The 144,179-nt window shown below is 33.8% G+C and overlaps 5 protein-coding genes and 2 long non-coding RNA genes across 12 annotated transcripts; 6 read left to right on the plus strand and 1 right to left on the minus strand.

The window, feature by feature from the left end:
* Positions 1 to 4,439: 4,439 nt before the first annotated feature.
* On the minus strand, positions 4,440 to 6,444 carry LOC101253350 (UDP-glycosyltransferase 92A1-like). The gene is made up of 2 exons (XM_004250822.5): positions 5,271 to 6,444; positions 4,440 to 5,053 (listed from the first exon to the last, which is right to left on the minus strand). Exons 1-2 carry the CDS (start codon positions 6,324 to 6,326, stop codon positions 4,625 to 4,627), a joined length of 1,485 nt encoding a protein of 494 aa, XP_004250870.2. The 5' UTR covers positions 6,327 to 6,444; the 3' UTR covers positions 4,440 to 4,624.
* Positions 6,445 to 10,784: 4,340 nt separating this feature from the next.
* Positions 10,785 to 14,023, plus strand: LOC112940114 (uncharacterized). Its single transcript, XM_069291448.1, has 2 exons — positions 10,785 to 12,222; positions 12,314 to 14,023. Exons 1-2 carry the CDS (start codon positions 11,389 to 11,391, stop codon positions 12,488 to 12,490), a joined length of 1,011 nt encoding a protein of 336 aa, XP_069147549.1. The 5' UTR covers positions 10,785 to 11,388; the 3' UTR covers positions 12,491 to 14,023.
* An 815-nt stretch (positions 14,024 to 14,838) lies between these two features.
* On the plus strand, positions 14,839 to 18,437 carry LOC138339614 (uncharacterized). The gene is made up of 4 exons (XM_069291449.1): positions 14,839 to 15,743; positions 15,823 to 15,867; positions 15,948 to 16,293; positions 16,463 to 18,437. Exons 1-4 carry the CDS (start codon positions 15,662 to 15,664, stop codon positions 16,545 to 16,547), a joined length of 558 nt encoding a protein of 185 aa, XP_069147550.1. The 5' UTR covers positions 14,839 to 15,661; the 3' UTR covers positions 16,548 to 18,437.
* Positions 18,438 to 27,326: 8,889 nt separating this feature from the next.
* LOC101253656 (uncharacterized) lies at positions 27,327 to 30,691 on the plus strand. Of its 2 annotated transcripts, none has more exons than XR_011212391.1 (3): positions 27,327 to 27,728; positions 28,558 to 29,278; positions 30,240 to 30,691. It is a non-coding gene; the product is annotated as an uncharacterized lncRNA (long non-coding RNA). The 2 variants fall into 2 exon arrangements; XR_011212392.1 differs by having other exon boundaries at positions 27,412 to 27,728; positions 28,542 to 29,278.
* An 18,248-nt stretch (positions 30,692 to 48,939) lies between these two features.
* On the plus strand, positions 48,940 to 80,376 carry LOC101247785 (chromatin structure-remodeling complex protein SYD). 5 transcript variants are annotated; one of them, XM_010314910.4, is made up of 38 exons: positions 48,940 to 49,223; positions 50,244 to 50,361; positions 50,444 to 50,505; positions 50,872 to 50,987; positions 51,100 to 51,222; positions 54,105 to 54,370; positions 55,936 to 56,102; positions 56,200 to 56,264; positions 56,355 to 57,071; positions 57,380 to 57,567; positions 58,445 to 58,542; positions 62,186 to 62,371; positions 62,493 to 62,673; positions 62,752 to 62,946; positions 63,063 to 63,106; positions 63,328 to 63,384; positions 63,523 to 63,619; positions 63,746 to 63,918; positions 64,023 to 64,236; positions 64,368 to 64,490; positions 64,590 to 64,679; positions 65,865 to 65,981; positions 66,535 to 66,615; positions 66,815 to 66,922; positions 67,245 to 67,414; positions 70,255 to 70,333; positions 70,422 to 70,496; positions 71,718 to 71,815; positions 71,908 to 72,015; positions 72,596 to 72,653; positions 72,742 to 72,966; positions 73,080 to 74,358; positions 74,467 to 75,134; positions 75,216 to 76,812; positions 76,936 to 77,073; positions 77,143 to 78,879; positions 78,982 to 79,145; positions 80,019 to 80,376. In XM_010314910.4, exons 2-37 carry the CDS (start codon positions 50,257 to 50,259, stop codon positions 79,089 to 79,091), a joined length of 9,915 nt encoding a protein of 3,304 aa, XP_010313212.2. In that variant the 5' UTR covers positions 48,940 to 49,223; positions 50,244 to 50,256; the 3' UTR covers positions 79,092 to 79,145; positions 80,019 to 80,376. The 5 variants fall into 5 exon arrangements, with proteins under 5 accessions (XP_010313212.2, XP_069147517.1, XP_010313211.2 ...); XM_069291416.1 differs by having other exon boundaries at positions 80,023 to 80,376; XM_010314909.4 differs by having other exon boundaries at positions 76,936 to 78,879.
* A 12,140-nt stretch (positions 80,377 to 92,516) lies between these two features.
* LOC101253965 (zinc transporter ZTP29) lies at positions 92,517 to 103,511 on the plus strand. Its single transcript, XM_004250824.4, has 12 exons — positions 92,517 to 92,901; positions 93,535 to 93,593; positions 93,895 to 93,987; positions 94,087 to 94,176; positions 94,257 to 94,338; positions 95,984 to 96,039; positions 100,862 to 100,918; positions 101,477 to 101,517; positions 102,065 to 102,132; positions 102,283 to 102,339; positions 102,440 to 102,557; positions 103,101 to 103,511. Exons 1-12 carry the CDS (start codon positions 92,838 to 92,840, stop codon positions 103,144 to 103,146), a joined length of 831 nt encoding a protein of 276 aa, XP_004250872.1. The 5' UTR covers positions 92,517 to 92,837; the 3' UTR covers positions 103,147 to 103,511.
* Positions 103,512 to 106,138: 2,627 nt separating this feature from the next.
* Positions 106,139 to 108,102, plus strand: LOC138339637 (uncharacterized). Its single transcript, XR_011212507.1, has 2 exons — positions 106,139 to 106,559; positions 107,331 to 108,102. It is a non-coding gene; the product is annotated as an uncharacterized lncRNA (long non-coding RNA).
* The last annotated feature ends 36,077 nt before the right edge of the window (positions 108,103 to 144,179 follow it).

Here is a 144,179-nt window from a genome sequence, read left to right on the forward strand (position 1 = left end):
ATAAAAAAATTTTAATGATTTTTTAAAATAAGTAGTAATCAATATTTTTAAAAAATTGATTTAAAAAAAAATTGGAGACAAATCGTTGCGCTTGCAGCGATTTGCTCTTAATTTATCTTTTTTTTTTTAATTTCAAAAAAAAGTTAAAGAAATCGCTTCTTAGGCAGCGATTTATTAAAAAATCATTTTAAAAATTATTTTGGAAATCGCTGCCAAGGCAGCGATTTCTTTAAAAAAAAATTAATCAAATTTTGTAACTTTTTCCGGCGAGCGATATCGCTGCTCTTCTAGCGATTTTGCTCTTTTGGTTAAAATAAGAATTAATATACCGTTTTGAAATTTTTGTTAACATTTTTATCCTCTAGGCTATGGACTCTTTTTGACGTGAGGTCCAAAGTTGGACCATAGGAATATTTCTTTCATAATTTATTTTCAAATTTAATGCAACATAGAAATTAAGCAACTAATGCTCTTATGAACTTCAATAATTATCCCACTAACAAGCAGAAATGAAATCTAAATTAGTAATACGGATGAATGCTAAATCAACTCTTTTTCCCCCAATATTTTTACTATTCCATTATAAAATAAAAAATCAAAATAATTAAGAACATGTAAGCTATAATTTACTCCGTGAATCAGATCCATTAGACAACATGATACTATACTAGACACAAGATGAGATAAATGAAACACATTCTAAGTAAAGAAAGTATGTGATGTTAAAGAAATACCTAATTTATATAATTTGTAGGGACGGATTGTTATGTTGTCGGGTTGTGCTACTCCGAAATTTTTTATTTATTTATTGTGGGCCGCTTCAGTTGTCGGATTGGGACCATCAATGTTAATCTTCAAAGTGTAAAAAAAGCTTAGAAGCCATGAAAGTGAAAGAGAGAAGGAGAAGGTGAAAAGATAAAGTGATTTTCTATAAAGTGGAAGATTTATAAAGTGGAAGAAAAAGTTTCACTTTATAAAAAAAAGTTTCACTTTATAAAATGGAAGAAAAAATTTCACTTTATAAAGTTTAGGAAAAAGTTTCGTTATACGTTAAAAATACACGTTATGACACTAACAAAAAACATTTAGAAAATTAGATTAAATGACACTTTTTCTTTCACTGTGCTTATTTTAGTTAGTAACTAAAATAGTGACTTATTTTGATATTTTTATATTTTTATAACTTATTTAGGTTTTCAACTCCTTGGGATTAGTGATGAACCATAATGGAGTAACCCAACTCTAAAAAAAAAAAACTGAAACTTCTCTTCTTTTTTTAATGTACTTTTGTGTATTTTTATTGCCTATTTGCTTAAAATATTCTCAATCCCTTTTCTTCAAAACTTTTTTCTGTATATTTTTTTCTCCAAATTTTCGAATAGATAATTTTCTTCTACTTATTTTTTCTCTCTGTTTTTGCTGTCAAGAAAAATTTCCAAAATCAATATCTCAAAAAAAAGATTCCCCGAAAATTTTCTTCTCCTGTTCTTCCCAAAAAAAATTCTCCCTTTTTTTTCTTCCTTTTCGACCGTCTTCTCCGCCTAACTAAAAGCCTTCAACAAATCAATCCCCAAAACTTTTTCACTAAAAAAATGTCCCCCTACAATGAAATGGAAAGAGGAGTTTTATGGTGGAAAACTAGGATTCAAAAACTGGGAAAATGGCTGATAAATGGATAAAAACCAAGGCCCAACCCATTCCCAATTCAAAATTCTCCAAGGATAACTTAAATTAGTACACCAATTTCCCACCAAAAATCGAGTGAAAGAAAGGGCAGGTAGACGTTCGGAGAGAGGAGAGAAGCGAGCGAGAAAGGGCAAAAAGTGGAAGAGGTGAATTGTATATGTATATAATTGTATATTATACATACACATTTGTATATAGGGCAAGCGAGAATGGGAGAGGGAGGAGAGAGGCAAGCGAGATAGGGAGAGGAAGGAGAGAGACTAGCGAGATTGGGAGAGGGAGGAGAGAGGAGAGAGAGGGGGACATAGTTGAATTGTATATGTATATAGGTTAAATAATTGTATATTATAATATATATTTGTATGTTTTGGCGAATTTTACACATACAAACGTGATAATTATACAAACTCGAAGTCAACCCACGTAATTAATGTTTAATGTTAATAGCGAATGGTAATTATAACAAACTATAACTATGATAAGTAATTAATTAAGTAGTATAAATTTGCTTTGTTACATAATTTTTCCTATTAAAAATAATCAAGATTAATAATTTTTTAAGTAATTGATAATAAAAAAATCTTAGAATAATTACGAATAAGAAAGAGATAATGAGGATGACGCTATATAGCTATAGCTAAGTTAAGCACAAAGTGAGATTCTTTTAAAAACCTTTTTTTTTCTTTTGACTTTGTTGTAATATATAGAATGATCAAGTTGATATAACGTCACACTATTTTAAATTAATTGTTAGTCATTTTCTAGAAGATTAAAGTGACTAATTCATTCTAGTCAATCTGAACTTCATTAATTAAATAAGATAGTGTGTTATGTGTATTATCTTTCTAGACACGCATGGTGCTAATTAATTGTAGATTAATTAATTTAAAGAAATGCACATGAAGGAGAAGAAGGGAACAATAATTTAATTGCTTATTTTGTGGCGATTGTTCAACATTCCCAAGTGATTCGAAGTCTATTGAATATTAGTAAACATTCTTATCTTGGTCCATTTTTAATTATGATGATAAATGAAAAATTAAAATTTATAGTATTTTTGTATAATTTTTAATATTTAAATTTTTTATTTAAAATATCAAGTTGATGTAATTTAATTTAATTATTAAAAATAATAAATTTAACTTTTAAAAAATATAACGTGATAAGTAAAAGTGAACAAAAAATGTACGCAGATTTCTTAGATCATAAAAAGTAAAAATTCACCTAATATTTAATCATAGTTTTTATGTATTTTATCATTATTATATATTGTCCGATTTATTGTTTTCTTAGAGTTACAATTATTAGATTTTGCATTATGTCTTGTTATTTCAATCCCAACACATTTATGAAATTTATCTTAGCATGAGTCATTTTTTAGTTAATTTCCTAAAATAGTTATAGTCACTCAAGTTGATGAATTTATCTAATAAAATTCTTTCATTTTATTTTGTAAAATAAGAAATCATCTAAGTAATTTATTTCTCTAAAGAAAAAGTCAACAGCTAGGATACACAGATATTTTCTTACGTACATAGCTAAGATAAGCAGATAGTGAGAGATATTAACCAGAAAAATAAATAATAAAAACTTCTACGAGCACACTTAATTTAGAAACCAATTTATTCTTTTTGACTTAGTTTTAGTGACCCTATAACAAAAATGATGATTAGCGGTATTTAATTTTTAACTATCGCTAAATATGTATTTTTAGCTGTTGACTTAGTTTTAGTGACCCTACAACAAAAATGATCATTAGCGGTATTTAATTCTTAACTATCTCTAAATATGTATTTTTAGCTGTAATTGTCATTTTTTGTATATGTCCTAAAACCTTTAGCGATATTGATTCTGATGACATTTAATTATGGGCAACTTTCACATATAGCAAACAAAAAAAATCATATTTTATAATATAGCAAACTTTGCATAATTGCGCTCCATAGCAAACATAAAAACTGTATAATTCGCTATACATATAAAAGTGTATAATTCGCTGGCCTAAATTGTATAATTCGCTGGCCTATTTCGCTGCAATTGTATAATTAGTTTTGCATACAGTTGAATCGAATTAAAATGTATGTATATTGCATAATTATAAGTGTATAGCAAGAAGATATATGTTTTTCTCGCTTTATACAAAAACAGAAACACAATATATACACTTCTGTTGTATAAAGCTAGAAAAAATTGTCTTTCACTGCAATTGTATAATTCGCAATTGTATAATTCTTTGGCCTTTTTCTCTGCAATATTTGAAGTAAAATGTTTGTAAATTATATAATTAAGTGTATAACACGAAGATATACATTTTTGCATGTGTATATACAATTTTCTCTCGCTTTATATAAAACAGAAACAGAAATTATACACTTCTGTGTATAAAGCGAGAGAGGCGAGAATGGGAGAGTGGCGAGCGAGACTTCTGGGAGAGAGACGCCTGGCAAATTTTTGTCAATGTTTGCTATGAAGCACAATTAAATCAAACCCTAGCTATTCAATTTAATTTAGGTTATTAGTTTGCTATTTCATACAATTTTCCCTTTAATTAATGCAGGTAATGACTTTAGCACCCTTTATTAGTGTCAATATTTAATACCACTAAAAATTATTTTAATCATAGTGTGATATACAATGTGATATAAACCGTCACACTATTTTAATTTAATTGTTAGCCTTTGTCAATAAAAAAAAAGTAATTCATATTATAGTCAATGTAACTTCATTGGTGATCGAAGGACAAGGGAGATCAATTTTGCAATGGAAAAAAAGCTCACATTAATATACACACAAACACATATTTATATATTTAAATACACAAAAAGTACATACATATGTTATTTTGTACAATAAACAAAGCACTTCATCATACATTCTCTCTTTTATTTTTTTGTTTGTTTATTTCTTATGATTAACATCAAGTAAAAGAATAATCTTTTTAACTATTAGACTTATTACCATTAATCTTAACATCATTTGATAATTTGTTCTTGGACAAAGCTGCATTAAGAAACTCATCCATTGCTCTAATAGATGACCCTTTGAAATCCTCAGCATCTATAATAGCATTACTTATCATTTCTTTAATTTCACAAGCTTTTCTTCTAATTTCATTCCCTCTATCATTAACCCCCATAACAACTTCAATTTTCTCTAATATATCCTCATGATTAACTTGAGAATTATTCCCCCTAGCTACCTCAACACAAACACCAACATCTCGTTCCAAGAACTTTGCATTGTAAAATTGCTCTGCTGCTATAGGCCAACCAAGAAGTGGCACTCCATTTTCAAGTGATTCCAATATTGAATTCCATCCACAATGTGTCAAGAAAGCTCCGACAGATTTGTGTGCCAAGATTTCAACCTATTGTCACAAAAATAATAATATGGTTATACGCTTATCTGATATTAGAATAGATAAGAGGTCTCGAGTTCAAATCTCATAGAAAATTGAAAAGCAAAAAATATGTTCACCATATGTTTGGCCCAAGAAAAAGAATCATATCCCCATGTGTGATATTAAATAATTGAAAATATGAAATTTATAACAATTTAGACTTTTAGATAAGATGGTCGCAAACCTGAGGAGCCCATTTTGGCACTATAAGTCCTCTATTTTGATCCTCGAAAACGCGTTGAACAAATCCCTCAGGAAGCCACTCCTCTGCTCTGAATTCCATGTTAATGTCAAAACCCAAAGGAGGTCTAACAGCCCATATGAAGTTAACTCTACTAGCATTATCCAAGGCTTTTGCCAATTCCATCATTTGTGATGTTGATATTCTGTTCTGAGAGCCAAAAGAGATGTAAAGTACTGATTTTTCTTCTTTTTCATCAAGAAATTTGATGAACTTCTCTGTTTCTTCCCCTGTTTCATTACCACCTCTTTGTTTGTTACTTGTTGGCCAAGGTATTGGTCCTATTGCCCAAACATGTATTCCTAATTTTCGACGAAAATATGTTAATCCAAGCTTGTCTAGGCCTTCAACTGTATTGAAAAGAATCCCATCAGAGTTAATCCAGCTAGGAAGATTTTTCCAATTGAAATTTGTGTATGGATCATTAGAATCAGCTTCTAACAGACTTGGATTCAATTGACTAACATCAAGATTGCCACCTTCTTGAAAATCAGGCATAGTAAAAACAAAGTTTTTTGTTTCTTTATGAGGCAAATTTAGCCACATAGAGTAATAACATGCCAGACCAAAACCACCAGCCCCACTGAAAATAACATGAAAAATTCCAAATTCATGAGCTACATTTGCTGACCATCCAAAAAACATGTCTGATATAACACAAAGTGGCTTTTCAATAAGACTAGATATAAGATTTCTAAATGAAGGTTCAAGTGAAGAGGAGATTGTTGTAAAATGTATAGAGAGTTTATAAGAAAGTGAATCAGTGTTTTCAGTGTTTGGAGGCAAGCCATGTTCTAAACTATTGAATGGAATTTCAAGAAGGGAAATAGAAGAATTTTGAGGGAGAGATGATTTGAGTTTCTTGATATTAAGAGGTGTGTTCACAAAAATTATGTTGTAACCTTTTTTTTCTAACTTAAAGGCTAAGGTTAAGAATGGTATGATGTGGCCTTGTGCCATAAAAGGGAAGAGAAGAATTGTTTCCTTTTTCTTCTCCATTTTTTTGTTTGGTTTTTTTCTAGTAGAGGAAAAAAATTATAAGCCAAGAGTTGATATATATAGAGGGGAAGGAAGAGAAGAATTGTTCCCTTTTTCTTCTCCATTGTTTAGTTATTTTTACTAGGAAAAAAAAGATTCAAGCCAAGAGTTAACATATATATAGAGTTTAAGAGGTAATAAAAGTAATTTATTTTTTCTTTTCATATTCTTTTTGGTTTCTCATTATTTAGATTGGAGCTCGATTATTTTACATTCACACCGCATAGGTTTTATAAAAAAAAATGTATGTAATTGCACAAGTAGAATATAGAAATAGTAGAATGTACACAGATCTTACTTCGATTTTGAAAGGTAAAAGAAATAGTTTTTTAATAGACCCTCGACCAGAGAAAAAAATATCATTCTTTTTTTTAACCTACTAAAAATGTAAATCATATAAATTGAAATAGAAGCCGCTGGTATCAAGATTCGAGAGGTTGACTATAAAAAGGATGATTAAATTTAAGCAAAGATGATAACTTTTGGCTCTTGGAAATACTTATTTTAAGAACATTTCCATGTTGTGTATTATTTTCATCTATTGAATTCAATTCCAAGATACAATAGTTTATTGCTATAATATATTGTGACAATTGCGGTGATGAGAACAGAACTTGATGATGTGATTTACATGTTTATTATTTTTAGCAGATTGAATAAATTGCTATAAAGTAAAACGAAGTAAATATTTTAATGTAGGAGACTTAATTTCAGTACGGTTATCTTCAATTTTTCTATATTTAAAATTAATCAAAGATTTTTCTTTTTTTGAAACCTCTTGAAGTATAATTTAAAGGGAAAATGCACAAATATTTCCTTAACCTATGCTCGAAATATCAGAGACACATTTATACTATACTAAAGTCATATTATCCTCCTAAACTAATTTTCTAAGTAATTTTTTATCTCTTTTCTACCTACGTGACACTAGTTTGAAAAAAAAAAGTCAACCGGTGCTAGGTTCACAAGATAGTATCATGTAGACCGAAAGGGGTAGAAAATTATTAATATAATAAGTTCAGGAGGATAATAGTACCTTAGTATAATATAAGCATGTCACTGAAATTTCGAGCATAGATTGAGGGACACTTGTGCATTATCCCTATTTTAAATAATGAGAAATTTGCACAAATATACAAATAGCACACAACACATTTTAAAGTTGCTTGGACAATTGTTGAAGTTGTCGAACGACTAAAGAAGTTGTTCAGACAACTACGACAGTTGTCGGACAATTAAAGAAGTTGTTCCGACAATTACAACAGTTATTGGACTAAAGAGTAAAAATTAAAAATTTGGGACTATTGTGAAAATATCTTTTAACCTAATATTTTTTTTTCGAAAAGGACCTAAAATATCCTCAAACTATTAGAAATGGTACAAAAATATCCTCCTTCCACTTATTAGCTCTCAAATACCCCTCACATCTACCTTTGGGCTCCATATTACCCTTACTTTTAACAAAACTCATTTAAAATTCAATTAATAAATTCATTAAATGATGTGGCAATCATCTATTGGTCACTTTATAATTAACTTAAACAAATTTTAAAAAATTACCCATTCCCAAATCAAATCATCCGCCCCAATCTTTTTGACCTATCAGCCCCATATTAACTGCGAACTTAAGTTTTTCTCATCTCTTTCTCCAAGTGCAGTTTGCTGTTTCCAACCAAAAATTCAACTATTGGTTCCATTTTTTTATTTCTCTTGTTTTTATCAGCCATCTCTTTATATTTTCTATTCTCCAAAGTCCTACAGTTTTGTTTTTTTTTTACTTGCTTAATAGTTGCATTGTGATTCTTGAAAAAAAAAATTGATTGATTTTTTTGCTTTCTAATTGCTTTTAGTTATAGCTCGAAATTTTGAGATTGTGCACTTATGTAGCTTTGAATGTGAAACAAAATATATAAATAAAGTCCACAAAGATGAGATTGTTGTCATGAAATTTTGTGAATTTTCGATGGTTGGAATCAAAGTTCTTAATTTTACAATATCAGTCGAATTATTTAAATAACTAATTTGTAATTTATTCCCAAGACAACATAGCTAGAATTCAATTTCTTATGAGAAAATTATGTGTTTTCCATCAATTTTTCGCCTATTTACGAATACTAATATAGTTAATAGGTCAAAATTTTTTACTCAAGATGCACGGTACATTTATTAGAGAAATGTGATGTTAATGATCCCAAATGGATCCATGATTCTTCATTTGAGCTGGTCGTCGTTTCAGCTATAGAAACAAAATTAATTTGGGGCGGGTTTTATTTAATTTGGGGCGAGTCAATTTGACTTGAATTGGCGGAATATTTTTATTTTTGTTTAAGTGAATTATAAAGTGATCAATCGATTATTGCCACGTCATTTAATGAATTTATTAATTAAATTTTAATTGAGGTCTGTTAGAAGTAAGGGTAATATGGAGCCCAAAGGTAGGTGTGAGGGGTATTTGAGGGCTAATAGGTGGAAGAAGGATATTTTTGTACCATTTCTAATAGTTTGAGGGTATTTTAGGCCCTTTTCCGTTTTTTTTTTATTGTCACTTCCACCTAATTTTTAAAACTTGAATAACTTTTACCTAATTGACAAACTACTTTGTTCCTTTTAATAGACCTTCCCCTCTATAATCTAGAGAGGAAAGTATAGATTCCCGTGAACCTTGAAAATTCTGGATACACCTTTGACAATTTGATGTCTTCTTTTAAGATTTTTAATTTGCTAAATATTAAATTGTTTTTTTTAAAAAAAAAAATCATGACCACCTGGGACGTTCCGGAAAAATTATAGAAAGACACATAAAAAAATAACTAGTAAACTTAGGCTAATTTTTTTTTATGTATTTTTCTAATTATATCGGATGTTCCTGATGAAACAAAATTATTGAAGTTACAAAAGAGGGGTTTTAGCCAACTGATCCACATAAAGTGTTTTTCATAAGTTAAAAATGGAGGAGTAATTTGTGTTTTTAAAAATATTTTTGAAATCTTGGCCTAGTGCAATTGTTACTCCAAATTCACAATTTCTTTTTTAAAAAAATTATAAGTCAAATACAAACTATTATCATTAAAAAATATTTTTCAAAAAAAAAAAAAGCTTCTAACAAAAGCAAATTTCAATGATAGTCTTTGGTTAATTTTTATACAAGCTGGAGATAAATTAAAATAGGTATAAATATACTAATATATAATATAAATAATACGACATGGCCACACAACATTTAAAAACATAGCTTGTAGCATAGTTATGGATAACCAGTGTACCATAGTTATTGCTTACAATTAATGCATTCCGTTAAATCCAATAAATACAGATCTAGCTAATGTCCATAGTAAAATAAATATAATTTTGTGGAGACTTTTTTTTTTAAGTTCTTTGACTATTTCGATGTAAAAGTAGTGGCGGCGTAAAATTTTCAATAAATTTTTTTAAAATGTGAAAAATAAAAATATGAAATAGTGGAAGAGGGTTCGAAATCTACTCTATACATTTTAAATTAATTAAATTATGTATATATTATATAATTTTTTGTCGAAAAAATTTGTCTGTAATTAGGTGACTCAATCTACCGGTGCTTAAAAGGAGATCTTCTAGAATGTTATCATTTCAGATATATAATTAATATAAATTCAAGTAAAAGTCTCCTAATTCAAGAATATATCTTACAAAATTATTAAGTACTCAGATTTAGCAAAATATTTTAGATTTGGCTCCACTTCATTATTTTCAATTTCTTATTTGGATATGAGACACGTAGCATGGACAAAAGTTAATGGTTAAGAGTTGACGGATTAAAATAAAATTTTAATTATCATTTATATATTTCATAAAAATAATATTATAGTAATGCCACAATTCAAGAAATATATTATCTTGTTCATAAATATATTACAAAAAGCTTTCTATTTTTTCTATTTTTTTCCTACTAGTAATTATGGTCTGTTTTTATACTAAATATATTACAAAATATTTTAATTTTAATTTTAATTTTTATTTTTATTTTTGTAAATATTTTTGCTATTAATTATATGTGATAACCAATTTTAAAGAGAGTTCAAAATTACAATGTGAGACTGACTCATTTTTTTTTTTAAAGAAAACGTTACATAAATACTCGCAGATATAAAAAATAGGAAAAATTACATAAACAAAGACCTTTTATTTTATAATTACCAATTTTAAGTACACTTTTTATTTATTACCATTTTTGTCAACTTTTAGCTATATTAACTTAAAACAATTTAAAACCCATTTATTCCTTTTTTATACAAATTTTAAACAAAGTAAAACATATTATCGTCATATCCTTTCTCGCTCTTTTTGTTTCTTTCTCCTTCTCCTCGTCAAAAATTAGGGTTTCTGTTTGTTTTTTTCTCCATTTTTTTGTACGAATTTTAATGGAAGAAGGTCTTAGAAGAAGTCCGCGTCTAGTGAGGACTTCGAATCCAAAAGTTTATCGAGAAATCGAAAGAAGCTTCAAGTTTCGTCTTCTAATTCTATGGATGAAATTCCAAATTTTAGTTTGGGTATATCACAAATTTCGGGGGAGAAGAACAATGAGGAGAAGAACAATGAGGAAGAAAACAAGAAGCAAAAGAAAGGTAAAAAACGAGTTAAAGAGGTTAAAACAATGAAGAAATCAAAAAAAATATGTGTTACTTTGGCATCTACATCGAAGAAAATCGTTGACAGTGATGATGATTTTGAGGATTTACCTCCTCAATTTCAGTCAAAAAGTTTGAAAAATAAAGATGGATTGGAGAAGAAAAGGCCGGTGAATGATGGAAAAACACGAAATCGTTTACCCAAAAGTGTCATTCTACCAGAGAGTAGATATCCGGTATGTGCTAGTACTTCTTAGTTATTTGTTGTTTAGCAATGGTTTGTATGTTGATTGCTGCTTGTTTTTTAGATGTAGTATGTGAAATTATCTTTAATTCAACTTATATTCAACTTTAATTCAACTTTAATTCATTTTTTATTCATCTTTAGTATGTAGTAACACATTTTTAATTCATGTTTAATGCATATGCAGGATCGTAAATTCTGGAAACATTCTGATGTTGTGTATATTTCGAGTAGGTGGTCATGTTACACTAATCATAGTGTCATTGAACAAATCAAACTATCTTTATCTGATAAACAACTTGAGATGTTTAGGAATACATGTTTTGGGTACTTTCTTGACCTTTCAAAATCGAGCACACAACTACAACTTATTCATTGTCTTATAAATAGAGAGTTAAAACATACACCGGATGATGTGTTTGCTATTGAAATAAATAACAAAAAGTTATTTTTTGGTCTTAAAGAATTTGGGATAGTTACAGGCTTAAATTGTGTTGGTGATGGCACATCTATCAATGTTCCCAATTCTAGATGTAGTTTGATGAGTAGTTATTTTCCGGAAAAAATCACAGTTCCAAAGAGTCATCTACGTGCACTGTTTTTAGCTAAAAAATTCATAGATGATGACTCGGTTGTTTCATTGGCTGTTCTATACTTCATTAATGATTTTTTATTTTCATATGAGGACAACGAATACCAAATTAGCAATAGAGATTTTTACCTTGTGGAAAGTGGAAAATTCAATTCATATCCGTGGGGTTTAGATGTGTACAAAAAGTTGTCTGATTCTGTGAGGCATGAGCTTAAGTCAACACATAAGTACTATAGAATTGGTGGCTTGCCTCTTGCTCTTCAAATTTGGATATTTGAGTGTTGTTCAAAGGTTGATGAAGATATAGCTATTCGTGTTGCTGATTCTATTCCAAGAATCTTGAATTGGAAGACAATTGCAGAAAGTCCATGGTTAAAATATATTGAGAAATGTCTCTTCATGCCTACAAAAAACAAGGTATTTGTACAAAGTTAATACATTTTATTACATTGTTTATTTGAACTCAAGTTACTATATCTAATGTTATTTTGTGTATTTGGTTTTTCAGTTTGAGAACATAGTGGCCAGTGAAGATGAAGTATCCAAATTCAGGCTTCCTGAAACTCGTGATTACCATGCTGAAATTTTGAAATTGGAGCCTAAAGGATCAAATCATGGTCTAGACATTTTGATCAATGAAGTCATAGAATTGAGAAAAGAGCTTGTAAAAGTATACACAAACTAAACTTTAGGCTTTTTATTTTAAAACTGTTATTTTTTTAATATTTTCGTTATGATTTAATATCTATTAGGTGAATGAAAATAACAAAGCGCTTGAAGAGAAGATTGATTTAGGATTCAATCAAATCAAAGAATCTGTGGTGAACTCAAACAAACAATTATTGGAGGATATTTCTTTGTTGTTTGCTAAGAGTGGTGGTAGCAACTCTGTTATTCGAGAAGTTAAGGAACCATCTAAAAAGCATGCTGGCGAGACATTTTCAGGTGGATTAGATTTTAATGGAGGTTCGTTTATATTTTCAGTAAATTTCTGTTATATTCATAATATAATTTTAATATATAGTTTAGTATTTTCTTCCAGTTAATCAATAAATGACACGAATTTGATATTTCATTTTTCAGTTAACTTAGATAGGTTTTTTTTATAATATGTTAATTACATATACAGCATTTTCTCCCCGTGTTAATGCATCTGTAAATGAATCGAGGGGGAACGATGCTCATGTTATGGGATCAAATCAAAATGAAGAATCTCAAGTGCTTAAAGCTACAGTTAGATTTGCTGATGTTGAAAATTTTGAAAGAGTATCAAGTAAAATAGGTAATGAAGGATTTTATACAAATATCATCCTCACCTTCCTCCGGCTTATCACCGGCAGTTTGTTCAGGGTTTCAAACTCAACGATGGCAACTAAACACGAGGGTTGCGCTCGTTGCGGGACTTAACCCAACACCTTACGGCACGAGCTGACGACAGCCATGCACCACCTGTGTCCGCGTTCCCGAAGGCACCCCTCTCTTTCAAGAGGATTCGCGGCATGTCAAGCCCTGGTAAGGTTCTTCGCTTTGCAATTTCTTATTTTACTATGTTCAACTCTATGTATTCCTCTATTCGTAGAGTACATTGAATGTACAGAAATGGCTATAACAGAGTTTCTCTTATTCGTATTAACAGCTACTCTAGGGGGAATGTTTTTATGCGGTACTAACGATTTAATAACTATCTTTGTAGCCCCAGAATGTTTCAGTTTATGCTCCTACCTATTATCTGGATATACCAAGAAAGATGTATTGTTAGTTATATTTGAAATGTAGTGCCTGTTCTGTAAGCTCTCTTATTGGATCTCCCTTTGTTATTTTTTATAAAAAATATATAAAAATAGGTTATTCCTATGAGTAATGTTCCGAAATCATTTAGAAAATGTTTATATCAAAACAAAACTCCCAGGATAAAGTAAATTAGAGTTTCCAAATGCTTTGAATCTATATTCATAGGAGGTTATCATGGTGTATACACTTGGTAGTGTCGTAAATAGTGTACAATCTGAGTTTCCTGCTGTTCGCCTATCTACTCTGGTTGAGCATCTTGATTCCCTCATTAGAACGCATGCTCCTTTGATGAAAGATCGCAGGTGTGGCTCCTTCCTATGGTCTCTACTGCCAACTCGTTTCACTCCAGTTTACCGTAGCAACTACAGCAAGCTGACTAGCTCCCTGGCTCGTATGACTAGCTCGCTTACTTTACTTTCACTCAACAGCCTAGCTCTAACAAGCCAACTCCGTTCCTAGTTTCGCTACCCTGCTTTAGCCTCCCCCCTTATAACGAGCAAGTAAGTATACTAGCTGAGCTAGCCGCATTCCTAGTTACTACTTAGTAGCCTTATTTCACTTACAGTTATCTAAGACATTCAGGGGCTGTGTAACTGCTGTTAGAACGCTTCGTTACAGATGTCGAAAAGTGAAGATTGGTTCTGTGCCAGGTCATGGTGATATGCTGGATTGGATAAAGGGTTGTTTCGTCGATAGCATTATCTGATGTGGGATGCGTAGTAGCTGTTGTCACAGTAGGGGTCCCTAAGGCGGGAATTGTCCTAAAGTAGCCATAGCGTTGATTGCTCTCCTTGTTCTATCGTATGGGCGAATTATCTTAACGAAAGCCTTCTTTTTGGCCCTCGTGTGAGGGTTGTCATAACTTGTGTCTATCCACTGTTAAATGACTTCACTTAATATAGTCCTAAGGGCAGTCTCTTTGAGAAGGGGCCGTATTAGTTTTTATTAGCTGTCCCAGGGAAAAGAGTAAGTATTGGCTGTTGGCATGTCCGAGCTAAGATCGTTGAGGCGGGTAAGGTTGCCTAGCTTACTTGGTAAAGGACTCCTTTCTTTAGTTTAGCGGCCATGGATCGATTCTAGGTGGTTCACTTGTATACCCCTATTCTCTGAGTTCACGTTCTGATCTAGCAAATCTACTTTTCAGATGAGTTCCTTAGTTTTTGGACAGGACAGGTGGGAACCAGGAGGTAACGCGTCTGTTAAAGCAATCGGGCAAATGCGTGTATACTAGCTTACTAGCTATAGCTGTTACTGTGCTTTCTGGATACCTTTCCATGTCTTATAGGTGCATGCAGGCAACTTGAGATCGAACTTCGACTTCGTAAACTCTGCTTCATCCGAAGCGAGGAATCAATCTATCTTTTCTGCTAGCCTTTTCCCTTTTTAGTATTAGAATCTAGCTCTTGCATCTTCATTCGATACGGGGAATCTCGCAATACTCAGAATGGCCTGTCAGCGAGAAACTCTCTATCAATAGTAAGTGAACGCGTAAAAACCAAGTAGTCGCTCCCTGACCCATACACCTATTGTAATGTTGGTCAACGAGGTAAAGAATCCGAATCGAAATCAAGAGTACTTTCCTAAGAAGCTAGATAGAAGAAAAAAAGAAAACCGTCCCTTGACCTAAAAAAGACACTGACCACCCTAATCTAATCTCGATTAGAACAGAAAAACTCAAGATGCATACTGAAAAAGTCAATCCCCTCTTTTTTTTTTGTTTTGGCACTAGTGTTGGTATGGTCTTCGGAGAATCGGTAAGACATAGCGGACGACCTTCCTCAGTCATTGGCAAAGTACCCTTTCTTGTTCCTGACGAATGATTGATAAGAACGGATTGCCCGGGCTTCCCTGCATCCGATCAACTCATACCTCCTAGCCCTGTAACTTCAACTTAGACTTAGGACTGGCCTTGCCTCATTCTTGAAGCTACATCTCTTCGATCCCTTTCCGGAACCAGCCCTAGACCTCTTCTTTTTAATGTTTTCCGGGGCTACTTTTTCAGTCGCAGGTGCTGCTACAACTAATTGGTTCTTCAGTTGATTGGTGTTCAATTCTGTTTTTTTAAATGTTCTTGTTATGTACAGATGAAGATGTTGCAGGAATTGCTATTGAAAAAGTTCTGTCAGAGGTTGTTGCTGATATAAATGGTATTCATTTTCTTAACTTCAAGTAAACTTCTTTCGATTTATTTTGATAACATTATTAAAATATTTATTTTGCTTACAGTCCAAGAGGCTGCTGATGTGAATACAGTTGGGGCGAAACCTGATGGTAATGTAGTAAAAAAAACCAACATAAATAAGTGTTGCATCTGTTGATTGTAAATTAATCAATATATCTATTATATGCAGATGCAACAGAGGATTGTCAAAAATCTTTGCATACTTTTGATGACTTTATTTTAGTTGATAAAGATCTTTCTCAGATCAATAGGACTGAAGAATCTTATCTAAAAAAAAGAGCCCAAGTTGATCAAAACAAAAAGAAAGTGTCACTGAAGAAACGTGGCAGAAAGAAAAATCCAGAAAAGTTAATAACATCTCCCTTCACACAACATTTTGAATCTGGAGGAACTTTATGTGTTACACGTCAGGTTTTTGAGACAAAACATCCTTTTTTATATGCAAGCGGAGGAGATGATGAATCTGATTTGATCGATTCATTCACTAAGTGGCTTTATACGGGTACAAAAAAGAGGTAATTTATTTTGATGTTTTTGGGATAATTTTCCTAATTCATAATATATACAAGCTTAATTCAACTTGTGGAACGCTCTGTACCTCTTTTTTAGTTTCGTATTTGCCTCTTTTTTAGTTGTTCCTGTCTCGGTTTTGAGTATTTTTTTATTTTTGTTCTGTTTTGATAGGGGAAAGAAACCTTATACAGATGCTCTTAATGTTATCAATCCAGCATTTGAATTGGGTGTCTGTACGGTAGATGAAAGACTCTGATTTTTCAAATTGGCACATTCCGGACAACAATGGTGTGATGAGGTTTGTTATATAAATTTTAGTTGGACGTTAATATTTCTTTGATTCGTTCTGTTTCTTAATCTTGAGTTTGCCTTTGTCTCAACTAAAATTCTTTCTGTTTAGTTGTGTAGATAGATTGTATTTTTCATCTATTAAAGCTCTTTAGTTGTGTGACATTGTAATTCTATAGCTTGCAAGTCATTTTTCTTTCTGTTCTTGTTCCCTTTGTCTCTGTCTTTCAAGAGGGACAAAAGCTCAGGATATTGCGAAAAGGATGAAACTTATAATCATGTTCTTGTCATTTTAGCTTCAATTCTTTTCTTTTGAGGTTCATTGTATCATTAAGAATCCACATATATGCATATACATGAGCTAGAATATTATATAAAATATGTCAGCTTCAGTAAGTTACTGTTGTCTCTAAGTTTTTTTCTGGTAGAAATTGAACATCTTCATAAGTTCTATCACTGTTCTGTTTCACCAATATGTGATGAATGAGCCACACTTGGGGCGAAAACAGAGTTTTTCCTTAACTTTGAGTTGAAATTTCTGCACTGTTCTATCACTGTTCTGTTTCATAAGTTTTTTTTTTGCAGCATATTGATGTCATTTTCTATTACCTAAGAAAGAAAGGAAAATATGAAACCAACAGTAATGTTCGTTTTACGACGACTGATTGTGTTTTCAAGACAAAGATTACCAATTCTTTCTTTAAACTTTGTGATGCTTATGAGGATAAGAAAAATTTTAAAGTTTTAGATTCTGATGATATTGCCCGGTATATCAGTGGACGTCGTTTGTTGGCAAGTACCTCGTGGGATAAAGTGGATTTTGTTCTTATTCCACTAAACATTAAAGAGAATCGTCACTGGATTTTTGTGGTGTTTGATATTGGGCAAAGGTCATTGGAGGTGTATGATTCATTTCCGGCTAGGGGTGGGGTGAATTTAGAGGTAAAAAATATTGTTGAGATGCTTTCGGTTGTTTTACCATATTATCTAAGTGTGGTTAAGTTCTATGATAAGCGTCCTGAATTGAAGTCAACACCAAAATACAGTGAGATAAATGAGTTCGAGAAAATTGAGTTTCATTTCATAACTAAAGATGTTCCCAGACAAAATGAGGATTCGTTGTAAGTATTATCAAATATGTGTTTTTTTTTAATTATTAAATTGATTTTTTGATAATAATTTTATATTGAATTTTGTAGGGATTGTGGAGTTTTTGTTGCTGCATTTGCGGAGTTTGTAAGTAATGGCCAACATATTCAAAATCAACAAGTACAGGCAGACATTGTCCGAAAGAAATTTGGAGCTATATTATGGGAATATGCAAGAAGGAAGCAAGCGAGTGACCTTCAAAGTGAAGACGAAAGACCAGTTAGATAAAGGAATATAGTTATATTAGTTAGTATGACTATGAAAACTATATAATGTAAAACAATTTGTAGTTACTATGGCTATGAAAAATTGTATTGGTCTATTTTGTAAGTCTTGATATTATATACCTAACTGTGTTGTTTATATGTAAGTCTTCTATCTGAAGTTGTTCCTTCTTTGTGTCCTTATTGATCCTTTCTGTTTGTACTTCCTCTAAGGAATTTTGTCTTTGCAGTTGGAATGCTACATATGTTAGTTTATTTGGGAGCAACAAGCTGTTGCCCATGTCTATCCAGCTTGCTGGAAGTATGCATGATTGAGTTTAAAGAAGTCAATGCTCCTCATACTTCTTTTTGAATGACACTATGAATGCTCATGTAAAACTGGCAGGAAATGGTAGTAAAAAATTGTAATTAGGTTGATTTAAAGTTATAGTTTTATTTGAATATGTAATTTGAGTAGTTAAAAATTGTAATTTTCGAGGTAAACATGAAACCTCAATAAGTTGTGAAAACTATAAAAAAAATCATGTATTTTTTTTTGGTTGCAAATATATGAACTTCTGTGTTACGAATCGATACTATTTATTTTTTTGAAATCCTATTTTTCTTTATAGAATTAGAACAAGACATTAATCTTAAAATTTCCACAAGTGAATTAAACCTGAATTAAACTTGAATTAAATCTATATTACACAAATGGTAACAATTGAATTAAACCTGAATTAAACTTGAATTAAATCTATATTACACAAATGGTAACAATTGAATTAAACCTGAATTAAACCTAAGCTAAAGTTGTATTACACAAATACTAACAAGTGAATTAAACTTTGAATTAAAGCCATATTACAAAAATACTAACAAACCAAAAACATACCAAGCATCACCCAAATTCCCCAACCTGACAAATATACTCAGCAAGACATTTCCAAGCCTCAAGCTCAACTGGGTTATTCCAGTAAACTATATCATTTCATCTATATATCATATAAAATGTAACTATACACATAGAAACATTCCAGTAAACTGAATAACATGAGATTGCACAACTAAGAAAGCATTCTATTAAACTGAATAACACGAGATTGCGGAACTAAAAATATAAACCATATAACCGAACATGATCCAAATTCGTAGAGTCAATGAGCTTCTAAAACAAACTACTAAACAAATTATTTTTTTATTCTTGATCATAAGGCCTGACATTTTTACAAGTCTTCCTGTTGTGATCATGTTGTCCACAATTGCTGCATGTAATTTTCGCCTTCTTGAATCCATCTTCTCTCAGTTGAGTATGTCTTTTATTTTTTGGCCTTCCCGGAGGTCTCTTTCCATGAGGTGGAAGTACAATATCTTCAAGAACATGTGTTGGTGTGTTCCATGTACTTTCATTTGGCTGGGGATCCATTTGAAATTGATATGTCAACAATAAATTTTTTCTTGTATAGTAAGCCGAACAATATTTCTCATAACCAGTGTATTTTATTGTTAAAACGGCCAAAGCATGTGAACATCGTAACTCATCCAATTGAAATCTCCCACATGTGCATGTACGTTGGTGAAGACATACTGTGAATTGTGTAATACCATCAAGTACAGTATACACATATTATTTGTCTCTACAACCTATGAAAAAAAATATATATTCAAGAGAGATGTTAGATATGAATCCGAAGAAAAAATACTAGCAAACAGATTAGGCATACCTTTAATTTCTCTGATGCAGTTTTATTGCGCCGCAATATATTTTCATACTTTTTTCCAAGGTGAAAACCTGAAAATGTTGCCTTTGATCTGTTATTGTTATTCCATTTCTGTACAAGTTGTCTCATGAATTCCAAGAGTTGCAAGACTGTAAGAACTTTGGCATGTCTTGTCGTGAATTGACTGATTCTGCTATATTTGATGTCATCATCCAAGTTCTGTTTACATCAGCATGCACACGCGACCATTTGTTGTATCCAATGTTCAACAAGTAATCTTTGATCCTCTTATCTATCTTCTCAACCATTGTCATACATTGATTAAATTCTGTCATGGTGTATGTTTTTGCCATAGAGTAGAACAACTCAGTGACCCTTTGTTGACTTCTTCTGAAATTTTTCATTATGTTTTGCAGTAAGTGCCACATACATGCAAAATGAGGTACTTCATCATAAACTGTTGAAACTGCCTTAATAATGCTTGCATGCCTATCGGAAACGATACACATCTCTGGTCTTTGACCAAATGCATCTCTGAATTGCTCAAAAAACCACCTCCAAGATGAATCATTCTCTGAATCGACAATAGCATAAGCAAGTGGCAATATACTCCCTGCACCATGTACACTTTTTTTAATACAAGTTTAATACATTTTTACTGCAATCATAATTCAATTTTAATACATAGTTCAAAAATTCAATATAAAAAACAGTATCATATTTGAAAGTCTAACCTGCTGCATCTAAGGTATTAGCGGTTAGCAGTGTCCCTTTGTATGCTCCTTTTAAGAAAGTTCCATCAACAACTACAATTGGTCTACAATATTCCCATCCTTTTATCGAGGTGAACAAAGCTACAAACGCATATAAAAAACGGTCATCCTCTGATTTGTGAAATCTTATATGAGAACCAGGGTAAGTCGCCTCTAGTATCTGAAAGTAGCTTGGCAACTTTGCATATGATTGAATTGGATCACCCCGGATTAATTCAAGAGCTGCTTCTTTAGCTCTCCAAGCTTGCATATATGTGAGTCGCACACCATATTCAGCTAACATGTCACGTTGTATGTCTTTTGGTGTGTAATTAGCATCTGGTTCAGCATATTTACCCACAATAATACTCCCAACAACACTCTTAGTTTTTAGCCTTTCCGATAATGAATTATGTAGCAACAAACAAGTGTGTTCGCTTTCAAATTCTCTAATCTTGAACATTTCAGATTTGTTCAAGCTTGAAGCTCGTAAACTCCAACTGCAGCTTTCTCCTAGGCACTGTATCGAATAGCTGTAGAAAAAATATTAATACACAATTAATAATTTAAAGTGACTTGAATTTAGGTCTTACCTTATTGCGCTTGATCTTGTTGTCTTGAATTGAAAATGATTAAGAATGGAATGTCTTTTTAGTGCACTAGTGAGGACATATTTATTCTTATACACCTGATCTTTTTCAAATAAAGAGTGATTGGGATTAATAATGATGCCTGGTGCTAATTATTCTAGCTCATCAACTTCCTCACATGATCCGAATCCAATTAACCCTATTGCTTCATCAATACCATTAAATGTATTAGAGAAGTATGAATTGTGTATAACCCTCATATCTCCTGAAGTGTCTGAACACAAAAGTGGAATGAGTGCAGCATTAGTCTCCAAGTTGACTGGTTCAGTTGTTGTGACACATAAAGGATATCTTGTCATATCTCGATGTTCCTTTTTAGTTTCAAGATATACCTTTACCCCCATATCATTATGAATTTGAATTGGAGGAGACCTTTCATCAATTTTATATCTGATTTCAACTTTACTTGTTGATGTGTCTATTGACAATTGAGTAGCAATTACAGAAACGAGGGTGGCAAACGTTGACTCTGTGTGTATCAACACACCATCTGCCAAGTAGTTAATATATTTGTTGCTAGGATCCCATCGTCCATTGAAGTAAAGCATCACCGCTATATTAGTCATATTTTTTCTGCACATCATTAAAGAGTGTATTACTATTATTAAAGGACTAGAGAGAGACATATAGATTAATCTGCTAAAAGAGCATCACTTTGCTAACAACTGAATTAAATCTTAATAAAATCTAAATTAAAAATTTATCACACAAATGCTAACAAGTGAATCAAACATGAAAAGAAGTTGTATTACACAGATGCTAACAAGTGAATTAAAACTGAATTGAAGTTGAATTACACATATGCTAACAAGTGAATTAAACCTAAATTAAAGTTGTATTACACAGATGCTAACAAGTGAACTAAAACTGAATTGAAGTATTACACAAATGCTAAAAAGTGAATTAAACCTGAATTAAAGTTGTATTACACAGATGCTAACAAGTAAAATAAAACTAAATTGAAGTTGTATTACACAAATGCTAAAAAGTGAATTAAACATGAATATACAGATGCTAACAAGAGATCATACTTATTAGAGAAGAGAACTGAATACCAGACACTCACAGGAACTTGAATCAAACGAAATCTCAATATAAATCATCAAACAAAAAGGCACACAAGTAACGTAAACATAAATCAAACGAAATCTAAACATAAATCCACACAAAAAGAAGAAAGGCGTAACGATCTGGGCACTGTCAAGACCACAATTGCAAGCTCACATTAAAGGATCAGTTAAGTGCAAAGGAGACCAACAAAAATCGCAGAATGCAGTGCAAGTAACCTAAACTAACAGATCTTACTCAACACTAACCTTTAAATTGCAATGGCGAGAGAAAATTGAAGTCGCCGGAAAAAAATTGCAATCACGAGAGAGAGAAAAAATTGCAGTCGCGAGAGAGAAGAAAAAATTGCAGTCGCGAGAGAGAAGAAAAAATTGCAATTGCGGGCGTGGGAAAATTTTGAGGCGAGAGAAAAAATATGAAGTTGAATATTCAATTAAATTTTCATTTATGGTTAAAAAAATAATAGTGACAAATATGGTAATTATTTTTTAAAAAATAGACACACAAGTTATTTTCCCAAAAAAAAATTAGAAAAGAGAAAATATTTTAATAATATATTTATGGAAAAGATAATATATTGCTATGATTGTGGACTTTTGGCATTACTATTTTTTTATAAAGTAGGTGTTTGGTCATGTGATATCATATCGCGATATGTTATCGTGAGATGGAATCAGCGTTTGGACATGCAAGTTTGCGCTGATTTCATCTCAAGATTCTGTATCATGAGATGTGATATCATATTCTCCAAAAACCTGATATGGAATCATATGGGAATACCATGTCAAGATTTGAGTTATTTTAATACAAAAATCGATCCACAAATTTATATTTTGTTAAAACAACCTTACATTTATATCTACTAACCATTTATTTCACATGAAAATAAAGTTTATAATCACATCATTATTTTTTAAAATTTATTATTCTCACTGGCTTAAAGTTTATTATTCTCACCAACATATAATCACTTTAACTCACACTTCACGATCGTTCAGTAATAAAATCTTGAAGAGTCCGTGAAAGGTGTTTCATTTTTAGTCAAATATATTGATGAAACAATTACTTAAGTGGAGAACAAATAACTTTGTAATGAGTTATCATATGATTTTTTGTTTTGTTTGATAATATTGAATAAATAATTTGGGTTATTTTAATAGTTTTAGAACTTATGAGATTTTTATGTTTATGAGAAAATATACAACACCAAAACTCCATATCACATGTCCAAATAAAACTTTAATTTCATCTCATGATCCCATATCATGATACCATGTCACGATTCCATATCATGATTCCATATCGCAAGACCAAAGGGCCCTAAATACTTTCTCCGTTCCATTTATGTGATATAGTTTGATTCTACACGGAGTTTAAGAAGAAAAGAAGATTTTTTAAACTTGTGGTCCAAAATGATGATAGAAATTTGTATGGTTGTAAATCATTTCATTAAGGGTAAAGTAGACATTTTAAGGTTAAACTGTTACTTGATATAGAAATGTGTCATTCTTTTTGGGACTGACTAAAAAGAAAAGTAAGTCACATAAATTGGGATAGTGAAGTATTAATTATCAAAATGTCACGACCCAGATCAACGTGACTAACACCCACACTAATCATCCGGTGGGAGAACGCTACTACACCCAACTAGACAACTAAACGAGAAGCTAGACATTTAAAGATACAGAAGTAGGTTTAAATATCTAAAAAAATATGGAGTTTCTATAAACTCCAAAATTTTAACAAAAACAACTATCATAACTATTGCTGAAATTAAACCCTTACAACCTGAAAGCCAATGCACCAAAACTCTAATAACGACAAGTCTAAAAATAAGGGGTGCAACCCCAACCAAACATCAAAAATATCTAAAGAACTAGTCAAAGCCTAAAAGATATGGCTCACACTTCACGATCCAAAACAAGTCGTGAGTGACACCCACACTTACTTCCTTAGGTGGGTGAACCAACACATCTAAACCCCAACATATACCAATAATTCAACTATAAATAATATAAATAATGCGAAAGCTCCAAAAGATACTAAGCAACCAATTTAAATAAGTTTCTAAAGTTTAATACTTATCATCCCAAAATCGGATAGTCATCACATCAAGGACATCTAATCTCCAATACTAAGTCTAAGAATATCGAATACACTAAAATAAAAGGATAAAATGGTATGTGTCCGAAAGTATAGGACATCATGTCATGACCGAGAGAATCCAACACGAGTTTGAATGGATAACTCACCCTGGAACTTGATATGCGGGAGGCTGGCTAGAGCTGAGGGAAATCAGAAGACATAGGTACACTCGCTGCATTTCATAAAAGGAAAACAAAGAAGAAAACAAGTAGGACTCAGTACGGGGGCAACATGTACTGAGTAGGTATCATCGGCCAACTCAAAATAGGAGCTAATATACAATAAATAATAGTATGAACTCAACTATAGCACTTAACAGGTGATAAACAACAAACAACATGAACAAGTATCAACAACATTAAAGTAAGCTCATAATAAGTCAATGATATCATCACACATGAGGTGCCTCCAAACCAAATCATTTTGGGAGTTGAGTTCTTTGAGATTGAGTACCTTCCATTAATTCAACATGTTTTTCCTTTAATATTATCGTGTCGGAACGTGACGCTCCGATTCAAGAATATCGTGTCGGAATGTGACACTCCGATCCAAGAATATTGTGTCGGAACGTGACACTCCGATCCAAAAATATCATGTCAGAATGTGACAGCCCGATCCAAGAATATCGTGTCGGAACGTGACACTCCGATCCAATAATATCATTAATTTATCATTTAATATCACCACTTTTTCTTTCGTTAATAATATTTCATCGAGCCTTCTTTATTCAAGGCATTACTTCAATAGAGATGATTTAAGATTATACATTCCACGGTCTCGGGATTTCAGACCAATCACAAAACACACGACCAAGCCACACAATCACACAATCAAGTACATAGAAAATTTCACAATATCATACAATGCATATCAATCACTATTAAGAATTTACTATCAAATAGCATAAACCATAACCTACCTCCATCGAAGTCAACATGCTACTTCTCCAATACTTTTCCTTTCCTCAATGTCTCCGAGCCTTTTCCATCTATCAAGTATATGTGCATAATTTTGTAAGTTAACGAGTATACAGACACCCCTATTACTATATGTCTAGCCGAAACTCAATAATTATCAAGCACAATTCTATGTTCAAGTTCTTAACATCTTAAGGTCAATTACTATGTCAAGTTTCCTATGTCTTAAATTAAAGCCTAGGGTTAAGTCTTAACCTCCAAATAACATAACCTTAATAGTATTCAAGTACCATAATATACCTAATATTTAATTACCTATTTCAATATAACAAAACTTAAATTATAATATGATAACTGTAAGAAAACTTAAGGGTTGAAATCATAGATTTAAATTTTACGGTAATCAACAATTGTCAAACCCGTATTCCATGCATCATGTAAAATTCTGTAAGGTATTCCCAGCAATCACTACCACCTCATTGGTCATAATCATTACGAACTAAGAATGGCATCAAGAATTTGTCATTAGTTCCTAATTATAGTTATTATTAGCTGTAGTAAAATTCCAACAATTATATACCTAGCTCCTCAATCCATCTTAGCATTTATCAATATTACTATACACATATTTGCAATCTCAATTTTTCTGCAGAAAACCAATTGAAAATTGAGGCCACACATATGGCTGTGTAACGACAAATATATATGAAACTAATTAAATAATCAAACCTTCCCACCATCACACAATTAATGCTTTCCCTATGTATACCTCTGCATTAACAAATTGCATCACGATGAACATTAAGATTTGAAGACGAGTTTTACCTTGATTAATTAAGACTTGCGGCTCCTCATGTCGTCTTCAGGTAAGTCTTATTCTCAACTTGATTTTTTTCTGAACATTAATGCCATAATTGTTATATGTAACTAATTATAAAAGTGTACCACTACTAATTATAATTTTATCTACTTTAACCATCAACTAATAAGTAATTAAAACTACTCCACTAATTTCCTATATATAGTTATAATTATTCTAAACTATTCATTTACAATCTATCGAAAATTACTTTGTGAAATAAAATGCTCTATTGCTCAAAGCGAACAAATGAATCGTTACATATATATATATATATATATATATATATATATATATATATATATCATTTTAGGAGCAATGTACAATTTACATTCAAAATAACAAGTAAATATGACAATTCAATGGTCCTCTCATGAAACCTGTTGACACCCAATTTTGGACCTCCATAACATGAATTAATAATCGAGATTCTTAATTTCCAAACAAGTTGAAATAATTGACTTTATGAAATTCAAGATGTTTTTTAATTTATTTTAAATAGTTTTGTCACTTTTGTAATTTTTTTATATTATATATGTTTTACATAATTATGCATATAATTAGTTTATTTTATGATTATTTGAAAATTTTCTTAAATTTTTTTTGTCATATTAAATATTTGGTTAATTAGTTTAGTTATATAATAGTTTATATTTTTAGTTTATTTAGTTTATAATTAAATTTATTATTTTATTTCATTAAGATTAAGAGACTCATTAATTAATTTATGTTAATTCATTTTCTTTAACTTTTAACCGAAGTTGGTCTTTGTTTTGTTAAAATTTTCCGCCAATCCTTTAATCCCCTTTAGAGACCAAGTGTTCGGCCTTTTCTTTAACGTTTCTAGTAAATGATCTTTTTCAATTCTAAAAGAAACTCATTACCCCGTGTAAGCAATCCATTACAATACCAAAAAACGACCAAACTCACAACCTTATATCCCCCGACCCGACCCAACTCTAACAAAACAAAGACATCCGCCCTCTCAATCGCGTACAACAGAAATTTGGAACGACTCTAACACGCGCTTCACGCAAAAACGAGCACGGAAAAGCAACAGAAGGTCAAGAGGTGATTTTTGTCGTCTTCTCTGATTTTCCTCTACAACAGTACGCATAGTGGGTTGATTTTGGCAGAGGCATGTCGTCCTTCGCAGCCAGGTGTCCAGATTGCCTTGTTTCTAGTTCGTCCTTGCCGAGAATCGAACGACTTTCGTCGTTTGTCCGTTGCGATTTGTTGAGAATTTTAATTTTTTTTTTGTGCGAAATTCCAGCTTTTCCTTCAATTTTGGGATAGCAAATTTTGGGTTTCTTTCTCCCCCCTAATAAAAAAATGGACCCTATTTAAGCTTTTTCTTCTTTGGTAAAAGGGGAGAAATTTTTTAGGTAGAGAAAAAATAGAGGAGTCAAAAGGGGGATATTTTTTTTGGGGAAATTCAAATTTGGAGGACGATTTTGAAATTTTTTTTTGGAAAAGACATCGAGAAAAAGAGAGGGTTACAGTTCTTGAGTCAAAATACACAAATACTTTCAGAAAAGAGTTTGTTCTTGAGATACCAGTACTCCTTCAAATTTTTATTCGGAACTCGGGATTCTCTTTGGGTCCTCTTTTCGTTGTTCGTGTTTCAGTGGTGAAGTTTACAGCTCCTTTCAGCTCGCCTAGTCCCGTTAGCTACACCGAAAGAGGTAACACATCTTTTGTTTTATTTAGTGTATTTCTCTTGCCGATGTTTTCATCTCTTTGTAATATATTTGACGCGGGGAAAGTTCTATTGTCATGCTTTTGGTGGCTAGTTGTTCACACCCAATTTTGATTCTTTCGATAATAATTAATTTTCGAGCTTCTTAAATTTCCAAACAATTTGAAATAATTAGTTTATAGAATAAAAGTATGTTTGTAAGAGCTTAGAGTGACTTAGTCACGTTTATAATTCTTTTTAGATAGCAAATGCGTTTTTATATTTTGCTTATGTATTTAATACTTTATAAAATATTTGGAAAAAAGAAACCCTTTTATAAAGATTTTACGTTTCAAGTTAGTTAATTTATTAATTTAGTTTAGTTTAAATTTCAATTTTAATTTTTTTTTAAAAAAATAGTTTTGTAAAGTTCAAAATATTTTTCAAGTTACTTTTAAATAATTTGATATTTTTATAATTTTGTATATAATTAGTATATTTTATGAATATTCAAAAATCGTCTAAAAAATATCTTGTTTTAATTGGATATATTATTAATTTGTTTGGCTTAATCATAGGCTATATTTTGAATCATTAGTCTATAATTTAGTTAATTTTTATTTTGTCAAGATTAAGAATTAAGTATATTAGTTGATCTTATTCGATTTGTAGCCATACTGTGTTACTTGAATTCAAAATTGGCTAATTTTTAAACACAATTTTGCCATTAACTTAAATATTAGGCCCTCCTCTACCTATTTTTCAGCAAAACAAATTGAACCAGGCCCAGTTTGCATTTTTCTCTTTTTCTAATTTGCAGCCCAATTTTTCTTCAGCAAGGAAACTAGAAAGGGATAGCAGCAACTTCCCAAAGCTATACGACTTCTTTCATGACAATTTGACGGAAAGCAGAAACACAGTGATCTCCTTCACGCGAGGGAGAAGCAACGAAAAAAAAAACGGCATCAACAATATCGATCCAAGGTCTCTTTCCTGAATCGAGTACTGCCTTTGCGCACAAAGCTTAGCGATGGCCGACTGGAATTGTAGCGTAAGATTGAGACACGTCAAGCAATGAGGACACGAAATTGATCAAGGGTGTCGATTTCCCTTCCTTTTCCGAAATGGAGTTGAACCACGAAAAAAGGTGGCTACTCCAAAATGGTGAAAGTCACAGAGTTTTTGAAATTGAAAGAGAGACCTTTTTCTCATCCGATTTTTGATGGTTTTCCCTCTTCTTTTTTTTTCAAACCCTAGTCTCCCTGCTATATATAATCGCTTGTGATTCGGGGGAAAAATTTTGAGTTGAAAAAAAGGTAGCTGGGATTTTTATAACATAGTAAAACAACTAGATAAATATACATTCTGGGAAAAAAAGAATTACTTGGTGTCAATCTGAGTGTCCCTATTAACCGCGTTTACCATCGTTTGTCCCCAAGTTTTGTGTGAATTCGAGATTCTTCCAGGATTTCGATCGGTAACTCGTGCTCGAGTTTTTTGGCGAAAGAAGTCGCGATCATTCCAGCTCGTTTGTCTCAGCTCGTTTCACACAAAAAGGTAAAAAAAAATTCAGTTTCCAACTCTTTACTTGATATGTTTTTTTTTAATGGGCTAAAGCTTGCTTGTTTACCTTTCCTTCTTGGCTGCCCTTTTGTTTCTTGATTCACTATTTATATAGTAGTCGATTGATTGAGTTGAGATTGGTGTCTTGGTAGTCTGAGACATAAGGTGTGCTCTTGAAAATGTTGCTATTTTCGTGAGTATTACAGGGCAGAACATTGAAGTTAGTTAATGCATAGACTCCATGTTTGTTTTCCAGTCCGTTAGTTGCGTGAGTTTGTTTTCCTCCTCTTCTTTTTTTTTTTTTTAAAATAAATTCATGGTTATGCGATGATTACCTTGTCATGTTGAATTAGTTCATTGTTAAGCTTGCATATTGGAAGTTTTACTATGTCAAGTGCCTCATGTTCCACTAATAAGTAACTTCATATGATTTGCGCTTAATTTTGAGTATGATGTTCGAAATATAGTATTGAGCTTTCATATTCGGTAAAGTTGTATGTGGGTAGTCAGTAATAGCATCTTGTTGCCAATAGTCTCTGTCTGTCTCATTTTGCTCAATGTTTTCACTATCTCGAGCTATAAGAAATTTATATGCATCGTTAAGTGCTTATCCTATCGATGTCACTGCCTCTTTTGTCGGAAAACTCCAAGCTCCATTGCTCTAATTATTTGGTTGTGGTATGCTCCTAGATGGCATAGCACATCACGAGATTTAGTTCGTTCCTGCATGCTTCTTTGTTATAGCTGAAGTTGAAAGAATAAATTTTAATGGTTGGAGCTTACTGTCTTGGAAATGGACATATGTGTGTATGCACTTAAGAGCCTTCTCTAATTAGATTTGTTATAAATTTTATAGATGGGCAAATTTTCTGTTAGCTTCCCTGTACAGAGGAACAATAATGTTATGAAGCCTAGTATTAAACAAAACTCATCGTCTTCTCATAATTTATTGCAGAACAAACATCTTATTCTTCTTCTTCATCCTTGAATGCAAGCAGATGTGTAAAGGAGAAAGAAGAAGAAACGCTTCAATTTTCAGATAAGAGAAAAGTTTCTTCAAAGAAAGAAAGAGACGCTTCAAGTTTCAGACATCCTCGACCAAATCAAAAACATAAACACAAAATTAATCTGGAAGAATCTGAGCCGTTGATCAAAGATAATAAGATGAAATCGTGGCCTTTGGATTCAAAGCCAGCTGTACAGGAAAAGGAGCCTTCCAAGAAATTCATCTCACGTGATGAACATGTGAGGGAATAAATTTGTTAGTTTTGTACAAATTAGAGAAAGACATGTGTATAGTTTGTTATTTTATTTTATTTTATTTTGTTTTTCATTTAATTTCAGTAGTAAAAGTGTTTGTATATATACAGAGTATTGAAGGAAATAAATCATCAGAAAATTTCTCAATTTCTCTTATTCAATCCTTTCATGGTATCAGAGCATTAGCTCGATCCGATTCATCTTTACAATCTTTTCCTAATCTATCAACAAGATGGGAGAAAACATTCCTCCATAGAACACCACTCCTCAAGTCAATGTCACCACCACACATAATAACAATCACCCTTATTTCCTTACTCATTCTGATTCACCTGGAATGACCATTGTGATTTCAGTCTTTGATGGAAGAGGTTTTCCAGGATGGAGAAGAGGAGTTCTGATAGCATTATCTGCGAAAAAGAAATTAGGTTTCATCAATGGAACATGTAAAGCACCAGATTTGAATGCAATAGATTATGAGCAATGGAGCTGCTGCAATGATATGGTGATATCATGGCTGCTTAATTCATTACCAAAGGACATTAGGGACAGTGTTATCTATTCCAAAACAGCAAAAGAATTGTGGGATAGCTTGGAGCATAGATTTGGTAGATCTAATGGTGCTAAGCTATATCATTTACAAAAGGAACTCTCAGGTCTTGTTCAAGCTAACAGCGACATAGCAGGGTATTTTACCCGACTCAAACGACTATGGGATGAAATGGATTCTCTCAATCACACTATATCTTGCACTTGTGTGTGTACATGCCAAGGGAAGGATAAATTAGTGAAGTCCTTGGAAGATCAAAAGTTGATCCAGTTTTTGATGGGGCTCAACGATGTGTATGCACAAGCAAGAGGAAACATCTTAATGATGAATCCTTTGCCAAATATTGATCATGCCTACTCTCTGCTACTTCAAGATGAGAATCAAAGAGAAGTATATGTTAATTCAACTTTGAATGTTGAATCTACAGCTTTCATGGCAACATCTCAAGGAAGGTTTAATCAGAAAACTGGAAATCAAGGAATGAGAAACACAAATACAACACAGAAGACTGCAATTAACAACAATCAAAGAAATGGAAAAGGAGCAGTAAAAGGAAAAATGAGAGGAACTAAGTATGATCCTAATGTCACTTGCTCTTACTGTGGAAAGATAGGTCATTTGGAATTGAATTGTTTTAGACTCATAGGTTTTCCTGATGATTTTGAATTTACCAAGTCTAAGTTCTATCCAAGCAAAGCAAATGGGGCAATTGCAGGTGTTGAAACTGAGACAGTTAACAATTCACATAAGGAAACACATGGAAGCAATTTTAATCCTGGAAATAGTTCAAATCATGAAAACAATTTTGGTCAGTATCTTAACAAGGATCAGTATGCTAATTTAGTTGAACAGGTTGCCAAAGATATCCAAGTAAGGCAGGGAAGTAACTCTGCAACTGGATTCAATGCAGGAGCAATTGCTGGTACAATTTTACAATATTCTGGTTCATGTTTCTCAGTTTTCAATTCAAGCACCTGGATCATTGATTCAGGTGCTTCAGAACACATGTGTTTTGATTCCAAATCTTTCACTTCTTTGATTCCTCTTCCTACACCTATGACTATCACTTTGCCTAACTCTTTCAGAATAGTTGTGACTCATACAGGAAGTGTCCCTATTTTGCCCAAGATAACTCTCCATAATGTGCTCCATGTTCCTATCTTTAAGTACAATTTATTGTCTGTTCATAAATTGTGTAATCAATATAATTGTCATGTGTTACTTACAGCTAGTGGGTGTATCTTACAGGACCCTTCAATGAGGACCACTCAAGCTTTTGGTGAGATGAAAGAAGGACTGTATCTCATGCAGCCCACTAGCACTAAGTCTGAAGTTAGTTTCAAGAACAATGTAGTTTCTTTTCAAAAAGGAAAAAATTCCATTCCTCAGTCAAATTCAGTTTCTTTACCAGTTTCAGCAAATGTAGTTCCTACTTTTAATCTTTGGCATGTAAGATTGGGACATGTCCCTTATTCAGTGATGAAAAATCTTACATTCATTCAATCTCCTTTCAATTCTGATCATGTTTGTGATGTGTGTCCTAAAGCAAGGCAAACCAGATTGTCTTTTCCAGTTAGTCAAATTCATTCTCAGCAAATGTTTGATTTAATTCATATTGATACATGGGGTCCCTATAAATCATGCACTTATGATGGATATAGGTACTTTCTCACTATAGTTGATGATTATAGTAGAGGTACTTGGGTGTTTTTGTTGAGTTCTAAAAGTAATGCTTTTCCTATTCTTAAAGAGTTTCTGACCATGATTGAAAGACAGTTTGGTAGAAAAGTTAAGTGTATAAGATCTGACAATGCTTTGGAATTAGGGAAAGGGACTCAAGAAGGTATGTACCTAAGATCACAAGGAATTCTACATCAAATATCATGTGTGGGAACTCCACAACAAAATGGAGTAGTAGAAAGAAAGCATAGACATTTGCTAGAACTTGCAAGGGCTCTTATGTTTCAATCTCATTTGCCTATTTCCTATTGGGGTGATAGTATCTTAACAGCAACATATCTCATCAATAGATTACCTTCCAGGGTACTCAAAGGAAAGACTCCTTATGAGGTTCTTTTTGGGAAAGAATCAACCTATCATAACTTGAGGTGTTTTGGATGTCTTTCTTATGCATCCACCCTTTCTCAAAACAGAGCTAAGTTTGAACCTAGGGCTACAGCTTGTGTGTTTTTGGGATACCCTCTAGGGAAGAAAGGTTACAAGTTGGCTGATCTAAAAACAAAAAGAGTTTTTGTCTCAAGAGATGTTCATTTTTTTGAAAGTCAATTCCCTTTTGCCTCTCAATCACCCACTTCTACACCATTCTTTCCAAATCCCCCTTCTGATTTATGTGATTTTCCATCTATGCCTACTGTTCCATCTACTCCAATAAACACAGGCTCTCATTTACAAGAACCTCCTGTCCCTCTATCTCCTATTTCTCCCAACCCTTCTATTCTTTCAAATGAACCAACCAGAAAGTCCACTAGAATTTCCCATCCACCAGGGTACCTTTCTGATTATGTTTGTAACAACATATATCTTACTGATCTTACAAATGCTTGTTTTGTTCATCCACCTACACCCACTGCCTATTCTTTTGGATCTTTATCACTTCAAAATCAGCATGTTTTTCTTTCTATTTCTATTATTACTGAGCCTAAAAGTTTTAGTCAAGCCTCTACTCACCCTGGCTAGATCTCTGCCATGAATGAAGAACTAGCTGCTCTTGAGTATAATCATACTTGGGATTTAGTAGAGTTACCCCCCGGCAAGAAACCATTACCTTGTAAGTGGGTTTACAAGGTTAAGCATAAATCTGATGGTACACTAGAGAGGCTGAAAGCTAGACTAGTGGTCAGAGGAGATGTTCAAAGAGAAGGAGTGGATTTTACTGAGACATTCTCACCGGTGGTCAAGATGACCACCATTAGATGTCTTCTTAGTGTTGCTATTAAAAAAGGGTGGTTTGTACATCAATTGGATGTAAGTAATGCTTTTCTACATGGGGATCTACAAGAAGAAGTATACATGAAGCTACCTACTGGTATGCCCACTACCAATCCTACTTTGGTTTGTCTTTTAAGGAAATCCCTCTATGGATTAAAGCAAGCATCTCGACAGTGGTATGCTAAGCTTGCTGGAGCTCTCACTTATAAAGGGTACACCAGTTCTTTAAATGACTATTCTCTATTCTATAAAAAGAATGGAGATTTGGTCTCTCTTATAGCAGTCTATGTCGATGACATTTTAATTACAGGTGATGATCAGTCAGAAATCAACCATATTATGCATTTTCTCAACACATATTCAAGGTTAAACATTTGGGGGAAATTCACTATTTTTTGGGTATGGAAGTATTCCGGGAAAAACATGGCTTTATTATTAATCAACGTAAATTTACCTTAGAGCTTCTTTAGGAATTTGATTGTTCGGGTACAACAGTGTCTTCTCCTCTTGATCCATATTCAAAATTGCTTGCTGATGAAGGCCCACTTCTCTCGAATCCCACCATCTACAGACATCTTGTGGGAAAACTTAATTATTTGACACATACTAGACCAGATCTGCCTTTTGCTGTTTTATCACTCAGCCAATACATGCAGCAACCGCGACAGCCTCATTTCAATGCAGCTCTTCGTGTCCTACCATATCTTAGCACAGATCCAGGACAAGAGATTCTCCTCTTATCAAATCCTTCTTTTGAATTGATGGCTTTCTGCGATGCCGATTGGGCTTCCTGCAGTGATAGCAGACGCTCGTTAGTGGTTATTTTATTACTCTTGGAGGTGCTCTTGTGTCCTGAAAATCGAAGAAACAAGTCTCCATTTCATTATCTTCTGCGGAGGCAGAATACAGATCTATGAGGAGGGTCACTGCTGAAATTACCTGGCTCGTTCGTCTTCTTGCCGATCTCTCCATACCTCCGTCTTTGCCCATAACTGTCCATTCAGATAGCCAGGCAGCTATTCACATCACCAAAAACCCAGTCTTCCATGAAAGAACGAAACATGTTGAGTTGGACTGTCACTTCGTTCGTCAGCAGTTCATTTCCGGCTTAATCACACTATCCTATGTTCCATCTGCTCAACAGCTTGCCGATATCTTTACCAAGCCTTTATCAGGAGACTCTCATCGTTTTGTCCTAAACAAATTGGGGGTTTCATCCACCTCCAATTTGAGGGGGGATATTGCAGAACAAACATCTTATTCTTCTTCTTCATCCTTGAATGCAAGCAGATGTGTAAAGGAGAAAGAAGAAGAAACGCTTCAATTTTCAGATAAGAGAAAAGTTTCTTCAAAGAAAGAAAGAGACGCTTCAAGTTTCAGACATCCTCGACCAAATCAAAAACATAAACACAAAATTAATTTGGAAGAATCTGAGCCGTTGATCAAAGATAATAAGATGAAATCGTGGCCTTTGGATTCAAAGCCAGCTGTACAGGAAAAGGAACCTTCCAAGAAATTCATCTCACGTGATGAACATGTGAGGGAATAAATTTGTCAGTTTTGTACAAATTAGAGAAAGACATGTGTATAGTTTGTTATTTTATTTTATTTTGTTTTTCATTTAATTTCAGTAGTAAAAGTATTTGTATATATACAGAGTATTGAAGGAAATAAATCATCAGAAAATTTCCCAATTTCTCTTATTCAATCCTTTCATAATTACTTCCCGTTAATTGATCACCTTGTTTATTTAATTTCAATATTGTTTATTTTGATTTAGTTGAAGTATGTTTGAGCATGCATCTTTGTTTTGTATCGGTGAAGCATGTCATCGTTTAGAGACGAGGTTTGAAATATCTTGTTGTTATTAGATACTAATTTTGTTCTCTTCTTTTGCATGTGAAAACTCCTTCGAGTCCTCGGTGGAATCTTCCTCCTTTCCCTTGCATTTTAAATTGAGCCATAAGCTCGATTTTTCCCTCGAGTCAGCCCCATTACTGGGTCAGCAAAATCTGATGTAAAGGTCGAAAGCAGTGGTGTGTTGCTGAAAATTCAATTTTTTAGCCCCTGAAAATTGGAAAAACAAGCTGATATACCGACTGAATACACTGGTATACATTTGGAATACATGGTATACAGTTGGAAATGTGCCAATACGGAAAAAATGCAAAAATACAAAGTTTTTATTGAAATTTCAGGTCTGGGAGCACAAAAATCGTCAATATACATAGCGTATACATCGAATATACACTCAAAGTGTATCATGACTTTGAAAAGAAAATAAGCTCAAAGGCCCTAAAAATTGCAGCAGCAGAATTTGGGCCTAGGGCCCAAATTTTGATATTTCCTTCCCTTCTTATTTATTTATCATGATATTTGACTAATTATTTTATGTGATTTTCGTTTGATTTAATTATTCTATTATGATAGTCATTTCTCTTATTTATACATATATTCAAAATTTATTTATATACATATAATTTTACTTAGTTTTTTTTATTCTACGTCTTGGTCTTTGTCAACCCTTAAGTTCAATCCCTTTAGGTCATCCTCTTAGCTATTTTCCCTTAAAAAGAGATAACTAATTTAAATGATAATGATAAATAAGTGAAAAAATAAAAAAAATAATATCTACATATATAAAAATTTATTTTTATACAAGTCACATAACCTTTATTTTAGTATTATCAACCACCTTTAGTCACTCTCTTTTAAAATAATCTCTTTCTTTTCACTAAATTAATTAATTAGAAAATAATAATAATCTTGAGTAAATAAATGATATAAAATGAACTTTATTTGGTAAAAGTTGGAAAATTTAAGTCAAGGTCATTTTAGTCAAATTGTCGGTGAATCGCGAGTTAGCGGGTATTCTGAGGGCCTAATACCTTCTCGGAATGCATATTTGAGCTTTTAACCCTTTTCAATCGGTTTTTATCTGTTTTTAAATCCTCGAAAATGATTTTAAGTTTTCTTGATTTTACTAAAAAATCAAGTGGCGATTCTGTTAATTCGGAAAGTCGATTTTTCTTAAATCATAAGATTAATTGATTTTCTCGAAACTTAATCATTTTTTACTTTACTTGTATATATTTTCGTAAAACACTAGTCACTACTGGCTATTTGATGATTCGATATGCACATGTTTGCTTAGTCGTTTTGATGATTTAGTCATATATCGAGTTAAAGTATCGTGAGTTGGAGTAGTTTAATGTTGTGTGTTGGCATATGTTTCTTGCTTGACCATAAACTCTTTATGGTCTAATATATTTCTGCCAACGGACCAATTTCGTAGCCCACTATTATAAAATTGGATCTGTTGACCTATTCTTTTTCGGTGTTCGAACTGTTGATATTGAGCTTGCATATTCGATATTTCCACTGTGTTAAGCTCTCCTTGTTTTATCAATCAATAGCCTTCATATAATATGGATATAGTTGCAAGCATGACGGCTAAATTAATATATTGGTCCATCTTCAGTGAAGTTTCATGTAATCTAGTTATTTTGAACATGGTTTTGTTTTACAAATTTGTCTATGTCCAGCTACTGCATTTTATATAGTATGAGCGAATTCAAAAAAATTTCTTTTTGATTTAAGTGTCCGCAACATGATTTTTCAGATCTCATGTGGCAAGGTCATTTTTGTTCTTTATAAGAGTTTAAAATTGGTAGTAAAAAGCTTCTAATAAACATCAATATTTAGGCTATGTTTTTGTTTGGAATTGTGTCTTATCTTCCTTTTTCTTTAATTGTATTTGTTTGGTTTTAGCATGAAGATCAGTATGTTGCTATCATGACTATTCGTTTGCCTTTATAGTCCAATTTTCCGTTTAATAGTACATTTCAACCAAAATTTGATTATGTAGCTTCACTATCTGCCATCTTTTAGTACTACTATTTGATAGTGTCATTTCCAAAGGTTTGTTTCCTTATGGGTCGCTTATGTTTTAATGTAGATTTTTATTTATCATTCATATGTAGTATATAGTTTTCATTTGTCAGTGAGTTTGTTTCTTACCTTCTTAATGGTTGCTCTTCTAAAATCAATTCATGTGATTAACTTAACTTCGTTAGTTTCACATTTTTATTTTTATTTTTATTATTTTATTTATTATTGCTACTTATTATTATTTTTCACATTCCAGTCCTGCCTAACTTCGAGTTGCAGTAGAGTAATGTTTGTCACTTATTTTAGGTTATCAGTTGTTGCTATGAATGGATTATAACCCGAATTAAAAGTTAGTTCTTGACTATTCCTTCTTTGCTTTGAGAATTGATAGCAATGTTTCTTTGTCTCGATATTATATTCCAAATGTTTAGAGTGTCATAACACAAGAGGATTTGGGAAACTTTTTGCTAGTAATCGTGAGCAGCACGTCACTTTTAAAAATTTGGTTCTTTGAATTTTAATGCTCTTTGATTTATATAGTTGCTGATTCCTAGCCTTCACTATTTCATTCTTGTTTCTTTTAGAATTAGAGCCTATTAATGGTAAGATCGCATCAACCTTCATAATCTTGAATATTGCATTACGCTATTGCTTGGATTTGTTTCATCTTAGTTTGCCATATATTGGAATTTATCTAAGGTCGGGTTTATATTAGTTAGAAAGTTCGTGTAACTACTTTATTACTTTCCTTACAATAAGTGTTAATGCTTTATTTATGTTCTTTGTTGCATGTGATACCGTTTACTCACTCTTAGACTTCATTTTCCCCTCATATTCCGGGTGGGCCGTAAAGTCCCAAATACATTTTCGTTTTATCCGAGTCAAGCTAGTAAAAAATTGACGAACATGTCCAGAAGTCGAGAAATTCAGAAAAAAAGGCCAGTTGAGGAGTTTGACGAAGTTGGGCCGATAGACCTCTTTCATTTTATACAAGTGTATTTCGTTAGTTTTGGAGCTAAGCCCACTTGTCATTTTGTATTTTTATTGTCTCTTTATCTTAGGATAGATACCACCAAAATGGGCCAAAGGCCCAAAAAATAAGTCCAAATATTAGTCCAGGCGGATAGAAAACCACATTAGTGGGTATTTTAGGTGCCGTAAAAACCTTCCTAAAACACTTGTAGGAACTCTTAAACCCCCTTAAACATTTTCAACCGATTTCCTTTTTTAATCAATTGAAAAAATATTTTTCTTGATTTTTCTTTAAAACTAGTGGCGACTCTAAAAAATTTAAAATATTAAAATATTTTCTTCAAATAAAATAGAATGGCAACTCCGCTGGGGATTTGAATAGTTCTAACCTTAAAATTAACTTGTTTGGCTACGTGTAAATAATTGTTTACTTGCTTTCTTTATCGTATTATTAAACTGTTGCATTTTTTATGGCATTAACTCCATCAAACGGCAAATAGTTTGCATTAGGACAAAGATAGTTACGTGGCTTACCATGACTTCCTTCAAAAAACACACAAGTCTAATCTTTAGAAGTAAAAAACAAATAGTTGGTTTGCAGTCATCCAACGTCGTTGTTAGCTTCACCCTGTTGTCTGTTTGACTCGAGTAACCGTCACTTCTAAACTAATTCTAGCCAACCTAGGATAGAGTGTAACCAAATCCAAATCTAATTATTAGACTAAGATGACCCATTACCCAAGTCATGTTGGGTCCATTAGAGAGACCATCTTAGTCCAAAACGGTCACTATCTAAATGGACGATATTATTTGTTTGAATTTTGAAGGATGTATACGTTATTTAAAAAATCATTGTCCCTTGGGACAAGAATTATAATTGAAGAAAGACTTTTACAAGCTACTACTCCATCCAGAGATGTTGGCACCTAGAGATGAGAAGAAATCAAGTTCGAAAAACCTTTCACGAAGGCATAGTTTAGGGTTATACCCCTGTGTGAGATTAATTATTTGTACCCCCATTTCTCTACTATGTATCCCCATTCGGTTTACTTATAAAGTTTGTATAAATTTTTGTTTAGGAGCAATAGATTGTTCCAAATGATGTGCACATCCTTCATATCAGTAGGTCTACCCTTGGCACAAAAGGGTCACATATCTGTTTAGAACGTGCAATATTTGTTTATGTGTAAACTGCTTGTCTTGAATATGTTGCTTTATTTGGATACATTCTAGCTCATCCCTCTTCGAATTATTTTTAGAACCCCTAGGCATAAATATCAAGCCATTATCAAAGTGTGTTCAAATACTCTTTGAGTCTAGTTTATCAAACAAAATTTGAACTTCATTTTTGAAATATTACTTTCTCATATTCAGAAAGAAATTCGCTATCTCACATCAAAGATATTCAAGGCGGCCGAACTACGTAGGACCTGAATTCTCCTCCGTGAGATAGGAAGGCAACCTTTCCAGGTTCGGTCTCCATTCTGAGAAATTTTATCTTTTTAAACTCTTATAGAGTTACATCTCAGTCAAAAACCAGAAGTACAACAGTAAAATATTCAATCGACATTTTTTATTCACAAAGCTAAAAATCCATTAGACAAATTCCTGTCTATCTAATCATTTCTTTATATCTGTGGGCTAGTCTTTCTTCAAATGAAGCTACTCTTGTGTGCTTACAGCTTTGTGTGTGATATCTTGTATAACCTACTACCTACACAAACTTCTTTGTCAGGTACTCAAAACTGATTTGTGTTGATTGTTGAGCATTCAAAGTTCTCAAAGATTACTTTTTCAATTGAAATTTGTTGAAATAAAGCAGAAAAATAACCCAGAATAATGAGAATACCGGCCTGACTAAGTTGCTATAGTTCAACCACCTGCCGTTGAATAAAATTAGTTAATTGCACAATTGATGCAACAAATTGTTGAATTGAGGATTGAGCTCCACGAAAAACAAAATTTGTCAACTCTGAGTATCGATGACACCACTCCAGGCAATGGAAGGCTACCACTCCATTTTCCTCCTCTGACTTCAAACTCAGAACATGTCTTAGATAACCCACCCTCCAATCTTCATCAAGCCAGCACTCCATACCAAGCACCACACCCTTTCGAGCACCTGAATACCGATTCTCGAGTTTTCCCCATCTTTCAAAACCAAAAGACAAATAACTCTCAAATTTTCCCTCCGTTTCAAAACTCAAATGTCAACAATCCTCAAACAGCCCCTTTCATGTACCATGCCCCTGCAAAAGACACTCAAAATCCATAAAACTCTCGATCCTTACCTTCAAATGTCACTTTTAATATTCTAGTCCAAACCAAACACATCTTCATTACACTTCTTATTCCGAACTTGACCACTACAAAGAGAAAGAGAAGGAGTGGAGGTCCAAAGAGGAAAAGACTAAGTAGATCATAAAGGAAGAGATCACGCAGGTGATTAAAGAACTGGATTACACTTCAGAAGAGATGGGGTTGAAATATGAAAATTTATGCATTCATCCGAGTTTGGACCTTCCAGAAGGGTTCAAAATGCCAAAGTTCATCACTTTTAATGGAACTGGAAATCCTCTAGCACATTTGAAAGTTTATTGTAATCAAATCGTGGAAGTTGGCAGAAAAGAAGTATTGTTGATGCGTCTCTTCAGTCGAAGCCTAAGTGGAGAAGCTCTGGAGTGGCTTACATCACAAGAACTGAAACAATGGACAAGTTGGAATGCACTCACAAAGGATTTTATGGAAAGATTTGGACATAACGTAGAAGCTGCCCCAGATCGCTACTACTTGGAGAATATCAAACAGAAGTCTACAGAAAATTATCGAGAGTATGCTCTTCGTTGGAGAAAAGAGGTCGCAAGAGTTCAACCTCCCATGTATGAGCGTAAGAGTCACTGAAATGTTCATTCAAATTCAAGAGCCTGAGTACTATGAAAAAATGTTATGTATGATGGGATAAAAATTTGTCTAGACGTCAAAGTGGGGGAAGCTATGGAAGACGGTTTCAAGACTGGAAGGGTCACGATCTTTACTGCATTGCGAGCTAATAGAAGAGCTACCAGAATTAGTGATATGGATACATCAAAAGGGAAAGCAAAGGAGGTATGTATGGTCAAGACTACCCATATGCAGTCAGCTTCCAAAAATAAATATCAAAACCATAATTTCGATCAGAATAAATTTCTCCTTCAAAACTTTAGGAAGGCTCCTAAAGTATTTACACCATTAAGGGAATCTCAAACTCAACTTTATGAAAGGTTGAAAACAAGGGGAATACTCTACCCTATAGAAGGAAGACCAGCAAACCCTTTGGGGAAATTTTACAGGGCTGATCACAAATGTGCTTATCATTAAGGATCCATTGGACACGACACAGAGAATTGTTCAACCTTGAAACACAAGATACAATACATGATCAACAATAATTTGATCAATATTGAGGAAACCAACTCAAGGGATAATATATTAGATGCTTAAGAGTGAGTACAAGACATTTCTAAATTGATTCATTTGAAGATGTTCGTTAACAAAGGTCGAAAATAAGTATGTCCAGCATCGGTCAAAATTCTGCATATGAAGTTATTATTATCCTTCTTTGAAAAAGCATATTTAATCTCTTTGTTTCCTTTTTATCGCACATTTTTGTAATGAACTACGTCGGACCTTATTTCTCAAGAATGAGATACGTAGGCAGCCTATGCCGGCCTCAGCCGTTTCCTTATCAATATTTTCTATTTTGGTTAATCCTTAATAAGAGAATTACGTTTGACCTGATTCCTGCCTCAACGAATACGTAGGTGCCACAACGGCTCGGTCATATTTCTTGTAAGATTTTGTTCTCTTCATAATGGGAAACTAGGACAGAATTTTTGAAAGGATCTCAAAAATTCGTTCAAAGATAGGCCTTTATAACAAGTCAAAATAGAGGACCAAAATACTACGGAGTTAGCTTTGGGTGGACCTTAAAAAATTACTATAATTAAGTTTGCAACTTGGACAAAATTTTTGAGATGATCTCAAAAAATCCACAAAAATGTCATTTATTAATTATTGAGGCAAACTGGGATAGAATTTTGAGGATGAACCTCAAAATTTTAGAATGAGCAACCTCAGAATTAACAAAGCAAGTTACGAGAGTTAAATACATTTCAGACCGTGACAAAATTTTTGAGGAGGGTCCTGAAAAATTCCATCAAGACTGTCTTACAAGGACGGACGAGCGTGTAAGCCAAGCACATGAAGGAGAGTGGAGACAAGACCAACACAAATCAGCCTTTCAAACTAAAAGTTTTTCTTTTGATGTAGGAACAACGAAGTCACAAAAATGGCAATGTCAAAATTGTCAAGCTTGGGAAAAGATATCATTTATGCCTCTCGTGGCCTCATTAACATAACTAGAAAACTTTCCATCACATTTTATTTTCATTTCGTTACATTGCCTCAAGTGATTTATAAACAAGTTTCTTTTTATGTTGTTGCAATATTGAAACCAAACACTACTAGATTCTTTCAAAGTTGTAAGAAACAAAGTGTTGGATGATCGCTAGTTACGAGTCATGATCGAAGTTATAATTAGGCTCACCATAGCCTAATCTCGATAAGCCAAATGACTTAATTAATTCTTCAACTTTACTTTTATTTTTACCTCATAGTCGATACTAACGTTGGTGCCGATCTTTGCAGGTGATAGTATTCATAAAGTAAAAAACATATGTGAAATTGACATCAAATCTGAAGATGATCAAAAGTGACACTATCTTAGATTTGTTGCAAGGAAAATTAATGAGTCCATCACGTCAGAAAGATGTTGGTGATCGCAATATCTCCATGACAGTCGAAGTTATCAAATAATTGCAAGTTTTTGTTAACAATTGAAGAGGTCGGCAACAAACTCAAATTTTATTGAGTTTGTCAAGAAAGGCAATCTTCATGTGAATGAATTAAGTCATTCACCTCGATAATTCTGGCTTTGGAATCATAGTCGCGATGTGCATATACGTTAATTTTGTTTTATAATTTTTTTGTCGCGCAACAATTTAGGCATACGTGTTTCTTGACAATGTCAGAGTCAAAATTCTTATTTGTTGGGTATCCACCCCATAAGTAGATTATGTGTTCTGATTGGCCCATCAAAGAGTTTAGCATATAGTTTTGTTGGGCAATCCACCCCATGAGTAGTTCATGTATTTGTTTATCCATTTCAGGTTCATATTTTTGAATCATATTATCGAGCATCCATCTCGTCACAAATATAGCATTATCGAGCATCCACCTTGTTACAGATGGAACATTATTGAGCATCCACATCATTACAGTTGGAATATTATTGATCCCTCCACTTCGTTACAGATGGAATATTATCGAGCATCCACCTCGTTACAGTTGAAATGTTATCACGCATTCACCTCGCTACTGATGGAACATTATCGAGCATCCACCTCGTTACAGATGGAATATTATCGAGCATCCACCTCGTTACAGTTGGAATATTATCGAGTATCCACCTTGTTATAGTTGGAAGATTATTGAGCATCCATCTCGTTACAGATGGAACATTATCGAGCATGTACCTTGTTACAGTTGGAACATTATCGAGCATCCACCTCATCGTAGATGGAATATTATCGAGCATCCACCTCGTTACAGTTGAAATATTATCGAGCATCCACCTTGTTATGGACGGAATGTTGTCGAGAATCCACCTCGTTACAGATGGAACATTATAAATCATCCACCTTGTTACAGTTCGAATATCGTCGAGTCATCCACCTCGTTACAGTTGAAATATATATGAGTCATCCACCTCATTACAGTTGAAATATTATCGAGTCATCCACCTCGTTATAGTTGAAATATTATCAAGACATCCACCTCGTTACAGATGAAATATTATCGAGCATCTACCTCGTTACAATTTGAATATTCATCGAGTCATCCACCTCATTACAATTGGATAACCATCGAGCCATCCACCTCTTTACAGTCGGATAATTATTGAGCTATCTAGCTCGTCACAGAAATCACCAGAGTTTGCCATACAGAAATAAACAATGGCATCTCAAAATCCTTAGCCAATCATGAGTTGTAATGGACATACTGTGTTCGAAAGTGGCATATACTGAACATAATTATGTGCCATATTCCACATCAAGTATAACTGAAAAACATTGTAAGAGATACTATCACTTTTCCAGTTACATTTTCTACTAACAAGTTATTTCAGTTTTTGTCGAGAGCATCCAAGAGGATAAATTCTCAAATCAAATCACAAGTGCGGACGACATCAACAAGAATAAAGCACAACGTGGAACTTTTTCTTAGCAGCAAACTGGAAAATAGTTCGAAGAGAGTGTCAAATTCTTAGGACGCGAGCAGAGGAGCGACTTGCACCACAATCAAACCACACCCCTATCAGAAGACATGTGGGTTTTTCTTTGAATTTGTCGGTTTCAATTACATATCTGGAAATTCTAGTCTCTACCAGAAGTAGCTTTACAATCCGAGTGACAGTGCACCAAGATCTTTGGAAATTATGTCCGTGTAAGTTCTTAATTATGGGCGTGAAGTGCACCACATTCATGACTAAGAGGTTACAAGCCTTTTTTTCATACTCGATTTATTTTTCACTCTTCCAGAACCAAAGGCTATCTAACAGAATAGATTTTCTTTTCAAAGCGATTGAGTCGAACTACAAACAGCCTGATTCTTATAGTATAAGGATATGTGGGCGAAATCAATAGAGAAAACTCAACTGTACTCCTATATTCTGTTATAAATCTTAATCCCGAGCATCCCAATTTCTTCATAATTCGACATTGAAATAACTTTTAAACTCTTTCAGAATCGTGCGTTAAATCAATCTTATCGAACTACAAGTGGCCTGAATTCTCATATATCCTGAGATATGTAGGAAACCCACTTTTGGGGTTCAACCATAATTCTTAAAGCCCGTACAAAGTCCTTTTTCCAAAAGGTTAATATGTTGTCGGTTAAAATTGGCTTGGTCAATTTTATTTTGTTCGATTTTCTTGCATCAATCCAAATAAAACGAGAGACAGTTGTTGACAGCCAATTTTGGACCTCAATAACATGAATTAATAATCGAGTTTCTTAATTTCCAAACAAAATGAAATAATTGACTTTACGAAATTCAAGATATTTTCCAATTTATTTTAAATATTTTTGTCGCTTTTGTAATTTTTTGATAATATATATGTTTTACATAATTATGCATATAATTAGTATATTTTATGATTATTTGAAAAACGTCTGAAAAAGTTTTTGTCTTAATTAGATATTTGGTAAATTAGTTTAGTTATATGATAGTTTATATTTTTAGTTTGATTAGTTTATAATTAAGTTTATTATTTTATTTCGTTATGATTAAGAGACTCGTTAATTAATTTATGTTAATTCATTTTCTTTAAGTTTTGACTGAAGTTGGTCTTTGTTTTCTTAAAATTTTCCGCCAATCCTTTAAAACCATTTTTCTTTAACATTTCCAGTAAACCCAACACCTGAATTCACATACCCAATCTTGCTCTTTTCCAATTCTAAATGAAACCCATTACCTCGTGTAACCAATCCATTATAATACCAAAAAATGACCAAACCTACAACCTTATCTTTCGCCCTGACCCAGCCCAACTCTAACAAAGCAAAGACAGCCGACCTCTCAATCGCGTACAGAAGCAATTTGGAACGACTCCAACACGCGCTTCAAGCAAAAACGAGCACGGAAAAGCAGCAGAACGTCAAAAGGTGATTTTGGTCGTCCTCTCTGATTTTCCTCGACAACAGTATGCATAGTGGGCTGATTTCAGCAGAGGCGTGTTCTTGAGATACTAGTACTCCTTCGAAATTTTGTTCGGAATTCGAGATTCTCTTTGGGTCCTCTTTTAGTTGTTCGTGTTTCAGTGGTGAAGTTTACCACTCCTTTCAGCTTGCCTAGTCCTGTTAGCTGCACTGGATCCTAATACTCAACTTATGGCTTTTCCACCATCAACTTTAGGCCAACCCCCTATGTAATTACCCAAGACTTTAAGTTTTGGGAATCGAATACAAATTAAAGGAGTAATTTCCTTACCTTAAGCACTAAAAGTCGTGGAAAACTGTCAAGAATCGCCTTGGTTCGTCTCTTAACTCACATGATCGAAGTTTTGCAGAAAATAATAATCTAAGGGTTTTTCCCGACTAGCACGCCACAGCGGCCCCGCCTTGCGGGATTAATCCCTACTTGACAGCTTACACGGGGACAGAAGCTCGGAATTTGAGTTCCTAGCTCCCATTTCACAATACACTTTCAACCCTTAACGTTCTAAAACTACCCCTTTATATTAAGATCAGTTTCGAGAGTTCTACTAGCTCGAATTTAATTTCAAAAAATCGTACAGGTTAACGTCTTGTCTATCTACTCATATGATCAGATTCATAAAAAAAATACCCCATTCATTATCAGATTTTCCTTGACCTCAACTAACTCATATTTTGTCCAAAGTTGAAGTAGGCTAGAAATTTTTAAGTCACTACTCAAAAGTTTTCTAGCCCAAATTCTTTTCTCATTGGATTTTCTGTAACAACGAAACAGGTCGCTACATTTTTAGATCTCTAAATAAAGTATTTAGGTCATTTCTAAAGTTCTTGCATGCTCATATTATAAAAGACTCAATCCAGTTTAAATAAAAACAAAAAACTGCAAGTTCCCTTCAGCCTCTTCCTTGATTAGTTAAGCCTAGAAAGAAGTAAGAATCACCAATTTCAACTTTCTAAGTATTTCTATTGAAGTCTAACTATTTTGAATTTGGGTCGTGTAGGGTCTTATTTGGGAGAAGCGCTCCCTACTAAGAATTTTTTCATACCCACTACTCTTGAATAAGCTTATGCAAAAACTTTGCTACCTCCAGCTCAATATTATTTTGGGTTGGTCATCTTCTTGCTCAAACTACATAGAAATGCAAAGTAAAATCTAGCAAATCATAACTAATATCAAAGCCCCCAGACTTTGTAGCAACATCCAATCCAACACCATAAAGAAAGAGAACAAACAAAAAGAATGAAATATTCAATTCCAACTTCGACTCAAATGCAACATTTCAAAAGAATAACTCAAAGCATCTACTCACCATTTGTTGGTACTTCATAGTACACAATTACAAAAACAAGCAACTAATAAAGGAGCTAACGATTTCGAGAGCAAGTCATAAGCTCAGGTATTTAATGCATCCTATTCATACCCATCCAGGTCAATGACTTGTAAAGAAAAATACTCGAGTATTCGAATCTTACTTCCTCCAGTACCAAAATCGGCTGACATGCGAAATCACATGAGAAGAACCTTAGTGGAGTTTACTCCAAGGAAGACTGAATAACTCTTCTTAGTGATTAATATGAATTCCTCTAATTTGGTAAGACCTCCGTGCTTTCAGAGGATTTTAAATTATCTTGAATTTTAGTAGTTGGTATGTATTGTTAACAGAGTATTCGAGTAGTGTAGATCTTATCATGATAACCCACCTTCGGTATCTTAAAGGTTTTCATAGATGAGTTAGTCTAGTTAAAATTTCCACGAAATATATATATATATATATATATATATATATATATATATATATATATATATATGAAGAAAGAAGTAAATTTGAGGTTTTTGTCTTTGTTTACGCGGATTTGTTAAAATATTAACAGACTAGTTAAAAAAATCACGTAGCTTTTCTTAATTTAAAAAGACAAGATAAACTTTTTTTTATTACAAAAAAATATAGAGTAATTAAAAAAAATGACGTATTTGCAATGTTTCCAACATAGTATGTTATCATCACACAACCAAATGTTGTGGTGCAGTGGATAAGATTGCTTCTCCCTTAGTTAGAGATCTCGAATTCAGGTTATCGATATGAAAAATTTCTTAGTAGGGAGCACTTCTCCCAAATAAGGCCCTAAAGAATACAAATTCGAAATAGTCGGACTCCAATAGAAATACTCAAAAGTTGGAATTGGTGTTTTTAATTCTTTCTAGGGCTAAACTAAACAGGGAAGAGGTTACGGGGATGAAAAAGGAAATAATAGAAACACCGAAACTGGAACTCTTCAATCTTCACAATTCCAAAGCCCCCCTTTTTTTCTTTACTATAAAAGCACTTCAGAAAATGTTTAGCTGACATTTTTATTCAATCTATCAATCGAAGAAGAGTCACAAAGCTCAAAACCTAGTCAGGAGAATTTGATTTTTCGAGTGTTGTTGTTCTCTTTGTACCTTTTTCGATATACATGTAGCTTTGCCTAGTTCATCTGGTTGATTCCTCAAGCTGCGATCAGGTAAAAAACCCTAATTCTCTTACTTGTCTCCAAAATTCTCATATGTCACCGCTGTTTTTTGTTTTATAAACCCCTTTTCTGTGAAAAAAATTTGATCTTTGGTTGTTGGAACCGTCAGTGGCTTGTAATTGGAGTAGATTGTAACTGATGATAGATTTGTCATTTATGTTTAGCTTCATTTGGAAACCTAACTGTGGTTGTTATAAATAGGGTTCTTCTTTCCTTACCCTTTTTGGGTGTAGAGTGATAATTGAGTGACTAGTTTCTTGTTTAAGAATGGAAAGTGTTTGTAGATTATGGGGCTTTACTGTGTAATTGAACATTGGAGGAAGGATTTATGAGGAGTGATGATGATGACTTGTGTAGAAGAGGGTGAAATGGAATTTCTTTTACCTAAAAGTTTAGTTTGATTTAGAAGGGACTGGATTTTTTTTCTGGAAAATTTCTGAATTGAAGGTTGAAAGTTAAAATTGGAGAGGTTAGGGCGAGGGTTTTGGTGGTGGTTTCCTCCCTTGTCTGGGACTCCTTGGTTTGACCGCCACATTGGTGTACTTGTTGCTTTCAGTCTTTCGTTATTGATGAATCCATAGCACACTAAGAAGTGCTGTTCAGTCTTCCTGGGGAGTGGACTCCATGAAGAGGTTCTTCTTGTCTGTCCGAAATGAGATTCGGGTACTCTAGTATATTTATTTCTTGACAAGCCATTGGCCTAGATGGATATGAGATGGATGAACTCAAGTACCTGAGCTTAGACAATGGGCTTGCTCTCGAAAGCCGTTAGCTCCTTTATTAGTTGCTTGTTTTTAGTAATTGTGTACTACGAAGTAGGAACTAGTGGTGACAAGATACTTCGAGTTATTCTTTTGAAATTATGCAATTGAGTGGAAGTTGGAATTGAACATTTTGTGCTCTTTGTTTGTTCTCTTTCTTTATGATGATGGATTAAATGTTGCTGCAAAATCTTGGAGGCTTTGATATTAGTTATGCATTTTCTAGATTTTACTTTGCAATTCTGTGCAGTTTGAGAAAGAAGATGACAAATCCAAATAATGTTGAGCTGGAGGCAGCAAAGTTTCTCCATAAGCTTATTCAAGAATCTAAGGATGAGCCGACTAAATTGGCTACAAAGCTTTATGTGGTGAGTATACATCTCTTATGTTGTATGTTTTCCAAAAATTCTAGTTATTCACCTGTATTAAGTTGTACTACTCATGACTCAGATTTTACAACATATGAGATCCAGCGGGAAGGAGAGCTCAATGCCTTATCAAGTAATATCAAGGTATAGCGTCTTAAACTCCATCCATATATTTAGAGCATCATAGAATTTATTGCACATTTCTCACCTTTTATGGTCCCTACCCCTTTGTCAATCATCTTTTTGTTCAATAATTGTGTTTTCGATTATTATATTATTGTACTCTCCAGCTATGATGGGAAAGTATAACTGTCAAAGTATAATGGTAGTTGCCCATGATACTATGCCTCCTGGATTAACAAAAATGCATCCTAGTGCTGTGGTTGGCTGGCTGACGCTAAAGCTACTAAATATTGATTGTGATGGTTCAGAGTTCTCGATACTCATCTCTGACATGCTGTACTGTTACAGTTTTGTTGACTTCCGTAATTTCTCTTTTATTGATTCAAGGGCTATGGAGACTGTCGTCAAGCAACATGGTCTTGACATTGAAGCTTTAATGTCCTCACGTCTTCCTGTGTCTGCTGCAGCACAAGCAGGAGAAGCTGCATCATCACAAGTAGCTGGTAGAATGATACTTGTTGCACTTTAATGCACTTCACTAATATGTATTGGCAAGAAGTCGAAGCCATGTTTTGTTGGCTATTTTTATATTAAACGAATCGAGTGTTATTGCAGGATCTTCACAGAGGCCAGGGGTTACTAGAGACTCCAAAGCAAATTTTCTGGGAAATGAGATGGGTAGCGGTCCAAGCGGCAGCGGACATGGTGTTTATCAAGCATCTGCACCCCACATAAGTGGTAAGTACAACGATTTGTCTGCTAACTTGCAACTTGCAAGCATGGCAAATCATTCATATTGTCTAGTGTTGGGAAACTAAAATATTAACCGAACAAATGAAGATTACAATTTGATAAAACTTATGTAGATGACCAATATGCATTTGGAACTGTGCATTTTCTACGTATAATTTAGGAAGGAGAAGAAAATGAAACAACAGATAACCATGTCTTGTCGCCAAAGATTTGTAGTAGCTTGGTTTCTGAGCAATTTAATGCTATTGGTTGATCATGTTATTAAACCACTTTGATATATGACACAATATCAAGCAACAGTCTTACTCCCAAAGGAAGGCTCGGTGGTCAAAAAGTTGGGGTACAACTGTGAGAACCACAAAATGAATATTAGAAATGCAACACTAGTTGAATTCTTCCTATATGTCTAAGCTTTGGTGGATGGAGTTACTAGATGCTTATGTTGTAGGAGGTAGCATGTCTTTGGTGGATTAGTTGATGTGTCGTGGTGTACGCAAATGTGAACACATCTTTTACTCAAAAAATCAGGGTCGCTTGCTATTGAAGCCTTGTTTTTGTTGATAAATTAGAAATTGAGAGTCAACAATATTTAAGTTGTTGGACGGGTTCTTATTTTGCTTAAGGAGTGAGTGAGTGAGTGCAGCACCCAAGGGTGTGGTTAACGAAGTGGAGGAGAACCAAGAGGTCTCAGGATCAAATCCTAGCGGAGACGAAAACACTAGGTGATTTCTTTTCATCTATCTGAATCTTGGTGGACAGAGTTACTTGATATTTGATCTTGGCGGGAGGTAGCAGATATCCGTGGAGTTTGTCGGGGTGTGCATAAGCTGGCCTGTACACCATGGTTAACAAAATTGGAGTGAGTAAATGCAAGTTAACCATATTTTTGAGGGTTTGATTTTTTTTATTAGTTTGTTTAATGTTGGGGAGTTCCCGATAATATAAGTGTTCTACCAAAAAGTAGAAACCTAGGTTAAAATGTAGTTTTCCACATAAGACGTTATACCTATCTATCTATTGAAAAGTGCCACTCAATCATTAATCCAGAAAAGAATCTCATAGTACACTAAAATGAAATCAGAGACATGATATTCTCCACATGTACAAAAACATTTTCGATCACTTAAAAATCTCTCCTATTTGTCTTCCTTCATATTACCCACATAAGAGCTAGTGGGGCTATCTGTTGTTCCCTGAGTCCTCTCTCTTCCAGAAACCCAGCTACATAATGTCAATCTTATTGTAGTTGGAATGACCTACTGTATTATTCTAAACCAATTCCGAACTTCCACCAAATGTAGTAGCTACTTGACAATGTAATAAGAGGCAATCTACATCTTCTCTTGAACATGTATACATATAGCACCAACTGACACATATGTGATCTTCCACTTCCTTCCTTTTATGTCAAGTACACAAAGAAGTACACTCTTTTGGTCATTCTGGTAGCAGAATCGTGAGATGCAGGAACACCATTTCATCCTGCACGATCTCATCGATAGTTTTTGGTAGTATGATTCTACTGAGAATTGTCCATCTCTCCCCATGTCCCTCATCTCATGCATTTGCAATGTGTTCCTGTTTATATGGTAATCCTATAAGGTTCTGCTATTGACCCATTTCCCAAATATTGTGAGTTTCTCTTAAATGTGAGATCCCAATGCAACAAAAAAAAGAAAAGCACCCGTCATGTACTTGCACCACCAATACTATCTTGGTGGCGACTCTTCATACTTGTACAATTAGGCAAGTAATTTTCAACATGTTCTCTTTATGCCACCTATCACACAAAATCTTATTTTGCTTCGGTAATGTGGCTGCTGAAGTCTTTGCATTCCTTCATAAATGCTCCTCCAAAGTCTATGCCCAAATGGAAATTTTTGCATCCCTCTGTTCATCTTATGGACAATTTTGTTAGAGAGGAACAAAGCTTGCTTTGAAGGCAAGGGTACTCCCATTAGTTCCATAAATAGTTTGAGTCAGTTTATTGATTTATTGGATATGCTTGGAAGAAGAGGTTACGAGGCTGCCTTTTGTTTTATGGTGTTATTGTTTCTTCTCCTATACCTTCTTGTTACCATTTAATAAAATCTCTTACCTTATCAAAACAAAAGGTTACGCCTGAATGGAAAGTTGATCTTTCTAGCCCTCCATTCCACGTTGGCACTTGACAGCACCATACTTTTCTGCCATCACTTCCCTTAAAAACGTGCTCCTCCATCCCAAATCTTCAAGTCCATTTATCTAGCAGAAGTTTGTTGAACTCCTCGAGGTCTTTCACTCTGAGTCACTCGAGCCCATCCCACTTTTTCGGGGATGTGACAGCCTCTAATGACTAATCAGTTATCTTACTATAAGTATATTGCCTAGTTCAAATTTCTCCGGAGTGTTTCTAGAGTTTTACTTGATTTGACACGAATCCTGAACCTGATCTTGAATTTGGCTTTGGTTAATGATGCTGGGGGGGGGGGGTTTTCTAATTTCATCAATGCTAGCCCAGTTGAGACTTCTTCATGCCCAATCCGGTGGGCCCTTGACTTGCCCCTATCTTAACCTTTATAATTCACCTGTCTTCCCCAGTCCTTTTGATATTACATAATAACAAATAAAGTTTAAAGAAAGTTAGCTCTTTATTTGTTTATCTCATCCTTTTTTCTTTTTTTTTCCGATCTTCATTTTGACGAGTACTCTTTCGCTTTCATGAATGAATGTTATGTCATTAGCACTGGCCATTCTAAGTGTAGGAGCAATGTTGATATCGCCTGTTGAGCTGAGTGCAAAATTTCTCCTATCAGTAGACATGAAAACTACTTGTACATTCAGGGTAGTTTAATCATTTAATGTCATAAAGTGCTATTCTAATTCAGGTACAGGTGTCAAAGTTCCTGTAATGGCGTCTCCTGCTTCAAATTCATCTCAGCCACTAGAGGCAGGAATTTCAAGTCCAATGCAGTTTGGAAGTCCTTCAATTGATAATCATGGTTATGCTGCAAAATTGCACAAAGATGGAAGCACAGAACCTTACTCTGGTCCCACCTCGGCTGATCTTGTTGCTGGCAGAACTGCAGTGGGAAGAGCAATAGAGCATGAAGGAGGATCTAATATGTTAGGAAATGCTGGCAAGATCAGTCAGGTACTTATTTTCCTTCTTTTCACATAATGGCTGTTGGTTGTTGAATAGTTTTGTAAGTGTGTCATCTGATAATTACTATGTTTATGACATACTGTCTTGATTTGACATAAACAAGTCCACATTTATTGTATTGATTAAAAAGGTAAGTGGTTACTTTTGATGAAGGATTCACATTATTTCTGCATTTGGTTACTACTTAATAGCTGCTCTACTTGCAACTTTGACCCAACACTTAAGTGACAGGAAACTCCTTTACTTTTTTTCCTGATAGTTAAGCTTAAGGGAGGAGGGTTCTTAGAAATGGCATGCTTCACATGCAGTGTTATTAGAAGAATTGACTACTGTAATGCTGGACGTTTTATGTGATTTGATTCCTAGTAGTGGGAACTATGTTCATATGTTATCTAGTGGGGAACGTGCAAACACAACCAACCATCTCTTTTTACTTTGCAATTGGACTAATCAGCTTCAGAAAATCTTCATTAATTTGAGGAGGGGATCAGATGAGTGATGCCAGGAAATATGAAGGAGATGCTAGATAGTTGGACCAGAGGTGGAATTTAATCCCACCAGAAGGAGAGGTGGAGGATAGTCCGAGCATGTATATGGTGGTCTGTGTGGAGAGAGATTCAGAAATGTTATGAGGATAAGCAATGCAATATCAAGAAGTTGAAAATTGTTTACCCCTTCATTAATTTTGTTACTTTTGGTGTAAACAGGATTCTCCAGTAGAAATTGAAGATATTTTTGAAGTTTTAGACTACATTTAAGAAGGAACATAGACAGGAAGCTTTCCTTTATTTTGTAATGTCTATTTTGGGGGACTATACAGTTGGTAAAGTATAGCTGTTAATATATAGAATGTTAGCATTATTAAAAAAAAGAAGAGATCCATTGGAGGAATATGGAGACTAGTTGAAGTACTGAGTGTCCCGATATCGAGCACTATCATAGAAAACAGTGAGCACTCCTGCCAAAGGCTAGTCTACATATAGATGTTTGGTTATACCTTGTCTTAACTGGGGATACTGTTATGGTTTACCCAATTTCTTCTTTAACTAGGTAACAAATGATGATCTGGAACCAGCTAATACAGAAGTCTAGGCAAAATTAGAGGGCCAGGATAACATGATTTTTTCCGTGTATCTGTTTTATAATTTGTTTAGTTGCATTTTCATCATCATTATAAGTTCCTAAGATTAGGAGAAGATCTCCAGATCGAGGTTACAACATTTTATTAACTAGTGTAAAACTATCTTTATTATTATTGCAGGCATCCCGTGAGCACCAATAGAAGGATATCCAAAAAACTGAACTTCATTATTTTCGTCTCTTGTAGTTGTTGTTATGAATCCTTTCCTTGGCTTTTCAAGTTAGATGAGTTTTGATCTTCTTTCCAACTATTGCTTGAGCTGGACTGCATAGAACAGAGGACCTTCTACTATGTTTAGGTTTCTCAATTTCGAGAAGCACATAGATTGTGATAGTATTTAGTTGGTTTTCTTTTTCAGCAGTATCTGTTTTCTCTGTGCTTCATCTTTGCCTTAATTTGTTTGTGTTAACAGGGGGGCATGCCCAACAATGTCCCAGAGAAGAGTATACTTAGAAGTGAAACAATCAGAGATGCAGGGATGTTGTCTGTCGCTGCTCAGGCTCCTGTATCTACCATGCCTTTCAAAGAACATCATTTGAAACAGCTTAGAGCACAATGTCTTGTGTTTTTGGCTTTTAGGTATGTAGGATAATGAAGTTAGATTCTAGTGTTTGTCATTATGCAAAGAAGTTTTTGCTTTCGGCTGCCACAGTTTTCAATATCTCTTCACTTATAGGAATGGTTTAATGCCAAAGAAGCTTCATCTTGAGATTGCACTCGGAAACTTCTATCCGAAAGAAGGTATCTGCTGCTTAATAGCTCTATTTTTTTCTTGCTCTGATTCAAATGTTATATAATCTGTTTCATGTGCTAATGTATGGTGTTCTATAGATCGCAGAGAATTGGTTGACCATAAAGGAAGGGAGCAACTGGTTACTGACCAAGGCAGCGCATCTGAAGTCACACGGACATTTGGAGGAGCTGGCGAAACTGACAGGATTTCTTCTGGTCCTACACCTTCTGGAATTCTTACCGATACAAATTCATCAATGGAGGCTGAGAATGCAAACTTGATGGAAGATAAAAATGGTCAGCTTGATCCTTCTGAGCATGCTGACGAAAGGAGACCCCAAAGAAAAATGAGAATGATTCAGGATGCTGAAATGCCCATCCAGGATGCTATAGAATCACAGGCATCTGCTCTTAGAGGAGTTCCGACTGATCCGAAATCCTTTCCTCCCTATAATCATGAGAATGCTCCTGCAAATACTGAACAGCTTGGAATGTTTCCTCAAGCTTCCTCTGTTATGGGCACAAGCAAGCAAATGAAGCCTGATCTGAGTGGTAGGAGTGGAACTGAGGCTTCAAAGGTATCACCAACTGCCTCCGCCAATACCCATGGATCGGGTCTGCTAATGAGAGATAATCATACTGGTCAGTCTCAAAATCTTGTTGATAGCAATGCTCAAGGAAATCGACATGCTGATAGTAACTTACCTAGTTTACCCTTGAGGCAACAGTGGAAATCTGTTCCTGGAGTAATTAATCAGAGTCCTACAATGATGCAAGTGAAGGATTCAAATATAACGCTGAAAAATCTGTCACAAGGTCTGAATAATATAAGAATTTCACCTCTTATCTATTTCCTTACAAAAGATCACCTTCCCCCCTTGGTTTTAGCTTTGGGGATCTAAGTAAGACGAACTTCTGTTATAACTTCCATGCACAGATGCAGATACCACCTTTGTTTTACTTGCTTTTCTTTTTCTTTGCCATTATGGTGTGGTCAAGTCCCGTCCATGGGATTGATGTTCCTGTGTGCTGAGTGTACATACATATTTCTCTTTGTATGATTAGTTATTGTTCTAACATCTGCACATTGAGTTCTAACATCTGTGCACCAAGTTCATTTACAGTGCAAGAAACAGATCAAGAGGATGATAATATTTCAGCATCCACGGATAGGTTATCATCTCCAAGGCATACAATGCTGGAGAAATGGATTCTGGATCAACGGAAAAGGAAGCTTATTAGTGAACAGAAATGGTCGAAAAAACAGCAAAAAACAGAAGAAAGAATTGCTGCTTCTGCTGAGAAGTTGAAGGTCTGTTATTGAAAATCCTTCTTCCTTATGAGATGCAATGCTCTTATCAGGATTTCATGTAGACTGAATTATGGGGTGAGCTTTGTTGATACTGATTAGATTGGGTACTGTCTTAAGGCTTACTTCTGGTGGAATATATACAAAGCTACTCTTCATCAAAAAATTGGATATATACAAAGTTACTCTTCATCAAAAAATTCCGAAGATTCTCAATTGTTTCTTAATTCCATTTTGAAACGGTCAAAGCAACTGCCGACTGTGTAGGCTGTGCAGATGAAGAAAAACTGTTTAGTTGGTCATTTTTCTACCTTAGCTGCAAAATGTTAAATTAAACTGCATAATGAGCGCAAAATGATGTCATTGATGCCAAGATAATAAGCAATTGAAGCTGGCATCAATGACTTTAATGTTGAATAGGTCTTTTCTTTATGGATCTTGAGTGAGTGTATGAGTTACATTATCCCTTAAGAAATGGATTTCATTAAACCTTTGCACAAGCTATTTTTGATGCTTTAGACCCGAAGATTTTTGAAAAGTAGACTTGCTTGTATTTTTGGATATTTCTACATCCCATGAGAATTGGGTACTTATACATGGAGTCCTATGACTAATTAAGGAAAGAGAATCAATACAATAAAATACAATGGAATAACATATTCTATTCTCCCATTATTGAGCTTTTCAATCAACAATGTCCTCCAATCAACACAAACCATTGGATGATATGCTCTTCCAGCATGTGATACACATGTGAGAACTATTATAAGCATCTTTAATGTCTGTAGATTGCTGCGACCTGATTATCTGATAAATGACTCTTACATCCCGGTTAAGATCGCTCGCATGTGATAAATACTCGTCTTCCTTTATGTGGCAGGAATCTGTGAGCTCCTCTGAGGATATCTCTGCAAAAACGAAAAGTGTCATTGAGCTGAAAAAGCTTCAATTGCTGGAACTGCAGCGTCGCTTACGGAGGTAATCAGTCTTGGCTTACTTGCTTACTTTTTATGTATATCTAGATTTAGGGGTTCTAATCATCCCCAACCCGCTCACTCCGTATACCGGTTGGGTCATTACCCACTTGTTATGTTTACTCAACGGGTTGAGTTAGAAATGACCCATCAAACAATTGAGTCGAAATGGGTCAAATTACTGCAACCCGATGGGTCAAAATGTAACCCAACCCAAACAAGCAAATCATATTAGTAAAAGGAACTATTTCTTGAAACTCGGTTCTTTTTTCATGGCAAACAAGTCTAATTGATCAAAGGTAATTAAGCTAGCTAATCTAAGAAGTTTGATCTATTAATCATTTTAATTAAGGATGAAATGAAATCTTATAAAGTACTACTACTGGGTAGATGCATGGTTGGGCCACAATACTCTTAAAGAGTAGTTCTCATATATTTTTTTAAGAATACCAACTCTCAACACAATGTAGTAATTGCAAAATTTTATTCAACAATAAGCGTGTACTCTCTTTCTTAGAATAAGGAATGTAAATGATTGGGAACTTGAACTAGTGTGTCTCTTGCTTCAGCTGCTAAGCAACAGAGTGTTGGGCTGCAACAAAGCTGATTCTATTAGATGGAAGGACCATCCCAAAGGTCTCTTTATGGTCAGAAGCTATTCACAAAGCTGGATTTAAGTGACAACAGGGGTTTTTGGCCTTGGAATTTTTTTTTGGCTCAGCTAGGCACCTTTGAAGGTCTCTTGCTTCTCTTAGATTGTGGCTATAGAGGGTTGCCTCACTCATTCCAACCTTCGAAAGAGGAAAATTCATCTTTGTAGTAGGTTCCCATGTATGAAGAGCACTCTGAAGATGGTGGCTACTTCTTTTGCATTGTAGAGTTACTACTCAGTTGTGGGTTCTGTTTTTGTCGGTCTTACGCATGTCTACTACCATCAACTTCAATATACCCACCCTCATCCATCTACCGGACCAAAGTTGTTTGGCAACACCCTCCACATCCTTACTCACTTTTGTCTCTTGCAAGCAATAGACATCATCCCTCCATCTCAATCAAGAGCTCTTAACAAGATTCGACATTACTAGACAGTATTTTTACTTTCATTTGAGTGTCAGAGTAAGAGTTCTCTCGCTGTTCCTCACTCCTTCCACTTCCTCATTCAGTCTGGACTGTAAGTTCTTCAATTCATTTTTTTGCCAATACCTCTGTGTCTAGGTGTTGACACTGTGCTATGAGCTGTCTGCCCCCTTTCTCTCCATCACAGCTTTCCTTTCACCAAGTCTCATCAATTATGCATGTGTTCCCCTGAAACCTTCATAAGCTACTCTGTATTTCATGGTCAACTTCAAAATATGAGAATTGACCCAGCTGGATGCTTCAATCTTGCTATCAGTTGGTTCCCTTGATTTTGAGTGGCTAATGTCAACATCGTGATTGTATCTCCCCTATTTCCTTTGTTTGGCCACCCTTACTGTTTTCTGTGATAATTGGTTATGAATCCCCTTGTTTGTTGGATACTTTGCCTTGAGAGTTGCCAACTCCTTTATACCATTTGGCCCTTCTAAAAGCTTCCCCCCCCCCCCCCCCCACACACACACGCGCCATATTTTTCTTTTTCTTGATATGATCAGCAGTGCTAATTTTTTGCCCATATTGGGAGTTGGGTTTTGTTCAATATTGAGAGAGCTATGGCCACCTTTTCATTTAAAGATCTGCTGGCCTCCCCACGTGCCCTCTGCATCAACACGTGTTATGACAGCTGCGCTGTCTGCCGCTGGTCTGCTTAAAAGAGGCTCCTTCTCTTCATCCAGCAGTTTTATCTCGCGACTGCTGGATAAAATCTTCTCCTGCAAACACCTTGACCAGCCCTTTTCTACTTCTTGCCTATTTGAGATGATTTCTTACTTTTGTCTCTTTTGTGTCTACCCAGCCACCACAATGGTGTCCAATGGCCTTGAAGACTTTCTGGGCCCAAAATTGTAGTGGTAGACCAACAATTCTAACCCAAGTAGAGCTAGGTTTACTCCTCCCACTAGCTGTACCTCCCGTCAGATTCCACCATTAAAGGGTAACTGGAGAGTTCTTCCAGTCCCAATCTCCTTCGGCTACTTGCTTCGCCGTGGACCTGGGAGCAAACTCAAACAGGAAGTAGGCCATCTCATAGATGTTTAATCCATGTGCTTGCTTCCACAATCTATTAGTCCATCCCCTGATTTCTGATAAAGTTGGTGTCACACCGATTTTAGCCTCAAAAGTTCTTCTTTGAAATTCACTGCACTCCTCTGGGCTGTCATTAATGCATATTCTATCCCCCTTCTTTATTATCTTCTCTGCCTCTGATTCTTTAGCATATCAGCATAAGGAATGTTTCTGTCCATCAACTTGTGTTTCCCAAAGGTTAACCACATTCCTGTGGCTGTTGATAAATCTCCCGACATTTTCTGCAATATTTATCCATCCTAAATTAAACGTCAATTCAGGGACGATAATAACTGACCTCCTTCGCCTCTCACATTTTGTTATAGTTCCTAGTAGAACACTTCTGAGAAGACTATCTTTTCTCTTCCACTGCTTCACCATATTCCCATTTGTCTGGGATGCTTCTTGGAAGACCTGAGTAATCCATCCCAGTCTCCACATTTAACGTTGTTCTTGTATAATTTCTGTTTCTTTCTGTTCAGTTTTACCATTCCCTCGCTGTTCCAGCTGTTCTCGTGATGTCGTAGGCCGTGGAGCCTACCACAAAATAAATGATGTTGTCCATCTTTGTTCTTTCAAAAGAAGAAAGAAAGAAAGGGGAGAAAAGTTCCGGCGATAAGAAGGATTACTGGAAAGGAAGATAAAGAGAGAGAGGGCTGAGAATTTTCCTCGATAATTGTGCCGGGGAGAATAGTAATCAAACTATACTTCTTATAAATCATATTTTCAGAAGAAAAAACACTCATTGCCAAATAAACCAGTAGGTGTATACAGCAGACTTGTTAAGTTGCTGGATTAGGGGGGGGGGAGCAAGACACAGAAGAAGTGGTGGAGGATAATCCCACACTTTATCTGGTGGACTATCTGGAGGGAGAGGAATGGAAGAAACTTTGAACATAGATTCAACAACATTCAGAAAATCAAAGGGAGCTGCATCGCAACTTTCTACTTTTGGTGTAAAGAACATTGTATAGAAATGCTGAACAATTAGTAGATCTTTTAGGATTACTAATTAGTCGCTTGTTTTAGCTTGTTACTACCTTTATGGAGGTCTCCAGCATACCTTAATGCTGAGGAATACAACATTACCAGTTTTAAAAAAAAACCCAGTAGGTGTATACATTGTCATAGTATGTGAACATGTTCTTGTATTATACAGTCTCCGGTGGCTCTCTGGAGCATTGGTGCTGCTTCTTAAGCTGGTGTAAAAATGCATGTCATAAGTATATGAACATATTCTTATAAGTTCTATTTACAAATAGACTTTGGTAGTTCTCTGGGAAGCATGTATTTCTTAAAACTGGTGGTCTCGTACTCCTGTTCTTACCTCTGGTACCCAAGTTTATTAGTATTGCTTGCACCTGTTTAGGTTCTTTCAAGTCACGTCACCCTCTATTGTTTCACATTATCTGTCCGATTCTTGTGACCTTGTGACTATCTTTTGGCAGTGAAATTCTCTATGATTTTTTCAAGCCAGTAGCAACTGATATGGAGCGTTTAAAATCAATCAAGAAGCACAGAATTGGGAGGAAATCAAAGCAATTTGAAAGATATGAACAAAGAATGAAGGAGGAACGTCAAAAGAGATTTCGTGAGAGACAGAAGGAGTTTTTCAGTGAGATTGAAGTTCATAGGTATGCACTTACTTTCATCCTTAGGGTTAATCATATGACTTTGCTCCTTTAACAGTGAAAGATTAATGACTTCTTTTCTGATTTTCTTATTTTTGTTTCTTTGAATTATTCTGACCTCCAGGGAAAGATTGGAAGATGTATTTAAAATGAAGAGAGAACGCTGGAAAGGTTTCAATAAGTATGCGAAGGAGTTCCATAAAAGGAAGGAACGGATACATCGTGAGAAGATTGACAGGATCCAACGTGAGAAGATTAATTTGCTGAAAATCAATGATGTTGAGGGATACCTTCGAATGGTTCAGGTATGGCATGTCTAATTTCTCTGCCAGGACTGCACTTTGTTACGCTTATCTTGATGATTACTTTCATACTGCTTCTAGGATGCAAAGTCGGATCGTGTTAACAAACTACTAAAAGAGACGGAAAAGTACCTCCAAAAGCTTGGATCCAAATTAAAGGAGGCCAAATCAATTGCAAGAAAATTCGAGACTGACGTGGGTGACAATAGAAACTCAGGTGTGGTTGAGGAGGATGAAATTGACTTTGGTGATGAGGATGAAACAGACCAGGCTAAGGTTCTTTCAGAAATTGTCTTATATGATTAAATGCACATATTGCTAACCGGCATGCTGCTGTTCTTTGCTCATCTGTGTCATTTCCTGATTTCTTGTACGTTTTATTTGGTATGCAGCATTACTTGGAAAGCAATGAAAAATACTATTTGATGGCACATAGGTAATTCCTGCATATAGTCTCTTACATGGTCTTGGAGAACTTGATGCTATAGATCCTTCAATCTTTTATTCTACATTTTTTTTTGAAGCTTTGCATCCTTCCCACTCTTGGGTTTTATTAAATTGTTGTTTGATATGGCTGATTCAACTTTGTCATTTGTTCAGTGTCAATATTCAATCTCTCTGGCTGAGACACTAAATAATTAAATGTATTTTCTGCAGTGTAAAGGAAACCATCACAGAGCAACCTAGTTCTCTCAAAGGTGGAAAATTACGGGGGTAAGTTTTTCATTTCAGAATTAGTTGTCATTGCCTATCTATCTTTGTGAGTGCATTTTTTATTAATTAATTTTCTACTCAGGAGATATTTCATATTTCCTGCTCCTAGAGTACGTTTAATCTTGATTTTTCTCTCAGTTACCAAATGAATGGATTGCGATGGTTGGTTTCACTCTACAATAACCATTTGAATGGAATTTTAGCTGATGAAATGGGCCTCGGTAAAACTGTTCAGGTACATTAATATGTAATTGCTTGATGGTGTTAGAAAGTTACTCTATTTTTCCTTTAGATTTAACTTTAATTTCAAAGATATTTACTTGTGAATATTTGGAGGATCTCAAGAAGACAACTTTTGTAGGTTATATCCCTTATGTGTTACCTGATGGAAACCAAAAATGACAGAGGACCTTTTCTGGTGGTAGTGCCATCCTCTGTCCTACCTGGATGGGAGTCAGAGATAAACTTTTGGGCACCAGATATGCTCAAGATAGTTTATTCTGGACCACCGGAAGAGCGGAGGAAGCTTTTCAAGTACGCCATATCAATTATTTCATACTGTTGTGTAGAAATTCTGTTATTGTTTCTTTACTTCCATTGCATTCATGCTGTAATTATTGGGTAACTTGTCATTGCAGGGAAAGAATTGTTCATCAAAAGTTCAATGTTCTTTTGACGACATATGAGTATTTAATGAACAAACATGATAGACCAAAACTAAGTAAAGTACATTGGCACTATATCATAATTGATGAAGGGCATCGCATAAAAAATGCTTCTTGCAAGTTGAATGCTGATCTGAAGCACTACCGCAGTAATCATAGGTTACTGTTGACGGGCACTCCTCTTCAGGTTTATATTGGCTATGGGATGTTTAATTTCTTTCTTATTGTTACATGGCATATACACATGATATACTACTTATTGTTTTGTTTCTTCTGGTGCTGATGTGTCTGAATGTATTTATTATTCTGTTTATGTAGAACAATCTTGAGGAGCTCTGGGCACTACTTAACTTCCTTTTGCCAAATATCTTCAATTCATCAGAAGACTTCTCACAATGGTTTAACAAGCCATTTGAGAGCGGTGATAGCTCACCTGATGAAGTATGTTTCTTACAATTTCCACTCTGAAGTATGACTTCATTGTTGCTTGAGTTATTTCTAGTACTGATGATCTGATTAATCTGCTTTTCCTGCTGTTAGGCTTTGCTCTCAGAGGAGGAAAATCTTTTGATCATTAACCGTCTGCACCAAGTTTTGCGTCCATTTGTTCTTAGGAGATTGAAACACAAGGTATATATTTTCATTCGCAGTATGCACTTCCCTTATTCAATTTGTTGTCAAACCTCACGCTATATGTATCAAATTCTATCATTGAACGCCACTATATGTATCAAATTCTATCTTTTCATCCATCGTGGGATTCTCATTTTCACAATTTTCATCTCCGATAGTTCTTGGCTGGGCACCACATAACATAGACAAGTAACATGATTTCAAAAGTCAAATATGAAATTTCAATTCACAGCTAATATTTCTGGTTTCATCCTTGTTAGTTGCTAGTTCAAAGTTATTCAACAAGATAAAATTACACCACAACCAGGATGAAACGACTAATAGCATTCTCTTGGTGACACTAAAGTTAGAAACTTAAAATTTTCTGCATTTAGACACTATCATTCAGTAGACTTTCTTTTAAATTTATTCCTACTGTAATGAATAATTTTTTTTCTTTGAAAAAGGGAAGATAATGTTATATAGAAACAAGCTCAAGAGATGTGCTGCAACAGCTGAACATTATTTACAGAAGCAAAAAATACCAAAGTTTTGCCCCCTTTGTAATGGCTAAACTTATAGTGCATATGTTCTGCTCTAATTTTACTTGTCTAAAATTCTTACTCCCCACGATTTTTTCCTTGGCTCAAGCTATTGATGGCTCTCTCTCTAATTCATTCATTTACACAATTCATCTCCAAATAACATGCTCTATGCAACCTCATTTTGCATACTATATAGTTAACTCATCCATAACTTGGTGAATATTACGGAATAAGGGCAGATCCTTTGTGAACCCACAGTCACGGGGAACCTGTACATCCTCCGACTATTTTTCACACTTGTGACGTTTTCTTATTTATTTATCTTGTATATTTGAAATGGATCATTTTCTTCCCCATTTTCCATAACCATAACTGGTGATGAGTCTTATAGAACACATGGTGAAAATTTAGATATATTTGCTCAGAGTTTGTAACTTATGTCACTAAGAGGATGGATAGTCTGTTGGTTATTCCAGTCTTTCAGATTTTTGATAGTGCCAGGAAACAAACAATAACTTCATATAGTATATGCTGCCATATGCTATCTAACTTGTCTAGATTCGTCGTGTGATCAAAAGTTTCTTCCGAAGATTCTTTTAGCATTTAATTGTTGACAGTGTTGAGAGCTTATGCCTGTCTTTCCAAATGCTTATCTTAGGTTGAGAATGAATTGCCTTCAAAGATTGAAAGACTGGTTAGATGTGAAGCTTCTTCGTATCAGAAGCTTTTGATGAAGCGAGTGGAAGACAACCTTGGTGCATTCGGAACTTCAAAGGTTTAGCGCCTCTGCTGTTATTTGAGTTCAATGATTCATGCTTGAGAAATATCATTTAATTCTTTTAGAGAAAAATTAAGCATATCATCTATTGCAGCTCATATATGTACATAAAAAAGAATTGTGCTTGTATATTTTTATGTGAGTGTCCAAAAGGATTTGGACCATTTATTCGGTACTTGTGTTTCTTTTATGTTATTAATTTCCTTAGTTATATGAGGTTCAATGTTCACTAGTAGTCATGCAGTTAGAAACGAACATATATGCTTATTCAGAGTCATTGGTGCATATTATGAGACAGACTCTTTCCATTTATCATAAAAGAAAAGAAAGGGAAACTTCGGAGGGAACCAACTACTAGACGGTTCGCTGGGGGCCTCCACCAGAGTTTCCCTCCCCCAACCTCAAATCCAATCATTTCTAACTTTTCAAATGAGAGGTTTATGTATTGCTTGCATCCTTGGAAGGAAAAAAACATCCAAGTGTTGAAATATAAAGATACTTATTCAGGTATTGTGTTCTTAGCTCTTACCCTTCACACTCTTCCTTCTAGGCTCGGTCAGTCCACAATTCTGTTATGGAGCTGCGCAACATTTGCAATCATCCATATCTTAGCCAGCTTCATGTGGAGGAGGTTTGCTTCTCCCTCTTCTATTTGTTTATCTTTATAATTTTAATCTTGATGTGAAGAGAAGGTATAACTGGACGATTTCATGCATGTGCTGCGTCTTAAGAGAACATGTATTTTTGTACTCGTCTTTTATCTTCAGAATTGCTGAAGGTGGCAATTTGTCGCCTGTTGGTTGTCTAATTATTTTGTTTTTATATGTCAGGTTCATGAGCTAGTTCCTAAGCATTATCTGCCAACGTTTGTGAGGATTTGTGGGAAGCTTGAGATGTTGGACAGATTACTGCCTAAACTTAAGGCAACAGATCACCGGGTACAAAATAGCCTGTTTGCATTTCAAAATTATTTTTTGAAGAAAATCTTCATTATTTCTAGATCACTCTTTGAGGTTGTGCATATTCATGTACTGTTAAGCCTTCTTAATATCTGGTTTTATTTGGCCTAATAATCCTTTCATTCTCCTTGTTCTGTAGCGGTTGATCTTGTTTTTGCCATTTATAAAGTATTTACCTGGCACCTTGACTTCAATTGTCATTTGAAAGGATTCTGATGCTTGCTATTTTGTTGATCAAAATCCTTTTGAGAAATGAGACGTCAAAGATAATAAAGACACGACTTTTTGGGTCATTTTGCAGGTCTTGCTCTTCTCAACAATGACCAGGCTGCTTGATGTAATGGAAGATTATCTCTGCTGGAAGCAATATAAGTACCTTCGCTTGGATGGACATACTTGTGGGGGTGACAGAGGTGCCCTTATTGATAAATTCAATCAGCCTAATTCTCCCTTCTTTATATTTCTGTTGAGGTAAATGACTAACTTTGAATTGCCTTAGATTCAAAGTTTGTTGGGTTTTGTAGTCTTCTCAATAATCATTCATTTTGTCCTTACCATGATCACAAAGAAGGTTTGCAAAACTGAAAATTTGCCGAAAATTTAATTTTAATTTTCTGTGAGTTTGATACCAAAAGAAAAAGAAACTTCATTAACCACCAAAATAAACTAATAAAGTTTACTCCACTGCTGTTGATTCCAACATTTGCAGACAATAGGTTAAAGTCCTATTATATCACACTGAAGATTAACTCAGTATTCAAAATGTATAGTTTCTAGTGCCGAACTCCATTTCTAAATCTAACTGAATATTACTATGTTGTCCCTTTACTTGCAATTTAGTTTGATTACAATGGGGCTTGACAAGTTAACTTGATTTGCATATTGTTTCGGTAGAATCAAAGAAAATATTATAGCGAATGAGAAGTTAGTGCGGTGAAGTTTGCATCACATTATATTCCAAGTATTAATTATTTATGGATCTGATAGATGCGAAAGAATGATATCATGGAAATATGTGAAAAAAGATTGACTTTGATGGAAATCATAATACTTGTCTCGGGATCGTAGATTGTTCCTGATCAACTGTGTATTAGATGCCTAACCTACTTATTTGATGTGAAAAAAGATTGACTTTGATGGAAATCATAACACTTGTCTCGGGGTCGTAGATTGTTCCTGATCAACTGTGTATTAGATGCCTAACCTACTTATTTATGGATCTGATAGATGCGAAAGAATGATATCATGGAAATATGTGAAAAAAGATGACTTTGATGGAAATCATAATACTTGTCTCGGGGTCGTAGATTGTTCCTGATCAACTGTGTATTAGATGCCTAACCTACTTATTTGATGTCATTATTTACTCTTCCCGCTAATGTAGAGGGAAGAGTCTATGCTGTTAAGAGGAATTTTCTGAAGCAAGTAAAGGAGGAAAAAGGCTATCATTTAGTCTAATGGAATACCTTAATTCTGGCTAGGAATGATGGAGGGCTGGGAATCAGAAATCTAAGGAAGTAGAACAGAAGTTTCCTGATGAAAAATGGCTTAGGAGACTACCTAAGAAAGAGCACTCTTTATGGGGCAATCTGATACAAGTTACGTATGAAAAGGAAGGTTTTTGGAGGACAAAAGAAGTAAACACTACATATGTAACAAGTTTGTGGAGATCAATCAGGAACCTGTGACATGTATTCTTTGCAAGAACAAGTTTTAATGTGAAAGATGGTTAGAGGATCTTGTTCTGGGCAGATAACTTGACAGGGAGTGGAAGTCTTAACCAACTGTTCCCTGACATTTATATTTTAAATCAGCAACAGCATTCCACTTTATAGTAAGTGTGGCCAAAATTCTAAGTTGCTCGGACTTGGGTACGGGTGTTCGATACGTGTGTAGATCCTTTATGATCTAATTTTTAAGATTCGGGGATCTGGATCCATGTATGGATACGGGTGCGGGGATTCACCTTATAATAATTATAATATCTAAAAAATAGAGTTATAAAACCTAAACTATGAATATTATGTGGAGAACTCGAGGAGAATCCTGGAAAGAGATCAAGGAAAAGGAGTGACATAGTAATTTCTATATAAGAGGTATCTAATTTTCATCAATTTCACCTTAACTTTAGTATTGATTATAGTAACCATTAAAATTGTCTAGAATTTCTCCATCGATTTTGGTTAAAGTACCCAAAATCTGTTGACCAAATCGGACACGAAACCCACACCCACACCCACGTTGTGTCGACATGGTGCGGCACCAAAAGTGAAGAGTCTGAGCCACTTAGGGCCAAATCAAGGTTGGAACTTGACCTATAGAAAATTGATGCAAGACTGGGTGATGGAAAGATTGTCCAACTTTTATGGCACTCTGGACCATTGCAAGGGGCTACAGGAAGGAGAAGACACTCTCAAGGACTAAGGTGCATTTTTACTGTAAGATGTATCTATAAGGGCATGCATAAGATGGGTCTCGGATCAGATTTTTACCTTGGAAGTTTATCTGGAAAGTAAAATTCCACAAACACTATTTTCACTTGGTTGGTCTTGGAAGAGGCTGTCTACAGAAGAAGAGGGAAAGCATATGTTCTCCAGATGTTATTATTGTGAGCATAATGCAGAGACAAGTAACCATTTGTTTCCTGATTGTAAAGTGGTTAGCCAGCTTTGGAATCTATTTACCATCTTCAGAGGCATAAAGGTAGACTATGCCGGGATGAACAGGAGAGGCACTAACTAGCTGGAATTTTGAGGGCGGTGGTAGCACTAACCTAAACAGATGGAGAATTGTCCCAGCATTATGATTGGACCATTTGGAAAGAGAGAAACTCCAGGTGTTTTGAAGGCAATATTAGCTCTCTGCCAAACTTAAAAATGAATTTGCATTATGAGTTTTTGTTCTTGGTTTGGTGCAGCTCAGAGTAAATAGATGACCCAGTTTTTATAGTGGACATCTATGATCCTTGTAAGATGAGATAACATTTAGTGTTAGTTATTGTTTTTACTCTTTTAGATGTAGATTCAATAATGTAATTTTAGCTTCCAACACTTCGCATTGATGATTTATTTACGGTCTGTTACCTTGTCAAAAAAAGTATAGAGTACAGTGTCATAGATGATGTTCCAAGCTGGAATATTGCGTATACTGGGATAATGAGAGTAGGGTTTAATCTTTTCTTTGAAAGAAAGAACGAGTGGGTTGTTTGTAGGACATGTTTTGACACTCTTGTTCATTTTTCTCTGCATTCGTCATACATGTAAACATTTTCTCTTAAGAGTTAAGACTGATCCATTCTAAAATGGTGCCAGTATTCGTGCTGGAGGTGTTGGAGTAAATCTTCAAGCTGCTGATACAGTTATAATTTTTGACACAGATTGGAATCCTCAGGCAAAAGCTCAAACTTGCTCTTTTGAGGATCTTTTATATTTTGATTATGTGGCTTTCACTTATTGCTCTCTTGGTTTGCTGCATTTAGGTTGATCTTCAAGCACAAGCAAGGGCTCATAGGATAGGTCAAAAGAAGGATGTTCTTGTTCTTCGATTAGAAACGGTAAATACCTTTTGACTTCTTGTCTGTTCATGCATTTGCAGTTTCATGCTTTCATTTGTGCACACTGCTGGTTGTTCATGTGGTAAAATTATTATTAAATCTGCTTTGTTATGACTGTGGCCTCCTGTTATGTGGATCAGATGGGTCATTCTGATTTATTTACTGTAATTAGCGTTGTTAGCTCACTATTTCTCAAGATGCATCTTTAGCTTGCTGTTCCTGTCATTTCTAGATACTAACACATGCATGTCCAGTGTCCCATGAAGTCTTCATTCTCCAGTCTAGACTCTAGTAACTGAAACAAAGCTCCCTCTTGTGCCTAGCGGGATTTTGTAGTCAATCTAGTGATTATTATGGTTCAAGGACAGATGTAGAAACTTGGCATAATTTTAGTAAAATACCTTTTGTTTTTTTGTTTCTTGCATGTTTGTAGATGAGACTAGTCTTCTTTTAGTTCTGTTAATCCGTTACTTTATTATACTGTAGTACTCCGTTTCATTTCTACTCTGGGTTAAGAGGAAACTGTCCCTTTTTTTCTGGGGGACACTGTACCTGCCTGTATATGGTGGTGTACCTGGAAAGAGAAATATATGTTACAAGGAAGTTCAGTTTAGAAGTTGAGTCTGTTTGAATCATGGATGTTGTCTTTTTTTATGTAAATTGGAGTTGGTTAGTGATGCTGACTCTCTTTTGCAGCTTTTATAAGCTTTTGTATAGACGTTCAGGGCTTCCCTTTTCTTTTTGCCTTTCTTCCTTTTTGGATGTAATGATAGCACTCTCTTAGTGCTGGTTCTTTTACATATAACACTTACCTGTCATTCTTTCTAGATGTAATGGCAGCACTCTCTTAGTGCTGGTTCTTTTACATATAACACTTGCCGAGAGTTTCTCAATGATGCTTCATGTTGTATAAATTGTTGGTACAATTTATAATAATAATAATCTAAAAAATTGTTGCAACAATTTATGTATCAAATACTATCGCTGAATTCCTGAAAGATCAGAGATGATGCTTTTTTTTGGTTTCTTCAGAACTATATGTTCTGATGATCTTGGACATTGAATGATCATCGAGAGTTTCTTTATAAAGCTTTTGACGCATTAATTGATGCCACATTTATGTATCAAATACTGTCATTAGTTTCTTGATCCAAATATTCATTGCAATTTGCACCTATGGTATGTCTAATTTGTGCATTTCTACTACCTTGTTAAAATTAGGTCCAAACTGTTGAGGAACAAGTTAGAGCTGCTGCTGAGCATAAACTGGGAGTTGCTAACCAAAGCATTACTGCTGGGTTCTTTGATAATAACACAAGGTTTTTTGAAGGAAGATTTGGAAATTCTGCTCAACCTTTGACCACTTTGGTGAATGTATTGTGCTTATAAACGTATTTTAACTTGGATGTAGTGCGGAAGACCGAAGGGAGTACTTGGAGTCCCTCTTGCGAGAAAGTAAAAAAGAGGAAGCTGCACCTGTTCTTGATGACGATTCCTTGAATGATCTTATAGCACGAAGGTAAAATAGAAGCGGCAAAGGTGCTCTTATTCTGCTGTAAATTCATTAATATCTTAAAATTATTTCCAATGACTTGTGCAATATGACATTTCCTACATCAGAATAACAAAGCACGCTGTGTGATGGTTTTATCTAGTTCACTTCAGGCATATGTTCCTCGGACTCTTCAAGCGCTGACTGATGCATGTTGGATCCTTTCAAAGTAGCACATTTTCAGAGGATCCAACGCGGGTCCGGCAACATTTTTGGAGAGTCTGAGCAACATAGCTTGAGGCAGCACGGTACTGAAACTGCATGTCAAAGCCACATCACTTCCCGTACCAATATTTAGTTAATCAGAATTAACAGCATTTGAAGCTCAGTGCTGACTAGCTTTGCGCCCCCCCCCCCCCCCTCTCTCGCCTCCCCTCTATTTTTTCTTTTTCTTTTGTTGTTGAGGGCCGGAGGTTACTGGCTAGTCATCAATTCATTTTTATTCTATAGCACCGATGCTTTGTTTCTGATTTAGCATGAATTTACAAGAACTATTGGGTGATTCACCATCAAGTGCAGAACTCTCATCTCTACTCCCTACGTGCAGTGAGCCAGAGATTGATATATTTGAGTCAGTTGACAGGAGAAGGCGTGAAGAAGAGATGGTAATCACGTCAATACTTTATCCCAGGCTATTTAATTCTCTCATTTTCTGAACAGAGTCCTGCTAATAATTCAAGCATAAAAATGCAGGAAATCTGGAAGAAGTTATGCTTAGAAAGTGGAACACAAAGTTCAGAACTCATTCCTCCTTTGCCTTCTCGACTTCTTACTGATGATGACTTGAAACCATTCTATGAAGCAATGAAAATATCTGATAAGCCAGTTGTGGCTCCTAGCCCTGGGTTAAAAAGGAAGGGTCAGAGTCTTGGGGGTCTTGATATCCAACACTATGGACGTGGGAAAAGAGCAAGAGAGGTTGATTATACTTTTGGAGACTGCAGAACTTGCAGCCATTTTTTTTTCACTTCTTACAATAAAATAATTTGTTATTCACTGGTTTGTTCATTTTAATTCTTGTGCTTCCTTAGGTTCGTTCATATGAAGAGCAATGGACTGAAGAGGAATTTGAGAAAATGTGCCTTGCTGAGTCTCCTCAATCACCTAGTCTAAAGGAAGAAATTCAAGAAAAGAATTCCCCTTCAGTCTCTGGCAACTGTCCTGACCCTGTTGTTGCCAATAGTGAATTACAAACCCGAGCACAGTATCAGCCTCCTCTCCAGCACCCTGTGCAAGAACTTCCCCAACAACATATAGGACCCATAATTCAACAAAGCCCCGTGACTGTGACTCCGCCATCTAAACGGGGCCGGGGAAGACCAAGGAGGACAGCAATAGTTGCTGAAATTTCACCGTCCCCGGTCGTTATTTCAGCAATTGCAGCTAGTGTAAAGGTGGATAGCAATACCATTGCAGAAAATAGTTCTACCAGTCAGGCAATTTCTGGGCCTGTTTCAGTGTCTTTTCCTTGTGCTTCTTCCATAGAAAGTACCAGCGCAACCATCCTACAGAATGTAACTGTTGTTGCGCCCAGCCATCAGTCAATTGCACCTTCTCTTGCTGTTGTTTCTCAGTCTGGTCCTCCTTGCCCTCCTACAAGTGGACAGGGAAGGGGCCGAGGTAGAGGCCGAGGTCGAGGTCGAGGTCGAAAGCCTCAAACTGGAGGAGAAGCTCCAGGGCGTAGAGGAAAACAACAGAATGTTACAGCGGAGGCTTTCCCCGCCCCTCCAACTCAAGCAGTAAGTGAGCCCGTCTCTGCAGCGCAAGGTGTGAGTGTTATGAGTTCTACTCACCATATGCCCGCAACACCTCCTGCAGTGGGTGAGCCTGATGTGCCCCAGGTGGTGGCAGGTTTGGGTTCAAAAAACCTTGGTCATGCTCCTGTTTCCATGAGAGATGCTAGTAAGGAACTGAATTCGGTTGTGCCTCTTGCAACATCTTCCTCTAGCAAAGACTTAACCCCTGTTTCGACTGTTTCTGTTGTTCCATCGTCTGCTGCCAGTCAGGACCCTAGTTCAATTTCACCTCCAGGTGTCCTTCAATCATCCTCGAGAAACCATTCAGACCATCTTTCCCTCTCTGCTGCCCAGACCGAAGCTACTCTGCAGGTGAATCCAATTTCAGTAGTTCCTCATAGTTCACCTTCAGCTGGCAAGGAAACGAGTTCCGTGTCACCTGTTCCTCTTCATTCATTAACTTCAAAGGACTCCGATTCAGTTTTACCTTCTCTTGTTCCCGAATCATCATCTGCTCGCGTGGAACTAAGTTCAGATTTCCCTCTTCCTGCTGTTGCACCCTCTTCCAGCATAGGTACAAGTACATCTGCACTTACACCTCTTCTTTTAGCATCTAATGCAGCAGGCAAATTTGATTATGGATCAGATAAGATGACAGTGTCTTGCTCTTCTTCTATTTCAGGTCATGATTCTTTATGTGATTCTTCTAACTTGAAGAGCACTTGTCAACAAGAATCTGGTGCGGTAACTGCTCATACTTCTGATCCAGTTCCACCATTGCCTGTGATTTCGTCAGTTTCACAGTATAGTACTCCTCCCACTGCACTTAAGCCAGGTAGAGGACGGGGACGCAAGGCTCAAACTGGAAGTGAGGCTCCACGGCGCAGGGGGAAGAGACAGGATTTGGTCACTGCAGCTGTTACTGAAGGGTTAAGTGTTCAGGATCCAAAATTAATTGAACCCCCACAAAAGAGAACCAGGTTATCCGTAGGGAGGAAGCCCACTACAAGAAGCAAGCGTGAGAATGAATCTCAACAAGTAGTAGACCAATCGGTTGCATCTCAAAAGACTCCAGATTTTGCTGATGGAGAAATCCCTAAGAATATGGTTTCTAGTGAAGTTAATCCACATAACAGTGCAATCAACAGAGATGAATCTCAATCCCATGCTATTCCGGTTCCTAGTCAAATGAATGATAATCTAAATGGTGACGTTGCTACTGCTGAAGAGGATCTCGATGATGCTCAGCAAAAGGAGAATGTGGTCCAATCTGTTACATCTCAAAGTTGCTCTAGTCCTCATGTTGAGCCACAGATTAACACGGTCAACACTGATAATTCTCCTTCCCAGGTTGGTATCTGCTGGTAGGTTGATACTTCTAATATAAACTATTAAACTGCTAAGACTAACGAGGTTATCCTGGAAGTGCAGGAACAAACAGCTATTGTCCAGTCAGATGCTTCACAAAAGATTCCATATCCTGGCACAGGACAAATCCCTCAAGCGATGGCGTGTTCTGAAGTTGAGCTACATCGCAATGCTATCAAATCCGACATATCACAATCCAGTGGCGATGTTGCTAGTTGTGAAGTTGCCGCAACAAAGGAAGTTCTTAGTGAGGATCAACAAACAATGAAGGTTCAGTCAGCTGCATCTCAAACGCCTTCAGTTCACTCTGTTGGGAAAATTCCTGAAGATATTGGTGAGGTTGCCACGACAAAGGAAGTTCTCACTGAGGATCAACAAACAATGGAAGTTCAGTCACCAGCATCTCAGACACGTTCAGTTCACTCTGTTGGGAAGATGCCTGAAGATATAGTGAGTAATGAAGTTCTGCCACAGTGTGATGCTATACAAACAGATGCATCTCAATCCCATGTCACTCTTGCCTCTTCAGGATCAATGGCTCCGGTTATTGATTGCCCGGTTGAAAAGAGTGAAAGTGATTCTAAGGGTGACGATGGTGAAAAGACTGAGACTAATTCTATAGATGGGTCAAACATGGAAGTCCCCGTTGGAGCTTTGGAGCTTACATCATCTGATGATCTGAACAAGAGTGGAGATGCAGAAGGGAAAACTAGCAGCAGTTTAAGTGGGGTCCTTCCCACAAGTTCTGAGTTAGTTCCCCGTCCAAGCGCAAATACAGAGGTATATCTGGGTTCCGTAGGCTCTGGGAAAGTAAGTTTTAATTCAGGTTCAACTCAAAGCCTGTCTGAATGTGTGTCCGCAAAAACTGATGTTGAACAGTTAAAGACTGAGGATTGTCCTCTGGATAAATCATTTGTTTCTAAAGCTGAGGGAGGCAGCACTGAGCATCTCGCTGGTGGCATACTTGGAAAAGAACAGGAAACCGGAGTCACCATGGAGGAGACTGTTGTTTCACCTGCTGTGGAGACTGACAATCTGAACATGAAGGGAATCACATCATTTGCTTCTTCATCTACTGTGGCAGAATCTTTAGTGGATGAACCTCCAGTATGTGGATCTTATGAACAAGGTGAGGACAAACTTGAAAAAGCAGCAGAAGGAACACATTCCGATAAAGGTGCAATGGCCGAGGTTTCTGAACAAGATAAGTTATCAGTTAACGTGTCATTGGAGACTACTAAAGGCTTAAGTAGGGTGGAGAAAGAAAAGTATAGAATTCCAGAAACTTTTGAGAAGCAAGTTAATGTTGCTGAATCCCTAACAGAAGAATGTGGAAAAGATCTTGCAGCACATGGTCCAGAAATGAAAGATTCTGATGTAAGTGAGGTTGCGCCAAGCCCTAGAAATGAGTCCCAATCCAGTTTCACTGTTGGAACATCTCAAAGAACTTTTGAGGAGCAAGTTAATGTTGATGAATCCCTAACAGGAGAATGTGGAGGTGATCTTGCAGCAGACAGTCCCGAAATAAAAGATTCTGATGTAAGTGAGGTTGCGCCAAGCCCTAGAAACGAGTCCCAATCCAGTTTCACTGTTGGAACATCTCAAAGTGAACCTGAACTACAAGCAATTGCTGAATCAAACTTGCATCCCAGCATTTCCGGTAAGAACTTTTGTTTATCTAGTTTAGATAATGAATCTGATAAAGAGTTTGAAAACTAGAAGCAAATCTCTTCTGTCACACCTGAGGTTTGTGAATCTGACATGACACATGTTAATTTTGTAGAGACTTCTCCCAGCACAGAATCTGGTGCCCAGAAGGAATCCCTTTCACCTAGGCTTGCTTCAAATGCTGAAACTGTTGAGGCTCTAACAGAAACGTTTGCCAGCCGTCATGACACGAATTACGTAGCTGATTTACAGGGTAACTTGAGTTTTGATGTAAAGGATGATATTTCTAATTCTGAAATTGATGTATCTCAACTCTGTCCAGCTGATGGATCATCTGAGAATCACCCAGAATTAGAACAGGTTGTGGTGGAAGATGTGAGAACTGACATCTGTGAGGAGTCTGCCTCAGATGTAGTTGATGATATTGTACTGCGACAAACAGAGAATGCTGACGGTCAGTGTCACGATGGTTTGTCTGTTGAGACTCATGAGAGCAAAAGAGCTGAAGATAAGGTTGACGTTTTAAATGGTGAATTAAATAAACATCTATCCAGCACAATTGCTGGAACATCCAAAAAGGTGGCAGATCTGGAGTTAGTTGCCGAAGCGAACACAGGGAAGATAAATGATGGCTCAGTAGATACAGGTCAGGTGGCAGATAAGTCCGAGGATATGGCAGTCCGAGATCTTACTGTGGAAGGACAAGAGAGTAAGGAAACTGATGCCGCAGGAGATACTTCAACATCAAAAAATGAGGTGGAATCACAATCTGCTGTTGTAGAAAATATAGGAAGCAAGTCAGTAGCATCAGGGGAGGTAACAGCTGCTGAACTTCTGATAGAAGGGTCTGAGCATTTGCATGTCCATGCCGCAGGAGATACTTCAACATCAAAAAATGAGGTGGAATCACAATCTGCTGTTGTAGAAAATATAGGAAGCAAGTCAGTAGCATCAGGGGAGGTAACAGCTGCTGAACTTCTGATAGAAGGGTCTGAGCATTTGCATGTCCTAGACCATGCAATTGAAGTACAAGGTAACAAAGCATTTGATGCCACTAGAGATGCTTCAGAATCAAATTCTGAGCTAAATGAAACTCAACCTGGCGGAACATATCAAATTGTGTCAGAGTTACAGTTTGTTGCGGAGCAAGACTCTGAGACAATGAACAAGAAGAATACTTTGCCTGATGCTACAGCTGTTGAGCCCCAACCAGCTGTCTCTGAGAATTTGAGTATTCGAAATCCTGCACATCAAGGACCAAAGAACCAAACATCTGATTCAACTGAAGATTTTTCAACTTCAAATAATGAACTTAATGAATCTCAACCGAAAGCTGCAGATGGAACTTCTGAAATAGCAGCGGAGTCTCATTTGGTTTCCAAACAAAACGTAGAAATTCATGTGGAGGTTGCTACAGGGGATGTTATAGCTGATAATGCTGCTGTAGTGAAGTCTGAAAATTTTCCATCGATAGATGTTGCTGTTGAAGAAAAAGGGAAGAAAGAATCTGATGTAACATGTGACATTTCTGATTCTGAACTCAAAGAACCTAAAACCAGTCAAACCACAACTGAAGTGAACACAAGTACGATATGTGAGGAGTCAGGAATGACCGACAAGGATGTTTCAGCCGAGAAAGCTGCAGTAGGTAAGTCTGAAAATTTTCCATCGATAGATGTGGCTGTTGAAGAAAAAGGGAAGAAAGAATCTGATGTATCAGATGAAATTTCTGATTCTGAACTCAAAGAACCTAAAACCAGACAATCCGCAATTCAAGTGAAAACACCCATAGTATGTGAGGAGTTGGGAATGACTGACAAGGAGGTAGCTCCACTTGAAGTTGAAACTCCATTCAGAGATTTGTCTGGTTCTTCTGGCAGAGACTTGGCAGTTGAAGAACAAGAAAAAGAGAAGTCTGCTGCAAGTAAAAATGTTTCTAGCCCCGAGAATGAAGAGCATAAATGTATTCCAGGTGCAAGAGCTGCTGATAATGGGGCAGAATCACAATTGGTTGCTGAGAGGGACTCTGAGACAGTTCTGAACAAGGAAGTATTTTCAGGTATAGGGTGTTCATATCTGAAGTTTTTAACTGTATCACCAAATTCTGGTAATAACCTTCAATGTTTCCAATCCAAATTAATAAATTTTCTTCCTGCTTCAGGCAAAGAAGAGATCTCCAGTATCAAGCTAGCTGGTGATGAAGATGTGCCAACTGCTATAGAGTATGGTGATCAAGAACTGTCATCTGCTACAGGGGCTGGTGATGATTAAACTATGACCACTGCAATTACTGATGCTTGATCTGGTGTTTCTCCTGTATTTCAGGTAATGTGCTGTTCTTGCTTTTTATAATGATGTTTTGGAAATTGGATACTTCGACCATGTGTCCCGGTTTTTTGTTTGTTATGTATATTGTTATTCAATTTGGAGTAGATAAATATTCCTTTTATTGCTGTTATTAATTACTAGCTGCTTGGATTACTTATTATGTATGAATATGGTTTATTAAGTGCTGAATCATATAGGTATCTTATTACCCATTTACTAGAAGGTTCTTACTTTAGTATCCATTCTCATATGTTGCAATTCCTCACTGTAACTTTCTTTTCTCTATGGTATATTATTGTATGGAAATAGTTGATAGGCTGAATTACCTCTATGCAGAATCATGCCATCTGTTTGCCAATTATGATTCCTTTCTTGGCTGATTTGCCTTTGCTGTGTAGGATTTTGATATTGCATCATTGGTTCTACTTTGCTCATCTTTTCTTAATACTTGGGCTGTTTATTATCTTTGCATCTTCCGTGGAAATAATCATGGCAAGTGATTTTTCACCAAGTTCAGTAACATCAACAAATAGTGCTTTGAAATGTTTCTTGACATTGTTGGGATCTTACTCTGAGCTCTTTAGGCTTCCTACTGCTAATCTTCTCTTTTTAAATATTATCTTTCGCTCTCAGAAAAGTTTTACCTACTTCTTTATGATATAGTAAACTTCAAGCCCCAGACTTTACCTTGGAGTTTAGCAGTTACCCATTTCACTTTGCTCCATTTTCCAACTCGGATTGTTCTTAGCACTAAGCTACCACGCCCATGTCCCTTACATTGTTATTCCATTTGAACACCAGCTGAGGTCTCTGTTATTTTTCTTTTATTTGAAATTTATTATTTTCTTCTTTTTTTGTGTGTGCACGCAGGCAGGCAGTACGTGGAATCATGCATCTTATTTAAAATTCACTTGTAAAGAGGTTGCATTTTGACAATCTTGGGAAGGGTAGGGACTTGTATAAATAGCAATAGTTCCTCAAGGATCTCAAGTATTTCATTCGGCTCTCGCAACCTAAGTTGTGCATTAATCTTTGTTGTCAACAAGGATCTACTTAGCTTCTTTTGACTGTATCAGATGATGGATGAGCTGGATTTTAGCTTGTATTTAGCAATATAGGAATCTGCATCTTCAAAGCAGATGGTTCAGGCAAAACAGAGATTTATATAGCAAGGGAACTGGTTGGGACACCAAATTTGCTGTAAATCGTAATGTTTACCTTCTCTCTCTCTCTCTCTCTCTCTCTCTCTCTCTCTCTCTCTCTCAAACAGATTATGGTAAAGTTTGATAGTTTGCAAGTCTTAAAGCAATAAACCTAAGAGCTCACAGTCTAAAAAGTTTGTTGTTGGAAAGATTGACATGCATTATAGTAGGCTTAAAGTACACTTGGACCACTCTTGGTCGTCCATTTACCAGGGTATGTTGCTGCATAATAGTTTTCATCTTCTCAAAGCTATAACTCTGTTTATATAACTTGAGAAGTTTTAACTAATCATAAGTGCTGATGAATCAGTATAACACATGGACAAGGTCACCTCAGTAAACAGGCCAACAGAACTGATCAAATAAACAGACTAAGTCTATTTGCAAGAGTCTGTAGCCTAAGGGTACAATATATTAATAAAAATTTCAAAACGGTATATAAAATTTTATATTAATCAAAGGCAAAGTCGCTGGAACAACAAAAGATGTGAATTTTTTTTTAAAAAAAATTAAAATCGCTATTTAGGCAGCGATTTTCATATTTTAAAAAAAAATAATTTTTTTTTTATAAAAGGCAGCGATTTAAAATTTAAAAAAGAAATACTTTTTTTAGAAAATTGTTGCCTAGGCAACGAATTTTTTCTTTTCTAAATCGCTGCCTAGGCGACGATTTTATTAAAAAAAAAATTAATTGTGGAAATTGCTGATTTTTAGAAAAAAAAAATTAAAAAAAAATAAATCGCTGCCTAGGAAGCGATTTTATAAAAAAAAATATTGTTTTTTTATAATATGGAAATCGCTGCCTAGGCAGCGATTTTATAATTTTTTATTTTTTTAAAAAATATGGAAATCGCTGCCTAGGGCAGCGATTTTTAAAAAAAATTAAATCGCTGCCTAGGCAGCGATTTTATAAAAAAATATGGGCAGCGATTTCCAAAAAAAAAAATTTAAATCGCTGCCTAGGCAGCGATTTTATAAAAAAAAAAAAATTAAATATGGAAATTGCTGTCTAATGGAACTTTACAAGATGTTGAAATTTGAATTTCAAAGTGCCTTTCGAATGGAACCGTCATCTCTCGTGTAGATAAAATCTTTTACATTTTCTTAGTGTGATCTAAGTATGGAATTGCTGTAGAATGCTAATTAATACTTTAATCTTCAATGGATGCATTAGGTGCATTATCCACATTATCATCATCGTCGTCGTCATATATATCATCACTGTCTGTTAATTCATGCTTGGAAGGTTCATCATTGTGCAACTCACCAACTCGTTCGTCACCCATAACATTATTATTTACAATTTGTGTACAATAATTCACTGCATTTTGAATTTGATCATACCTATAAAAATAATAATATAAATATATTATATATAAAAAAAATAATTTTAAGAAATAAGAAAACATTACCTTATTTACCTATCAGTTGAATCCGATGGAAAAAATTCAAATGATTGAAATTTTGGCTAGACTCTCCCATAATGGTACACTTCAGTGCGAAATAATGATCGTCTTGAAGTAATGATCATGAGTATATATATTGTTGTTTATGAAATCGCTATGTGAAAAACAATATTTAAAAATACTAAAAAACAACTAAAATCGCTACACTAACAGCGATTTAACATTTAAAAATAATAATAATTTAAATAAAATCGCTGCCACCATTTAATTAATTTTTTTTAAAAAAATAAAATTGGAAAACGCTGCTAATGCAACAATTTTATTAATTTTTTTTAAAAAAATTGGAAAATCGCTGCATGTGCAGCGACTTCGCTGTTTTAAAATTAATTTTTTTTAAAAAAATAAAAAATAAAAATCGCTGACTTGGAAGAGACTTTCTTAAAAAAAATATTTTTAGAAAATCGCTTTCCATTTAAAAAAAAATTTAAAGAGGTAGCGATTTAAATTTTTTTTTAAAAAAAAAAACTTTTATAAATTGCTGCCAAGGAACCGATTTAAATTTTTTTTAGTAATTTTTTTTTCTGAAAATCGCTGCCTAGGCAGCGATTTAAAATTTTCTTTAATTTTTTTTTAAATCGCTGTCTAGGCAGCGATTTCCACATTTTAAATTTTTCTTTAAAAATAAAATCGCTGCCTAGGAACCGATTTAAATTATTTTTTTTTAAATCGCTGCCTAGGTAGCGATTTTCATTTTTTTTAAAAAAATATTATTTATAAAATCGCTGCCTAGGCAAGCGATTTTCATATTTTAAAGAAACTTTTTTTTTTATAAAATTGCTGCCTAGGCAGCGATTTCCATATTTCTTTAAAAAAAATTATATAAAGATTGAAAATCGCTGCCTAGGCAGCGTTTTTCTAAAAAAAAAAAGTTTGTTTTAAAAAAAATTAAATTTATAAAAAAACAATTATTTTTTTTAAAATATGAAAATCGTTGCCTAAGTAGCGATTTCAATTTTTTTTAAAAAAAATCACATTTTGCAAAATCGCTGCAGTGGCAGCGATTTTGCATTTTTCGGTGAAGTAAATTGCTGTTGTTCCAGCGATTTTGTCGTTTTGATTAATATAAAATTTCATATACCATTTTGGAATTTTTGTTAATATTTTGTACCCTTTAGGCTCCGAACTCCTATTTACAAAGTCTACACAAGCCTAGAGTACAACATACAATAACACTAATTCTTTGGACTTTTATACATCTATCTGCATGGTTAAAAATAGTTACAATTGGAGCTAATGTATAAAAAGTATACATTATATATAAAATGGTACGCAGCGCTATTATGTAGAAGTACCATGTCCAGTCTCAGACGCAATAAAAGACTCTTCAAACATTCAACGATAACATCAATCAAAGAAAAGACGAAGAGATGACCATAACTCTTCGTTTGTAAATAGTCTTCAGTGATTTTGATTTCACAGTGTTTGGTGAGAATTTAAAACGACTTGAGATGCAATAGATTCAAAGTATAGTGAAGTCAATAAAATTCGCGTCGAGAAAATAATAATTAAAAATGAAAAATTATAGCAACAATCAATTTATTATTTCAAGTGTGAGTGTTACAATCTCTGTGATTCCTCTGAATTCGCCTTCTCAAATATGATTTCAAGGGATTTAAAACTTGATTTTGAACTTGAGACTTATCTTTATCTTGATCTTGATCTTGGACTTGAACTTCAACTTAGACTTGATCTTGATCTTGAACTTGAACTTTATCTTGATATTGACTTTCTAGTTGAATTCAAGGGCTTGGAGCTTGATCTTGAATTCGGTGGTCTTGATCTTGATCGTTCTTGAACTTGATCTTGACTTCTTCAAATATTGAACTTGAACTTGAGTACTTGAATTCTTCAACTTGTAGAGAAATTTATGGCTTTTGATCCACGAGCTTTCTCTAGTTTCTTGTTTAGAATTCTCGATTCCCTTTTTCTAATTATGAGACCCCTATTTATAGTTTTAGAATAGAGGAGTTGTTATTGGAATTAAATTCCCTTCGGCCAATCAAATTTAAGTGAAATATCATATGAGTTTTATGGAGAGGGCTTTAATTAAATTTATATTTTATCTGAATTTAAATAATTAAATCAATTATATTAATTCATAATATTTATTTGAACTAATATGTTCATTAATTTATTATAATCCGAACAACTTTATAAATTTATGTTTAATAGATTTTATGTGTCTACAAATTCCCCCTTCTTTAAGTCTTGTCGAGATATTTTATCTTTCAAAGACTAAGCTTGAAGAATTTGAAGACTTCAACTTGCATACTTAGAGAATTTAAAACTTCATCTTGAAACAATTTTATTCATAAGGGTTTGCCTTTATTGAGTCACCACCATTTGGTGCAAGTTTGAAGTTTTATGAAAGCTTACCCATAGCTTTAACTCATGTAACAGATCAAGTGGAAACATTTGGTCTCTTGAAACTCATGCAACTGAACTTAGAATATGGTTTCAAGTGCCTACGTACCTCAATGAAGAGGATCAAGTTGCAACGTAGTTCTGGAGGAGTGAGTGATTTTTTTGCTGTGTCGTACACAGTTTATAATCTTGCGGGCCAGTAATGACATGCAGTTTAGGCTCGTACCTTAAGGAGCATGTTAACTTGAAGATTTAGCTCGAATTTAAAGAGCTTGGTGATATACAGTAGACTCGTTTATCAAGGAGCATTCCAACTTGATGATTTAACTCTAACTTGAAGATTTAAGTGACATACAGTTTAAGCTCGTGTTTCAATGAGCATTTCAACTTGAATATTTAAGTGGCATACAGTTTATGCTTTTCAATGAGCATTTCAACTTGAAGATTTAACTCTAACTTGAAGATTTAAGTGACATACAGTTTAAGCTCGTGTTTTAAGGAGCATTTCAACTTGAAGATTTAAGTGACATGTAGTTTAAGCTTGTGTTTCAATGAGCATTGTAACTTGCAATAAGCTCATGCGTTAAAGAACGTCTAGATATACATTGACTTTTCAAAGTCATCTTCGGATGTAGACTTGTTCCCACTTTGGAGTTCTTCTATATCTTCATCTTCATGAGGTCCATACAGGAGATTGTCGATCTTCTCTTAAAGTCATGCTTAATTTCATCTAATGTGCACGAGTTGCTAACTCTTCAAATGGATTGGGCTTTAATCCTTGCAAAATGTAGTGAAGTCCCCAATTCATACCTTGGATGCACATTTTAATGTTAGAAATTTCACTAAGGCGATCCTTGCAGTTGAGGCTCAAACTTCTCCAGCGATTGATAAAGTCAACAACTAACTCATCTTCACCTTGACGAGCCTTTGTAAGTTCCATTATACTAACGACACATCTTCTGCTATAGAAACAATTAAGGAACTCTTTCTCTAATCGCTCCCAATTATCTATAGAATTAGGTTTAAAATCTGTCTACCAATCAAATGCATTTTCTCTGAGAGATCGAACGAACTATTTAACAATATAATCACCATACGTCCCAGCAGCATTGCAAGTCTCGATAAAGTTCGCTATATGTTGTTAGGATTTCCTTTGCCATCAAATTGTTGAAACTTGGGAGGTTGATAACCTTCAGACATTTTCAAGTTATCAATCCTTTATGCATATGACTTTGCATATATGGAAGAAAATTTGGATGAAGACTCAGATTTGTCTTAGATTTCCTCTATGATAAAGTTCTTTAACTGATCAATTGGAATCAAACCTTCATCTGAGATATGAATCTCTTTGATCTTTGTTTGCTTTACGCAAGACATTTCTTTGTGTTGGATTTTAGAAAGCTTCAGAGGTGATTGACTTGATCTTTTTTCAATCATGTTATCAATCTTATTTGTTAGCTTTGAAAGTTTAGCATCTTGTTCGTGTGAGGCCTTCAATTGCTTTAGTTAAGCTTGCTAGTTGTTCTTCTATAGTGGAAGACATTTTGATATTCTTAGATGCTTGAAAAGTTGAGATGATAGGTAGAGATTGTCCCATTGGGCGTGTCAGAATTTGTAGACAATAAAATTCACATCGAGAAATTAATAATCAAGAACGGAAGATTATAGCAACAATCAATTTATTATTTCAAGTGCGCGTGTTACAATCTCTATGATTCTTTTGAATTCGCCTTTTCAAATATGATTTCAAGAGATTTAAAGCTTGATCTTGAACTTGGGATTTATCTTGATCTTGATCTTGGACTTGAACTTGAACTTAGACTTGATCTTGATATTGGACTTGAATTTAATCTTGATATTTACTTTCTAGTTGAATTCAAGGGCTTGGAGCTTGATCTTGAATTCAGTGGTCTTGATCTTGATCGTTCTTGAACTTGATTTTGACTTCTTCAAATCTTGAACTTGAACACTTGAATTCTTGAACTTATAGAGAATTTATGGCTTTTGATCCACGAGCTTTCTCTAGCTTCTTGTTTAAAATTCTCGGTTCCCTTTTTCTAATTATGAGACCCCTATTTATAGTTTTAAAATAGAGGAGTTGCGATCGGAACTGAACTCCCTTCGGTCAATCAGATTCAAGTGAAATATCATACGGGCTTTATGAAGAGGAATTTATATTTATCTGAATTTAAATAATTAAATCAATTATATTAATCCATAATCCAAACAACTTTATAAATTTATTTTTAATAAATTTTAAGTAACTACACATAATTCTAAATTTAAAATTCTCACGGAACAAAAAAGAAATAAAATATAGAAGACAATGTTGCAAAGAAGAGGATCTTAAAGATTTTCTTTAGCACTTTCACCTGTTGGAGAAGTTCTATTAGCTTTCTTAATTGAGACATTGATGTAATTTGTTACTTATCTTTAGCTTTTGTTTATGTTATTTTGTATTTGAGTTTTTTTTAGAAGCTGTTCAAGGCTAATCTTTTATCTATATTTTTGTTTTGTCTTGAACTATTTTTATTGAAAAATAAAATTTAGCCTCCTTGGCCATTTTGTTTAAAAATGAAGAGGAAGAGAACTACAAGATTTAATCAAAGAAGAAAATCATGACACTCATAAAGTATAATAGATCAATTTCTAAAATAAATTTTTGATAGAGAAGAGGAGTACAAATGAATTATGTGCGACATCAAAGTGAATAAAAAATTGATATTAATCAGAGTTTATTATCTATAAAAGTGCAAAATTATTATTGATTTATATATAATTTGATTTCAAAAGAATTATCTATTTGCAAGTGAAAACATTGTCATAGTATGTTACGCTATAAGATAATCAAGTTTTATTATCATGTCGATGAAAGCACCCATTATTTAATTATTATTATGAACAAGTCAAATATAAAAACTTGTCTGAAACGAGAAGGTGGCCAACAAAATATATTTGACTGAGCTTAGAATTTGATATATATCAAAAGATACTTGTTATAAAAACAGTACTTTTAATAACAATTTTTGAAAAAATCCTACATAAAATTGGACAATATCATCTATAAAAACTAATTGATATTTTAATTGGATAATTGTTGTGTGTTATATATATTACAAAAAAAACTTAAAATATCCTTAAAGTATTGTCAATGGTAAAAAATTACTATCTATTCATCTATTGGCACCAAAATGTCTTTTCACCCACTTATTGACACCAAAATGTCTTTTTATCCACATATTGGCTCCAAAATACGTTTGTCATCCACCTTTGTGTTCAAAATTGACTATTTATTTAACGATTTCAAATTTGAACCATTTAAATATTTGTTTTAAGTACTTGACACTCAACTATTTGATATAATTCAATTTATCAATATCATTTATAAACTAACTCGCTACCCATCCATTACTAATTAAACCCCACCCAATTAATAAATTAATTCTAATATCAAAATCGCCCCAAACACTACTAAAACACGACGAAATTACAGATTCCTGAAAATGACATTCAAAATTATTCGAGTCCCAATTAAAACCCCAATTAAATTTAGGTTGAACCGCTTATTTAGGAGGACGCTTTCAATAAGATTCTCTTTCAAGCTTGAATTCGAATTTTATGATTAAAGGTAAAAAAGTAGTACATCCCGAAGTTAATTCATGCACTTTTTATAATATAATTTTGTAAATATTTATTATTTGGTTTAAATATTAGAGCTTTAGTTTTTTTTTTTTTTAAAAGTTGTCTATTAAGTAACATCAAATAATTGAGGCGAATGAATAATTAAGATGAACATAGTCAAACTTTTAAGTTTATCGGTAATTTTAAATTAGACACTTGAATTATAATATGTTTTGATTGAGTATTTGAATGTATGATAATCTACTTCTACAGACATTTCCGCCTCAAATTTTTAGAAACACTCATTGATAATAGCTTTCTGTTGTTGCATTAGTAATGGAGCGGGGTTATTAATTGAGTGTGATTTAATTAGTAATGGTGGATTGTAGATTGATTTATAAATTATATTAAGAAGTTAAATTATAACAAATAGTTGAGAGTCATGTATTAAAAAAAATATTTAAATATTTTAAATTTAAAATCATTAAATAAGTGGTTAATTTTGAATCCAAAGGTGGATGACAATGGTACTTTGAGGTCAATAGGTGAATGAGAAGGATATTTTGAAACTAATAGGTGGATGAATAACAATTTTGTACTATTTTTAATACTTTAAGAATATTTTAGCTCCTTTTCCATATATACTATTGTACTAATTTTTTCTTAGTCAAACTTTTGTTTCGTTATATTGCTTAGCCAGATTTGTAATGAAGCAACTAGTAATGCATATTACTAGATATATGACTAGTTTTTTTTTTTTTAATTAAAATTATTTTTTCACAAGCTTTTTTATAATAAGATTTTAAGGCATCCTAAATAGAATACTATGAAATAATAAATCTAAATATCTACTACTCTAAAAATAAATTCTCCATTACTCCTCACTATTGTTGATTGTAACACTTACACCGTCATAACTTACTCTATAATCTCAAATAAATAAATTAATATTATATTCATAACAATCTCTTATATCTCTTCATACAATCCCATGAATAATGATATTAGAATTATACACAATTAAAAGTATGAAAAAACACAAAATATCTACACATTCCTTTCTACATATGTTCTATCTACATTTTTATCATATTTTATTATTAAAAAGTTGATCCATGGATCCTTTTATTAAAAATAAAAAAAGTATAAATTTAAGGAATCCCATAGTGTAATTCAATAATTACATTCTGTCCCGATAAGTTTAATAATTACAAAAAATCCCTTAAAATTGCTGAGCCGTGATACTTTAGAAAGTTATGATACATGGTAAATGATACATAGTAACTTAAAACTGTTAAGAAAAAATAGGGGATAAAAACGGTAAATTTAAAGCTGTTACTAAAACAGCTTAATTTGTGGTAACAGATCATTAATCAGCATTAAATCAGCACTTAATTGGATATTAATTTCATAATTTGAAAATCAAAGATTGTATCAGTTATTTAGAAAACAATTGGAGCTGCCGAAATTTTTTTGTTGTTGCAGTGGGTTTTTGAAGATGAATACTTCGATTTTGATGAGATATTCCGGAATTTGGGTGAACGAATTGCAGTATGAAAATTACAAAATTGATGGAATCGTTGTTGGTGATTCAATTTCGTTTTCTAATCTCAAAGCAGCAATTGCGGCCGAGTTGGACATTGATGTATCAAGGAAAGAAATTGAAATTCGATACATTGTAGAAGGTAACTCCTGTCCGATGAAACTTAAGAACGATATGAGTGTTAAACTATATTTTGAACTGAAAAGAAACGAGCCTGGATTTTCAATATATCCATTATGTATTGACACAATTGAGAAGAATAGTGGTACTGTACATAACTTTGATGGAAGAAGTGGAGAAATAACGTGTGTAGAAGGCACAACAAATGATACACAGGCTTTGGCAATAGTTGAAAATAGCTTAATGATACATGGTTTCAGTTTTCAGAATTTCATACTATATGAAAAACATGTGATACATGTCTATAACATGTATCATTGAATTAAATAAAACATTATAACATGTGATACATGTCTAATACATGTATCATAAACAGCGACTAAACAACATACACAAAGAATCTATATTATCATCAACTATATCTGATGAAGCATTTATTAAACTTAATGAATGATACATTATAACAAGTTTCAAAACATGTATGAGTAAATCAACTAAACAACTTTACCTTACTGATACATGATATCATACAGGAATTCATACTACATGCAGAACATGTGATACATAGCTACTACATGTATCATTACATTGACTAAACAATGTACACACAGATTCAACATGTATCATCAAGCACAGATTATACTTTACTACACTTATATTACTATGAAGTAATAGAACAATTAACAAAAACGAAAAAGAGAAGAATATACGAATTGATGATGGATTAACTATAAAAAGGGTCTGGGTTCTTACGATTCAATATTAGGAAGAAATAGTCAAATATGGATTAAGAATAAAAAGAAGAAAATAGAAAAATCTGCTGGGTTGAGAAGATTCAAAGTTATGAAGAAATAGTGGGATGAAGACGATTAAGGAAAAAAAAGAAGTGAAAGGTGACTTTGGTAAGAACAAAACGGTAGAATGCAGTGGAAGTTACCCTGCTTCCATATTTTTTGAATTTTGAAATTCAAAATTTCAAAATTTGTTCTTTTATTTAAATTTAATTAAATTTAATAATTCAAAATTAAAAAGCTGATTAAAAGGTTGAGTGTTTAAATGGAAAAAATTTAAAATTCAAAAACTGATTTAAGAGGTTGAGTGTTTTAATGGAGAAAAAATAGGCATTAAAATTGGTAAATGTGTATTATAGGAGAGAGTGTAATGTATCTAAAAACTTACACTAAAATAAAAAAAATAGGGAATTATGTAATATTTAAAAAAAGTAGGGAAAATTGGAGAATATAAAAATTATAGTTGTGTATTTAAGTTATTTTTCCATAAAAAAATGAATCTACAAGTTAAGGCCCTAAAGTAGCCCAAACCAGAAGAAACAGAAAAGGAAAAATAAGAAACTTAACAGAAGTCCAAAACTAAATATACATTTATGAAAAAATTACATGAATTAATACATTTATAAAAATAATTATTAATTTTAGCGATACTTTTTATTTATTATCATTTATAGAAATATTATGATAAATTTGTAATATGAATTAAAAGTGAATTATGTATGTAATATATTTGAATTATAATTGTTTTTGAAATATATTATGTTTATTTCGTAAAAGATTATCATATTCTATTATAAGTGTATTAAAATGTGTGATAAATGTATTATCCATCATTAAAACTCGTATTATATTTAAATAATAAATTTATTTTTGTAATATATATTAAACTTATATTATAAATAAATTAAAAATGATCAAATAAAAAAATATTATTACTATAAATAATAAATATTTTTTTATTATAATATATTTACATCAGTTTTGTACATTTATTACCTCAATCATATAGCCTAATATAAAACAAATAAAAGCTTACAAAATCTCATGCACTACATACTGAGAGATTTTAGCATAATTATAATGTTTCTTTCCTCTTTCCAATTTGAGATAATCAGCCATGGGATTATTGTCTAGAATATTTTATAACATAATTGTTCACCTATAGTCTAACAAAATAAAATGTGATTTTTTATTATTTGCAAATAACAAAAATATAAACTTGGGATTGTTTATTTGCAAATAAAAAACAAATTACTATTCCATTTTTGGACATCAGTACCAAAGGTTTAATTAAAATTTGATCGCAATAGAAATTCATCTGTAATATAATACTTTTGTGAATTTGGATTTAATCGAGCTTGAATCGAATATTCATTTAAAAAAAAGAAAAAAATAATAAATATATCTTCGAATTATCGTAAATGATATGCAAATACTCTCCGTCATACTTTTGGGACATTGATGTCCCTGCCATTCAAAAAATTAGGGTTGGGCATAACACCGAAAAACCGTACCGAACCGAATTTTTTTGATACTTCGGTTTTGGTTTTTCGGTTTTCGATTCGGTATTCGATATATATTTTTGTATTTTTTGGTATTTCAATTCGATTTTCGGTATGTAATTTTGTGTTATTCAGTGTTTTGATTTACCAAAATATATTATATTATAATATATATTTATATTATATTAATTATTAATGTTAAATAATAAATATTATAATTTAAAATAAAAAATTAAAAAAGTAAAAGACACTTTTTGATGTAACTATTTTTAGCCCATTAAGCTGAAAAATCAAACAAAAAAATTTGTAAATTTTTAAAAGCCCAACTAAGCAGACCAATTAAAAAAACTGAAATAACAAAACCAAACCAAATAATAAAAACTGAACCAAACCGAATTATTTTGGTTCGGTGTTCGGTACACATTGTACAAGAATCGAAAATCGAAAAAATTAAAAAAAACTTGAAACCAAATCGAATTACCGAATGACCACCCCTACAAAAAATAGAGTATATATATCTTTTATACTAATAGATATACACGTGTCATAATCTTATTTACCAATTTGATATTTATTAAATATAGAATTAACAAATAAGATTGTTCCACGTGTCTCTATTTAGTATTCCGTTAGAGTGAAGACATATATGCTCTACTTTTGACGATTAGGGCACTAATATCTCAAAAATATGACGAAGGATATTTACATATTATTTACGATAATTCGAGTATATTTATCATTTTTTCTTAAAAAAAAAAAAGTTAGAACTTTCCATGGCCTAAAGCAAGAAGTTTCTAATATCTTGAATCCCTTCTTTTACATTGTCTCTTTCTTTGACTCTACACATTCTTTCATCTGCCCCATTCCTGAAGGCTATTGAGTATTTGGGCTCTCCAAAATTTGCTATTTAGGGGAACTCTTAGCCTACATCTTATATTCTTGGTATCAATCTCCAACACCCATTTGCTTCAAATAAAGAATAACAGAGAAGAAACCCCAGATTTTTTCTGGGTTGACTCTTCTTCTTTTTCTGTGAATTTTTGTTTTTGGCTAAAGGGGTTTCAGAGCAAAGAGTTTGCTATGGATTCTCAAGTTCTTGTTGCTCTTGGTCTTTCATTGTTGGGTGGATTGAGTACCTCTCTAGGTGAGTAAAAAGTTCCTTTTTTTCTAATTACTTTGTTTGGAATAGCTTATTTTTCTACTTTGTAAAATTGGGTAAATTATCAGAGCCTGAAAATGCTCTAAGCTTATGTTTTTCTTCCCCAATTATAACATAGCTAGAGGAATATGAAACTTATGTAACCTTGTTCGACCAGGGGATGGAGTTTAAGAAACACAGAATTGTTTTTGGAACTTGTGGTCTAATTAAGCCATTATCTGGCAATGGATAAGGTATTTAAGAAGTTAAATTATTTTTAAATATAGATATGCAGTCATTTTCTTGGATAAACTAATAAGCGAGGAGTGTACCACATAAATTGGGACAGATGAAGTAAAGCTGTTTGAGTAATTGAAGTCAAAGTGTGGTCTTTTTCATTTTTTGTGCTCAATCCTGTGTCTTTTATGTAAGCATAGTGAAAACCATATTGCTAAAACTTCATACAATCCCACTTAGCTAATAAAAACTGTATAATATACATTGGAGAATGATGGAACTATTACTTTATGGTGGTTGTTTCCACCTCCTTTGTGTGTTTTGAGTTTCTGAGTGTTGAAGCTACGAGAGTCCTTCCTAAAGAAAGTTTAGTGATCTGATCTAATTTTTTCTTATCTGCAGGTGCACTTTTTGTGGTTATTAGCCAGACTCCTAACTTGAAGATGCTAGGACTTTTACAGGTGATGGTTCATCGTATTTGTCAGAGTGTCAAAAGTAAAATTGTTAATTTAAGTGATTCATGGTTTCTTTGTCACTTGCTTGTTTAAGCATGGTGTCTCGTAAATGTTTACTGTTGGTTATTTTCTATATTTTCTGACTTGAGTATTTTAAATTTTGAGCTGAAGAAAAGGATCATTTGATTTTAACTACTGATGGTTTAAGCTTCTCGAGCTTAAAAGAACTCATTATGGTCAGATGTGGAATCCAAGAGGTACGTAGATTGCAGAGAACTGAACCTGAATAACTTCTTTGGTTGTGCAGGGGTTTGCTGCCGGTCTTATGCTTAGCATATCATTCTTTGACTTGGCTCATAATGCTATAAACTCCATTGGCTTCTTAAAAGGAAACCTCTGGGTGAGCTATCTCCTAATTTTATTTTGAACTTTTTAAATCTTTTTTCCACTTCAAGAAACACAGTTCTTGGATCTTACTTGCAAATCTCTGGGCTGTCAGTTTTTTGCAGGTGTTATCTTCTTTGCTCTTGTTTCAAATTTCATCCCGGAACCTACACTTGCACCCATTTCAAGTGCCAAAGGCAAAAAGGTATGGTGTGTTTTTTATAGGAGAATCTCGTTTATGCAAAAACTATCAAAGAATAAAAATGGTTTTCTGCATGAGAACAGAAAGACGGAGATGATAGGGGTAAGGATATTATGAAGAAGCATCGCCGCCAAGTTTTATTTAGTGGAATCATCACAGCTGTAGGTTAGTTGCTGTATTGGTTTGTTGATAATTCCCATAGATTTTACAGCATTTTTTGATTCTGTTATGCTGTAAACCCTCCATTTGAGTTCTCAATTGAAGAGCACTGAATTGTTTGTGAACTAGATCTGATTAAGTGCTGATAGTGGAAACCTATTTTTGACGTTTCTTGTTGTGTCAGAGTCTCTTTACAAATATTGTATGCAAGAGCACATACATTCTTAAAATAAATCTAGATTAATCTTCATTTTTATGTCTCTGAAGTAGTTTGTGAACTAGGTCTGATGAAGTGCTAATTGTGGAAGCCTATTTTTGAATTTTCTTGTTATTTCAGAGTCACTATACAAATATTTTATGCAAGAGTACATATCTGCTTAAAATAAATCTTACTTTAAACTTCATTTTTATGTCTCTGAAGTAGTAGCACTCCCCACCTACATGAGAAATTTTATTAGGAAGTTAACTTATATTTCTATATATTGCCCCCAATTAAAGCATAGTCTTGAGCTACATAATTAAGAGTGATATAGTGTGTCCTGTATAATTTACCTGGAGTTTTTTTCAAAATTCTTATCTGGAGTCTTGTTCAGTTTCCACAGTGTTATGTTATGAGAAGAATATTACAAATCATTCTAAATTTGTTTTTCCTATCTAGTTTGTCATTAGAATTAGTTGTTGGTAGGAGGTGGTAGGTATCTAGTGAAATTAGTCGAGGTGCGTGAAAGATGGACTACATATCATGGTTATCAGGAGAAAAAAGAAGAATTAAGTTTACCCTTCAGCTAAGGTTTCTAGTAGGTGCTAGATGCACAGTCTTGTAATTAAATGATCCCTTTCTGTTCATTCCTTATTGTCTGTAGCGAAACTCAAGTCTCTATTTGGACTGTTGTGGTGTAACTTTTTTGTGCTGTAATATGTAAGGTCTTCCTATAGTAAAAGTAGATTTCCTTCAATAGTTTGTAGAAAACCATACTCCTTCCGTCCTGTTTTATGTGAAGAAGTTTGGAATAAGAGGGTCAAAGCCCCAAATTTTCATTTGAATCTGGCATAAAATTTTCTGTTCTTCTGAAATAAAATTTATATATTCTGATAACTGCATGGAAAGTACTACAAGTCTGTTGAGTTAATAATTTAAAATATTTGAAGAAGTTATATAAAATTGTATTAGTAAAAGAAAACTATTTGACTCCCCAATAGTAAGTGTCATTTATCTATTGCACAGGGAGCCCTCTCCCCCGCATACCTCTTCTTCTTTTTCCTTTCTCTTAAACGGAACACCCCACGTTTTGTTACATAATGAATGCTTATTTACTCACAAATTTTCTCCCACATCTAATTCAATGGACCACATTTCCTAGGATGATATGTTCCTAAATTTTCAAGACTACTTTAGCAGATAAGAATTCTATATTACTTGCACATATTTCTATCAATCAAAACTCATTTATCAAGTTATTGAGCTACTTGTACTAATATACTATAAAAGTCAAATTGACTTCTTAACCTCCATTTCTTCATAAACTACACTAATATAATTAGATGAAAGGACTGGCACGATGGAAATAGAAGAGAATAATATATGCATTTGAACCATAACTTCATTCATTATAGGATGTCTTACATGGTTTGCATTGGCTTTTCTGTCCAGGTATAAGCTTGCACAACTTTCCTGAAGGGATGGCTGTGTTTCTTGGATCAATGAAGGTAGTTCTCCTTTCTTGATTGTCTGATGTTTATGATCTTCTATAATGATCACCTTAGTCATTGTTGCTTGACCTATGATATTTTGTTTCGTTCTATTTTAAGAACCGTAAGGGTAAGAATGTTTCAATTATTAAATGGCACCTCAAATCCAAAAAATGGTTGGAGTTCGCTGTATGTATCGCCCGTGGGGTCTGGGAATGGAGATGTACACAAACCTTACCCTACCTTTGTGGGGAAGAGAGGTTGTTTTCGATAGACTCTTAACTCAAAAGAGAAGTTATTCAAGCAAATGCAACAACATATAATAGAAAACATTGAAGAATAAAAACTATGCAATTATTTAAATACTACTACTAAAAAGGTGAAAAGGAGATGGGGTTAGGCCCTTGTCTCTCCCACCTAAAGTGCGACAATACTCGCCTTCCTCCAAATCTTCTAGCCTAATCCTTAACATCCATACCTTCATATCTAAGGTCATGTCTTTAGTAAGCTGAATTGTGCCATGTCTTGTGTAATTACCTTCCCCAATTCTTTTTCGACCTACCTCTACTCTCATAACACCTCTTCTAACTCCCACTATAACCAACCTAACATCTCCTTACTGACACATCCACATACCCTTTCTTCACATGCCCAAATCATCTCTGTTCACTTCCCTCATCTTGTCCTCCACAGAGGTCAAGCCCGCCTTGTACTATCTAACTTCGTTTCTAATAGTATCTCTCTTAGTACGCTCACACATCCATCTGTGCATCTTTATTTCTACTACACTCATCTTTTGAATGTGGGCGTTCTTGACTATCCAACACTTTGTCCCATATAACAAAGTTGGTCTAATCACCACTTTGTAGAACTTACCCTTGACAACGCACTCTTATCGTGTAGTACCTTAGATGCAAACCTTAATCTCGCGCACCTCGCACCAATATAATGTGTAACATCATCATCAATCTCCACATCTCCTTGGATCATGGACCCCAAGATGCTTGAAGCTTCCTCTCTTAGGTATGACTTGTGCATTGATTTTCACTTTCACCTGGTCCTGACGCATTCATATCTAAACTTGCACTCCAATTACGCTGTTTTTGTCCGGCTTTACCTGAAACCTTTAGACTTTATGGTCTATCTCCAAAGTTCCAGCCTATCATTAATTCTACCTCACATCTCATTAATAAATATTTTGTCATCTGCAGACTCCACAACACCTCCCTTTGAATATGCTGTGTCAATTTGTCCATCACTAAGGCAAATAGGGACGGGCTAAGAGATGGTTTTAGGTACAACCCCATCATAACTGAAAAGTGTTTGGAGTCACCTCCCATTGTTCTAACCCGGGTCTTGATTCCACGTACATGTCCTTAATTGCTCTAATTTGAGTGTGAGGTTCACCTCTAGTCTTTAGACATATTTATAGGATCTCCATAGGGACTTTATCGTGCGGCTTTCTGGGTCGATGAGTATTATACCTAAGTTCCTCTTCATGTCTCTATACTGCTCTTAACAATCTCCTTGTAAGATGGATGACTTTTGTAGTTCATTGTCTCAGCATGAAGCCGAGTTGGTTTTTAGATATAGATACACCCTCTTCATCCTCATTTCGACCACCTTCTCCCGAACTTTCATAGTATTTCTTAGTAGCTTCATACCCCTATAGTTGTTGCAATGTTGAATTTCACCCTTTTTCTTATATGTATTATTGTATTTCACCTCCATTCTTCTGGAATTTTAGCTGTCCTAAAAATGACATCAAACAACCCAGTCAACCACTCCATACCTGCTTCATCTGTGTCTTCCAAAACTTCAGTTGTATCTCGTCTAGCCTGATTGCACCTTTGCTCATACGAGTAGGCCCCTTAACCTCCCAAAACTTCAGTTGTATCTCGTCTAGCCTGATTGCACCTTTGCTCATACGAGTAGGCCCCTTAACCTCCACAACCTTTATGCACCTACAACACCCAAAATTTCTATGACTCTCGGGAATGCTTTAACTCCCCAAACCCGATATCCCGGGCCCTTTCTTTATTTAAGAGCTTATGCAAATATGTCTTCCATCTCCGTCTAATGTGTGCCTCTTCTACCAACATTTCACAATTCTTTTTGTGGGGGTAATACTTCATCATTCTCATCCTTGATATACTTCATATGATCCAGGTCACAAGCTTATACAATTTCCTATACCCTCCCTTCCCCACAAGCTCTTTATTCAAATACTCAAAAGCTGTCCTTATAGCTGCCATGACTGCTTCCTTATTCACCACCTTATACCTCTTTCTATTCTTCCTCTTATCCTCCTTATCTAAGCTTTCCACTAAGTTAGGCCTATGCCATTCTCTACTGGAAATTTGTCTTTTAAGGAAAATTAGGCATTCTCCAACAATTGAAACTCTAAATCTCAGACTTACACCTACTACATAAACATACAAGTTTTTACCCAGAATAAAGCCCTTCTGGAATCAATGGATTAAATATAAGTGTAATAACAACAACTGGACCTTAACTTGATCTAGTTGGTATTGTCGACATAGATTCTTTACTTCCAATTGTTGTATTCTTTTCTAAGTTCACATTTGAAGGGGTCATTGGTCTTCAAGACTTCCTCAGTCCCTTTCATCAATGTGATTTTGGCTTCGCCTCGGTCCCTTTCACCACGTTTAGTCATCATTGTTGGTGAGTATGGAGGTTACATAGGGTATCGCCAAGGCACCTGAGGTGACCTTTTATTTTATCCTCCGTCTGATACTCCATCTTAACATCAACATTTCTATGACACTCAGGTTTTTGATATATTGAGCTTGGAGGACTAATCATCACTCTCATATGACATTGCTGGTCTTCATTACTGTTTTATAAGACCTGCCTTTTACTTGTTAGGTAACAGTTGTTGAAGATTAAAAGAAAATAAGCAAATAAGCTTCAGAAAACATATGTTTAAGTAATCTTAAATGTCTTAATCAAATTAAGAGCAAGAACCAACTGTTGTGACAACAGAAAACATTCTTTAACATATTTTATGCGGTCATAGATTAGGGATAATCTTGAAATTTACATTATATTTCACTTGTTTAGTCATGGTTGCTCAACTTGCACAATATTGGTTTTATTCAGTTTGGAGTAGTGTCGAGATTAAAATTTAGATACATGCACTTAGAGCCTGTTTTGATGGGCTTATAGGTTTTTTCTTATAAACAAAATTTTTTTTTTTTAGGAATTCTAACTTATGGCTTTTGGCTTATTTTTGTCTTTTTGGCTTGAAAACAAGTGCTTAATAGTATTCCTTCTAAAAAAAAAGGTGCTTACAAATACTTTTTGTTTTACCCAAACACTACTAAGTGCTTAAATGCCATTTTGGCTTAAAAGCACTTAAAATAAGTATCCAAACAGGCTCTATGTAATGTGAAATATTAATAAAATGCTTAAAATTGTACCGTTTTACTGTGCATAAAGTATACATTTCTTGGATATAAATTGCACGGAACAACCTTCATAGAAAAAGGAAATAAATGAGGACAACACGGTCTACAGACCCAATATTTCTGGTCATAATCTACTTCGACATCATTCCTGTTACATCGGAGAGGGATGACTTCCCAGATCAACTTCCAACTTTTCCTTTATCATTTCTGTGGTTATTCTACTGTACCAAATGCACTGAACTACAGGGCAAGGAATTGCACAATCCCATACTTCTCTTGCATATCTACATTGTAGATTTCAAATAACTTTAGGTGCCATTTGTTGTTCGGGAAGAAAAATGGAAGTGCCAGAAAATTAACTTCTGAGTTTGGCTTCAAGCAAACTGAACTAGTGCTGCAACTGATACATGTTAGTTCTAGAAAGAACGTGTTTATAACTTTCTTTGTTTGATGAGAAGACATTTTGAAGTCTTTTCTTGGAAAAGTCAAGATCCTCAGTTATAACAACTTCGTAAAGTCCAAAACAATTTAAGGCCGGTCATATGAATCTTCACTGACCATGTGATTCCATAAGCTCATCTCATGCCAATATTATTCAAATACATATTAAATGTATTAGAAGTTTTCTATATTTTCTAAAATGTATAAATCTCTGAAAGGCTAAACCACTCTTAGAAAGCATAGTTCCTCGTAAAGTGCTAGAGCATTACGAATATGTGTTGCCTGTGTAAATCTTTCTTCTATTATGCTATATCTTTTGCTTAGTTTACATGGACCTCAGATATTCTAGGTCCCTCGAGACAACTTTTTTCCATGTGATTTTAGGTCTAACTCGTTCTCTTTTAATACCTTCACTTCCCATGGTTTCACAACTTTCATTTGGAGGTCAATGCAGGACATGCCAAATCATATCAACTGACATTCTTTCATTGTATCCTCGATGGTTCCACTTGAACCTTGCGAATGTGATCAGTTTTAGTCCTGCCTAATTTTGTATGACGACACATCTATCTTAGCATCGGCATACTTCCAAAATTCATCTCGTGGATGTGTTAAACTTTAGTGGTCCAACGTTCAGTCACACACAGCATTTGCTGGTCTAATAACTGTTCTATAGAACTGACATTTTCACTTTAGCAAACATCCTTCTATTACTTAACACCCTTGTAGCACTTCTATATTTTTAACTATCCGATTTTGATTCTATGTGCAACATCCTCATTTATCATTTCTTTCTCCTGGAACAACGAGCCTAAATATCAATTGTTTGCATTTAGGTACTGCAATCCCATCTAGTTTCACCTCAATTCACTCTTCTTATGGTGACTAAACTTGCAGGCAACTGATCTTCTGTTATAAACTTGTAATTATTTAGAGCTTACTACCTTTTCATCATGCTTTTATTTTAGGGACTTCGGGTTGGTCTGAACTTGGCTCTTGCTATTGCCTTACACAATATACCAGAGGTACACTTTCTTACAAATTTACCAGTTTATTTCCTGATTTCTCTATGTTTTTTGAGTGCAAGAATACACTAATGGACTCCTTATTACAGCTGTAATATAAGATATCTTATCCTATCACAATGTGTATGTGCATGTACCTGATTGCTGTAGTATTCTTGGTTTCATTTATTTTTTGCTCTATGAACATGTTATTTGAATTTTCTCTGCTGAGCAGATTGTTGTTGATCATGTAAGTAAATAATAAATCAATGTTCTTATGAGTTCTATTAAGAGCCATGTGTGGCCTATATTTAAAGATAAAGCCTGTGGATTGTTTGGGCACTTTTGATTCTTTCATACATTTCCATATTATTACCAAATCCCCAGTTGAGTTGGGTTGAGATCGTAGATTGATTGACGATGCAAAGGAAGACATCTACTGTAAAAACAGTGGATAGTCTTTGCCAAAACAGGTAAATTAACAATCAACATGTTTATTGGGATCAAACTAAAAAAAACTAATGGATGTGTCTTTTTTGTTCATTTTTCCATTTGGGAACCTGATTTATTTGGTTGCAGGGTGTTGCAGTTGCACTTCCAGTTTATTTTGCAACACAGAGGTAATGGTTCCTAGTAGACTAACTTAGTATTAATTAACAATAACATCTTTTGCTTGTGTCAATCTGGGTTTATTTTATTTGGTTAATTTCTAATTATTTAATAGACTCGATGAACGTAAACATCTTATCTTCAATTTAGTCAGGTCATATGAATGTAGTTTCTCGACAAAGTCATGTTATCTGTACATCTTATGCTTGAGGCCTTAAGGCTATTTGAGTCATAAAGACTGCGCTATTTAAATTATAAAACTTACATCGAGCGATTTAAATGTAAGACTTACATGCACATAACTGAAGTTGCTGGAAGCTATGGAATACAAGATGCTCTCATTACTTTGTAGAAATAAAATTATTTCTTCTGCTCAGAACAATTCATCATGGATCTGTCAATGGCATTGCAAGGATAAAGTTCTAGTTGTGTCATGCAATGACTAAAGAATACTTCAATCATAATTAGTTTTACCAAAGCTCATCTTGTTGTATGTACTATCCCCATATTTTTTCATAGACAGTTGAGATTTATATAGTGAGTCTATTTGTGTCTCAGCAAATGGCAGGCATTCAAATTGGCAACACTTTCTGGTCTCGCAGAGCCTCTGGGTGTAATTATTGTGGGTGAGTACCTGATATTCACGTCCTTTTCTTTTAGAAGGTTAATATTTACCTGATATCCATGTCTTTTAGTTCAAGTAGAACACGAAGTGGTCATGAAGCAGAGTATAGGTTCAGAATTCATTTTTTAATTCAAACATGATATGATTGCAGCATATCTATTTCCAAGCAGCTTGAATCCTGAAATTCTGGAAGGCCTCCTGGGAGCAGGTTGATACGATATTTACTTACTTCTAGTTTCTTGACTGATGAGAAAGGAGAAACATACTTTTGAATTATGGTATCCTCTAATGGATCATGTTGCTTTCAGTGGGAGGGGTGATGGCATTTTTAACCTTACATGAGATGCTTCCATTGGCATTCGACTATGCCGGTCAGAAGCGAGCTGTCAAAGCTGTGTTCTTTGGAATGGCTTTCATGTCTGCGAGGTGAGATAACTTCTATGAACTTCAACATCTCTCCTGGTAGTTACAAAACACAGCTAACTATTGTACTTCGACTTGAAAGGTTCCGAACTTCAATGAGTTAACATTACATGCACTCAGTGGCAACTTGATTTCATTTTTTTGTTTCCATGCTTTTGCTCTGGTGGAACCTCCTTTACTTGATGCTAAATTTTTATAAAATAACGACATAAAATGGAAGTATATTAATTTTTAGATGCGTAATGGTTGGAGTAAAATCTTATAGAAGACACTGTTATTCAGTTAATGCTAGTACTTGAGGAACTCAGCAGTACCAGCATACTCTAAGCTGATTGTTCTTTCATTTACCGATTCAAATAGTTACAAAGGAATCTGCTATAATTACATCTTGTAAAGGATTCTTTCTTTCTAAATTTGTTTGTCTTGGGCATGGCACCTACCTCATCAAAGCTGCTTGCTGAATATCGATTCTGTTATCTTCTTATGCTTTCTCGTTTCTTTTTCTTTTTTACTTTTGCTGTAGTTTTACCTTCTCTCCTATTGCAGCCTATATTTCCTAGAACGGAGCTTGCCAGCGGACATGAGCTTGTAGTTCTTAGTCATATGGTGTTTCACTACTTGTACTGCTCTGAACTTCGATGGAGTTTTTTCGTGGTGCTAAGCTTCGAAACTACAATTCACATTCTTACAAAATCCATGAGGCATGACATTTGGTTTGGCAAGCTGAATGAGAGTGAAGGTATAACAGTTTCTGAGATTGTTTTATAGTAAAATAGGAAATGCACAGAGATCTCAAATCCCTCAGCCAGTATCTCATATATGAACAAGAGATACATGGGCAAAACATTGTGTGGATTAATTTACAAATGGTTATCCAACTTTCAATTCGTTGTAACCATGTCACAGAACTAACCTTTTTAATGCAAATAATAAACTCGAAAACTATTTACTGAAGAATGCTGGAAAATGTAAATTCATTCTTGGAAACAGCCAAGTCTGCCATTTTAACAGCTAACTTTAACTAAACACATGTGGCAACAATAACAACATATCGGGAGGTAGAAGGGTTTGTTTCTCAAAGACCTCAAAAAAATATGACAATTAATATAAAATCAGTTTGGACTTTGAGCATATATGTAGGGACTAATAATATAAAAAATAAGTGTGATTACCTAAACATGTGGATTCATAACAATAACAATAAGTGTGATTATCTAAACATATTAAATACTAGATAAGATATATCAGAAGTCCAATACTACATGAATAGGTTAATAGAAAGTTGCATCTATTCCATTTATAATTATGTAGGCTTTTTGTGTAAAATAAATATCTTTTATGCAAATGCATATTTTTTTAATACATCAAACCAAACAATGTGCAAATGTATAACATAAGCATAACTCTTAACTTGATATTGGTTGATAATTATGACCTTTAACTCTAGATGAACACAAGTAAAGATTTAAATTTGTATAAAATTGAACAAATTGACATGTTCGTCCTACATGACACGCTACATGACAATTTTGTGTCATAGATGACATTCTACATGTATTATATCATATAGGACACATGCGTCTACTTGTTCAATTTTATACAAATTTAAGAACCTATTTGTGCACACTTAAAGTTGGAGGACTTAGTTGTTCGCTGAAGCTAAGTTAAGAGTCATGTTTATTTTGTTAGTCATGTATAAAACATAATCTATGTATGATTAATGCAAGTACCACTAATATATTCTATTTAACATTATTTTTTTACACCTTACCAGATGACTCCTTGAAGTTATTTTCAAACTGCTAGTTTGAATCCCTTAAATAAAGCTTTTATAAGAAATTTACTGCTTGAATGTTCCATGTATCATACGATACATAATGTATCATAATATCTTTAGGATACATGACAATAGTCCTACACGCTAGTTCTAGTTTGTTACAAGTTTTCTCATATATTCTCCCTCTCACTCGAGTATCACTACATAAAAAATTAATTGTCACAAAATATGTATTTTTAATAATAATTAACACTCTTTGTATATGTTCTTGAAATATTTAGCGACATTGGTTATAATATCACTTAGCTGATGCCGATAAATATCAATAAAGACTTTAACATTCTTTATTGATATCAATATTTGTTATCGTTATAAATTGTTTTTGTTATAATGTATACTCAAACAAGCGCTAAAAGAAATTAAAGTCCAAGTAAGTGATAATTAGGGTATGTAGAGGATGTATTAGCCTGCAAGTTTGAGTTCCAAAGGACCTAGCTAGCAAATGTCTTCATTGGCCAATTGCTTTGGGACTTGATATAAGTCCTGTTCAATTGGACTTGTCACTCAGCAGGTACACTGACTTGGTGTGACTCTACATGCCCATTTATGCGTTCTTCTAAGTTGTATCCTTTGAGAAGATTGTTGCATTCATACAAAGATTGTCACTAAAGAGTGTGTTAGGAAAAACATGGATAAGAATTACTTTGTCCGTTCATTTTTATTTATTCAGTTTGAACTTTGCACGATTCTTTAAGAATTGATGATTGTGTGACAATTCAAGCATTTTGTTTTCCATTATAAGATAAATCACCACAACACAAAGCAGATGTCTTTCCAAAATCAGTTATTACCACAGATAATAACACAATTTTTATAGATGTATCTAAGTCAAATCAATATCACATTCATCTTAATACTTAACACAGATCAATATGAAATGCAATGACAAAGAAATAAAATGCAATGCACTGTCAATAATCTGTATACACTCACTTTCTCTGTCAGATAATCGAAGCCCGTAGGAAATTCATGAGGTTCATATACCTGTCAGAATAATTTTTTCACAAGCTTTTCACGATGTTACTTTTCAGAACCATTTCTCATCGGTATTCATTTAACAATGTAATTTTTCAAAGCTATTTCTCATCGGTATTAGTATGAATTTCACAAATAACACAATGGGAAGTTTCAACCAATAATTGTCATGCAATAATAAGAGTGGTATGAATATGCATGATAATATATATATTATGAGTTCATCGATCAATTAACCCTACAATTAAAAATCATTTAGTCACAATCAAGTTGAAGAAATTCACAAGTCTCAGCAACTGAATCATATCGCACCTCATGAGATACTATGAACTGATAACTAATTTTATTCTAAATTACTTATACCATGACATTGGTACCTGTATAATGTTCTCTAACACCTTACAATTCTACTCTTAGATTCTGAATCGATTATCGTAAGTGTGTCAACTTGAGTCGGGTGATATACTACTTGTTCATGATTCATTCATAAGTACTAGAATTGCTTTGGACGTGAGTTAAAATCATAATGAACCTTTAGCACAAAGTCGAGTTAAGAAGTTCCCTAATTTTCATGTAAGATCATTCGAGGATCAACTTCAATCAATCACACCTCCTAACATATAAAGATTTTCGAGGCTTACTACCAATTAAATGAAAGGCCTTGAATCTCTTTCAACCGATTTAATCATTTGTCAATCCAATTTATGTCTTTCTTTCTAGGCACTATGTAGTGTGTGCGAACTAACACACAAAGTGGAAATCTGCTGCGCGGAAAGGTCAGTGCAACTGTTAAGGTTGCGTGAAGTGCCGCGCTAACTAAGGTTCAGCTTCACGGTTACACACATTGCTTCAAAATTCTTTTAGTTTTCTCTTCTTTTTACATTTTAGAAGGGGTGTTTATGTCATTTCCTCATCCCAAAACCTCAACCCTCGACTATAAATTTCTCCCAAAAGCCAAAACCCTCTCATCCTCAAAAAAATATATGCTCAAGAACTTGAAATAACACCAAAGCTAGGGTTTCAAGGCTTCCAAACAAGTTCTTCTTCAAGCTTCTTCAAGAATCTTATTCTGCTTCCAAACAAGTTCTTCTTCAAGCTTCTTCAAGAATCTTGTTCTTCTCTGTATGTAAGGCTACATATAGTGGTGGACTAAGTTTGCCCTCACAACCTACATCAAAATTCATCATTAAAAGGTTATGTTCTGAGTTTTATCTATAGTCTCTTGAAATCTGAATTCAATTGTGTTTCTTATTCAAAGTTTCAATTCCCTAAGCGTTTGAGATATTTGATTTCTATTATGCATATTGAATTCTAAAATTTGTTGTTCATTTTTCAAACCATATGAGCCCACTTGTTAATAGAAGTCATGTTTATAAAGATTAGAGATTTCTTATTCATTGATTTCAAATTTGTTATTCCCCAAGCATTGATTTCTTTTTTGTTTTTAATGTAAATTTTGGAAGACATTTTTAAAGAAAAAAACAAATGGTTATATATGTACTATTTGACAATTGAGAAAAAAGAAAAGGTATAATTGATTTTTGAAAGTGTTGAACAAGTTCACATGCTTACATAAAGAAATCTGTCGTTCATATTTCTATTCATTTTACTAATACATGTATTTATACAACAAAGAATAAACGTAGAAATCTATTTTAAATAGAATTCTATTTAGGTAGAATACATATAAAAAAAATCAGCAAATAAATATTACTAAAATAAAACTTCCTAGAATTGCAGTCTCTTGTCGTTAATAGTTTCCCTCAAATTGTTGCATAAATATCTATCATGCCTAACTTGTCAATCGCTTCATGAAATATTTTTCCTGGTACTGCCTTTGTAAGGACATCTGTGAGTTGGTTTATAGACTTTACATATAGAAACTGGATAATCTTCTGATCAAGTTTTTCTCTAATGAAATGACGATCCAATTTGACATGTTTAGTGCGATCATGTTGCACTAGATTTGGTGCTATTTGAGTTGCAGATTTATTATCAAAAACAACTTCATAGATCCAGCACTTTCAACTCCAAGATCATGCAGAACTCTTTGAATCCATAATAGTTCACATAAACCATGCACCATACCACTTGATCAAGGAACACCTTTTTGTTTCTTACTTATCCAGGTAATAAGATTACCTTCAACAAATGTGAACTAACCTGAAGTCGATCTCCTGGTTAAGCGATCTCCAGCCCAGTCAGCATTGGTGTAGCCTTCAACAATTGATGCTTCATTCTTTGAGTACATCAACCCTTTTTTGAGATCCTATGGACTGCATTCATGTGTTCTATACTTGGAGCTTGCATAATCTGGCTCACCAAACTTACCACATATGCAATATCCGGTCTAGTATGAGTTAGATAGATCAAATTTCCCACTAGCTGCTGATAATAAACTTTGTCTGTTAATTGTTTCGCCAAAGAAATTCCAAGTTGTTGGTTCGTCTTCATCGGTGTTTCAGCTAGTTTGCAATCAAACATTCCAGTTTCTGTCAATATATTCGGGAAAGAGAGATTTCCTTTCTCGACCTTGACACTTCAATACCTAGTAAATATCTCATTTGTCCTAAGTCTTTCATTTTAAACTTGGTCGCTAAGTATTGTTGTTTTTTCTCCATTTCTTCGGGGTCATCACTAGTTAATACCATATCATCTATATATACAATCAATATTGTCATATTTCCCTCTTTTTGTTTAATAAATAAAGCATGGACAGAGTTACTTTGCAAGTAACCAATAGACTTTATCTCTTAAGCTAACCTCCCAACAAGGAGCTAGGTGATTGTTTTAGTCCGTAAAGTGATTTTTTTCAGATTGCAAATTTTGTTTGTATGCATTATTCCTTGCTTAATGTCTAGTGGAAACTCCATATATACTTCTTCCTCTAAGTCACCATTTAAAAAAGACATTTTTTACATCAAGCTACCGTAAATTGTCAATCTCTACTCACTACAATAGATATAAGAATATGGATAATATTGAGCTTGGATACTGGTGCAAAAGTTTCTTGGTAATCAACTCTATACTTCTCAGCATAACCCTTCGCAACTAGCCTCGCCTTGTATCTATCAATGCTTCCGTCTACATTAAGTTTCACAGTATATACCCATCTACAACCAATTTTCTTTTTTTCTCTTGGCAGCGGAACTAACTCCCATATTGAGTTTCTTTACAAGCTTCCATCTCTTCATAAATTGCCTTGGTCCATTTTGGATATGTTAATGCATCCTGCACACTACTAGGAATAGATACTTTGAATAATTGATTAACAATTAGAGCATATGAATTCTATAATCTATGACTTGAGATATAGTTACTAATTGGATATTTGGACTTGGTTCTAAGATCAGGTTCATATTGTTTTCTCGGGACACCCCTATTTAATCTTGATGGTAATTGAGAAGGAGTATTGAGAATTATCCGAGGTGCAATATCTTCTTGAACATTCTGGGAGGACTTTTCAGTTGATGGTGTTAATATGAGGTCTTTACGACATCTTCATTATTCATCGATACTTCATCCCTCTTAGATAAATTTAGAAAAGTGGAGACTCGAGAGGATGATATGAGAAATCTCTTCAATTACATGTGTATTCTTACTCAATCTCCCTTGAAGTTTTTCCAAGTCTAAGAACTCACCATGGTCTAGTGGAATTCCAGTATCTTGCTTGTTCAACTAAAGTTTTTCACTCACATTCTCCTCATAAAGAGTTGAAATAGAAACTAGAAACTTCCCCTCCATAATAAAATTTCTTCTCATGAAAGGAGACATGTAATGTAACATACATCTTCTTATTTTGAGGATCATAACACCGATATCCTTTCTGAATACCCAACAAACACACATCTTTTTGCACAGGGATCCAATTTACCTCTTAAGACTTTTGGAATATGGACATAAACTATACATTCAAAAACTCGAGGTTCAAGGTTCAGCAGATGGGCTTTCGTGCAAAATGTCTTTAACTTTTGTTGAGCGGTTTTAAAGTCAATAACTCAGGAAGGGGCTCGATTGATAATATAAAAGGCCGACTTTACTGCTTCCCCCCAATAAAAGTGAGGCACGTTCATACCAAAATATAGGCACGAACTATTTCCAAAATTTTGTCTTATTCTTTCTTTTTGCTAAATCATTTTGTTGTGGTGTATATGTGCATGAAGTATGATGTCGTATCCCCTACTAACTAAGATATTCTCCCAATGAACCATCAATAAACTCCCTAGCATTGTCAGACTGCCAAATTCGAACTTTCCTTTGGTATTGAGTATGCACATATTGTAAAATTCCTTAAAGGCTTTGAAAGCATCACTCTTCTTGTAAAGTAAAGACACCCATGTCATTCTAGTGTATTTATCGATAAAAGTGATAAAATATCAAGCTTTTGAAATAGAGGGGATTCTTGATGGACCTAAATATCAGAATGTATAACAATGAAAAGTTCTGAACATTTATTCAAACTTAGAAACAAGGAATTCGATGGCTTTTTTCTAGTTCCCAAATATTACATTGGAAATCTGAAACATCTAAATTGGTAAAAAACTTGGTCTAAGTGACCTAAGATAACCTAAAAAGATGTGTCCTAGTATCCTATGCCATAACCATATTTTTTCTTTAGCCTTTTCAACTCCACTTGTATGACATGTCTGCCCAAAATTATGCTTTGTATTCTCAGCCAACTCCAGACAGTATAACTTGCCTTGTTTAACACCATAACCAAGAGTCTTCCAGGTTAGAATGAGCTGAAAGATACAAAATAAGGATCAAAAAGTAACAATACAGTTAAGAGGGCTTACAGAAAACAAACCGTTTTGGAGTGAAGGCACCACCAAAACAGTTTCAAGAGTCAAAGTACTAGAAAATTTAACGGAACCCTCCCCGGTATATTACAAGTATTTACATTAGCCGTAGAAATAACTTGTTGCGAGGATGGGTGAATAGTTTGTAAGAGTCTCTAGTTATATAATCGGATGCTCCTCTGTCAATAATCTATGTATTTTCCTTGAAGCGACTAGAAAAAACATCAACATTACCAAAGTTACCTGGTTGAGCCATATTGCCCATAGGTTGTGCTTGTTCTCCTTGTTTGATTATTGTTGCTCTGCCAGTCAAGTTCTTTCGTGGTTTTTTTAAAAAAAATCCCACCATTCTAGATATTTAATAATATCAAAGCAACACTGTTTGGTGTGCCCTTTTTCACCACAATGATTGCAAACAAAGTTATTTGTTTTTCTAGATGATGAAATACATCGACTCTTTGTCTATCACATCGAACCACCGTGGTTGAACTTTCAGGGACTGGTCTAGAACTTCCCATAATTTGTCTTTGTTGTGTTTCTCCCCTTACATATGCACAACAACTTTCCAAATCCAATTTTGGATCTTTTTGCAAAATCTCACCACCAACTTGAACAAATTCCAAATCAAATCCACTTAGAAATATGTGAAGTTAAAGCCTAGCCACCAGAGATTGTAACTGTACAATCCCTTCCTCTGATCTCTCTTGTGAAGCTGTCCGATGGTCAATTTTCTGAAAAATTGCAATGAGTTTGGTAGACAAAGATCGACTATTCTGCTTGGCGGTGAAAGATTGTTGATTCAGTTCAAATAAGTGGTTCTCATCCGATCCATCATAGTATGTTTTTGAAGCACCTTCCCATATGTCTTGAGCGTATTGCCAAGCGAATAAATCTTTACATCAGATGCAGGCTCATTGATAAATAAGCAAACTTCGAACTTTGTGATTTCCGGTGATCCATGTGCCATACGTTAGATCAGTTGGTGATGGTTTGGTCAATTCGCCAGTAACATATCCAACTTTTTTTCTTGCTCTAGTACACATCTCCATTAGCTGTGACCATAAAAGATAATCTGCCTCGTCAAGAAATATTCCAGTGGAAAAAGCAGAATTGTCCTGTTGGACTATGATTTGCGGTGCATGGTTATTCTATTGGGTTACGGAAGTGAATGGAACAACATGATTTAAGTCTGATACCATGTTGAACAAGGTCGCAGGCGTACATAAAGAAATATGTCGTTCATATTTCTATTCATTGTACTAATACATGTATTTATATAACAAAGAATAAACCTAGAAATCTATTTTAGGTAGAATACATATAAAAAAGCAGCAAATAAATATTATTAAAATAAAATTTTCTTGAATTTCAGTCTCTTGTCATCAATAGAAAGGTACTAAAATAAAGTAAAGTAAAGAAAGTTTTCTCAGAGGATTATTTAGCATATTGATATTGATTATTTTCGGAGTAATTGATCTGTAAATTGGGTAAGATACTATTTTTAACTCAAAGCCCTATAAAACTATGCAACCAATGTATGATAGGATCATACTAACTTTTCGCGCGACTCCTTACTTCCTCAAGAAGGCTTATCGGATGGATCCATAGTTATAGTTAACATCTTATACCAAACAAAGTCTAGGATGACCTTTGTAACGTGGGTGAAATATTGTACCATCGCTAGACTAATAGTGATAATCTTTTCTCCATCTTTTCCTTTCTCTCGAAGCGTTAGGATATGGACAGTAACTATGACTCTCAAAATGAACTATGTTTTCTGAAATTCATCTGATCACCTTGAAAATCATGTTATCCAATTTCGAAGAACACTTTTCATAGGTGATACTTTCAATAAGAGAACATCCCCAATTAGGAGCTTTAAATTTCAAACCTTTGGATCGATAGAAAATTTTATATACTCTAAGTTATGAAAAGTTTTTTTCGAATCAACTTGGTATTACCAAAACAATCTCTCCACAAAGTTGTACCCTAAGGCTTGACATCAAAGGCATGAAACAACCCATCGAAAAAAGAAACCTAATATCATACATGATTTAAATGAGCCCATCTAACTATTGAAATGGTAATAATTGTTGTATGCAACTTCGTTAATAAGAAGATGATCTCAATGAGAACCACAATCAACCATATATTCCATAACATATTCTCCAGCACTATGAAATGCTTAACAATCTTCTTCCACTTTCACTCAGGTATATTTATCATATGAGTCATACCACCTAACATTTGGTGCTCATAAGTTACCTAGTAACAATTCAAACATCAAGATACATACTCTGTGATGTATCTGTTCATTTTATATCACAATAATTTTGATTTAGATCATGATAAATTTTCACTTATCTAGATCAAGAAATTCCTCCATAGCTTTATCTTTTAATATATTAATGATCCGAGACTACCCCCTAGTTGCAACATCGTGTTTAAAGTCATAAATCACAGGACATGAGTAGATTAATATAGATATGTATGAGAGTTAAAATGACTGCGCGAAAGCATAATTTCGATTAAATTGATTCAATATATCATAGAAAAAAATCGTGTATACACCAATTATAATATTGAAAGTAACTGAAACTATGTATATTGGATACATCAACTCTAATTGAATGTCTATGAAGCCTCTACTAATACTGACTATATGTTGTTGGGACATAACTCCATGGTTCCCTTAATCAATACATATGAATAGAAATAAAATACTAGAACTACAAACTGAATTGAGCTTGAAATAACAGAACTCATCACACACCGGATGAAAGTTGTTATCCGGTTGAGTAGGATCCTGATAGTAAGAACGTGAATCTACATTACATAAAAAAAATATAGGCAAAAAAGGTTTACGATTAGTGATTTAAATGTATTGAGTATGTGAGATATGCATGAAAATCTTTAAAGCTGGAAATGATGAATCTGAGATGCTTAACTGAATATAAAACTAAAATACATGAACTAATGCATTGACCAACTAGTAAAACATTCGATTGATGATAGATATTGAAATGTAATTAACTGAATATAAGGGCATGCAATATATGAGACTAAATTATTGGAGATACTAATAATCGACATATAATCATTTGAGTTAAACATGGATCTTGATATATAATTTACATAAAAAAGGGTTCAATGTACCTTGCCAAAGTACAAAGGCTAATCTCATATAATGTGGTGCCACTAAACTAATGTTTATGAAGGACTAAGGTGCCAATCTTGGTCTGACGGTGATCTTTAAATATCTATAGTGGGTGGTTTTGGAACTTAGAAATTATTATTAAAAATTTTCTAACTAACGGGTGAGTATTCATCTCTAGTCCGCTTGGTGATTAAAAGAATCCCAAAAAAAAAACATGTTGATAAATTAAAAATAGTACTAATCTGAATATACTAAGGGATGTTGATAAACTGATAAATCTGACTAGCTCGTGTATACTAATAAATATTGATAGATACTTTATATGAAAGCATCTTTAATCATGAAAATTGATGATATGAGACATACACATGAAATCACACAATTATGTGGCAAGAAAATATCCATATTTTAATGTTTCGTAAAAATATTGTTTAGAAATACTGAATTATAGTTTGAAGAACATAATTAAATTACTCATGAAAAGGATGGAAAGTACCGTAGAAATCATGATCTACATAAAACCCTAACTGTCGTAGAAATTATGAAAATAAAATTAGGCTTACTTTGAGACTCAATGAGTGAAAGGATACCTATTGATACCTAAAATGTAAGATCTTGATAGAATCACTGACTTTTAAGCTTGAAGGTGAAGAACCCTACTTTTAATCTTACTAACTAAATCTGTTGATGTAGGTGTGAGACGAACTAAGTTCCTTACTATGATGATATTACAAAACTTAAAGTATCCATAAATCTTGAAGAATAACCCTAACTTAATGAATATTGATCAAGAGACTCTTTCTTGAAATCTTATATTTTGATGATACATGCTTACCTAAGATACATAATCATAAGTTGGAATCACTAGGGAATCATGAGAGTATAAACCTTGATTTGGAAGGAAGAAATTCTGATTAACTTGCTGAAAAAGCAAGTCTGAAACCCTAGAACTAAATTCTTGATTTCATGACTAGAGGCAAGAAGATGATGATGATAGAATATTTGTAGAAATCCTAATATTTATGTTGTAAAATCATGGAGAATACTTACAAAGTCTTAGTAGGTTGAAGATATCTTCTAGGGAAGTTGGGGTCGATCAAGAGGTAAAAAGTGTAAGAAAAAACTCAAAATAGAATTTTAATGAATTCTAAATTTTTATATACATTGATATACATAATATATGGGTGATATACATGGTCTACAGACCCTTTTACGACCCATAAAATGATCGACGGATCATCAGATAGGATTTATAGAGTTCACATACAAATTTGAGCTTCTGATCCCATTTTACGAGTTGAAACTACGTCCCGTAAATGCTTTTATGATCCATAGTTTCTACAATAAAATTTCTATATGGAGCATCTTTAGTAAAACGGTCATACACTTGTACTCCACACTTTGATTAATACGAACTTAGTGGCATTGAAAAGAAGACTCATGTCCTTTTAATTTGGTGGATCATGAGTCACTTAAATCTTTATATTCTAAGTGATGTGGTCGTTTAAAGTCAACCCTTACAATATTTTATGGAAAAATGTAGCTTGTAGGAAAGAATCTGAACTCAGCGTCTCTAATGATCTAAAATTATTTCCAATACACTTCATAGATAATAAACCTTAATATACATGAACAATCTATACACATAACAAGTATGACTCAAATTTTAGCTCAGAATATTTTTTTTGGAGTGTTACAAACACATTGTCTTGAATTATATTCAACTTTTTATTTTCAAACAATCTATCCCTAACTGATCAATCAAAAGATTGTGTCCCAACAGGAATAAGAACTTTACCAGGCTTTGAAATCTCAAGTCCCAAAAAGTGTTTAGCCAAGGAATAAACACTCATGGCTAAATGACACTTCTCCACTAACAATATAGTCAAGCTTTTCATACTTTTACTGACTTTTGACTCAAAGTATTCGCTTACATACTCACCTTGTCCGGATGATATACGATAGTGATGTCATAATCTTTAACAAACTCCAATAATTTTTTTTGCCTCAAATATAGATCTTTTTAACAAAAAAGGAACTTGAGATTTGTTGAGCAATAAATGTGAAAACAAGCTATATGGTGTGAAGTGAGTCAAGTTGTTAGAAGAGTTCTAGATACTTCTATAATCAGTTAGGAAGTTTGTTACAATTTTATTCTATGAATAGAAGTGCTCATCTAAATGTAAAGGAACAAATTAACAAAATCAATGTAACAGTGAAATATCGAGAGAATAATACAATTTCTTCTTCCTTCTCTTTTCATTCGTTCATACACTTTAGTGTGATCTAAACCTCCATTAATGGAGCTTTCAAGATTGATGCTTGAACACCTCACAATGCACTCTAGGATATGTCCTTGGGTTTTGAAACAGGGTAAAAAACAAGGCTTCAAATCATTTATTTAACTTGTACATGTTCTAAAAAAATTGAGGTATTTCAAATTATTTGTTGACGCAAACAAAGTAAAAAAAAACTTCTAAAATTATTTTGACATTGAACCTTGGACATATAAGAGTTTCGAATTGAATCACTTTAGAGAGAAATTTTTTTGTCTCATTATAGTCTTTTCTAGTCCCCTTACAAATTGTTTGCTATTGAGTTAGCCATACACTTTATAGGTTTCTAGCCATTCACAAAACATCATCAAACGATACAAGTCTTGAATAAGAATTTACGACACATCAAAATTTTCTTGTTGATGATACTTTACTCTGGCATCATTTAACGTTCCTCGAACAATGTGATATCTCATACCTGATGAATCATTAACCCTTCCTTCTTTTACTAAGACTACAAATTGTTCTTGTGTATTATGATCAATACCAAGTATATAAACAGTGATTTTAAATAGAGAGACTAATCATAGCTAAATAAGATCCAAGCATAAAATGTCCGTATGCATATATAATAACATATCATTATTAATATTCATAAAATTATCAGAAAATACAATCACTATATAAAAGTTTGACAATATATATATCTCTAGTACCTTAACTCACATTTATGAGAGAATTAATTTTGTAAACCACTTGTACTTTTAATTTTTCTTTTTATCTTTTTTTTTGTTTTGTTTACAAAATATCTTCATTTTAAACATAAGAAACTTTTGTTTTTATACATAAAAAAAATTCTAAAATATCATTACCAAAAGATGTTAATTTCTCAACCTTCACGGGTGAATTTTGTTTGGGTCTAAAATAAATGAGAATAACACCACCTAAGCATTGACAATCATTAACTATATTTATGGATAGTAAATGAATAATCCTAATATAGAATTGAGTGACTCATTTTTCCTTAAATGAAAAATGTCAAGTCTCATTCTTTCCATTATTGGAAAAAAAATATAGGACCCAACACTGAGAGGATTATATAGTATGATCAGATATCAGAATAATCATTTCATATCCCATCTGTAAAAAAAGAAGAGTACAAAAACCCTACCTAACATTATTTTGTTCTGTGCAACTTTAAAGGTACTTAAATAATTCAATGACATTATTTAATAATTCTATTTGTCGGCTGAGTGAGACAATGTCACAAAAGAAAAAAAAATGAGGAAATCAAGTTAATGATCAAGCAACCACATGTACTTTTTAAAAAAATTTTATTAAGGTACTGACTAATTAATTTTGTGAAAAAAATAAAGTACTCAAGATGTATGTTGGTGGAAACTCTATAAAATTAGGTAAATTCCTAGAACAATTAAGAAAAAAAAAGGCTCCTTCATCTGAATTTAAGTTATATAGATTGGGAGTGTGTTTAGTGAGCATTTGGATTGATTTTTTAAAAATAGGTTATAAGCTATTATTTTTGTTCGTTTTTAATTGTCATGGTTTTCTTTTTAGAGTTAAATAATTAGATATTAGAATAATATTTTATGATGTATTTTTCATCATATTGATATGTAAAAAGATTATAATTATAATACATTTTGAATAATTTTTGAATATCTAAAATTTCAATTTAAAATATTGAGTTTATGTAATTTAATTAAACTTTGACAACTATAAATGAACGAATGGAGTAAAAACTAAAAGTAATAAGTTGGAAATATTTAATTTTGGCTTTTTTACTTAGCTTATTTTTGAGACTTTTTTGACCTAAATATAAGTATTATAAAACACTTCTTATCCTTTTTAAATACCACGAAAAAAAATAAATTTTAAAACTAAAAGCCACTAAAAACAAATTAATTCATACCTAGTTTCTATTAAAAAAGTGTTATATTAGCTTTTTTTTATATATATAAACAAGTGTTACAGATAGATTACTTCAGTTGTGTTGCCTAGTCCTTTGTCATGATGGACTTTTTTCATTTTCAAAATGTTGAAAATAAGTAAATAACCATGCTAATGAGGAGATGTATTTAGAATTTCAAGAGGATAAGTGCATTGTTATGAAAATGTGAACCTAAAATATAAATTTGATAGATTTGACCTTTAGGTTCTTAATACTAAATTGGTTAATTTTTTTAAAATTTAACATTACAGGTTAAACATTAATTCTTATCTATCATAATAGTAAAAGTAATTTATATCATCTAGTACTAGTAACTTTAAATTAACATACACATTTGGTTTCATTATACAATTTTTTTTATCGTACACTAAATTATTTGTAAAAGAATTTTGCGATCTCCAAGACTTGAAAATTTTGAAAAATTAAAGAAAAAAAAAGTAATTGAAACGTCAAAAGAGCTACCGGTATCTACTTAGAGATCATGTATTACTTTAGAAAGAAAAAAAAAGAAAAATTTAAAATTTTTAACCTCACTTGGAAAGGTATACCCAATGAAACTACATTATCTGATACTTTGAACGTGTGTCCGTTCATCTATATTTAAGTATTGTCTTTTAGAATATAACACTATATATGATTTAGGGAAGGGAGGAATCTTATAATACGAGGGCTAGTGGCTGGTCAAGTTATTTAACTTAGTTATTTTGGTCAACATGGTTGCAAGTAGGGTGAGTTTATGGGGTTGAACTGACTACGACAGTGTTGTGATAAAGAGAATTTCCGATGTTGAAAGTTATTTATTGACAACTCAATTTGTTCGAAAAACTACTCGGAGCTCCCATAGTTTAATAAAAGGGAGGAGATATTTTTTCTTCATCGGTGAATCCACATACCCCTTGATATACCATGTATTAATGCATGCATTAAAGACCCCTTGCATTGTTAATATACCATGTTTGTCACCTATTAGTTATGCGTAACATAATAACAAATAGAGTGTGTAGCTAACTGACATTAGTTATACATCACTAGAAAAATATACCAAACAAGATATTACTAATAAACAAAGCTAACACATACATTATGCTTCCAATGCATCCTCAAAAACGACGTCTTAATACATTCAAAGCGTTTAAGTTACGATATATTCCAATTGAGTAACTTAATATGATAAAGTATTTGTATTAGACATTTTTCGTTCTAAATTTTGGAAGTTATTTTTGCATGTATTCTCAAATGGAAATTGTGTAGATAATATAAGCACTTAAATATCACGATCCGAAAATGGACATTATACTACTTTTCTTCCTACCAAGACAAATCAGCCTCAACTCAATGAAAATTAAATAAAAGCAGAAATATAAAGCAAGAACAAAATAAAGCAAAAAAACTTGTTTTTTCTATTAATATTCCAAATTTTGATAGTTATTTGTACAAACCACTAATACACAATATGTTGAATTTAGAAATAAGAACAAGTCTCAGTCTTTGTTTCTCAAATCTAAAAAATCATAAAGAAAAGTAAAAAGAGGGTTCGTCGAAATGACAAGCAACTACCTCTCAACAATCCTTTCACAAACCTTGAAAATTATGAGAAGAAGGACAATCACATAGTACCAAGTTTGGAACCTACACAAATGTAGAAGTAAGGAGCGAATACTAACAACACGGTACTCAACAATTAATCTGATAGACGAAGCAACCTAGCTAGAAACAAATACTTCTTTCATCCCACCGAACCTCCTCAAACTATAACCTGCACAAAAATCAGCCTAACTTAATAGTTCTATGATAAACAGCTCACAAGGCTCAATAATCACAGAAAAATAGTCATGATTCAACATATGTCAAGTAAGTCAATATCAATTTCAAATAGATCAAACACAATTAACAAATGCATTAACAACAATTAACAAGTAAGTCAAAAATAAGCATTAAACCACAATAATCAGTTTCTCACCGGAACCATTTTCCATTGTCCTAATATCTTTAGCCAGAACTATTTTTCAACGATTTTATATCAATTCACTAATCGATAATGACCTTGACATCATAACACTTGCCCAAAATGACCTCGACATCATAACACTTTCTAAAATGAACTCTGCATCATAGCACGTGCTGAAAATGACCTTGACATCATAACACTTGTCAAAAATGACCTCAGCATCATAACCTTCGCATGTCTCATCACAGTATACAACAATCAATGTACATAAGCAAGTTCACACCATAATAAAGAGACAACAATTCAAGTATTTCAATGTCACCTTTATGCTATCAAGCATCTCATTAGTCAATCAAATAAGGGTAATCACAAGGCACTTCACAAGCATTATCATTAACACATAACCTTTTAATTTTAACCCTTTTTTATTCATTAAGATTTATCAAGCTTTACCTCATTCTCGTTACCCCCAACACACACAATAAAGGAAATACACAAATTCAACTAAATTACAAGATTTAGGAGATCACTCTCCTTAATTTGATCAATTAGCCACTTGAGTCTTCCCTTTTCGATCAATGTACAAAATCACACAATATATATTAATCAAATATTCATGATAAATTTTTAAAAGTAACAATATCCATATCAAATATTTTGAAAAATAGATCAATCAACTCAAAACCCAATTTTTATAAACAAGGTTTGAATCAAAATATCAACACTTGAAAAGATTACTCGAGGTCTTAGGAACTCATTGGTGAAAAACATTTTGAAAAAGGACTCAAAATTAGTTTAGAATCTCAATATTTAGTAAGTTCTTGAAAACCCTTATCATTTTCCAATCAAAATCACAAATTTTGATGTTAAAATCCATAATTAATAATAAAAAAAATGAAGTTTTAGGATCATAGAAGATTAACCAAATGATTTAGCACTAGAAATCCTTTTGAAAATTGCCTCCAAGGATTTTTCAAGCTCAAAAATGTTAAATGAGGCTTCAACCCCAAAATTTTGAAGACATAAACCCATATCTCCTGTCGCATAAGTGAATACTGTGAAAAGGAATCTCTCTCAAAAGTGAATCCTTCATGTCTTTTGCAAAGGTTACTAAGGCAAAGAGGCTCTCACTTCTATGAAGGTCACTTAAGCGATTGACCTTCCCCAAAAGCGAGGCCTGCAGACACCAGCAAACACAATTAACTCTTAACATCTAAAGGACCCTTGAGGTTTTTTTGTAACCTCGTATACACAAATAACATACGTAAATCAATTGAATTCAACATTTCGGACTCAATGAAATCACCCAAACACAATTTCAAGGTATGCTTAACCTAACATCCGTGAAAATCAAAACAAACTTACTCAGCGCCTAACTAGGATAAAATAAGGTTGGTACCTCTCAAAAATCAACCAAGACCTTACCTAGGACAAAAATCATTCCCCGAATCTAATGGAACTCAAAATTTCAATACAAACATTCAAACTCTATTTTCAATGAAAAGGTTAAATATCCACAATTCACAACTTAGGACCTCAAATCTTTAAAAGAAATTAGAATCTGAAACCGACAACTATCATAGAACACATTCCAGGACTGACGTCATTGACGAAATTTCATTCTGATACTCAAAACTCTAGCAGATACCAAAAATCACTTTATTAACTACTTAAATTTTTAAAATTCAAAACTTACCAAATTCTTAACATTAAAATCAAAGTTCAAAACCAACTTTTAAAATCAATTAAGAATAACTCTGAGTTAAGATCGTGAGGGGCAAAATGATTAATTTACAAAAAATTTCAAAAATTGATCAACTGGGTTATTACATTATCCACAACTCAAACTCATGTTCATCCTCAAACATAAATTAAAAGAAAATACCTGAAGCCCTAAAAAGTTGAGGATATCTGATACACATATCTGACTTTGTCTCCAAAGTCACCTCACTAACTGAATGATGCTTCCACTGCACCTTCACTGAAGCAATTTTCATGGTCCTATGTTTTCGTACTTGCATATCCAAAATGGCTATAGGCTCATTCTCAAAATATAAGTTTGGATCCAACTCAACTAAATTTAGAGAAAGTACATATGAATAATCTGAAACGTACTTCAAAAGCATGGAGACATGAAACATAGGATGAACAACTGACAAGCTAGGTTCAATATCTCAAAGGGTCTAATTAATCTAGGGCTACATTTCTCCTTCTATTCAAACCTCATCACTGTAAAATCTTGCAACTACAAACTACTGGAAAAGCGTTTAAAATCTGAAAATATTTATTTTTAGAAAGAATAGAAAAATTGGAAATTTTGTCTAAGTTAGAAAAGTTAGTTTTGGTCATTTTTAAACAATCATAACTCGTAGCTCAGAATGAGTTAGGAGTAGCTCTAGATACGGTTAAAAATATAACTGAGTTTGAGTGGTTTCGATATCGTATGAGTGAGTTATGCCTTTTGGAAGTTGGACTGTTGGATTAAGGAAAGTCCAATCCTGATTTGGAAGGGAAAATTTGTCTTTTACTTACCTAATTTAATTAATTCTTTTTAGGGATTAAATTGGGGTAAAAACAAAAAAACCATTCAATTTAGGAAAAAGAGAATTCACGGAGAAAAAAGAAGAGAAAAAGGAGAGAAATTAAGAATTGCCACGAACGCTCAAGTTTTGCATGTCTATTTCGTCGGGGGTGATCCATAAAAAGGTATGTGAGTCTACCACAACGTTGTTTTTGTTCACCCATGTTCCAAGAATGTTAGATTCAGTATGAATTAGTTCTAAAAATATTGGAATTTGAATGTTCTTGTTGGTTGTTCTTGAATTGCTTCCGTTCTTGAATATGAGTTGAGATTTAGGAGTTTCTTGATGTCAAAGTGTTGATTCTTGAGTTCATTGGGTTAGATCTTTGTATATATGATGTGGGAACATGAATCTAAAGTTAATTTGAGAAAAATAATCAAATTAAATGGTTTAAGGTCAGAAAAGGAGAGAAAAAAAATTGTTAGATTTTTGCCTAAGGAACAGGTTGGCGCGAGCGCCCCCATAGCACCAGGAAGGCTGGGGCAGCGTTCCAGTTGTGTGATAGAAAGGAGCCTCAGTTAAATGAGGCTGGCGCGGCGCGCCCAGGATGCGCTTGAATCAACATTTTTTGCCCTGATTTCATAATTCATTCTGTTTAAGCCTTTCTAATGTGTTTAACACTTCCCAATGATTCTAAATATTCTAAATGACTTCTACGCATAGAGAAATCATCCAGAAACATGAATTACAACATTGAATCCATAACTTCAAATTCAAGGATAGTTAAGAACCAAGTCTAGAAAGTTCTTAGAGTCTTTTCAAGAAGTCATTTATAAATGATTTAAACTTTTTTTTAAGACTGAAAAATCAAGTTGAGTAAAGAGAAAAGAAAATGAGAAGAAGTTCATATTAAGTTTCATAAGTCTTTCATAAAAGTTTTAACTTCGTTTTAAGACTTAAGTTTGAGTTTAGTTCAGAGTAAAGTGAAGTCTTTTCTTCAAAGTAGTATATGGGGCTAAGTATTCCCAAAGAAGTATAAAATGTTCTCACATTTAAAAAGGATGGAGACTGAGATTTTCAAAGATCCTCCGGGCAAGTCTTCAGAAAAGTGTAATAGCTTTCTAAATGAAGCAAACAGGAAAACTGAGATTTTCAAGATAGCATTTGAGCTAAGTTTTTGAATACTAATCTTAAATACAGAACAAACATAATTTAAAAACATAAGAGCTAGTATAATTTTGGGAGTAGTATTGAGCACCGAATTAGAGACGAGCATGAGTTCATATAAATCACATCTCCATAAAACCATGTAGTCACCATGGGTAGAAAATGGTCATACTTTTTAGATGAACCTTCTTCACAGTAGACTAGTGGATCCATTAGGTAGTTTAGGTCTTTGGTCAGACATAGGATGCACTGGCAGCATGAGGTAAATCATTGTATCATCACTATAGCTCTTATGTGATGGTTGTTCGGTTAGAGAAATTCCCCCAGAAGTTATTGTATTTTACATACAAAATTTATTTGTATTCTTACATATATCTCATAGTTAATTGTATCTATGCACACAAAGAGAGTTTACAACATGTTTTCAAACAACTTTCATGTTTTCAAACAACTTTTTATTTGTATTACACTTATTTTTAAATTTCTTTATATTGAAATGAGTCAGTTATGTTGAGTTGAGTAGAGCCAGGTAAGTTCTTAAGTTTCTTTTAAACTCTTTCTAGCCTATGTTGTTTAGCATTCCAACTTGCATACTCGTACATTCAATGTACTAATGTAAGTTAGCCTGCATCGTATTATGATGCAGACACAAGTACCTAGGCTCGACATCAGATGGACCGTTGATCAAGCGAGTAGCTCAGAGTCAGTTGGTGAATCTCCTTACATTTCGAAGGACATCTTTTATCATTTTTCTTGTTTAGATTTCAATTTTTAGGATGATTGGAAGTACTGTCCCTACATCCCTATTTGTTTTAGAGGCTTCATCGACAGATGGTATTACCTATTTAGTATTTTCATTTCACATTGTAAACAATTAAGACTTGAGGTGCCATTTTTGGTTAAGTGATTGTCTTTAAGTTATTTCTCTTATGTTTAAGTCTGTCTCTCAGGGGTGCTCGAGGCCAATAATGGTGTTTGGGTGCCGAACACGCCCAGGGTGTAAGCTCGGGGCGTGGCAATCACACCCTTAATAGGTCATACTCAGAGTCAAACATAATTACCCTCTATGAAAAATATAGCTAGAACACTCTGATTCAAAACTCTTATGTCGATTCTAGGTTGTAAATAGTCTACCATGAATCATGCGAACATGCTTCATAGAATCTAAGAAAGTTTATATCTAATGAATCCATCTTAGCTAAATCAAACCATCTAATTAGAGATCTACATCGTTTTTCATACAATGCCTCGAAAGGGGTCATCCTGGATGTTGGAATGATAATTATTGTTATAGGTAAACTCTGGCAAGTGAAAATATTGATCTCATCTTGCACCAAATTTAGTCACATAAGCTCGAAACATTTCCTTCAATACCTGAATCTTCCACTCGGACTGACCATCTGTTTGAGGATGAGAAGTTGTACTCATATTTAACTAATTACCCAAACTATGTAGCAATGCCTTTTAGAAATGAAAAATGAACAAGGAACCTTGATTAGAGACAATAAAAGCTAAAACTCCATCTAGTCACAAAATCAAACTTATATAAATCTCGGCTAACTTATTCAAGAAAGATGCTTTGACAAAGTGGACTAAAGAGTGTCAGACTCCTTTTGATGCTATCAAGAACTATTTGTTTAATCCACCAGTATTGGTTCCTCCGGGAGAAGGGAGTCTATTGTTGTTGTATTTATCCGTCATAGATAACGCATTTGGATGCGTGCTTGGGCAGCATGACGAAACAGGGAAGAAGGAGCGAGCCATTTATTACATAAGCAAAAAGTTCACGCCATATGAGTCTCGTTATACTCTTTTAGAGAGAATGTGTTGTGCTTTGACTTAGATCGCTCATAAGTTGAGACATTATTTGTCTTCTTATACAACATATCTTATTTCCAGGATGTACCCATTGAAGTACATTTTCCAGAAAGCAATGCCGATCCCAAAGTTGGTCAAATGGAAGATGCTTTTGAGTGAATTTTATATTGTGTTTGTGATTTAGAAGACGATAAAAGCACATGCTTTGGCTGATCATCTTGCAGAAAATCCTATTGATGAAGAGTATGAACAGATCAAGACTTATTTTCACAACGAAAAAGTATCATTTGTCGGTGAAGATATTTTTGAAATATATGCTGACTAGAGATTATTCTTTGGCGGAGCAACAATTCGCGAAAGAAAAGGTATCAGAGCAGTCTTAGTGTCAGAATCTGGTCAGCACTACCCCGTGGCAGCTATACTCCGTATTAATTGCACGAACAACATGGCTGAATATGAAGGTTGTATCCTCGGTGCCATTGACATGAATGTCCATGAGCTATTGGTTATTGGAGATTCAACCGTATTGATTCATCAGGTTCAGGGAGAATGGGCTGTGAAGAACTCAAAATGACACCATATGTGCAATATGTATAGAAGTTTTACAGAAGATTCTGTAAGATTGAGTTCAGACATACTCCTAGAACACAGAATGAGTTGGATGACGCTCTTTCCACCATCACGTCAATGATTAAGCATCCGGATACTGATTATATTGATCCTCTAGATATAGAGTTGATAGAACATCTGGTTCATTGTTCACATGTTGAAGCAGAACCAAACGGTTTGTCATGGTATTTTGATATAAAGAAATATTTAGAGTCCGGAAGTTATCTTGAGAATGCGACATTTAACCAGAAAAAGTCGATACGCCGTTTGACCCTCAACTTTTTTCTAAGTTGAGAAGTACTTTATAGGAGGACTCCAGATTTAGGTCTTCTCAGATTTATTGGTGCTGCTCAAGCTATGAAGCTTATCGAACAGATACATGTTAGAGTTTGTGTCACACACATGAATGGACTCACTTTGGCAAGGAAGATCCTTCGAGCCGATTATTTCTGGATGACAATGGAGCATGATTGTTGTAAGATTTATGCAGAAATGTCATAAATGTCAAGTGCATGGTGATTTTATCTGAGTGCCGCCTTACGAACTCAATACTATGAGTTCACCTTGTCCCTTTGTAGCTTGGTGCATGGATGTCATCGGCCCGATAGAGCCAACCGCCTCTAATGAAAATAAAATTATTGTGGTGCTATTGATTATTTCATCAAGTGGGTGGAAGCAGCTTCTTACAAGTCGGTAACCAATGTAGCTAATTTTGTTCGCAACAATCTGATATGCCGATTTGGAGTACCAGTTTCCATCATTACTGATAATGGTGCAAATATCAACAGTCACTGGATGAGAGATATATGTGAGCAATTTAAGATTACTCACCGAAATTCGATCGCTTATCGTACCCTGATGAATGGAGCTGTAAAGGTCACCAAGAAGAACATCAAGAAGATTCTGAGGAAAATGATTGATAATTATCGAGGTTGGCATGAGATGTTACCATATGCTTTGTTGGGTTATCAAACAACTGTTAGAACGTCAATTGGAGCTACTCCATACTTGCTAGTATATGGAACAGAAGCAATCATACATGTTGTAGTTGAGATACCAATTTTGAGAATCTTACAAGAAGATGAGTTGAGTAATGCCGAATGGGTTTGCAAGAGGATTGATCAATTAACCTTGATCAATGAGAAGAGGATGGTTGCCGTTTGTCATCGCCAACTATATCGACGAAGAAATAATTCGTGCTTTTCACAAGAGAGTCAGAGTCAGAATTTTTGAAATCGGTCAGTTAGTCCTTAAACGCATTTTTCCTCACCAAGATGAGTATAAAGGAAAATTTGCCCCGAATTGGCAAGGACCATACATGGTTCCCAAAGTATTATCTAGAGGTGCTTTAGTCATGTCGGGGATGGATCACACCGTATGGCCGAAGCCGATCAACTCAGATTCTGTTAAGAGATACAATGCATGAAGTTTCAATTTGCATTTTTGTCATTTACTTGTAATCGTTATATTTGCTTGTATTTGCTTTGTTCAATATTTTATCCCCTTTTAATATTTCTTTGTATTTGAACTACGTTCGACTATAATTCTCAAGAATGAGATACGCAACCGGCCTATGTCGGACTCGGTCGGTTTCTGTGTAAAATTTCTTATTGTTGTTAACCTTTGAGGGGAACTACGTTTGACCTGATTCCTGCCTCAACGGGATACATAGGCGCCACAAGGATTCAGTGATATCTCCCGTAAGATTTCAATTTTTCTCTTTAAAATAGAATTGGTACAAAATTTTTGAGAGGGACTAAAAAATTCTCGAGAAGAAGCTTTTTCCTCAACATAACAAGGCAGAAGTTACTTTGAGATTTGCAACTGGGACAGAATTTTTGAGAGGATCTCAAAATTTCAACAATTTACTCACTGTCAGTCAATGATAAGCCAAAATGGTCAACTGGGACACAAATTTTGAGGATGGCCTCAAAATTTCAACATGGGTTCATCGACAGTCTAAAGTGACTCTGAATACTCCAAGTGAATAAACAAATAGACCTCCAAGCATCAGACTCAAAGAAGTTCACTAAGACTGACGTGACATGATACTTGACAGTAACTCTTTTAAAAAATTCTACTTTTTGAAAATTTATTTTTCTTAAAATTTTCTCTTTTTATTTTATTTGTTTCGACATAAAATATTTTGTCTTATCTATCAAGAGTCAGGGGGATTAGAAAAATCAACCGGAGATAGCAGGACAGAGAGCAGACAAATGAAAAATCGACATATATCAGTTCATTTTAAAATTAATATTTTTCTATGAACGAATATTAATAGTTTTGCTCTGAAATCACCAAATTTCTCCGATCGATGAATATAGAGAAGTCAAGGGGGGCAAAAGCTCTTCCCAAATTTATGATTTTTCTGTGGATGCATGAATTATTTTATATTGCACATATCGAAGATTTGAGAGTGTTACATTATTGTTTCATTCAATTCTTAGCAACTTGAAGTCTATAATGAAGATATAACTTCGTTCAAAGATGAATCAAGTGAAAAATTCAAGAGAGACAGTTTACGATTTTTCATAAAGGATGTCATCTGCTCATATTATTAGAAGTGATAGTATTACTACTCGGAGAGTCATTTTATTTGTATTATCGATTGAGATATACACTACCTTGAAAGTTGTCTTACTGTATTATCAGTTTAGACGATGTCATTATCCATAAAGCACCAAGAAGATCACTATGTTTCTCAATTGAAGCACTATATTCATTTGGTACTGAGGATGACGCCAAGATAAAATATCATGCATCGCCAGAATATATACATGCATTGCGAGTTAATATCCATGCATCATGAAAAATTATGCATCGCGAGTTAATATTCAGGCATCGCGGGAAGATATTCATGTCCCGCAGAAAATCATGTGTCGCGAGTTAATATTCATGCATCGCGGGAAGATATTCATGCCCCGCAGAAAATTAGGCATCGTGGGAAGATATCCATGCCCCACAAAAATCACGCTTCGCAGAAAATCATACATCGCGAGAAGATGTTCATGCATCGCGGAAAATCATGCATCATGAGTTAATATTCATGCATCGAGAAGATATCTATGCATCATGAAAAATAATGCATCGCGAGTTAATATTCATGCATCACGGAAAAGTCATGCATTACGAAGAAAAAGTCATATATTGTGAAGGAGAAGTCATGCAAGAGAAATTTCATGCATCGCGGAAAAATTATGCATTGTGGAGAAGAAGTCATGCATTGCGAAATAAATTCATGCATTGCGAAAAAGTCATGCATTGCGAAAGAAAAAGCGCGCACTGCAAGAGAAGAAGATCGTACTTCCCAAGAGAAATATTTACCCATCAACATCAACAGGAGACATCAAGAGAAATATTAACATTGCATCAACTTCTACTCATTTTGACATCAAATGAAGAGTACATTGAAGATTATATTACAAACATAAGACATAAACTTTATTTGCTTTACGTCAAACCAATCGAGTAAGCGTCAAATGTTGAAGGAGAGAAACTAAGAGTCAACGCAGTAAAAGACACTATCTCCCATTTGAATTGCATTTTATGCTAATGAGTTTTATCTTAGTCTTTGTCGAGAGAATCCGAAAGGATGAATTCTCCAAAAAACCACATGCGCGGACGACATCAACAAGGATGCAACACTACATGAAACTTTTTCTTAGCAGCAAACTAAGATATGAGTGTCAAACTCTTAGGACACGAGCAGAGGAGCGACTTCCACCATAATTAAACCACACCCCTATCAGAAGGCATGTGGATTTTTCTTTAGGTTTCCTGGTTTCGATCTCGCATCTAGAAATTTTGGTAGCTGTCGGAAGCAAATTTCAATCCAAGTGACGATACACCAAGAGTTTGGAAATTATATCCGTGAAGTTCTTAATTATGGGTGTGAAGCGCGCCACATTCATGGCTAAGAGGTTACAAGCCTCCTATTCACACTCAATTTAATTTGTCACTTATTCAGAACCAAAGGTTATCAAGTATAATAGATTTCCTTCTCAACCGATCTAGTCGAACTACAAACAACCTGATTCCCTATGTCAAAGGATATGTAGGTGGGCTCAATTTTGAAAACTCGACTGTAATGTTCTCTTTTAAGTATTATTCTCAAGTGTCTCAATCTCTGCATAATCAGGTATCGAGATGGATTCTGAATTCTTTCGAAATCATGCGTCAAATCAAGCTTATTGAACTACAAGTGACCTGAATTGATCTCATATAGCTTGAGATATGTAGGAAACTCATTTCTAGGGTTCGGCCATAATTCTTAAAGTCCGTACCAAATCCCTCCCTTAAAGATGAATTCGTGGTTGGTCAAAATTGGCTTGACCAATTTCATTTTCCTCGAATTTTTTTGCATCAATCCAGGTGAAATGAGGGAAAGTTGTTGACACCTAATTTTGACCCTCGACGATATGAATTAATTAACGAGCTTCTCGATTCTAAACGATTCAAAATAATAAGATTTATAAAGTTTAAAATGTTTTAAGTTATTTTAAAATTAATCTCATCGCTCATTATAAATTTTTAGTTAATATGTATGTTTTACGTAATTATGTACGATTAGTATATTTTATGTTTAGTAGAAAATCGCCTCAAAAAGATTTTACATCGTTTAAGTATTTTATTAATTAATTCGGTTATATAATAGTATATGCTTTAAATTATTTAGTTTGTAGTAAAAATTAATTATTTTATTTTGTTAAGATTAAGAAGCTCGTTAGTTAATTATTATTAATTGATCTTATTTCAATTTCAGTCAATGTCACTAAGCTAAACTTAATTTAACCGTTACTAAATTCTAAGGCGTAACTAATTTCCACCTTCATTTGAAAGACCAAGATTTGGGGCCCTTTTGTTAGTTGTTTCCATCAGTCATTGTTGCCTCAGATTCCCAGCCCATCTTCATCAATAGCCTTAATTCCCAACATCCCTTATTCTTCCTCCGACCCAACCCAAAATCCCATGTCCAATTCGACCCAACCCTTTTCTCCTCTCAAAAAGACCCACTAACGACAAGGACAGCGCAAAATTCACAACGACGTCGATTTCAGCGGCAGCAACGTCAAATTACACGGCGTTAAACGGAAAGCAAAGGTTGTCACGCGTTTCCTGCTTTCTTCTGCTTCTTGGTATGAAGAACAAGGTGAGATGGTGAAATCTCGCTGTTCGTTCGTCCTTGCCAAGAAATCGTACGCCTCATATCGTTTTACCGTTGAACGATTATACAATTTCATGCAACTTTATCAGAGATTTTCGAATTGAGGATTCTCTCTGAATTCCTTACCCTTTTACTCCCAGAAATCAAACCCTAAATTCCTTTCGAGGCCAAATTTTTGGGAGTGAACTAAAAAAAAGAGAGAGAAAAAGAGTGATTGAACAGATTTTTTGTGTTGGAAATTTTCTTTGAGCACAAGAACAGATAAAAATATACGTACTCGACACATTCAAAGCAGACGAGGGACTTAGTTTTGGTGTTGGGTTCACTTCTCTTCCTCAATACCTTGACTACGGTTTGCATTCGAGTTTTCGTTCGTTGGTGAAAGTCGTCCATCTTCACTCATATCATCCAAGTCGCTGCCCCTGGAAAGGTAATACTTTCCTTTCGCTGGCATTTTCTCGCGTCCAAACGTTATGTGTTTAAATAAGTATTTTTCGTTGATTTATCTCTGTTTCTTCTTCGTTTCAACCTTATGGATTTGGGTTGATGATTCAGCTGGCAATTGTGGTCGTTTAGAGTCGTTTCCTTACCTGTTTAAACTTTCATGTTTGAATATTTCCATCCTCTATTGGTTTTAGCTGTATACGGGAGTTGGGATTTATGAATCGTCTAAATCTTTAGAGTAAAGGATTTGTGTCACGACCCAAAATGAGCCGTGAGTGGCACCCACATTTACCTTCCTAAGTGGGCGAACCAACACATTTAAACCCCAACATATACCAACAGTTCAACTATAAATAATATAAATAATGCGGAAGCTCCAAAACTCATTAACGATACCAATTAAATCAACTTCTAAAGTTAAATACTTATTATTCCCAAAATTTGGAAGTCATCACACCAAGAACATCTATCCTCGAATTTCTAAATCTAAGAGTATTTAAGAAGCTAAAAATAGTAAAAAGATAGTCCATGTCCTAACTTCAAGACATCACGACGTGAAGGAGAGAATCCAGCACGAGCTAGGAATAATAGCCCACCCTGAAATCTGATGTGCTGAAGACTGGCTAGAGTTGAGGACGAGTCGAAGTCGATGACACACTTGCTGCACTCCACAAATGACAAAGAAGAAAATCAAAAGTAGGGGTCAGTACAAGGAACACGTACTGAGTAGGTATCATCGGCCAACTTAGAATAGAAAGCAATATATACTGAACAATAATATAAAATCAACCATAATACTCAACAGGTGAAAATCAACAAGTATAAGAGCAAGTGACAACAACACCAAGCACACCTATGAGGACTCAAGCCTCCACACTATACTCATTTGGGAAATAGGTTCTTTGAATTTGAGCATATTAACATAATTCAAGATTCATTCTCTTTATCATTATCGTGTCGGAACGTGACACTCTGATCCCCTATTACTATCGTGTCAGAACGTGACACCCGATCCCCTAATACTACCGTGTTGGTACGTGACACCCGATCCCCTAATACTACCGTGTCGGTACGTGACACCCGATCCCCTAATACTACCGTGTCGGTACGTGACACCCGATCCATTTATCTCATTATTTTAGTTCATCAAGCCTTCTTTATGTCAAGGCGCCATCTTAATAGAGAGGATTTAAGATTAAAGATTCAACAGTCTCATCATTCTGACCACCACAATTACACAATCACAACATACAAACACACAATCAAGCATATAGAGACTTTACAATACTATCCAATACATATCGATCGCTATTTAGAGTTTATCTATCACATAGAAATAAACCATAACCTATGTCCACTGAAGAATCTTGATCAAGCACGCTACCTTCTCAATGCCTTTGCTTTCCTCTTCGTTCTCTCTTTCTCGCTCGTTCTCCCTCTCTGTTCTTTTTATTTTTCTTCTCCAGATTCTTTTTCTTTTACCCTAATTATCATATAATCAACTATAAAAGATGATAAAAGTAACCCACTATTTATCCCCTAATTAACTTCTTTAACCTCCAATTAAATAAATTATTACACTTACCCCACTAATTCCATAATTATAATCATAAATAGTCCAAAACACCCCTTTAAAAATTTTAGCAGAAATCCGACCCAGTCGGGGTTAAGCAGCTTGTGACGGTCCGCCGTGTCTACGACGGTCCGTGCTGCAGGTCCGTCACAAAGTTCAGAGAGTTAAATTCAGAAGTGAAGCTTGTGACGGTCCGTCGTATCTACGACGGTCTGTCCTGCATGTCCGTCACAAAGTTCAGAGAGTCTATCCCAGTACCCAAATTTCAGAGTTGAAGTGTTTTGGAACGAAGGCCCTTGACGGACCGTCGTGCCTATGACGGCTCGTCCTACCTGTCGTCAAAGGTAATGAGGAGAGAAACAGAAGGAATTACACAAGTATGGGACGACGGAGTCCATCACAGTCCGTCGCGACCATGACGGTCCGTCGCGTGATCCGTCGACCTAGTCAGTTTTTATCAAAAATAGTTCTACTGCTCGAACCGACTAAACAGGTCGTTACAATTTGTTTGAGCATGGTAGTGCGATAACACTCATATGCTAATATCTTGGTTTTTATTTGTTTTTTTTTATTCTCACTGCTTAAATGGATTTGCGTAAACCAAGTTGTGTCTTTGTATTATTCGATTCTCATCCTAAAATGCTTATAATTTCAAGATGAGTCGCTAGCACCGTCCCATGTTTCTCTGTGTCCCTTTAGCATGACAAATTTGGCATCTTAATGGAGTTATCTTGGAGTTATTGCATGAAATATATTACTAAGCGAAAATGGTTTAGCATGTTGTATTTTTCTTGAGATTTACTACTGTTTGTTGCTATTTGTCGGCTATGTTCTCTGTAATATAAACCTTCTCTTGTTATCTGCTGGAATGACCTCTAATTTTATTTATTAAAGCATACATTCTTGTTACTGTTAAGTGTCGAGTTTAGTTTGCTAAGTCTTGCCATTCATTGAGGTAGTATGCTTTTGTATTCCATGAGATTTATTTATTGGTTTAGTCTACTAGTCAAGTCTGGCGACACCTTGATTTGTGTTTCAAATACCTTTATCTCATGTTGCGTTTCATCGTCCTATTTGATCCGAATGCTAATTCTTACATCTTTTGCTTTTGTTGTACAAACCCTCTCTGAATTTATGGTGGATTTATTCCCTCAGCGTTGCCGAATCAAGCTAAATAGGTGTTAAACCACAAAAGATTGTGGTTGGTTGTTTGCTTTGGACTTGGAAATCTGTTTTCCTTGAGCCTCCAGCCCGGCTTTATGTTGTTTCTTGTCCCAAAACCAGCTTCAAATTGTTCATTTTTCAACCCCCTCCCCCCTTTGTGACTAAGCTAGAAGTTTAGTCCTTACCAGAGTTTCAAGCATAATATCTGTATTCCTTCCAACTTGGCGATTATGTATCCTTTGCTGTCTTTTTTTATTCTTCTTTCTTTATTAATATCGCAAATTAAAGCCTTTTGTGTATTGTTGGTTTCCTTGGATGAATTGAGTCGTGTTTGATTTCAATGAATTTTGGATTGGTTAGTTCGTTTTTACATATGAATTATGTTAAAGATTGCCATTGATTTTAGTCATTTTTACTGTCATCTCTTTTGTGATTGCCATGAATATAAATTTTTGGACCTTTGAAGTAATATGTTAATACTATATCCCTTATCTTCTTGCTAAAATATAGTACGTGGATCGTATATTTTCTCCACTTTGCTATTTGTCTAATTTGATTGATAAAACATTTCTAAAGTCATCTTCCCTTTAATTACTTACTTACTGATTATTATCTTTTGTTTCTTGGCATGAACCTTCGAGTGAGTCTATGAGACTCTTTCATTCTTTCCTCTGCATTTCATCTTTCTGAGCTGAGGAGTTCCATTTTATCTTTGTCGAGTCAAAACCAACCAACAAGTCTCAAGGCGAAAGGAGTTCAAAGCAGGCCAACAAGCTGAAGATTGGGCAGAAGAGCTCAAATTCGTTTATTTCTTTTAGGGAATTTTTTCAAAATGTCAATATTTTAACATTTAAGAGGACTCATTAGCAACAACTTCAATATTTAGTAAAAATGTCATTTTAGTTTGTTATGTATGTTTTTATTATTTATTTTTATATAAAGAATATAATTATTTAATAACAAAAAGGAGAAAATTAAGGGGGAATATTTCAAAATAAAAGGCAAGCATCCTTAATTTTCTCATCAGTTACATTTTCAAATAAAATTTAAATTTTGTTTTTTTTTCTCCAGAATTTTTACCTTTTTAAAATTATATTCATTCCACAATATATTCTATTTATATTTATTATAGTTTTTTATTAGTTTGTATTCATTCCAATAGGTATGCCGAATTTATCTATATAGTCATTTAAGAAATATATTTGTATTTTCATATATTTTTTCGCTATATAGTTATTTTTTTGTTAAAAAGCATGTATGTATTCATTTCAATATGTATTTTATTTGTATTTCTATTTATTCTAGTTTTTATTTAGAATTTTGTATAATAATATATAAAATTCGAAAAATTAGTACGATGAAAAAGTGAATGAAATATAAAATTGAAAAGAAATAATTGAATATTTGGTGTACTCATTCTTAAATAAAATACATAACTAGTTGACATACCTTTAGAATAAATACAAATTAGAAAAAAAATGTCAAATTCAGTTGACATACCTTTATTAGTTTGTATTCATTCCAATATGTATGTCAAATAAAATGTAGCTATTTAAGAAATACATTTGTATTCGTATATATTTTTCACTGTGTATTTATTTTTCTTTTCAAAATCTTGCTTCCTTTTCTAAGTCGTATTCATTCCAATATGTCTATTATTTGTATTTGTATTCGAATATAAATAAACTAATAGAAAGTTCTTCTTATAAATAAAATACATAACTAGTTGACATACATTTGGATGAATACAAATTAGGGACAAATACAAGATTCATAAACCATGCAACATGAAATTTTTAATAAATACAAATATTGATAGTATACATAGTGATTTGAATACAAATTAAGAAAGCATACCAAATTCTAAAAAAGAACTATAAATACAAAACAAACTAATAGAAAATTGCTCGCGATCTTCGTCGTGTTTTTCAAGATCCTCACGAGTAGACAAAAATTCTACATTTGCGTTCTGAATTTGAGGAAGGTTTTTCACACCAATGAGTCTTGTAAATGTTCTTACCCTCTTTCTTCCCTCATTTTAGCAGCAGATCATACATTATACACTATTTGTTAAGTAATAAATAAATTAAAGGATGAAAAATCACCAAAAATTGGTTGATTAAGATGAATACCTCTAGTAAGTCTCTTGGATTCAGCCATTGGAGAGTAAATCATAACGTAAATTGAAAAATACAAACAACATTTTTTTAAGATTTAAAGAAAAATAAAATTAGAAAAGAAATCTGAAAATATGATAAAGATTAGAGATACCTTAATCAAACGGATTCTTGTTGATTCAATTTTGGATTAAAAAAACAACCAAAATATATGGCAAAAAAATATTTGCAGCTTGAATGTTGGAGGAAAATCAGAAAAGATAACCATGAGAGAGACAAAAAATTAAATGGGAGAGAGAATTAACAATTTGAAAAGATAAATATATGAGAGAATAATTTTTTTTTTAAAAAGGATATATAGAATTAATTGAAAAAGAGAGATAAAATAGGAAGAAAATTGGGACACATAAATTTTTTAAAATAATGACATTTTTGACATTATTGCTAATATTTATAAAGTATGGATATTTTTACTAAATATGTTATTTATTTTGACTAGTTTACTAATTTTTCCTTTCTTTTATTCTCTATTTTGTATTTGTTATGTTGGGCCTAAGCCCCTTGTCGTCTTTTCCTTTTCTATATTTATTAATTATTATATGATTAGTTTAAGACAGATACAAATCGAGTGGGCCTAAGGTCTACAAATAAAATGGGTACAAGTATCGGTCCAGGCGGACTAAAATCGGACATGGACCGAACTCTCTCTCTCTCTCTTTATCACTATTTAGTTGTTATTATTGGCATTAGTCCTAGGGTCGAAAATTTTAAATCCCCTCAAGACGCCACATCGTCTAATCACTTATCTAAGTCAATCAAGTATAAATAAACTTAAAAAATAAAATTTTGAAAATCTCGTTTAAATAGTAAAATTAATAATTCATGTTCCAAACAACTCTAAATAATTTGCTATCTCAAATACTTAAGTTTGACGTTTTAGCCAAAAAATTTAGTTGCCGGAAAACCACAGTAACAGATATTTTAGGTGCCTTAAACATCTTCCTAAAATATAAATAGGAATCCCCGTACCCCTTTAAAGTTTTCTTAAGGTTTTTCCATTTAAATCTTTTGAAAACCAAGTTTTCTTGATTTTTCTTTAAAAATTAAATGACGACTCTAAAAAGTCATAAAACATATAAAATATATTTTTTTCCGAATTAAAACAAATATAATTTATAAATTAAATCATTACACACTCAGTACTAATTAAATCCTCTTTCACTTAAAATAAATTTAATATAGTTTTTTTTAATATAAAATTGAATTCTTTTAGGATCCGTTCGGTCATAGATATTTCAAACACTTTTGATTTTTTTTTTAATTTATTATTTTCTTTTTTACAAAAGCTGTTTAGCCATAAAATTTCTCTTACTTCTTGTGAGTGTTTGAAAGTCAATCCCAAAATCTTATAAAAAACATGCTTTTTGGCAAAAGATATTGGCAAAATATTTTAAACTTTTAAACCTTATCACAAATATATATATATATATACATACTAATTTCATATCTATATCTTTTCGAACAGTTATCTCTGGTCTAAAAATGCATGTCCGTCGTGAATAAAACTTTGTAAAAATTTGAGAAGAGCATATTAGAAAAATAGCTAATTAATACCGTTGTCTTTATTTATTTATTTTCATGGATAGATCTTAATAAATAGTTGTAATTTGACGAATCGTAACTACTAATAATTGTGTTATTAGTAGTTTTTATAAAAATATCGGCAAATAATTTCAGGACAATGCATTATCCACTTTATCATAAAAATGAAAAAGGGTGAAAATGTTCTAAAACTATATAAAATCAAGAGTAAAATTTACATCAAGCCAATACATGCATGTCATGTTTTTAAATTTATAGTTTATCTTACTATATTAAAATCATGTGATAATGAAAATTGCATTAGCTTGGTGTAAACACCCGATACGGATAAGTTTTTGTTTCCAAAATTAGACAAAAATGTCCTTTCTTATAGTTTTGTTAAAAAAATTCTCTACTAAAAATACTTTGGTAAAACAATGTTCGCGCTATTAATATTTTCTTCCGAAAATGCATATTTACCTAGTAAAAATGTTATCCTTTTCTCTTTTAAAACATTAGTTTTCTTATGATTTGCAACCTCAAAAATTGGCGACCTCAAATTCATCAATGTCATTTTCACACAAGAGGTTTTTTAAATTCCTCGAGGCTTCATGATTTTATCCCTAGAATGATGTAATCAAAATTAATTTTGATTGAATTTTCAAGACACACTTCAATTAATAAATATTTCATGATCCCAATAATACTAATTTAGAGAGATTTTACAATACAACTTATTTTATATCACATCTTATAAAAAAAAACTTAAATAATGTGTTAAAGTCAAATAATAAAACAAAAATTAGAATGAAATTTTAAAAAATAAATCAATATATTTTCAAGATAAAAATGGTATTTGAAAATATAAATGATGCTAGAGTAGATAATGATGAACTTTATAGCCACACGCAATTTTTTATTTTTATAGCCATACATAATTTATAAAAATTATGTTTTTTTTTAAAAAAATTATGTTATTTTTTTTAAAAATATATTATTTTAAATCGTGTAACGATGTAATTTTATCCTACGTATCAATGGTGAAGGACCATTAAATATTAATGAGAGAAAAGTTTGAAAATACGTTAGGTGGGTGAATTACCTTAACATTACATGTGATACTTAAACCTAGATTTACCCGGACACTATAGCATCCAAAGAGTCAGTAAAAAGTAGATTTTTTAATTTTTTTTTTGTAGAAAATAAATTGATGAAAACTAAAAGCAATTGTTTTCCAAAATAATTATTTAAATAAATAAATAAAACACAAAGAGCCAAGAAAAAAAATGTGGTGTTGTGAGCTGTGACAGGTCAATGCATATGAGACATTAATGTAATTACTGTAGTTTCATTTGTCTTGTTTTTTCTGTACTTCACTTGTCTTTTTACCAGATTTCATTGTTTCTTTTGAAAAATTAAATATTAAAGTACTATGAAATATTTATTACCATGTACATTAATATAAGAAAAATAAATATGATAAAGACACAAGAATAAAGAGTATATTTGAAAGTAACAAGTGAGGTAGAATTCAAAGTTGTGTTACAATTCAGTAAAACTATCTAAACTTAAAAATCTAAATTTTGAATCTGTTTTTATTTTTTAGTACCACACACAATAACTTTTGATATAAGTTAGTAACTTTTCTTAACGAACTTTCACCATTCTTCTTCATTGGCGATTCAAACCCGAAGTAAAAGTTACTTACCAACTTATTGTCTTCTAGTAATTCATACTTGAAATTTCTAATTAGTCATTAAAATGTCACTTATTGAATTATTAAAAACATGATTAATCTAAAATTTTGAATTTTCACTTCAAGTAATTCCAAGTTTTGAATATATCTTTTACTTTACAAATATAAAAAAATATTATTAAAAAATTTAACGATAAAACATGATCAAACGGCCACGTCTCGTCTAGTAAGTTCAAAATATGTGTATAGTAGATATAACCTGATAATCCCCTCTTGTGACATGACGTTACATGAAAATTGCCTTTGACCTATCTATCTGGCTGCTCATCTTCATCATCATACTTAAAAAGATAAAAGATATGCTATGTTTCAAACAGTACTCACAGTCACATCTTTCAACAACTCTACTGTCATTCCGTTTTAACTTATATGATTAAGTTTAAATCAATATGATATTAAGAAGAAGAGAAAATACTTTTGAAACGTGTGATATAAGATAACTATTCTAATTCTGTTTAGTTTGTTTAAAAAGAACGTTACTTTAATTTAATTAAAAACAATTTTACTTTAAAAACTTTTCTCAATACAAATATCTAGTGATTATTTTAGAAGATAAATTTCAAAGTCTTCTTTTTATTTTTCTTAATTATCGTAACAAGTTAAAGGGTTCCATATAAAATGAAACGGAGGAAGTATAGATATTTATACGCTTATAAATAATTTAAATAAGGATAAAATGGATATAAATAAAACAATATAACTCACGTTCAATTTTATTTTTTTACAGAACTAAAGTTCGACTAATAATTGTTTAGAATAGCTTTGTGATAGTGTATTATATTTTTAGTACGATGCTTATTTGATAAGACTGTATAGAGAATTGAGATGATTTTGATAGTTTCACAACTTATATGATTTTAATGTTTATAAAAAAAATACAACTTACATTTTTAAACAAAACTTTAATATCATTTCACGTAATTTTATATCTTGATTTTAAAATAATTAGTTTATCTCCAAGATTCTTATTTTTTTTAGGATATCTCCAAGATGAAGGATACCCATATATGTCAATCACATTTCACCCATTGACTTGATATTGTTCTTCTTCTTTTGGTCGAAAGATATGCTTGTATACATGACAAAAAGTTGCTTGGACTTGATTATGTCAATTCAATTAAATAATTCCCTAAACAATACATACATCTAGCACTTTTCTTCAATAGGAAATTGAACCAATTAAAAATGATAATTGGATGGAAAATGCCTACTTGTATTTATGGTCTTAAAGACAAGACAGGAAATACTGCACCTCCCATCACATCTCAGATGTTGAAGGTTTAACAGGCTGGAACTTTATTTCCCTCAAATATTTTACTCCTTTGGATTCGAGATTTAAATAACTTTATTGTTCATATATTTTTTAAGTATTTTAAATTGATAATCTTTATGACTTATATTATTTTTTACATAAAGTTATAAATTTTGTTTCAAAAGAGTTAAAAATTTTACGTACAAATTTTTTATTAAAAACCTAAACTGTATAACTCTCAAAAATGAAAAGTATCACATTAGTTGAGATAGAGAAAATAATTTCTACTACCATATTCACAAATGTCTTTGGTGAGACTTCAGTCGTAATGGGCGGACCCACATGGTGTCCGCCGGATGCTCGAGCGCCCATTAATTTTGTTACAAAATATATATATCTATGTAGAAATCGATAGATATTTGTATAAAATTAACATAGAGCACCCAATGAATAAATCATATAGTTGACCCAATGATTCTAGGATGGGTACTTAAAACTCTTTTAGTGTTGTTATGGCCACTGATCAACAACAAACAAAAGCTTAATTAGAATCTTAATCATAGCCGCCCCAAGGACTAGTTCGAGTGTCATAAGGTGGAGAATTTGTGGTTTAGATTGCAGGTTCAAACCTCATACCATGCAATGCGAATCCAGTATTTAATTGGAGAAAAATGAAAGGGACGGAATCATTATCCATCGACTTTAGAAGGTTATAATTAATTTAAAAAATAAATTATAGACATACTTTCTATTATTAAAAAAAGATAAAATCTTAACAATAGCCTGGGAGCCATATTGACCAACACACCAATGAACCTGCAAAAATACAAAGACGTGTGGAAAGAGGACGTCAAATATTGTTATATATACAAATATAAATAGCCGTGCAAGTAATAAAGTGATAAGAGTATTGAGTATCGTCTCACTAATGTTAACTATCTAAACAAATAATAAATTTGATCAAAAGTATAATTGTATTAACTAAAATAAAAAAGAATGAACTTTAGTCAAACAAAGAGTGAATTTTTGTTTCAGGATTGTTGTTGGTTAATCAATTCTATTTTTTTTCCAAACTATCCTCATTAATCCGACTTACCTACGATTGCCAATCAATTTCAAAATACCATAGTGAGAATAATACCAAAGTCAATAATTGAGTTTCAAAATCAATTTAATGTGGATTAGTAAACAATCATGCTTTTGGCCGTAACCCTAAATAAAGGTTGTTTAGCTACTCACGTTCTAATCAAATTTGGAAGAATTTAAGTTGTACGTGCAAAATTAAAGAATAGAAAAGTAGAAGAACCCTTAAAATATCATCTTTTTCTCCATTTTGTGGTTAGTCCAAAAGTGGTCAACCTAAAAAAATCTTCCAAAATTTTTATTTATAGTGATAGAAAATAACTTTTATATCTCCCGTTAAAACACCGTCCCCGTGTTGCAACCCTCAATGTGGAGCTCCGTGGCGTACTCATCGCAAAGTTTGAGCTCTGAGAAACGGGGCTCATTGTGGAGAGGGATGTGAATTTCAATCTTTCAAAGTTTAAGTTGTTATGATCCTAATCATTGGGCCGTGCGGACACCTACTCAAATAACTATAGGAACATCTTTACCACCGAATTTGAATTTGTTAATGCAAAAGTGAAAAAATATAAATTTATGCCTTATTTAAATACTCTCAAATTCGATTAAAATAAAAGTACTTCCATAAAATACATGGAACCCTCTCAAGGAACTAAACATGTACAAGATCTTCTAAGAGAATATAATATTTGAAAAAAAATAAGAGACAACTCCCACCATAATGAAAAGATGAGTAGAAGTTGCCGAAGATGGTCGTTATCGTCTCCACCTAAGAAACATCACTGATCCTGCAACCAGACTATGTAAAGTAGCCTGACAAAAGTAGTATTCGTACAAAAAACACATACTATTAGGCATCATCGATGATCCAAATCCACCACATAATATCATCTAATTAGTTAGAAGCAAACATATAATTTGAACTATCCAACCTTGACTCTTTACACGCAACCATTATTATCTAGTAATACTATCTTAAAACGCATACATTATGTTCCAAGTGTTCTTACCTTGTTTTTATTGTTAAATCCAACATTTAGAGTCAATTTCACCATCTTATCTTGTCATATCTTAACCCCACTATCACAAAACGTTTTTCGTACCTACCCCTTTCTATCAATACTAAAATTGTTCTAGTGAATTCCATTAAAAAATTTGAATCCACCAACTATATCAGGCCCCGTGCCTGCACCCTGGACGGGACCGACAGTCGAGAACTTTTGTTGACCCAAAGCGAACCCTGGCCTAACTAGACTCTCACCGGAAGACTTACTCAACAAAAGATATACTTAAACACAATCTTAAATAATATGTCTAAATAGATAAACTAAGAATGTTTAAAAAATAACATTCAACCTAGCCAAAATGACAACTCAAGTCTTTAAATCAAACAACTGAAATAGCAAGACTAAAAAACTTATATCTAACTATATGAAGCCTCTAGATACTAAGACGGATGTCGGGACAAGACCCCCGAACATCCTAACAACTAAAATATCCCAAAGAAACAAAACAAAACAAAACCAAAGGGGTACTTCGAAAATCAAGAAGGCTCACTAACTGACTGTGTATCTGCATTATTAAATGATGCAGGCCAAATGACATCATTACATTGAATATACAAGTTCTTTTAGGTGCATCCCTATCTAGTGGAGAAACTGAAGAAGATTGGGCTCTATTTATCTTATTCCAAGTTCCTTGCATGTTTTTAGGACCATTATTTCATGAAGTGACCCTCTTGGACGTACTTGAAACATCTATTAGATCCATCGCGACAAGAAGTTGGGTGGTTCCTACCACACTTAGCTTATGCAGGAGCCTAGTTATCTCCTTGTGCTACACTATAATGTGACTAAGTAGGTCTAACTCTGAAAATCTGCGAATTCTGACTATTATACTCACCTTTGTTCCTCAGTGCTAGTGCACTAGCACATGATGAAGTAGTTTCCTTATGTTTCTATTGGAATAAGACCAATTCATATTTTTTTTGTTGCTCGAACTCATTACCCAGTGTCTTAACCTTCTTGTTTCTGAATTCTTCCCTATCCCTCAACTTCTCTTCCTCAACCTGCTGCACATAAACCATCAACCTTGATATATCCATGTCCCTTATTAGCATAGCTGCCTTTTCCTCTTTGCTTGACAGACGAGACAACCCAATAACAAACAGACTCAACTTGCTCCTCATATCAGCAACCATATCAAGAACATATCGGGAAAGTTGGTTATCTTCAAACTGTACTCATGAACACTTAGTGAAGCTTGCTTACAAGTAAGGAATTCTCTTACCTTGGTTTCTCTCAGTTTACGGGGAAAGAAAAGCTCGAAGAAAGCCTCCTCAGACATACCCTAACTCATATTCGGTACACCCTCAACTCTATCGTTATTCCACTGGACAAACCAAGTCCTAGAAA

This window comes from Solanum lycopersicum, chromosome 11 (assembly GCF_036512215.1).
Source record: "Solanum lycopersicum chromosome 11, SLM_r2.1".
In the NCBI taxonomy this organism is placed as follows: Eukaryota; Viridiplantae; Streptophyta; class Magnoliopsida; order Solanales; family Solanaceae; genus Solanum; species Solanum lycopersicum.

Bases quoted from the DNA above. Each gene is read 5' to 3' on its own strand.
- LOC101253965 (XM_004250824.4), top strand. From the start codon at position 92,838: ATGGATTCTCAAGTTCTTGTTGCTCTTGGTCTTTCATTGTTGGGTGGA. The intron at 94,339-95,983 runs GTTAGTTGCTGT...TTTTCTGTCCAG, and splicing joins TGGAATCATCACAGCTGTAG to GTATAAGCTTGCACAACTTT. The intron at 100,919-101,476 runs GTACACTTTCTT...ATTTGGTTGCAG, and splicing joins CCTTACACAATATACCAGAG to GGTGTTGCAGTTGCACTTCC.
- LOC101247785 (XM_010314909.4), top strand. From the start codon at position 50,257: ATGACAAATCCAAATAATGTTGAGCTGGAGGCAGCAAAGTTTCTCCAT. The intron at 62,947-63,062 runs GTTCTTTCAGAA...TTTGGTATGCAG, and splicing joins ATGAAACAGACCAGGCTAAG to CATTACTTGGAAAGCAATGA. The intron at 63,107-63,327 runs GTAATTCCTGCA...TATTTTCTGCAG, and splicing joins TACTATTTGATGGCACATAG to TGTAAAGGAAACCATCACAG.
- LOC101253350 (XM_004250822.5), bottom strand. From the start codon at position 6,326: ATGGAGAAGAAAAAGGAAACAATTCTTCTCTTCCCTTTTATGGCACAA. The intron at 5,054-5,270 runs GTTTGCGACCAT...TTGTGACAATAG, and splicing joins TGCCAAAATGGGCTCCTCAG to GTTGAAATCTTGGCACACAA.
- LOC138339614 (XM_069291449.1), top strand. From the start codon at position 15,662: ATGTTCTTGTTATGTACAGATGAAGATGTTGCAGGAATTGCTATTGAA. The intron at 15,744-15,822 runs GTATTCATTTTC...TTTTGCTTACAG, and splicing joins GGTTGTTGCTGATATAAATG to TCCAAGAGGCTGCTGATGTG. The intron at 16,294-16,462 runs GTAATTTATTTT...CTGTTTTGATAG, and splicing joins TATACGGGTACAAAAAAGAG to GGGAAAGAAACCTTATACAG.
- LOC112940114 (XM_069291448.1), top strand. From the start codon at position 11,389: ATGCATATGCAGGATCGTAAATTCTGGAAACATTCTGATGTTGTGTAT. The intron at 12,223-12,313 runs GTATTTGTACAA...TTGGTTTTTCAG, and splicing joins TCATGCCTACAAAAAACAAG to TTTGAGAACATAGTGGCCAG.